The 130,397-nt window shown below is 46.9% G+C and overlaps 1 protein-coding gene across 1 annotated transcript; it reads right to left on the bottom strand.

Annotated features, from left to right (window-relative positions):
• Window positions 1-18,518: 18,518 nt before the first annotated feature.
• LOC144105673 (uncharacterized) lies at window positions 18,519-99,847 on the bottom strand. Its single transcript, XM_077638773.1, has 6 exons — window positions 99,765-99,847; window positions 28,898-29,039; window positions 25,441-25,576; window positions 23,511-23,644; window positions 21,634-21,736; window positions 18,519-19,018 (listed from the first exon to the last, which is right to left on the bottom strand). The coding sequence occupies exons 2-6, from the start codon at window positions 28,959-28,961 to the stop codon at window positions 18,805-18,807; spliced, it is 651 nt and encodes a 216-aa protein (XP_077494899.1). The 5' UTR covers window positions 28,962-29,039; window positions 99,765-99,847; the 3' UTR covers window positions 18,519-18,804.
• Between the last annotated feature and the right edge of the window lie 30,550 nt (window positions 99,848-130,397).

Here is a 130,397-nt window from a genome sequence, read left to right as displayed (position 1 = left end):
TCCGGCGCGCAAGCTGTGCGCCGTGTGACGCCACTGCTCCTCGCGAATGCGCAGCACGGCTCTGCAGGAGCCACGCGAAACTGCTCAACCTCGGCCAGTGTACCTCATGTTAGAAAAGGGGGGAACGACCCATCAGTGCAATGGGCTTTTAACTAAAGAGTGACTATCGCGACACAGCCATGACACACAACGCCGCTCCGCGACCCTGTCTACACAGAACTCGGCCGACCTATTCACGCTGCGTGCGGCTGCTGCTCCGCAGCACGCAATTTTGGATTGTGTCTCCGGAGTGCCTTGGCAATACGAAAGGTCGGCAATACTTGTTGACTTTTTGTGTCTACCAGATGGCAAAACCGGAAGGTATCCCTTTGCTTAACCACTGCCAGCAGTCCGAGGAGAAGGCAGCTATGTGTGAAGGAACTGCGGACTGGCAAGCCATTCGCAGAGTCGATGGTCTTGTGTTCACGGCATTTTCAGGATGACTACTTTCTTCCAGGTGTGAACTGGTTGCCATTATGGCTCTTTTTGGTTTTAATTGAACGACTAGAGAGATAATCGTAGTTGGTCTTCGTAATTGCTGCTGCAGTATAATGCTCATGCTTGCAAAATTATACAGAGTCGTCCACTCTTAGCTTGAACTCGCGAGAGATATGGCTGCGCGCCTGGCATGGGCAGTGCGCCCGACAAGGCCACAAAAGGTGGTAGAAGGTGGCGCAGGCGTAGAGATGGTGCGTCTCGTCATCTGCCACTTCGCTTTGATGCACACATACCACGGGCACTTTGGCAGTCTGTAGAACGCAGCCAAGCCGATCGCGCTTTCAGTTTACAAGTGGACGAGCCTGTACCTAACCCACGCTGCTAATAAAGCGCCGGCATTTCACTTTTTCCTCTGTGCGTATGATATTTCCGAACTGTCCTCTTCTTCGAAGCACTCACGTCTCACAGTCATTAAAGTAACGCACAACGTTTATGGAGAACGACGGCTCTCTTTCATTGGTGTTCAGATATGGAATACTCTTCCACAAGAAATAAAATGCGCTCAAAATTTTGCACTTACAGCTAAGAAATAACTTCAGCGCATGCATTAAATGAGGTGAAGTATATCTCTCTGCTGTTCGCAACCCATTTACGGTTGTACTTGAACATGCACGATGTTTTTGAATTGAAGCCACTGTTCCTTGTTATGCTTTTTTTTGTGATTTCTATTATGTATATATCCCTCTTCCCGCTCTTCTAAATTTTTATTGTGTATGTCACGAATTGTCTGCATTATAGAATATCAATTGTTTGGACCCATAACTACCCTATGGCTACGGGTCCAAACAGTGCTGGACACACGTTTATTGTGTTTTCTTGGATAAATAAAGAATTTGAATTTGAATTTGAAAACCTGAAAGCGAAGGGATGAGATCGGCGAGAAACAAGCGCAGTTTTGGCAGACGCAGTTTGCAGCCACAGGTCGACGATCTCCAGTTAGTCCTCGGTGGGGTGGCTCATACGACTGGTACAAAGTGTTCAGCTGAAACTAAGCGCTCATCTTCTCGAAAAAAAAAGTCGACTCAATTGCGTTGTCAAGGAAACTTGCTAATGCCCACGCGGATCAAAGACAGAGTTCCTTTTACGGTGGCCATAGTGACTCGAGTGTGGCACTGCCTAGAGTTCGTTGAAATCGCGAGTACAGAACCTCAGCCCGTACTCAAGAAAATACGGTACTCTGGGATGCCAGTTCCCGTTGCGGACAGCTGAGGTGTAAATCGAGGAGAATGGGAGAGAGACCGGGCAGCCTCGCCTGGCACAAAAAAAAAATTGCAGGACACTTAATCTCTCCTTTCAGGGCCCATTAATGCGATAGCAATAATTTGCTCTTCGGTGGTTTTTACGTTTTGTGCTGTTGCGGGAAACGCAACGTTATTGTGTACATTAGAGTTTCCCGGTCGTTTTACAATTCAAGCAGAGATTTCGGTTAGAAAGAAAAGTCAGTACGCTGCAGCAGATTCGAATAGCAATAACAATGGGTAAAGCCCAAAATGCAGAGATAACAATACAGCAACGGGCTGTCTTTACTTACCTTAAGTGACCGACCTCCTCACGAATTCATGCGCAGATGGACGACCGTGAGAAAGCGTCAACCCATTCCGTTCATTGTCCCTGTCAGTTTATGTAGATGCTGTAACTGGCGTGACATAAGCGAAGCGCGGAACATATTATTGAAGCGAAAGATTCCAAGCCTCAATGAGATGGTTCGATGCAACTTCGAGTTTATTTGGCTCCCGTAACGATGGTAGTGTTTTTTAATGAGGAACACTTTGATGGACACTCGGTTGATGTTTTTCTGCAGTTGCATGAAGGGAGTTCCTCTACAGCTTTTCTTTCCGTACGTCAACTGATACGCAGTCTCGCAACGCATGCCTGAGCCATAAACTTTGAGCGTTCGGTATTTCGAATTCTCCGCCACCCGTTGAAAAATAATGGTGCGCTTGCCGCCGTAAGAGTGCAGTGCGACAGCGATAAAATTCGCTTCTGTCACAGCTTCTGTTGGAACTTCTGTATGAGTTCGCGTCACTTCCTAAACAATTTGCCGTCCGTCAACTGCCAAATTCGGACCGCTATCTGCAGTAGCAGGTATCCGTACTGATTTGACGGGGCCGAAATTTTATATATCACAATTGTTTCTAATTTTTATGTCACCTCTTTATCGGAATTGCTGTCTCGAAACTAGGTTGCGCACAACCCTGTGGGTGGGATGCGATGACGCACGAGGTCACGTGACCTCGCTCTATCAATCATTAACTTGATTGCCTCCTGCCACGGTGGGCAGATTTAGATGACGTCACAAGGGCCACGTAAATACTCTACTCTAATAACGGTGGTCTATCAGGACAGGCTGTGTGACGCCACAAGATCACGTGACTTCACTCTACAAATCAGCAAATTTAGCCTGGGACGTAGGCAGAGTTATCATGCTAAGACTAATGATATCACACTTAAAAATCACTGCCAAATGTTTGTTCAATGAATCCCGCCGTGTTGAAATTAAATGTATTCGTGTGTTATTATCGTCACTGACCTTCGTATGTACAGGGGAAAACCGCGTTTAAAAACATAGGGGGCGCTCGCGAACGTTGGCGGCGGCTGGGGTATCGGCTCCACCGTCGCGCGCTTGTCACTTTCGTTGGCTTACTATGTTGTCTGAGAACTACTTCTAATGTAGAGCTGCCAGGCCGGTCATGGTTCTCGCATGCATGTGGGATTCGGTGAAAAATGACAGTTTGTGCAGCTCGGAGTAACACTCATGTGACGGAGCGCCGGCTGGGTGTATTTTCTGCTTCACCACGCACATTTATCCTAATGTTTTAAAATGACAGCTTTCAAATGGCGTTGCGTACTTTGTGACACTCTTCGTCAAGCACTCGGAAAATGCCAGCGGAGTATCGCCTTCACGGGTAAACCCTGAAGCACAAAAACATTTCGAAAAATGTTGCAGAATATATGCGTGTTTCTATGCATGGCACTCCCTTTCGGTACCAACGACCGGTGATGACTCCCACGCGCACTCATCGGCGTCTCTGAGATATAAATGGCCTTTACAATGATGTTTCTTACTTTTGAGAATCTGTTCTAAAGTATATGTCGGCTTTTCTTCGTCAAAAGATGACGTCGTAGCGGCGGATTGAAGTCAGAAAAGTGACTGATTTTTTTTTCATATTATCTTACGAGGCATAAGTAAACTTTTTACCCCAGCCGGCAACAGCAGTGTAACCGCAAATTGCTTAGGTCACAGGTGGATGTTCCTCGATGCTATCTGCGGATTGGTGCTAAGATGTGGTGGAACCTCAGAATATATATATATATATGTCTGGTATGATTTCTTTTCTAATAAGTGTTATATAATAAATAATTTTTACATAAGTGTTTATATTGTAGGCCCGGTGCGCAATCTTCGTCTACATCTGTAAATATCCATCATCATCGTGCATCTTCGTCTTCGGAGGAGTGGCCGCCATACTTGGGAGTGGCAATAAAAGCTCGCTTTGTCCATCGTCTCACAATATTATATAATGAATAATAAATATACCGTAAATAATAAGACGGGCATTGCCCTACACGCGCTGGAATCGGTCAGAGCGAGATCCTGCTCGGCCTGACAGACCGCAGGCTGTATACACCGCTGAGCCTGTTCACCCAGGCGTCGCCAAAGAAGCCCCTGCATAATTTCGTGGTGGTGCACTTCAAACTGCCCTGAAACTTCGCCTGCCATGCGCTACCGATCTCCGCTATGCCCGAAGACTCCAACCGCAAAGCCATGCAAGTGGGGCCGTTAGTGATTTGCTCGTGCTCTCTCCACCAGTGGACCCCGCCCCCTTCAGCTTGACTGGAGACCATGAAGCGAAACGGTGGCTCTGATACGAGACGGGGAGTACCTATAAAGAGAGTGACGAGGCCGCCAAGTTGAAGAAGGGTATCTTCTATTTCACTGTCAGTACTCCAACTTCCACTATCTTAACGACGAAGCAAAGTTTTCTACGTGGGCGGCTTTTAAAGACGAACCTCTCCGAAGTTTGTCCTGCCATGCGAAAGCTACGCGCCCAAGGTGGTTGCGCGAACGTTCGCAGTCGTTGGACGAGACCTTTTCGAACTACACTGAACCAGTGCACCCACGCCAATGCCCATATGTCCGAGGCTCACAAAATAATGCATATTTTCAAAATTATTGATGATGTCGAAATTAGTATGCTGCTACCGAGAGAGCTCTGCTCTGCCTCCGTAGTCGCCACTCAGCCAGAGCTATGACAAGCTGCACAAACCGCGTTTGGCGAATAGCTTGCCGGCCTATGGGCTGTACCTAACCACTCGGCGCTATTGCAGCCGGTTAAAGACTTTCCACGTGAGAAATTTGTTTATCAACTATCGGTTCTGCCGGCCACTCCTGGTCAGCCAGATACCTGGCACAGGTGCAGTTTCTGCCTCGGTCACATCATTTCTCCCTTCTTGCGAAACACAGCACCCCTTTCTGGTTTCGCTGCACACGGCAAACCAGCAGTATACTCAGCCGTTAGTGATGTGCACTTTTCGATTCGTTGTTCCAGCCGTTCTCTACACAATTTTCATCGTTTTGTCTTGCAGCTATCGAGATATCGCCTGGCTTAGGACCTCCTTTTATGCCATTACACGGTGAGCGGTTGCGCTCGCGCTGAACTGGAGTTGTAGAGAAACACTAATTTGTTCTCTACCAGTAATAAAAGGCCTGACAGCGGAAGCGGCGAACAGGCCCGAAGTACCAGGTTTCAATTCTTTATTCTCCCTGGTTCGTGGCATTGAATCCAGAGTGTGCGGCCATGAAAGGCGGCGAAGCGCCGATGATGGCGATAGCGCCGCTAGAGGTCTTTTCCTCACAAAAGTTGAAAGAGTGGTCAGAAGAACGGCACCAAACCCTAGCCAATGCCCCACCGCGGTTATGTGTCATCGCTTTTGAGGAAACAACAACTCAGAAGACGCGCTTGGATGAGGCGCGGGCAGAGTCAAGCAAAGAGCTTGGAAATAATGTCTGTGGTGCCGGTCCAAGAAGAAAGGTGTGCGATGAAGTCCGGTTTCACACGTTGAACGGCAACAAGGTCTTTTCGCCAATTGGCGGCCAGCCTTAAAGTTTTCTTGTGCCGCTGGAAGAGTAGATAAGACCCACCATAAACTACAATGAACGAATGCCTGGCGGTGTTTCGGCGCATGAAAACTTGTGTGCATGCGGCGAGGTTCTTGCTCACAAACACTTCGCGGGCCGGTTGACGCCTAGGGGAGGTCACAGATGCTTGAAAACCATAAGTGGCTTGATTTCAGCGGGTGGTGAAATGTCCTCGTTAGGAACCGCAGCGAAAAACTCGCCTGGCATACGAAGGGTACTCCCGCAGACCAGCTACACTATAGTATGCACTGGAGTTCTAATCGGGGTGCGTAACGTAGGCTGAGGAGCACGACAGGAAGGTCATCAGACCAAAAAGTCCCCAGCTTCGCATGAAACGAGGGCCGCTTTAAATTTGCGGGGTAGCGCTCATCTATACCATTTGCTGAGGAACGATAAGTGGTTGTGTGAATTTTATGTACACCAAAAACGCAAGGTGGGACTCGAGCCAAATTTCACTAGAACTGGCTGCCGAAATCCGTCGCAACCATGCTGGGGCAGCCTGAGCGGGAACGTCCGACGACAAAGGCGGACGCCACACTAGGTGACTGGATGTAACCTAAAGGGAAGGCATCAGGCCACCGTGTGTAGCAGTCGACACAAGGAAGCATACACCGTAAACCGCGTAATGTTGGGAGAGAGCCAACAATATCGATGTGTTCATGGTAAAAACGGCAGTCGGGAGAGCGAAAATATTGGTGTGGCGACTTCGTTTGGAGCGCCTTTTTAAATATTTATCACGTCGTTAAATGTATTCAAATACTGAGACATATTTAAATACTTAACTGAGCATTTAAGTACGTAAATACATCGTTTTAAATAAAGTAAACATAATTTAAATACTCGCGAGCCCCACGGCTCGCATCTCTGTTCATGCTTGCCCAGACGAAGCGAGCTGACTCAAGCCGCTACGCAGCATGAATGCCAGGATGGTTAGCTTTGCGCAGGTCATCGTGGACTTGGGAACGGAAAACAGTGGAAACGAAAGGACGTGAATGCCCACTGGGGAAAAAAGGGCGGGCCACGAGTTTCCTTTCTGATGAAACGTTTGAAAGTCCGAACCGTAACCCAGGGTTAAGAAGTCATGCGAACGCATTCGAACCGACGTAACGGTGTTTGAAGGAACAAATTTTTGGATGTCTCCAGGCTTCATCGGTATCTGGTGTTAGATTTTCACGAGGTCAATTTAAAAAAAAAAACCACCATGCTGTGCAGACCTTTCACAAACCCGTAAATATGAGGTAACGGGTATCGATCATGGACTGTGCGAGCGCTCAAGCTACATTAATCACCGCAAGGGTGCCAGTCTTAGGGCTCACGTTTTTCACCATATACAGCGCTTAAGACCAGCTGCTGAGTAATGAACGAATAATGCCCATTTGCAGCGTATGGTTGAATTCGCGACTGGTGATGGCGAGCCAGTCTCCAGCAAGACGGCTGGGGCGGAAAAGCGTTTAAGGGGCAGTAGGCACGATGAGATGGCTGACGGGGTGGCGGACTGGAACCTCCAGGTAGCTAGGCCTGGTGTTAGTGAAAAAATCAGCCAGGGTGTCAGCAAAATTGGACAACGATAATTGCGGAGCGGCCTGTGTAGTGGTGGCGGCCACAAGCTCGATGGCGTGGTCCATGAGCGGGTGGCAATGAAAGTCTACGGTCAGGCGGAAAGTAGCAAGAAATTCCGCCTCCGAACATAACCGAATTCATGTTTGCGATAATAAAAATTAATCCAAATGTGAGACATCAGCCTAACTGAGCGTTGTCTAAAGTCAACGCCCTGAGAGGTGTTCACCGCCTTCCAAGGGGAGCCTGCTGCAGCACGTTACCGATCGAGGTGGGATCCAGGCACGACGCTAACCTGGGCGCTTGTGTTCTGCAGAAAGCGGCATCCCGAGATCTTAACGTTGATGTTGAACAGGCGGTTGGGTACAGAGCCGGAGTCAGGTACCGCCTTCAGTGCCTCGTCGCCACGTGTCCCGGCCAAGGACAAGCCGGCCGGCAATTTCTAACGTCGGTGCCGAACTTGCTGTGGTACCAGCAGACTCCACCACGGCCAGGATTCGACTGATGACTGGATAGCGCCACCAGCGGCAAGAGTAACCTGGGCAGCGATTAGGCATTGACGTTCGCAGTGCGGAAACGGTGTTGGCTAGTTGGTCGATATTAACCCCGAGGCGAGACTGCTTGTCCACAAGAGCGGAAGATGAGGCGGATGCGATCGCAGCAAAAGAACTTATGCTGAAGTAGGCGGCTTAGCGGTCGGCCAGATCCGCCAGCTTCTCCAAGGAAGCTTCACCTGCAGCCGCCAGAAGGACCACGAGGTCCTGAGGCAGGCGCTGAAGCAACAGCTCACGGAGTAGCGGGCAGTCGAAGCAAGATTGTAAAATTCTGCGTGAAACAAAACAAAGACGAAGAGGAGGAACACACACAAAAGAGAACTAAAATGTGGAAGAAGCAAAAGGAGGAGGCGTTCCTTCTTTGTTTCTTCATTTTGTTTCACGCTGAAGTTTTGAAACAAAGTTGCATCCAATCAAGCTCGTCCAATTCAGCACCCTCGTGCAGTCGATGTTGCGCGGGCGTTCGCCGGAGCAGCTGGCACATCTGATCCGTGTACTTAGATGATCAGTAGTCGCCAACCTCCTCGGCCCGGAACAACTGCTGCAGGCGGCTGCGCTCCAGCATGGTCTTCTGCGCGAGAACCGTAGCCTTCAATTGGCCGCTCGAGTTGGAGGGTTAAGGTTTCTCCAAAGCGTCGACATACTCGTCAGTCGCCTCAAGGGAGAGTCTCTTCACGACGTGAAGGTTGTTGATGCGATGTGAGGTAATGCTCCGAAAGTGGAACACAGCCTTCACTTGCGCGAACAACACGGCGGGGTTCTGAGTCCAAAATGGTAGCTGCAGAATACGGACGCTGCCGATGTCTCCGGCCGCCGGTGCATGAGCAGGGACCTGGTGCCCAGGCACCGAAAACGTGGCGGCATTGACCACGTCCATCACGTCCGCGTTCAGAATGCTCTAGAGAGACAGTGAATTGTTCCCTGCCAGGAATACCGGGCGCGACGGCGGTTAGGGCAAACATGCCGAGTACATGTTTCAACTACTTTTAAAAGCGACTGAAATTAAAGTTTGACGCGAACTGGTCTGGTCGGGGTGAATCATAAAACGCGACATTGCAGACGCCGATCACAATATAGAAAAGAATACAGGAAATAGGTATCAGCTCCCATACGGGAGCCTTGTTCACGGTAAAAACGAGAAGCTGGTGGGCGAGCTTATGTATGCTTGAAATGGGGCCCAGGGAGCGTAAGCAGTTGTCAGATTTCCGCACTTTCGGATCATGGTGTGACAGGTCGTTTGTATCGTAAAATATTCCAGGTGAAGGCGAGAGATTTTCTTCTTTTTTGTCGCAAAAACGTGTGCCTTGTCCCAGTCGAGAGAGGAGAAAACCCGACTCGGACGTGGCTCAAATGGCTTTGCACCGGAGCCGTTGGCCACTGCCGCATGTGAAGCCCCAGACCATAAACCCAGCTGTGAAAGACAGAGATCTTCACCCGGGCAGAGCATTCGTTAGCAGCATTTCCACCCGTCTAAGAAGCCCACCACGCTCTGAGCAAACATGCACGATACGAAACAGAGCGCTGGCAAAGAAGTCAAGTGGTACTTCCTTGGCATCATGTATAAGCTGACCCGACGGCGCCAATAGATATCGGAACACAACGAATAAACTGAAACAGGCGCAGAACGAAGACAGGCGACAACCGGTGTTGTCGCCGGTCTCCATTCTGCGCCTGTTGTGGTTTAGTTGTTGCGTCTGACCAGCTTGGTTAACACTTTACTCGCCTTAGATATCAGAACAAACACGCCGAGAACAAGAAAAACAGAAATTACTGCTCGCAAAAAGAACAGCAGGATGATTTGATTCTTTCCTTGATGTGATATCTCTTTCTTCATCACTGCAATGCAGCTACGAATACTGAAGCACAGCACGGTTTAAAGATTTTCAGTCATATTTCGTCCCCTCGGCCTTCACTGCAGCGATTGCGAACCACAATAATTGATTAAAGATAGCAAGTGCCACGCTAGACGTATCATAAAGCGGTGGCAACGAGACGTGATGCAAAACAGGAATAAATGAAAATTTGAAAATTAGAGAGATGGAAAGCTTGTGCGTTAGCATCACTTGCATTGAACTGTTGCACAAGCCTGACTAACATATGTGAACGTTCAAAGACGCATAAATTGAAGCAACTCGTCAATTTAGCCGTGCTAAAGTGTTTTGCGTTATCTACGGAGCGAAGGCAGGTGTCAAATGAATGTGCTTGGTATGAACATCGGAAGTTCAAGACCGCCCGGCATATAAAGAAAGCATATATTCTTGTGGATAATATCATGAAATATTAATTTTAAGCGCCCATTTCAGCACATTATTCGCGTAAAAATAGAAGTTGCAAGAGTGTATTGAAGCAATGGGTTATACGGAGCTGTGCGGCCTGCATGTTCGGCAGAAACAGGCCTCTGTATTTCCATCATTCGTCCTGGCAACAACATAAATATAATAAGCGCTTCTGCCTTTCTTTCATTTTCCTGTTCCTTAGTTTTAGTTCCGGTGTTTTGTTCTTTCAAAATGCAACACCAACTCGGTCACTATGCTGTGTTGCGAAGGTGGTCATGCAGAGCTGGGCATCCTCGTGAGGGCGAGCTCTCATGAGTACGTACTTACTCTCACCCCGTGATGGTTTATCGTGATTTTCTATGCTATTGCTTAACCTGAACTGGCTTACCTTGGTTGATATATCATATGAAGTAAGTCTATGTGATTTTGCATCGTTTGAGACGTATTGTGGTAGAAGTGGTCATTATTTACATTCATAGCTCCCTCGGAGTCCTGACTCCTCTCCTGGCGCAGTGGTGGTGTGGGGATTAAGCGACGCGCACTGTCCTGCGATGGCAGGTGCAACCAGAGCTATCAGGTTGCTCTTCCCGAGCGAACAATAACTAATTTAACTGCCACCTACCACGTTCGGCAGCTTGTTCACTGTTCAGTGGGCTGGTCGTGATGACGTAACCTAGGTGGCCCACCTGACTCCTAAGTTGTTCCCTGGTGACCACCTGCCAGAGCCATGCCCGTTATTTTTTGCTCACAACGCCGACGCCAGATTTCTGCAGAACGGTGCCTTTAACGCGGTAGCGTTAAAACTCACGGGTAGTTTAGGTTGTTAACCACAAATTGTCGTGCGCTAGAACCATTAGGACTGATTTTGGACTGTTGAACTATCTTGACTTTCTATGCTTTTGCTTGATATGAACTGGCTTACAATGGTTGGAATATCAGTTTGTGTGATATTGTAATTATTCGCACTTGTACTGCGGTAGAAGTGGTCATTATCTACTTTCATAGCTCCCTTGGAGTCCTGATTTTTCTGGTGGCGCAGTTGGGGTGTAGCGGTTAAGCGACGCGCACTGCCCTGCGCGCGTGCCCATGGCAAGGGCATGTGAGACCCAGGTTGCTGGTTCTGAGGAACTTGTCTGGACTAATTACTCATTGAACTGCCATGGTGATCAGTTTGCTTGCAATCCGCCAGGCAAGATGTGATGAAGTCACAACGTCACGTGACCTAGGTGGCCCACGCGCCAGAAGCAGCCTTCAGACAGGCGGAAATCCGCTTTCTGGAGGAGTGGAAGCTGTAGCGCTGCGGAACTAAATAAACAACCTGAGGAATCTTTCAGAGTTTGTCATTACTACAAGTCAGCCCAAATGCTGCATTTTAGGCGTGCCGTTCTATTTTAATGTGGCGTGAATGCTGTATTATTTTGAGCTGTAGGATAAAAGCCGCACTGCAGCGGAAAGCCGGCATTGCACCTTGGAAATACACTAAGAAAATGAAAAAAGATCAATACTGGGCAAGCAGGGTTGGAACCAGCGCCGGAGCGAACCGATCAGTTCCGCTGGCCGTTACTTTAATGCACCACGCCATCACCGATGCTCTTTTTTACATTGGATTCATTACATGACATTACATTGTATTCATTACATACATTACGTGACATTACAGAACGGTTCTAGTGTCTTTTCCTGCAATTGCATTAATCATCTTGGTGTTGACATCTCGCAACCCTTAACTGGTCTACCCATATAAAGCGGAAAATTAACAATGTTAACAACACTCTCAGCTATCTTTGTCGTAATTTACGTCTACCTTCACGAGCAGTTAAATTGATAGCTTATAAACATTAATTTGGCCAGAATTAGAGTACGCATCCGCCATCTCGGGCCCCGCTCAACTTGACCTAACCCACTGTATTGAACTTGCGTGAAATTGTGCCGTTCGGTTGATATACTAAAAATACTTGTATTCCACCAGTGCTACTTCTTTCAAAAATAATGCATGCCTACCTAACCTTAAGCAACGCGGGATTGTTGCAAGGCTATGCTTGTATCACAAAATATATGGCAACTTTCCTCACAACTGCCCTATCCAGGTTGCTCATCGTTCTTCAGAACGCACAAATCACCAGAAGGCCGTTTACCCACCTCCTACTCGCACCGTGACCCATGTTAATTCCTTCTTCATCCAAATAGCGCGTGACTGGAACAGTCTCCCCACTAGTACCATCCTTCTCGCAAACCCGCACCATTTGAAGAAAGCCATCGAAACAATGTTGTACTAACACCAGGTTGCTAGTTCACCCCTCGTGTAAAGCCCTCACCCAAGGACCCTTGAGGTATCTATAATAATAAATAAATAAATAAATAAATATTAGGAAGGAATTCGGGTCCAGCTCCTGTGTCCCCGTACTACCCCACTGCGCTCAAGTTTTTGTGATACCACAGTCAGCCCGGTCGGCGGCGACGGTCTGCACGGCCGGGATCTGCGAGTGGAGCAAGGTCTCCCAGTCCTCCCAGGTCTCGAGGTTCTCTAAGCACCCCGTGGTGGAGGATCCGCCGGGCAGAGGGAGAGCGCTCAGGGCGTCTCTTTGTTCGTCCTGGTTTCATAGCGCTAAATGTTCCGTCATGGCAAACCAACTCGCCCGAAAAGCCACTCTGAACAACCAGTATATTTCGCACATGACTCCTCGGGGGGCTTGTAGTTTTCTGTTATTTTCAGAACTCACCCCGTTGGTTTTCTACCGCAGTTTTCTAGACTCAACGCGAGCCCATTTTGACTTCAAAAGCTTGATTTTCCTGCGTATCGTAGCATTTGACATTTGCCATCAATATGTACGCAAAAATATTTTACAATATTGCACAGTTGCCATGCGTGTTCAAATCAGTATGGTCATAACATCATCTTGCAATATGCCGCAGTTACCTCATCAGTAAAAGACATCTCCACGAAACCTGTGCTTTGAAATCTCGTATTTTGAGAAAAAAAAGACCATAGAAGGGTGCAAGAATTACATTCCGTTTACGGCGGTCGTCTTCGCTGAAGTGTTAATTGTCCCGGGTGTTGCGGCCGCTGGCTTGCGCCGGTGGCCGGTGTTCGATCTCTGGTCGTGATCTTTTGTTCAGGTGTTCTTCAACTGCCGGGAGCCTCAACATGGTGAGCCAGCCACCTACAAAGACTTTTGCCTTTCATGTCGTTTTCCCTGCGGGGGCTTGTCCGGAGAATGTCATCGATGCGACAGCCTCCCTAGTTTTATTGGAAGAAGATTACTGTGCCCAGCACTTTGGTGGACGCAATTACCAAGTAACCGTGAAGAGTGAAGCCGCCATGGCTGTAATTGCTGATGCGTCCTTCCTCATCATCGGCAAGGAAGGCGTCGCCATCGTTCCCCTGAACCCGCCGGTGACAGAGGTGACTGTTCTTTTTCTGCCCGCCCGAGTACCAAGTGATTGGTTGACTGCACACTTCAGAGCACAGTGCACAGCTTCGTTCTGCGCCCGCTGCGGGGCTTTTGGGCACCAAGGCCAAGGTTGTGTGCTGCCGTCTCGACGTTGTGCTGATCTACACGCTACCGTGGCATGCGCGATCAAGCCCTCGTACTCTGAAGCTGCGGCCCGACCTACACCTCCGCCGGCCGCACAGGCAGCCGATGAAACCATCAAGGAGCCCAGCGTGTCCGACACCGACACTGTTACGGGTGGTTCCTCTGCGTATCAGAGCGTCTGTTTGGAAGAACCGGTGCCTGCGGCTGAGGCGTCCAGTGATGCACCTAGCAAGCCGACAGTAAATGTGCCTGCTCTGTCAGCCTCAGTCTCTCCAAGTGTACCTGCCGCTACGGAGCCCATTGCGCTCCTGCAAGTCTCTTATGCTGGGTACAAGCCACTCTCGGAGCCCGCGCGGCAGCCCACAGCCAGCGTTGGGCTTTGAGCAACAACGCCAACATATCTGATACCGATGGTGACGCGAGCAGCCTGTCGTACTCGTCTTCTTCAGTCAACCTCGTCATTGACTAGACTGTCATCGTGCCTGGGCAGGAGCCGAGGCCGCCGTCGGCATCTCCTTCGTCATCGAGGTTTAGTGTCGGCAAAAATATTTCGCCTGGGCAGGAGCCAAGGCCATCTACTGATGCGGAACCTGAGCAGTCGCCGTCCTCTTCTACATCGAGGACTAGCGCCAGCAATTCTAGTACCCTGTCTTCGGATGTTGAGATGGTCGCTTTGAGTTCGAGCTTACCCGTCCGCATGCGGCGGCTATGGACTCGGACATTTCTGCTGGTCGGCCAAGGAGGCCTCGTGCCTCCTCTTGTCCGACCCTACGAAATAAGTGAGGTGGTTTGGCGCCGTTCGCGGGGCGCATTGTATTGGTAGACATCACTGCTCCTAATTTTTGTTGTCACTTCCAAAATGACTACTCTTAACATCATTACTCTTAACGTGCAGGGGTTCCGCAAAGTTATGAAGCAGGCCGAGGTGGTCGCTTTCGCGCGTTCATCGAGCTGCGATATCCTCTGGCTGCAAGAAACCAATTTTTTTCGCCCCAGTGACGTGTGGGCATTTAAGCGTAGCTTTGGCATCGATGCTTTCTTTTCGTACGCCAGCACGCGTTCTAGCGGCGTTGGCGTTCTTGAACTGCGTCCCCCTGGGAGACCATCATGTTACCTACGATGCGCTCGGACGCGTGCTGGCGTTCGACTGCACGTTTGACGCACTTCGCCTGAGAATTCTTTGCATCTATGCACCTGCGTGTTATAATTTGGTAAACTTATTTTTTAAACATCTATATGTGTATTTTCTTGGAGGACGTAACGTTGTGATGTTGGGCGATTTCAACTGCGCACTCGATACGGTCGCTGATGAGCAGGGCCCTGGTAGGGGCAGGCCAGGCTGGAATGCGTGCGAGTTGCGCCGCCTACTCCACCAGTTTATGCTCACAGACGCTTATGAGCTCCTGCATGGCGGTGTCTTTGAGTGGACTTGGCTTCGCGCATTATCATCGAGCAGGTTAGACAGGGCGTGCGTACCGACGGGCCTTTCGAGGACAGCGTGCGCTGCTAACGTAACGACGCTGCCATCCTCGTCGGTATACATATCAGACCATCGCCCCTTTCTTCTGTCATTCGGGGTTCCGGCGGCTGCAGTGTCTCCTCGCAGAGCATGACTTTTGGATGTGCGCATCTTTGACGACGCCAGAACGAAAGGACTAACGCGGGTCTTGCGTTTTTCGGTTGTTGGGGCAGTGCCTGGTGACTGCGACCGTCTGAAGGAGCAGTGGCGACACCATTGCGCCGCTTCTGGTCGATCCGTTAGGGCTCGCGTCTCAGCTGAGGTGCGTGTAGTGACGGCGAAGCTGCGTATAGCTCAGCGCACCGCGTCGCCATCGTCGCTTATGTGCGCATGGAAAGAGGAGCTTTCGGAGTGTTTCCAGCGTCTTTTACGATGATCATCTTTGACAGCGGTGGCATGGCGTTGTCGATGAAGTCCAACTGCTCATCCTGAGGTGCTCGGTTTGCACGCCAGGAGCTGTTGTGCCCTCAAGGTACCCCTGCTTTTACATCTTCCGCTAGGGCTATGGCCCAGCCAGTTGGCAGAAGTTTCCGTGCGTTTTTCGTTCATTTCCAGGATATTACTCAGTCGCTACTTCTGGTTGATCGCGATGACGTTTCCGCGCAGCGATGTTTTACAGGCTTTCTGCAGGTTGCCGCTGAACTTCATGATGGCCTTATGGCTCCGCCAGCACCAGGTGAAATCAAGGAGGCGTTAGATTCCATGAAACGAGGCTCAGCGCCTGGGCCAGATGGTCTTCCTGTGGAGTTCTATTTACAATTCTCGCATATTGTAGGCCCCATTTTCTCGCAGGTGCTAAAATTCTAAATCAGTCCGCATGTCTCTCCCGATTCATTTAAAAGAGGCCGCATTGTGCCGATTCCTAAAAAGTCTCCTTTCTCGACATGTCGGGCAGATTGGCACCCTATCACCTTACTAAATTCAGATTATAAAGCATTAGCAAAATTACTCGTTCGACGTTTGCGGTCTCTTCTCGCGTCCCTCCTTTCCTGCCACCAGGCTTGCTCCTCCCGGGTCGTGGAATACATGGTTTATCTTCCGCAACGCGAGATATCCTAGAGGATACTATACGGTGTCGCGCACAGGGTCTTCTTGTTTCCCTCGATCAAGAGAAGGCGTTCGACTATTTAGAGGATGAGTTTATTTACGGTACACTGGATGCTTTCGGTTTCCCACCTATTTCGTGCTTCTCATTAAAGAGATGTACAGATACATTTCAAGCACTCTGTTCCTCTAGGCTAGGAAAGTACCGCATTTTATGTTGGCCGCGGCGTTCATCAAGGTTGTCCGCTCCCCCCTCTTTTGTTTGCCTTAGCATTAGAGCCTTTCCTCCTGGCAGTCAATCACCACTTTCTTATTAGAGGTCTGGTGTTTCCAGGCAGTGAAGCAGTACGCGTCACTGCTTATAAAGATGACATCACACTCTACCTACTTAGCTAATGAACGCAGCCTGCTCGAAGCTTTAAAAGTTTTACGTGAGTACGCCTCCTTGTCGGGGGCGGCTCTTAATTATTCGAAAAGTCGTTACTATTTTGTGGGGTCTCCGCAGAGACGTATTACATGGGCTATAAGTTTGCAGTGGTGTGCGTGTGCGCAGACGCGCATTTTAGGCGTGACCTACGACTGTGCTAGAATACGGGATGGTATGTGGTCTTCGGTCGTAGAGGGCATTACAGCTCGTGTGCGGAGGGCGTAGACATTTGGCCTGCCTCTGCTTGAGAGGCGCTACCTGGTTCCGTCGATTGTGCTGGGTGCCTTCTGGTACACTTGCCACATTGGTAAATCACCCCTGCGAGTCATAAGGCGGGTGCAGGCTACAGATTTTTTTTTTTTGGTCAGGCGGTACCGAGCTTGTGACTGGTGCGGTTCTTGGACAACAACGGGAGAGAGGCAGTTCTGCATTTTCAACTTTGTTCATCACGTCCTCGTTGCTAGCTTTGAAATGCATTTTGCGTATCCTGCTGGGGGACGCGTCTCTGGCGCGAACCCTAGCGCGGTACTTTTTGGGCCCTTCCTTGCGGTTTTTGAATCCCTCGGCCCGGTTAATCTTGGACCTCAATCAGAGCAGCCTACCACTTTCTATGCTACGTCAGTGGCCTATTTCCGACATGTAAGCGCAATAGAACCTGATGTCAACATCGTTGCAGACCGTGTGGTGTGTGGTGGACATTATGGGCTCGCTGTTGTCGCCTGTTGTACTGGCGGCTCGCAGCTCACCGATGCGCCGCGTTCAATGAGCGTGCATAGCGTCGACGCCTCTCCCAGACCATCTACGCGGCTTTATTTTGAAACTTGGCTGGGAAGTGCTGCCTACTTGTGATCGGCTAGAGCGGTGGGGTGTTTTACGCTCCGGTACCTGTCCGAATTGCCCGCTTCCGTATCTAATCGCCACTCTACAGTCACCCGCGTGGTAGCGCGTGTCCTTTGGCGCGCGGTTTATGCGGGATTCTGTGGGCAGGGCATTTCGAGCTTTGTGTGCAGCGGCCGCTTCTCCAGCGGCCGTTTTGCTCGCCTGTTAATTTTGCGGGTGTTTTTACCGCGGTCGCTGGTGGCTTTCGAAGCCGCGCTGTGTGGCCAATACTTGGCCGTCTTCGAAGGGAGATGATCAGTTTCTTGTCAGAGGAGCTCTTTTTCTTGGGAGAGGAAGAGCTCCTCTGGCAGTTGTCGTGCCCATTCATTTCTGTTAACAATTATCGTCTTTGGTCTTTAGACCAAACTGGTGCTAAGGTCCTTTTTTTTCCTTGTCAGATTATTGCTGTTTCACTCTTCTGTGAATATGCATGGTATCGTGTCTCATATCGCTCACAAGCAATTCCAATTAGTTGCTCAAAGCTGCTTATCGTACCTCTTTAATTGGCTCACCTTACATGCTTAGCGCCATGTATACTTGTGAATGTCAATGTATCCGGGAACCTTGGCTTGTGTACATATGGAAATAAAATTATTTTCCAATCAGAAATACATTATACTCGAGAGACCACACATCCTTGTTATAACCACCTTCGTGGCAGAAATATGCCCACCTCTTCTGGGATTTATTGGAGTGTTTTTCCGGCTTTTCCTCGTCGCTGGTTTTATGAAGAAATCTATTTCAGGTTATATTATTTGCCGCAATGCCGATCAACTGCACGTCTACAAGGCGGCATGGTAGAAATATGCCTTCCTTTACGGGCCACTGTTTGGCTATTGTTTTTTCAAGCTTATTTTCGCGATTGCTGCTCAGTATTGCCGTGAGAGGGCAGTAAAATGTCTTTTAACGTAGGCGTCTTCCTATCCAAACTCTCTTCTTTCGTGCTGTTGTGAGCACCTTTTAGCTTTGAAGCCATGCAGCTCCCTTTGATTGAGATTGATGAAATGAATACTTATTTTTACAAAAAATATAATGAGTCAAACGATAAATCACTGAAACAATTCATTTATTTCTTCAGCAGGAAAACAACGAGACGAGGAATGGGGCTCTAACAAAGAGTTTAAGAATCCTCTTGATTAGCTTCGAGCCCCCTATTGAACTGGCTTATAGTGGTAGTGATGAGTAGAACTAATAAAATCACATCTTTATACAATAATAGGCGACCATGAAATGGTATGGAACAATATGCTTTGAAACTGCAACGTAATAACACTTGTAAGTTCTCTGCAATTGAGAAAAGACAGTGCGACGAAGGGAAAGAACGCTAAGACAGACCTATGTTGCCTTTAGACGCAGTAGAATAATGGACACGACGAGGGCTATGGTGAAGTTCATAGGGACTAAACCGGCCTGCGATGATGTCTCGCAGCCGTCCATCAGCAAAGCAGCAGTCATGGCCCGCTTGAAGGAAGCTGTGGCCGATTTGTGGTCCGCAGGGCAGCTCTTAGGGAAGATCTCTTCGGTGCACTTTAATAATGTCTTGACGGTACTATACACACACAGAGACACAAAGAAAAACAGACTTAAGAATTCAGCGTGACTGAAGTTCTTCGCCGTGCTATCTCCCCAAATTTTGTATTTTGTATTTTGGAGAACGGGAAAACTAGAATCCGAGGCTGCTTATGCTGACGCGCAACATCGTTTTGGAAGACTGAAGAAGCAGGTTAACAGGTATTCTGCCGATTTTTTTTTCATGGCAGCCTATGCATTTTATGCATGTTCCTCTGACTCCATGTGGGAGCTGCATCCATTTATTAATTTATTTGCCGACATCGAAGAGGCCTCTATTAGCTGTAGAGATGCGTACAGCATAAGTCGAGCCGTACTAATAACTGAAAATATTGTATAATAATTCAATACGAGAAAGAGTTCATATTTCATAAAACGTTGAATATTGCAACCTGACAGCAATTCGTAAGTGAGCAATACGTGAACAGTACAAAAAGCCCGCACGGGAAAAAGCAACTCGACAGATACAGTATACAAGAGTATATTAATATAAATACACATATTACACAAAAATTAAGCACAAAACAATGAGTACCGAATTTACAAGTAGTCCCAAGGTATAGAACTGGTGTGTTAAGTTGCGTTATGAACAAAACCTTGGACTACGGGATCAGGAAGCGCGCCCAGGATTTGCTGCAGGTGATGCATATTTCAAGCCTGTCTAATAGACGAATATTACACTGCCGCCACGGAAACTCACACACCTGAGTAGTGCCTTGAATGTAGCTGTAAAAATGCTACTTTTGAGTCTATGGAAAGCTCTAGAGGTTTCGTGTATATTTTTTTTACTGTTAAACGAAAATAGAAAGCAAACGTAATGGCCGAAGCTTAGCGATTGTAGAGGAAGTTAGGATTCAGTTAGATAACCCAGTATCGATCCCTGTTGACCTTCATCAATGAAGCGAGCCGGTGCTTTTGACTTTAATGCATGCCGTAGGACAAATTTGGGCATTAAAAAAAAGATAACGCTCGGCATGTGATTGCTATTGCTTGACATAAATCGAATGAGCCAGATTTTATGAAAAGGAAACCAGACTGAGGAGAGCAACCAAGTTGAGGTCTGATAGCAGAGCAAGAGACTAGTTTTCTGGTAGAATTACTTTCGAACTGCCTGCGCAGTAAAGCTTTCGTAAATAATTCAAGAGGGACTGAGTGCTACGCGAAATTTTAAATGTTTTTTATCGTGCACTCTCAGCCATTGTTGTAGTAATGGAATTACGGATTAGCTGTACTTCGGATAAAACGGATTATTTCGCATTTACTGAATTCAATACTCAAAGCATTCGTTTACTGAGTCATGCTTTTTGTTGTGTCTGCTGCTGAGTTTTCAGCACATTTTGAACTAAGGATATCAGGCGCAACACGCAGTGGTAATGCATCCGCATTGTGGGAAGCAGCTAAAGTGATTTAACATCTCAAAGTTTCTTGACACGCCTTTGTGTTTTAAAAAACCGAAATGAATGTACTTAAATAAGTAGATGTAACAGCGCTACGGGGAGGAGGGGGAGGGGGAGGGACGGATGAGACAAGAAAAGGACAAACATCAGCGCTCTTGTCTCCTCTTCCCAATTGCTGTTATATCTAGCTCTTCAAATACGTACGAAAGAGCCCGCGTTTTCCCTCTTTGGGTTGCAAGTTCTCTTCATTAATTAAAATATCTTGAAGACGCCAGCAGGATTTGCATAGGATATTTTTTCGCTTTAATTGATGTAAATTTTGAAGAATAAACGGTGGTTCAAGTTAGTTTTCTTCACGCAATGTAACGCCAGGAAAATGAAGATAACTCATACCGATTTGTATGACCAGGAGAATAAAAAAAAGAAAGATAGGGCACCATTGCAACGACTCAAATATCATATAAGAAAGGTGAAAATGTGCTGCGTAGTCGAATGCTTTAGCCAACTCAAAACAAAAATAAAGAACGTTAATTAGGTATTTTGTCCGAAATGTGGGTCAAGCGAATTTTATTCCAGCTAACACAAGGAAGGAGGCTTTTTAAATTTATTTGTCCCAGTAAAAAAAGGGGGCTAGCTTCTAGGCTACCTCAAATATGAGAGGCGATAAAAAGCGCTAACACTTGACAACATATGCACTTTGGTAAATAGAGACGGCAATCTTGACTCTAATATCTACAACATCTTTTGTACACTGGCACCGCTTCAGCGTTTTGACTACTACCAAGCGTACCTCTTAAATTGAACTCACTAAATATTCTGAGCTAGATATAACTTGCAGAGAAAGATGAAAACGAATAATTCGGATAACATTTTCTGCATAGCTGATAACATAGACACCATAACATGTAAAGCCATAAACATATACCATAGACATGTATGTATGGGTATTCGCTATTGGCATTCGGCATTATATATCGGTATTTGTTGGCTTAATTTGCTCTGTCTATGCTTAAACCGTATGCTTATGTAAATGATAAGTGAAAAAATTGTTCAAAAAGTTTGAGTACATCGTGGCAGTCAGATTAAATCCTTTCATCGACTACGCAAAGTATTGTTACTAACGTGATTGAGCGCTGATATCTCCCAGAGTTTGAGTTCGGTAAAACTTTTTCGTAAATATATTCATGAGTCTCCTTACCTGCATTCATCGAACTTCGGTGGTTCGGACCGTTGGATGATATATTTTTTTGTGCACGCTGCCAACAACAATGGATCCATGCAAGAAAGAACCTTCAGCGAATCTGCGAAAGTGAAAGTGAATTCAACACAGGGGTTCTTACAACCATTCCGCCTTAGTTTTTAATAGCACCTGAGTGTATATTGCCTTGCGGTCAGGATACTTGGAGTTCTCAGTGAGTGCATCTAATCAAAGCGATTTGTACAAAAATGGGTAAATGATGAAGAATGGTACCCCCCCCCCCCCCCCCCCATAAGTTTAATTTCCTTTTCTCCAAAAACACAATATTACGAATAGCAAGTGCTGATGCGATACGGAAGAAAAGCATACTATTCTAGTATCAGCAATTTATTTACCGGGGTTTCAGAGAACACTTCAAAAAAGTTTCAAAAATATGCTTTTTGTGATAAACATATGAATTTTTCGGCACAGTATTGCCAGTGTTGACGAACACTAAAAAAGCGGTGAGTGGTCTTATGTAGTAAGCTAGTTAACTAATTTTAAATTATTAACTTTTTACCTACTGGATTTAGGTGCCTAGTTGCAAGAGTTTTGTAGACGGTCGTTTTTACTTGCCATATCAGTTTTTAGAATTTCGAAAATGCGTTTACCCTTGGCGCGGTGGCTCGACAAATTTTGGCATTTTAACTAGTTACGGGCACCGGAGTGGTTGCTTTGCTTGCATGCTTTCGAAAGCGCTCGTATTTTCGCACGCTGCAGCCAATTATGTCGAGCCACAGCGGCGAGGGTAATGGCATTTTCGAAATAGTAAAAATTGATATGGCTATTACAAACGACCGGCTACAAATCACTAATTGCAAACTATGCGCCTAAATCTATTGAGCAAGAAGTTAACAATTAAAAATGAATTAACCAGCTTGCTACTTACGACAGTTTACCGGATTTTTAGTGTCCGCCAACACTGCTAATACTATGCCGGAGAAGCCATGTTTTTGCCCCAGAAAGCCTATTTTAGAAAATTTTCGAAAGTGTTCGCTGAAACACCCAGTTTATGACTTGAATCTCGGCGGTACACTGTGCGCAAAGCGAACTGAAAACATGTAGGTTGAAAGAGCGAAAAAATTTAAAGTATTTAAATACAAGCGGTATTCCTGCTTGTTCATGAAATGTTCAGCAGTGGACACACTCAAAACGAAGTTGTAACGACATGCAGGACTTCTAGAACTGCACTGTCTTGTATTGACGCGCTCGATTACTATTTGGCCGAGGGCTAGTTGGTGAACTGCGGAAGTTCGAAGACTAAATCTGCGAAATTAAATGCTGAAAAGAATGGCAACTTTGCCCTACCTCATGCAGGATTTTTTACCCGCTTTAAATTCATTATTTTGAGTAGTTGGGCAATAAACTAATTTGCCCAGGCCCCAATTCTGACTCAATTTCGCTGTGCCTCTGGACGGCACAGAAAGCATTACATTATTTTTTTATGAAGACCATATAGATGCCTGATGATGCCTTGATTTTTCTGTGAACTTTGATGTTCGTTTTTTTATGTCTTAGGTGTTCACACTTATACATTCTTAGGGTGTTAAATCTAGCTCACGGCCATATACGAACTTCAGAACGTACCGGTTCCTGGGATGCTGGTATGGTATGGTATGGTGTGGCATGAGATTTTTAGCGTCCAGAATGAACTCCAAGTCTTTTTAGACGCCGAAGTGGATGTCTGTCAATTGAATACGAGCGCCTAGCGCTAGCGACTACTGCTTTAGGGGTTCGATCCCCTAAATCTCCTTCTCCGCAGCAGAACACCTTAGCCACTGGACCACCATGGCGGGTGTTTGGATAAATTGAGAGAGCATATCTTTTTATTTACTTACCTTTGTAGGCATTTTCGTCACAGTGTATATCCCGAAGTTGCCTGTAACCCTCTTCAAAAGAGCTTAGATTGGCCTTCACATCAGCAGGACAGGCACTCAGTCGGCCGTAACAAGGGGATGGCAGAATCATATTTCTGTGAATAAAATTCAGAAGTATAATTTTTTATTTATCCCTAATACGTTAGGAGAAACATTCCTGCGCTCCTGAATCACAGCGGCTACGCAGTTTCACCTTCGTAATTTCTACTATTGTATAGCTCAAGACGGCCTATAATGCTTCCTTCCCCAAGAGGAAACAAAACACGGCTGCTGTCTCTCCGATTTCACGACTATTGTTCATTTTCAGTATCCACGTTACCCACTGAGCCTATGAACTTCAGAAAGGTTATATTTAATGCTCAATTGCTTTAAAACAGTAGAAGACGAGTTTCTTGGCTAACTGGTTCTGCATGCCCGACCTCAACACACCGCTGAAAAACGAGCACGGACGAATACAAACTGCGACAGCAGCCCAATTTCGGTTGCTTTCTGTATCCGTTTTTTTTTTTGCCGGCGTTGTGGCGTAGATTGGCGCTTTCAAAATTTTCCGACCCCTGAGCACCAAAATTAACGCATCAAGTATCGGAAACGACATAGACTTCATTCATCCCGTAGCAGTAACTCTAAGTAAGTCAATGTATTAAACAATTAGGCACCTGGACTGTTTATCTCAGTTTTAATTGCATCACCTCAGGAATGAGCAGGTCACCTTGTTAAGGGGAGGGGTTTGAAGAGTTCAGACTGATTGAACGCCTTCTAGGTGAGACGGGTAGTATTCTAGCGAGACTCATTAGATTTTTCGCAGGAATGTCGACTATCACTGTGGTTATCAATACTATACACCATGTCATATCTAGAGGTGACAGCCATATTCCGGTAACACCAGTTACTACACCTCATAAAAAATTTATTTAGAAAATCCGCGATTATTGTTTTATGCGGCGCCCTATAGCGGAGCCCTATAACACAGACAACACAAAGAATGTGGTGCAAGGACATTGTCAGTAAAGGCGGTCTTAATATTGGCTTTCCGTCGATCGCGTTTGCTGCGTAACATTGCAGGAAAAAAAAAAACCAAGCTCACCGCTCCGTCCGTCGCTAGACTGTCGATCTTTAAACTGACAGCACGTGTTTTCGCAGCTAATGCAATTCACAGGGGCCCAACAAGTACGGCATTTGCTGACGAAACAAGCGAAGAGGGACGGGTTTCGTTAAACCGCACTCTGCATGCTGCGCACTTATATTCCGAGTTCCCTGTCTGTTCCCTTAACAGCACACGTGGGTTTCGTAATGCCCTTTCTATGTTGTTGAACAGCGGCAGAAAAAGACGGTTTCGACCGCCAGTACAAAATAGCCATCACGTCTCAGTTTCATTTTACCATAATTAGGTCGAGGAACACCCAGAAATGCCATCGAGTTTTAATGGTTACCGGTGCCGTGACTAGGAAAGCGTTACTTTCCGTAGTGAACAGGTAACCGGAGCTTTCATTTTCACTGCTAATTATGAATGTCATGTCTTTCGTTAGTAGTGCTTGTTTGTCCTGAAAAATTATGATAATAAAAAAATGCGCCAAACAAAAGGTCTTTTAAAGTCTCGCTAATATACAATGTTGAGCATATTTAGAGAAAAAGAATAACAAGTGCAAAAAAAAAACAATTTTGTTTTTTTCTTTGTGTCCTGTTAACCAGCTTATTTCGCGAGGAGAATTTGAGTTTTTGCCTGTGGGCTCCATGGCTATGAGTAGTTGGCGTCCTGCACTTGGTAGCCGACAGGTTAAAGAAAAATCTTTTCTTTCGGTACTCCAGCACGTATTATGCTGAAATCGTTGCGATCAGTTCACATAAAAATTATTGCACAAAGCACTGAAAAATTGAATCAACGTGCTCTTACTTGCAGATCTCGCTGAAAACTTTTTCATCGATTTGTAGGCCTCGGCCCATGTTCTTTCCGATGATGTTATTCAAACCAAGCTCGGAGTAGCACTTTCTCATCCCCATCCACGAACAATCATCTGGCTGCGATGGCACTGAAATCACAACAAATAAACGTATGCCGTGGATGTACAGGGTGATTCATCTCAGAGTTTACACAATTTTGAAAAATGAGCTTTTTTTAGTTAGAAGCGCGCTTTTTCGGCACAGCATTGTCAACGGTGCAGTACATCAGAATACAGCGAAGACGTGCGAACTGCAGCTGCTAGCAGGCTGTTTAACTAATATTGAATAGCTACCTATTTAGCTAATACTGTTAGGCTCCTTATATATTGAGAGGCGCGTAGCCCATGGTAAGTAAAATTCATGTCACTTTTTAGAATTTAGAAAACGAAGTTACCCTCGGCGCTTTGGCTAAAAAAATTTTGGATGTTTGGACGAGTTACGTGCACTGCAGAGGTTGCTTTGCCTGCAAGTTTCTCGAGAGCGCATGCATTTTGGGCGATGTAGCCAAGATTTGTTGGTCAACAGCGGCGAAGGTAACCACGCCTTCGAATTTCTGTAAACTGATATTGATATTAGACAGTTATAGCTGTGCGTACGCCAGTGCTTGCGTACGCAAAGCGCTACGGCGCTGCGTGCGTTATGCTGTCCGCTCCGAAGTATAGTTTTAGCTGACCGAGCGGTAGCGTCCCTTAGGCGCATGTAGCGCCATCTAGTGACAAGACGTCAAAGCACATCAACGTTCGGTCGAAGAAAATTTGATCCTAGATTACTGATAACTAGTGTGAGTGCTTTGGGAGCCTTTTTTGTTCCAGGAAGAAAAACTATGCAAACCGAAGAAAATGTAAGAACTGGCTAAAAGCTAGGAAACTGCTTCGCCAGGTGTCGTTGCTACGAGGAAAACACGCTGCATTCAGTTGGGCCTAGGAGCTTGGAAATCGCCGAATTATCTGAAAAACAGGGGCTAGTTATCGCTTATACCGCTTTTTGTGGGCAAGAGTAGGCGAAATAGAAGCGAACCGCTACCATTTGAGCGAGCTATTGCGTCGGAGAATCCAGCGGCGACATGTATTTATTCCGAAGCAGGCGAGCAGGGCGCCGCCATCTTGTCAAGGTTTGCGTACGCAAGCCACGCAAGCGCCGCAACGCAAAGTCCGCTGGCTAGCGTACGCACCCAAGACGCAAAGCTTGCGCTTGCGTTCTGCGCATGCGCACTACCGTCCCCGCAAACTCCTTGCGTACGCTAAGCCGTTGCGTACGCACAGCTAAAACTTTCTATTACAGTAAGCTACACGCCTGTCAATAATTAAGGAGCCTACCAGTGATAGTTAAAAGTTAATAATTCAATATTAGTTATTCAGCCTGCCTCGTTGTACTCTGATGTACATCCCCACTGGCAATGCGTGCGGAAACAAGTGTTTTTGCAACTAAAAAGTCTGTTTATAAAATCGTGTGATGTGTTAGGTGAAAGATCGTCTATGTGCAAAGTAGGGAAACAAAACGAAAATAGTGATATCACAACAAATAAACGGGTGTGGAAGCACATTTTTTTCCTCCTACCGGGCTCTTAAAATCTCACGACAAACTTGCTGCTTTTGTGCAGCTCGTCTGGTAAAAGCACCCAAACGTACGCTATCCTTGTTTTCAATCTGAAAAATTATTGAATAATTTTGAATCGTTGATGCCTCCAAAACGAATAATCCGACGTTTTTAATATTGCTCGCTGAATTAAACAGTAAAGGCGTCTTTCGGAGATAACTTCTCCGCACACAACTTGCTACCGTACGATGCAGCGCTCCTTGAATATAACGGTCACGTTACGTCTTGTATACAGATTCTGATATTGAAAGACGCGGGTTAAATCCTGGGCGTGGCGGTCGAATTTCGATGGAAGCGAAATTCTAGAAGCCCGTGTAATGTGCGATACCAGTACACGTTAAAGAACCCCCGGTGGTCGACATTTCCGTCGCTGCACTCAGGCCTTCTTCAAAGCCTGAGTCGCTTTGTGACAAACCCCGATAAACCAAACGAGATAGTGACAGTGCCTGCTATATACGCAGCAGCGTCCACGGTCTCACTGGAGGCTATCAGTGATTAAGAAATGTGTGCAAAATGCATTTAAGTCTCGGTGTCGCTTACTAAGCGACCGGATTTCATTGAAGAGAATGCACTGCTGTGGCTCTCAGCTTCGAGATTGTTGCTTATGTTTTTGTGGACACTTCAGCGAATGCAGATAGCTCTTTTAGGTTACAAAATTGTTTCCAACATTTCCTACTGTCGATAATGAGCTGCGCTAAGAGCCACTCAGAGAAAAAAAATATTGTAACTTCCATTTTTTTTTACCTTCCCTCAAAAGAATAAAAATATTCTGGTCCGTGTGAACTACAGAGGCAATTACAACATAAACAAGGACGCCAACATTTGGAGACAAAAAATACGAAACGGTAAGCACTCAAGGCTGCTGCGTTTACCACTTTTATCTAAAGTAACACATTATGCGTTATTTCGCGATGTTTTCAATACCTCGATTAGTTTTTAAGGGCTCTTGCAACCTGTCCCATAACGAAAATTGCAGAAAAGAGTTTAGCTTCGTAATTTTTATCCACAAAAGTGTCGAGTACTGTGATCGACATTCTATCAACTTAGAGACGCGGCAGATAATGCCCAATTTGCAAAAGTGGATGAATAACAATGAGATAGACTTTAACAACAGAAAGGCGTATTGTTTTGTTTTTCGGACAGCTTCATATAAAAAAACCAGGAGCACCATTGACTAAAATCCGACAATCTGAGGGGAAGTCAACCCAGAGTGTTGCTTGGAGGCTAAATCCGGAAGCTAGATATCCAATAGTTCTGCAGCAGAATGAGACCGCAGGATTCCATAGAGAATGGCCTGATGTTGGCAAAGTTAGAAGACAAGAGGAGGCGAAGAACACCGAGGCTGGTAAGCGCTGGCCTTACGACAACAGCAAGCAACATCAGCCTGAGCAAGCTTCGATTACTAGCCTGCTGAGTTTAGTCCTTCAAGTCGCGTAGAGTAAGACGCAGCTTCGCCACTGAAAAACAAAAAGACCACGTGTAGGTTTCTGTAAGTGCTACGGAAGACTGCGTTCCTTGGTCACACATTCTTATCAAAATAAAACGCCACTTTGGAAGCATTATATATGATTTTCTTAAAAGCGAAATTCATTACACTCATTGCTATTTCCTTTCCACCATACCTTTCTTGAAAGTTTCAAAGAAACTAAGCAATTCTTACCGAATATTCGCAATATCTGAGGCCTGGCAGTAAACTTCACATGTAGTTGTATAAAGATTTAAAAAATAGCTATTCTGATTGTCAAATTAACGAAGTGTAAGGAACGAAGTCTTATTACATTAAAATTTCGGCGAGCAATGTTCTATGCACGAACCTTGCGCTGATGCCATGACGTCCAGAAGAATCAGGAAAATTGCCGGGGCGAAGATCATGGCCATGGCCGAGAAGAAGCCGTGTGCTGTCGTTTCGCGGTGAGACACGGAGCTACCTAGCCACCAGTTGCGCTTTTATCTCTCCTGCGAGAACCGGAAATCCTATCCATTATGTAACATGCGATAGCGTATCTTTCGGTGTGTGTTCAGGAACATCCGCAATATGAGCATTATGTGTCTCCACATACCCCATCAACTGCTGCTCGATTGTCAACAATTAGTGCTGCTCTTTTTTGCAGAATTACGGAAATCTGGAGTGATTGCGTTCTTCATCAACACTCAAGGCAAAAAGTCATGTGCTCCATTATCCTGCCTGTTTGAGGATCGTAGCCATGACAAAAGGAGTTTTCGCAGAATGCTTCTGTACCGCTTTCCTCAAAACCTATCTCGTGGTTTGTGCTTCACTCTGGACGATATAAGCACGCCATTCGACGATACATCAGCCGCGGCTTACAAAAAAGTTGGTCACCGAAGAAGAGTTAAACCTCTCCGCAGTGTTAAACTTTCTGCCGAGCAGGCACAAAGTGTGAGCGGTTACTTTGTTCTCCGTTCATTTGCCCTGTCGTTGATGAGATCAGAGCATGGTTTTGTATTTCTCGAATCATTAATCGTGAAGAATAGCCTACTAATTCAATATAGGTAACAGTACTTGTTGAAACAAACATATTTAGCGAGATTTTCGGCGACAACGTAATACAAACCATTAATTGCTTTCATAACAACGCATAGTCATGACAAGAGCACCATGAAACATTGTTTGATCTATAAATTATTGATTATTCCATAATTATGTTTGATTAGCTTAGTTTTTCTGCTTTTGAACTAATTTTCCACTTGGCATGTGGGATACAAACATTTGTTCTCATATTGAGGACAGAAGTAACGAGAAAATTCGTAGTTTTTAAAAAAAAATTAAACTCTTCTTTGATCTTCCTCATCAGTGTACCTATTGTATGGCTCTTTTTCTGCTTTGCAAAAGCACAGAAAAAGGGGCGAGAGTATGCGCACTGTTGTGTCGAAGTGAGCGACCGCCGCTTTTTAATTTCGGCCTGATAATGCATCAGGGCCTTAGTTCTGAACACAGAAGCGGGTGTCGCCATATCTGATAAGTAACAGGCAGACACATTTAAATCGCTCCACAAAAGGGTGTTAGAACCCGAAATGGCTTCGCTGGATCATGGCTTATTGCGCAACTGAAGTCCTCTATTCCATTACCTGAATCAAGGAATACTAGAATGCTTGAGAAGTTGTATTCCAGGAACAAAACTGACGTACCCGCTATGCAAAAATGTATACCAACCTGCCTTGATAAATATCAAGACTTTGGTGGAGCCAGCTATTGTAGCGGTAGCCACCAAGCAGTTAGACATTTATGCTATTTCTGCGAAGATGGTGTTTACTCCGGAACTCTAACAAGGGAAAGCTGCTGTAGGGAGCTCATCTGTGATCTCCAGACACAGCTGCTTCTCACAAGTAAGGCGCACAACGCAGCATGCGCATTCCCCACGATTGAATCAGCGGCCACATTGCCTTCTTTGCGGCTCAGGGCGCACGTGAGTGGGGATCCAGGCTCCTTCGCCTAGGCAGGCGTTGGACAGTCGGATAGGCAGCACACAGCCGCAGATATCCGGTGTGCTCGTGAGCTGCAGAACAATTGCTGACCACGGCAACAACGGGAGGAGGCATTAAACCCTTGATTGAGTTTATAACGCGATAGCTTAATGGGTTGATTCTTATATACGCAGAAGGTCATACTCTACTCTATATTCAAAGATCCCTGGGAGTCCTCATAACCCCTCCTGACGCTGTGGTGCAGCAGATAAGAGATGCCCTGCGATGGCAGGGGCTGCCACAGGTAGGGCTTTTGTAACCCAGGTTGCTCTTTCCAACCGACCAATCAATTTAACTGCCAGTTGCCATGGTGGGCAGTTTGCTCACTATTCGGTTGGCAGGTTGTGTTGACGCCGCAAGGTCAGGTCATCTAGGTGGCCCATCTGCGTCTGAGGTTGCTCTCAGTGGATCGCCTTTCAAGCCTATTCCCGCAATTTTGTTGCGATAGCTACACTACGCCACCTCTTCGACCCTTCAGCGTGGCACCACTAGAGCTCCGTGGCGGCGCCGTTGGTCACGTGGTTGGTCACGTGGGTCACGTGCAGAGCATCAGTTGCTGCTGCCGGCGGCGCGGCTCGCAATAGCTGCAACGGCTGTGCGCATACGCCGTGTCAAGTGGGACGAAGATGAAGAAGGAACGCCCTGCGAAACGGGGCGACGAAAGACTGACTTTGCAATTCGACTGAGCGAGTTTCACTCGGACAGATGTAGCTATGGCGTCGCTCCAGGTTTAACTAGAGCTAAACCACAACCATTTTTTTTCTCACAATGCCAACGGCGGATTTTTGCGTAACGTGTCCTTCGCGTTAACTTTCAGCCGTACGTGAGTGAGAACGCGATCGTCGCGTTCTCACTTAGGGGACGGACAAATGTCACCAGGTGGAGATCGAATATTCTTGGGAGCATCGCAGCCGCCAGAAGGGACCATTCGGACTTTCTGCCTCCTTGGCCATGCCTGGACCATCGACAGAGCCGCTGTTGCGCACGGAGAGGCTCCCAGGCACACCACAGTGAACGCTAAGCATGAGGAAGTTTCTGCCGGGCGCAGCTTTTCACTAGAATAAGCGGTGTTAGCGATTGGCTTACCGGCTTTTGTGTTTTTGTAAGCATTTCTTATATTTCGTTGTTTTTACTTTAAAAATTATAGATCACAGTTGTTTATATTTACCGCATGTAATTTGCGCGCAAGTGCTTTGTTTTTATATTTTTCAGCTCTTAATGTAAATTTACTTTCGCTGTTTTTAAATTTGGCAGCTTCATTTTATGTCAGTTATATTGATGTTGTCAATTATCCACTTCATAAATGTGCTTCTCGATAAGCATTTTAACGTGATCAGCTGTTGACAATTAAAGGTGCCAAAGTGTGGACTTGCTGCGAATATTTGGTATTTTAACCAATAAAAACACACTGAACATTCTGTGTATCGTCTTTTACATTGTCCTACATGGCGAACTTCACAGCCAATTGCCATTATCACAGGGGAAATGTCGGTTCATGTTCGACCAGCAACTTGGTCTGGATGCCTCCGTGAAGATGCTTGCAGAAAAAAGACAATATAAAAATAACTGCTTTTTTCTGTATGTGCCTCAAAACGAACGGTATATAATCCACCAAGGTAGCCCTCTTGTTCTTTTTATTGCCAAACCTTTAACAGGGTTATACTGAACGTGAGAAAATCTACTCACAGAAATAAAAAGTGCCAAAAAGCTTTCTTGCAAGCAGACAGCTGAGTATAGCGACAGAGAGTGCTCTGGTTACCATCTTTTTAACTCGTACAGCGGTATCACAGGGAGTCATGGAAGCGCGAACCCCACACGCAATTGATAGCATGTTTCATGACTCGGTATTCTTTTGTGATTACGCTCATTGAAAAATAAAGCATTCAGAACCATGATTCTCAGCACCAAGTTTACCGTTATAATTAATTAGCATTTGCAGCTTACACGTTGCTTCCTCTGGCGTCAATTATTTCGCTTTGGAAAGATGAATTACACGGAGCTTCAGTTGATACCATTTTCACGAACCTGCGCAAAGTAGCGCTCATGGTTCATGAAGATATTGCTCCCCGGCGCAGCTTTCAGCTCGTCGACATTTATCGCCACGTAACCTATATCTCTATTGAGCTACACGTAATCGGTGTCATGCGCACTCGATTTCCCGGAACAAATACTTCTCGCTTCCAAGAATTGCAGATAGTGGTATCTGCTTCTGACAGCCACATACTACTATCTGCAATTCTGCAAGCCACGATTTTCATGGTTTTCATTCCTACTGTGCGTATAAAAATAATTATAAATATCATGAAACCATAAACGAACAAGAGGACCAAATAAATCTTGTAAATTCAGAAGAAGGCCATTTGCTTCATATGCCTCAGGATTGATAGAGATTTTTCGCCTTCCTCAGCGCATTCGTCTTTAGGCTTCGAACCGCTCTCGGCTAGCCGGGATACTGGTTATGCGGTGGCATTTTCAGCATCTGCCAGCATTGAATAATAATAGTATTAAACACCCTTTAAAAGAAAAACAAAATATAGGTTGTTTTTACTCAAAAAATTCTGATGCTATCATGAGTGGCAGTTGTATGTAATAGATTAGTGGGAACGCTATTCAGAAGACTACAAACAGCTTTGGGGACTAAATACGATTTTGATGGCCGATAAAATTAAGAGACGAGGCAAATTCGTAAATACAAATATGGACCGGTTTTATAGTTGTTTTGACCCGCCGAGGTGCCTCATTGGTTAAGGCACTCGGCTACTGATCCGGAGTCCCCGGGTTCGAACCCGACCGCGGCGGCAGCCTTTCGATGGACGAGAAACAGAAAAGCGCCCGTGTGCTGCGCGATATCGCTGCACGTTAAAGATCCCCAGGTGGTCGAAAATATTCCGGAGCCCTCCACTACGGCACTTCGTCCTTCCTTCCTTCTTTCACTCCTTCTGTTATCTATTTCCTTACGCCGCGGTTCAGGTGTCAGCTGAAATCTGAGACAGATACTGGGCTATTTCTTTTCCGAAAAGACCAATTTTCAATTTGAACGCAGATACTGTAGAAGCTTTGGCAAGTTGGTGGAACATTGTTTTACAGTCGCGCAACGGAAAAAGGAAGAGCCAAGTGCACAGACACGGCACTCAACTCAAAAATGAATTTATTGATACAATTTCTACTTCTTAAATGCAGTGGCAACCAATTACAAATGAAAAACAGATACACAAAATGGCGAGAATGACAGCTCATGAGGAGAGGGCTACAGTGGCACAAGACCAGCTGCGCACGTTTTCCTACTATCAACAAGAAAACGCAGTTATTTTGCAGACAGAGCTATTGAGGCAACGCTTAGGCATTCTTCTCGGAAACTATGTATTTAATGGGATTCAATGATTTCACGAGTGATTTTTGATTGATTATCTAATAGCACGCGGCACTGATTGAAAATTGGATAAACTGGCCTTTTCTTGTTCTTTTTTCTTTGTTCTGTGCAGCCCCTGCAATAAATGCCAAGGTGACGGGATGAGGTGTTGCTCACGTTGTTGTGTTCCCGCAGCCGGTCGCTGAGGCAACGACCAGTTTGACCCGTGTAGCGCTTGCCACATGATAGCGGACACCTGTACACAACATTGTTGCTACATGGTGCAAAACCTTTTTGGTGCTTGTTGTCACAGCCTACCTTTCTAGCATTGCTGTTGTGTACAATGTGGCAGAGTTTTGCAGCATATCGGGCTCGGAAAAAACAACAGTTACAGTGGCACGCGAGGCTATAGTTTTGAGATAATGTGAAATGCGGTGTATATACGGAATAACCCCAAACTTTCTTTTTTCTTTCTGGTGCCTTTTGGTGGCTTCACTCTGGCCATAATTTATAATCTCTCCGAACAGGTTTTCTGATACAGCAATCATAAGGTCGCAAGGGTATCTTGCTGTCTGCAAGCGCACCTCCTGATTTTGATAACGGTCGTGTATCAAATGATGGCCTGATTTTTCAAGGGCACTTCTAAAACACAACTTTGCGATGCTGCGCTTTACAAGCTTAGAATGTGCAGAAACGTGAGACTTCAGATGCTTCTGGCATCGTGGCTCATATTTCCAGCACACATGGCTATCACTGAGGCACATGGCATGATCTAAGAAACGTAACTTTCCTTCAGAAGGCATTTCATACGTCAAAACAAGCGGGTCGAGACAGGTGTGAAAAATTGACAAAACTTTCGAGTCCTGGGCCTCTGTATCAATATCTGCACATGTCATCAAAACTAAAAGAAATCATCGACAAATCTTAAAACATGAGCCTCGTTTTCGTCTAGTTGACTGTCAAGGAGTCTGCCATGGTGCGCGAGATAAATGTCACTTAGTATCAGAGCTACGCATGAACCAGTGCAACCGCCATGCAAACAGATTCATTCCAGGTGGAAAATGCCGAATTAAGCTAAAAAGTAAGCAGTTCCAAGAAGTTGCTGTTGCTGATGCCTGCACAATTCTGGAAAGCTACCGCACCAAAGAAATCAATGCATTCTTCAACGCATGCCAGCAATTTCTTTAGCGGAAGGGAATAATATAAATCTTTTATATAGATAGAGCTGGCAGAGAAGCCTTTCTTTTAGGTTTTCTTGAGAGAAGGCGATCACTTGGTCAGTACATTTCACCTAAAAAGGGGTCGTCAATGGCTAAGAGCTTCAGTTTGCCTTGCAAGAATAACGCGACAAACTTTTGCCATGTGCCATCCTCGGTGACTATTGCTCCAAGAGGGCAACCCAGCTTGTGTGTTTTTGCTGTGAAAAATATTTTTAAGCAGGACCCCTTCTCTATACTCTTGGCTAGGGGTTTCAAATTCATATATATTTTCACAGCAAAAACACACAAGCTGGATTGCCCTCTTCGAGCAATGGTCACCTAGTATGATACATGGCAAAAGGCTGTCGCGTTATTCTTGCCAGGCAAACTGAAACTCTTACCCATTGACAACCATTTTTAGGTGAAGCTTTCTAACCAAGTAATCGCTTTCTTGCAAGAAAACCTGAAAGAAAGGCTTCTCTGCCTGCTCTATTCATATAATATATTTATATTATTCCCTTCCGCAGATTAAATTGCTGGCATGCGTTGAAAAATGCATTGACTCCTTTGGTGCGGTAGATTTACACAATTATGCAGGCATCAGCAACAGCAACTTCTTAGAACTCCTTACTTTTTACCTTAACGGAACGTTTTCTACCTCGAATGAATCCGTTTACCTACAAATGGCGTTTGCATTGTTTCATGCATTTCTTCAATACTAGGTGACATTTATCTCGCGCACAATGACAGACTCCTCGAAAGTAAACTAGACGAAAACGAGGTTCATGTTTTTAGATTTGTCGATGACTCTTTAGTTTTGATGACATGTGCAGCTATTGACGCTGAGGCCTCGGTCTCGAAAGCTTTATCAATTTTTGGCACCTCTTTGACCCGCCGTTTTTACTCATGAAATGCCTTCTGAAGAAAAGTTACGTTTTTAAGATTTTGCTAGGTGCCTCAGTGATAGCCACGTGTGCTGGCAATACGAGCCACGATTCCAAAAGCCTTTCAAGTTTTTCGCTTCTGGACATTCTAAGCTTGTAAAGCGCGGCATCGCAAAGTTGTGTTTTAGAAATGTCCTTGAAAAATCATGTCATCATTTGATGCAAGACACTAATAAAATCAGGTGGTGCGGTTAGAGGCAGCAGGATTCCCTTCCGACCTTTTGATTTCTGTATTAGAGAACCTGTTAAGAGAGATTATAAATTCAGGCCGCAGTGAAGCCGCTGAGAGGCACAAGGAAGAAAAAAGAAAGTTTGTGGGTATTGCTTATATGCACCGCATTTCACACCATCGCAAAAGGGTGGGCTCGCGTGCCACTCTAAATGTTGCTTTTTCCGAGCACGATATTGCCGCATGCAAGAAGACGCCAAAGATGAAGACTTGGTCTACGAGCGCGAGGCAAGAAGAAGAAGAAGAATGCCGCAACTGCTGGAGGTTTGGCCACAGCGCGAACGCCTGCAAGTCGAGCTCAAGGTGCAGTGTGTGTGGTGGTAATCATGACCGTGAAGGAAGGTGTTCAAAAGATGAGATGTGTTGCCTGTGCAGCGGTAGTCACTCCGCCACATATTCTAATTGTCCTGCAAGGGCTGAGGAGGTTAAGGTGCTGCAAGTGTTAGAAAAGCGCCGGTGCTCAAGGCGCGAGGCTATGGCTATTGTTAAGGAAAGGACGTACGGGTACTCAAGTGTGGCAGCACGGCAGACGACTGCGGTCGTGGATTCAAGCCTGTCAGATGCGATTGCTACAGCGATTGAAAAGGCAATGGCCAAGGTCATGGATCGGCTAGTGAATTCAGTAACAGAGTGCATATCGCAAGTCATGGTGGCGCAAATGACCTCTTCAATAATGACCTCCAATGCTGCGTTGAAGTCATCCGTGGATCCTGCAGTACCTACTGAACTCAGTGCGGAGACGCCTTCCCTTGTTTCAATGCAGCCGAAAAAAGAGCGCACGCCTCCAACTCATGCACCTGAAGTCACGACCGGAGCAATTGATGGGTGTGTTGAGCTGATGGAGCTCGATGCTCGAGCTCAGAAACGTAGCCGGTCTCCTTTGGCCATTGCTGGTCCGTCTAGCTCCCCTCAATCCAAAACAAAAAAGAGTAATTCAGGAAAAACTGGTCACCACAGCATTTTGGAAAAGGCAGTTGCTGCTGCAGATCTCTCGCCAGAATAGGGTCTCTGAGAGTGCTGCAGTGGAACTGCCGTTCCATTCAATCAGCTTTCACTGATTTAGTAACTCTTTCAAATCTATTTTCTCCTCATGTCATTGCGCTTCAAGAAACCTTGTTGTCGAAAGAGTTTACATTTCAAATGGAACATTATCGAATTTTTAGAATGGACCGCCCATCAAGGGTGGGGGGGGGGGCGGTTTGCTTCTGCTGGTTTCATCCAGATTCTGTCACAAGGCACGATTGGTGTTTCAGCGTGTGGACGCTCATTCGCGAAATTCAGGCAGTGGATCTTTCAGTTCCTGGTTTCCATCCCATTACTGTCGTAAATGTATATTTTCCATCTGGGGTTCATGACACACAGCCATTAGATTCCTTACTCTCTGTCAGCAGATCATATGTGTTGCTTGTTGGGGATTTCAATTCGCATCACTTGACTTGGGGTTATCGAACAGACCAGTGCGGTTTGCGTTTATGGGATTGGGCTTGTGTGAATAACCTAAACTGTCATAACTCGGGTTTTCCGAACTTTCTCCGTGGGCACTCCCGATCAGCATTGGATTTAACGTTTTCAACCCCAGGGGTAGCAGTTTCCTCCTGGACTCCGGTTGACTCTGCAACAAACAGTGACCATTTCCCACTCACTTTTGACATTTTGTGTCCGTTGACTTCTGTCGGCGGATTCAGTTGCACCCTAGGTGAAGTTCAAAACTTCACTCAGTTCAGAACTACACTCTTTGCCGAATTTGTCTCAGGAGAGCAGGGTGTTAGGCTTATGCTCTATTTTAGATCGGGTACGGAGGCAATCAGAGTTTACAGTGTGCGATAGCATAGGCACTTCTCTGAGCCCTTGGTGGAATGGGGAATGTTCAAAGGATTATAGGTGGCGCAAGGCAGCCTGGAAGAAACTTATCCATAATCAATGTCCCCGGAATTGGATCGATTATAAGTTTCTTGCAGCTACCTTCAAGCGCACAATCGGTAGGGCAAAAGAAAAATATGATGAAGAGAATTATGACCATCTATCAAAATCTAATAACAGACAAGCCTTGTTTCGCTTTCTGAGGTCAAGGAACAGGCTGCCACCGCCTCACAACATTCCCTCTAATGTGCTGACTCCAGTAGAGCTTGCCAGGTCATTAGAAGAAATTGGCAAAGGCTTGGAACACCGTTTTTCGGCTGCGCTCTCTCGCCCACAACTGCTTGGGAAGCACTATGATGATTTCCTTAATGTCTCGGTTTCTGAGCTCTCCCAGGTGATAAATCGGTTACCTTCTGCAGCTCCTGGTCCTGACCGTGTCACCTCTGCGATGATTAAAATACTGTTCGACGAATCCCCCAATTCTATATTGGAGGTGGTAAATTACTCTATTAGAACCCCATGGATCCCGGATGTATGGCGTGTTTCCAAAATTATCCCGGTGCTTAAAAAGCCAGGCGAAGGGTTGGTCTTAGACAACATTCGACCAATATCATTGACAGTGAATGTGGTGAAATTGGTTGAACGCGTGTTGTATGGACGAATCATGCCCATTATTACTGAAAACGGACTACTTAACCACTGTCAGATTGGTTTCAAGCCTGGGTGCTCTATATGGTGTGCGCATACTGACCTCGAAATCCGTGTCCGACTAGCGCGCCGGCGTCGACAGTATGCTGCGCTGGTAACTCTAGACATCTCGAAAGCATATGACAGTGTCGAACATGGGCCTCTGATGTACAGACTACGGGCTCTGAGCTTGCCAAGTTATTTTGTGGAATGGGTGTCAGCTTTCCTGGCTGACAGAGAATTTTATTGCTGTCAACGCGGAGTTTCTACAAGGAAATTTCATCAATCTAGAGGTGTGGCTCAAGGTGCAGTTCTCTCCCCTGTTCTATTCAACCTCTTACTCAGTTCGATTCCGACTTCCCCTGACGTGACTACGTACGTGTATGCAGACGATATAGCTTTCTTTGCTGCTGCGAGTGATTTACATTCTGTGTATATGGTTTTACAGTCATATTTAAATTCCCTTGACCGATGGTTATCTGAATTACACTTAAGTCTTAATGTAAACTTTTTTGTCCCCTGTGCTGTGTCCCCTTCTTTCGTTCTGTTCTGTGTCACCAGTGTTCTTTTCTAACGGCCACTTGCCCCTCTTCGCGCGCCGTCGCAAGATGCCCCCCCACGGCGGGCCCCCGCGCCCTCTTGTTCTGGGAAGCCACTCCCTCGTGTGGACGCCGCGCCGTCCCCTCTGTCCTTCGGGCGGCAGTTCGGCTTCCGCCTCGGTCGACGCTGGTCGCACCCTCTTTAGTAGTAAATAAACAATGTGAAATTATCGCGTGTCTTTTGCTGCATTGACAACAATCTCCGGACACGACAGTGGCGACGAGAAAGTGGATTCGACCCGTGCTACGCAACGCTATTGACAAGCCATGGCTACGCGAGGGTTTCCAAACCAAATACCAGAATTCAACGGCTCATCGTGGTCATCGTGGGTTGGACGCCTCCAGTTCTACTTTGCAGCTAACAACACCACAGACCCAGCCTTGAAGAGGGCCAACCTGCTGACGCTGTGCGGGGAGCAGACCTACGACACTGTCTGCGCCCTTATTCAGCCAAGCACACCAGCGGCAGTGTCTTACGACGACATCGTAGCAGCACTGCAAAAGCACTACGACCCAAGGCCATCCGAGGTCTACAGCCGGGCTCGCTTCCAACGAAGAGATCAACTGGAAGGAGAAACTGTGAGCGCCTACATAGCAGCGCTCAAGAAGCTGGCTGCCCACTGCAATTTTGGGACGCTGACCACAACAGCTACCGGGCAGGAAAGAGACGCAGCTTCTTCTGCTAACCCCACCATGCTTCCCTTGGACGTGATGTTACGTGAGAGATTTGTGTGCGGACTGAGTGACGAGTCACTGTAGCAGCGCATGTTCGCCGAGAAGGATCTCACGTTCAACAAAGCTTACGACATCGTCGTACGAGCGGAGAGCGCCGGTCACCAGCAGAGAGAGATTCGACGAACACCGAGCCGGTACACCAAACAAGCAACCAGGTACGCAAGCATTCTGTTGTTGCAATATTGGTAAAGAAAGCACAACGCTGCTGGCGGTGTGACGACCAACACAACCCCCAGGAATGCCGATTCCAGTCAGCCACGTGTAATTTTTGCCACAAGCGAGGGCATATCGAGAGAGCTTGCATTAAGAAACGGAAGCTTGTGAAGATAAAGTCGCCTTCCCAGCCTAATCACAGCGTCGACGCCTCAGAGAATACGCCGCCATCTGATGTCCATGGAACAACATCAGCACCACCATCTGTGTTGTACGACCTGAACACCATGAATCTCGGCACGCGACCGAAGATTTTTACCGAAGTAAGCGTACATGATCAACTGATTAAGTTCGAGGTGGACTCCGGCGCAGCCTGTACTCTGATCAGTGAGGACACATTCCGAACTTCGTGGCCATCTGACGCACCAACCTTGCAACAAGACAACACGCACCTGCGAACGTGGTCAGGACAAAACCTGCCACTATTGGGCTCTGCCAACGTGCGGGTTAATTACAACGGCAAGACCCATACGCTACCTCTGCTTGTTGTGAAGGGCTCAGGATCAAGCCTCCTAGGTAGAAACTGGTTTCCTTCAATAGGCGTGACCATATGCGGCATACACCAGACGCGGAGCCAGGATGTGGTTGAGCAACTGCAAGAGAAATACGAAATAGTATTCTCGGAAGAAATTCGAGGAAACGAAGGACCCCCAGTCACACTTGAGTTGTTGGGCAATGCGCAACCAAAGTTTTTGAAGGCCAGACCGGTGCCGTTTGCTCTCCGAACTTCAGTTGAAAAGGAGTTAGACAAACTGGAGCAGCAAAGTGTCATCGAGCCGACGCAACATTCACAATGGGCCACACCACTTGTGGTAGTTCGCAAGAAGAACGGAACCATACGCCTCTGCGGAGACTACCGGAGCACCGTAAACCTTGCGACTGAAGCATCCTCTTACCCGCTACCGACACCTGAGGATGTGTTCAGTATATTACGTGGCGCAAGAGTCTTCAGCACATTGGACCTCACCCAGGCGTATCAGCAGCTGAAGGTGAGCGATTCAATGGCAGAATTACTGACAATTAATACACTGAAAGGCTTGTACAAAGTCAAGCGACTGCCTTTCGGCGTAGCTGCAGCCCCGGCCATGTTTCAAAAGTTCATGGAGACAGTGCTTCAAGGGATCACAGGAGTTTGCGTCTACCTTGACGATGTCATCATCAGTGGCGCTTCCATTGAAGAGCATGCAGCGCGCCTAGAGCTTGTTTTTCAAAGGATAGCAAGCGCAAATTTGCGCATAAGCAAATCGAAATGCTGTTTTGCGGTGCCAGAAGTGCAATTTCTGGGACACCGAATTGATGCAGCAGGCATCCACCCTACCGAAGACAAAGTGCGAGCAATCACCGAAGCGCGAGCACCAACAAACAAACAGGAGCTACAGGCGTTTCTCGGACTCCTAACGTTCTACGACCGATGCTAGGAGCAAAGAGCTACCGTGGCCAACGACTTGTACCAACTCCTTCGGAAGGATGTGACATGGACATGGTCGCCACGCCATCAACGGTCATTCGACGCCCTGAAAGACCTGCTTCGAAGATGCACAGTCCTCCGCCACTACGACGAAAGGAAGCCTCTGCTTTCGGCTTGCGACGCATCTTCGTATGGAGTCGGCGCAGTTCTGTCGCAGACTGACGACCAAGGAAGGGAAGCCCCTATCGCCTTCGCCTCACGTACGTTGTCGCAAGCAGAGCGCAACTACGCGCAACTTGACAAAGAAGGGCTAGCTGGGGTCTACGCGGCGACACACTTTCGCCAGTACATTGCCGACCGAAAGGTGACGTTTATAACGGATCACCGACCGCTATTGGGCATTTTGGGACCAAAAAAACCTATGCCGTCGACGTTGTCTCCACGAATGACCCGTTGGTGCGTCAAACTCTCAGCGTACGACTGCGATCTGGTCTTCCGCAGTGGGAATAAACATCAAAATGCCGATGCGCTGAGCCGCCTGGCACTAGACGCAACTGTTGACGAACCACCTCCACCTGGAGACGTTCTCATGTTCGAAGCGCTGCCAGATCCTCCGCTTACAGCAGGCACAGTTGCAGCATCTACGCAGAAGTGCGCAGCTCTCCGGCTGGTTTACACAGCTGTTCAACAAGGCAACGTGCACAAACTCAAAGGGGACCACTTCGACGCTTACCGCAGGGGAGCTTCAGAGTTGAGCACCCATCGCGGCTACATCATCTTTGGGTCTCGAGTTGTGATTCCGAGAGAACTACGCGCACAAGCCATGTCTCTCATCCACGCTGGCCATAGGGGCATCGTTGCAATGAAAAAGTGTGCCAGAAGCAACATGTGGTGGCCTGGCATTGACCACGACATCGAAACAGTGGTCCGAGATTGCAAGCCTTGCCAGAGCAGCCACAGCGCCCCGCCTAAAGCTCCTCTCCCAGAATGGGAAAAACCAGACACACCCTGGCACACCTTGCACATTGATTTTGCAGGACCAATTGAGGGCTGCATCTTCCTCGTGGTCGTAGATGCCTACACCAAGTGGCTTGAGATAAGAGAAATGAAACAGACGATTCGGCAGCAGTCATTGACAACCTGCGATCACTGTTCGCAACGTTCGGCCTGCCTTCGGACAACGGAACACCGTTTGTGTCTGCGGAGATTCTCAAGTTTTATCGTGACAACGGGATCTCATCAGTCACATCAGCCCCCTACCACCCAGCAACAAACGGACAAGCCGAGCGCTACGTGGCCGAGTTAAACGCGCCCTTGAAAGAGATAATACAGGGTCGCTGCAGCGCCACCTTGCGCGCTTTCTCTTCAAGCAGCACACGACGGTTCAGAGCACAACGGGCCAGACCCCAGCGAAAATGATGTTTGAGCGCGAATGCGAACCCAGCTCACAGCCATCCTCCCCGAGCCCAAAGCGGAGACGTTCCGGGAAGAAAAACCAATTCCGCGCTGCGGATCGCTTCATGAGGGGCAGCGCGTCCTCGCCCGGCAGTTTCTCAAAAAGCCACGCTGGTAGGAAGCTACGATTGTCAAACGCATAGGCCTGCGCTCTTGGCTCGTCAACATACATGGAACAGTAGCACGCCGACACCTCAACCAGCTGCGTGGATTTACGACGCCTGCTGACAGCAGTCTGGCATCCGAGAAAACACGAGCACCGTCTAACCACATAGCCTGGCACCTCTCCCCGGAGGAAAAGACTTCGCCCAGGGCAGACCTAGAAGACACAGCGACTAACAGCCAGCCTACAAGTGCTTCTCCCCCGAGCGCACAAAGCCAGCGCGCCTCCACGCGTCCGCGCAGACCCCCTGCACGCTACCAGGCAACATTCTAAGGGGGAAGGAAGTGTTGTGTCCCATGTGCTGTGTCCCCTTCTTTCGTTCTGTTCTGTGTCACCAGTGTTCTTTTCTAACGGCCACTTGCCCCTCTTCGCGCGCCGTCGCAAGATGCCCCCCACGGCGGGCCCCCGCGCCCTCTTGTTCTGGGAAGCCACTCCCTCGTGTGGACGCCGCGCCGTCCCCTCTGTCCTTCGGGCGGCAGTTCGGCTTCCACCTCGGTCGACGCTGGTCGCACCCTCTTTAGTAGTAAATAAACAATGTGAAATTATCGCGTGTCTTTTGCTGCATTGACAACAATCTCCGGACACGACATAAAAAAGTGCGCTTTGTTACCTTTTCCGGTTACTCAACAGGTACACATTTCATTGTCTTATCGTCATCATGTCATTCCTCAGGTATGTTCCCTAGAGTATCTCGGGGTAACTTATGACTCCTCTCTCTCTTGGCGGTCACATATAGATCAGGTTGCTGCGAAAGGGATTCGGGCGGTAGGCCTTCTGCGAAGGATGAGTAGCCCTCGCTGCGGTATGCGCAGACATGCTCTTCTGCTGATTTACAAAATGTATATCCGGCCAATCCTGGAATTCGGTTGCGTTTTGTTTTCTGGAGGAGCTGCATACAAACTGCGCCCACTTCTGCTCTTAGAGCGAGAAGCTCTGCGCCTGTGTTTGGGTCTCCCTAAATACGTGGCAAACAATGTTTTGTATCTGGAAGCGCGGGTGCCGTCTCTTACTGCAATGTTTCGCCTTTTGACAGTACAAATGTTTTTAAAGTTTTGCGGCTCGGAGCAGCATGCATCCGAGTTGATCTTCCTAGGGCAGCGAGCGGAGTTCTTGGGTGTCGGTTGGGCTCGCCTTCAAACTCCCCAAATCTGTTTCGTTGAATCTTTGTTGGGCCCACTCAACGTGCGAATACCTGAAATTGTTCCGGTGCGGTCCATCCCCGCAACTGTGTCTATCATCTACGATGACATTTATCCATGTAATGCGAAATTACTGCCTTTCTCATGGTTAAATGGTATGCTGCAGGGTTTTTTGTCGACCTTCAGCTCACATGTTGCAATTGCGACTGATGGCTCGGTGTGTGCAGAAAAGGCAGGTGTAGGTATTTACTCCCAGTCCCTTGACTGGTCTTTTTCTCTCCGTCTCCAAGATTTCACTCCTATCTATCTGGCTGAGTTTCTAGGAGTGGTTCTCGCTCTGCGCAAGATACCAGTTTCTTTATCAGCAGTAATAATAATTACGGACTCGTTATCTTTATGCACTTCCCTCTCGGCGTCCACTGAATCGCAGCTCTTTCGGATACTAAAATTCCTGATCCCTCCACACATCACATCAATTCGATTTCTTTGGGTTCCTGGGCACAGGGTTCTTCTATTAAATGAACCAGCTGATGCTTTAGCGAAGGCAGCCCTGAGTGGACCGATTGTTGACCCGCTTCCAACAACTGCTTACATCACGGCGACACGCTTTCGACGGTACACTGTAATGAACGAATCGGGCTCATCAGCGCTTACTTCCTTGGATGACTTCCAGCACCTACTGTAACCTTGGAGAAGCTCAGTATGGCGATCGCGCAATCTTGAAGTTTCCTTCACGAGGCTTCGTTGCCAGGTGCCGCAACTAAATTTTTACCTCTACAGGCCTGGTCTGGCGATCTCCCCATTGTGTCCGTATTGTGCGGAGCCGGAAACAATAGAGCGCTTTCTTCTTTTTTGCCGTCACTACTCATCGATTAGGAGGCGACTATTAGAAGTTCCAATACAGAATCTCAGTTTGCGCCTGTCTTCTGCGGTTGTTCTGTCTCTTGGCGCTTCTATGCTTGGCCATACCAATGGGAATGTTTGCTCTGCCGTTCAAAATTATCTCCTAGAATCAAAACGTCTACCATCATGAGCTTTCGTCCTGCCCATCCCATTATCAGCTTCTGTATTTCGGTTTTTACAACCACTAATAGTAATCCCTACCCCTTCTTTGCCTAAATTTTAGTTTGTATGACCCCCCTAACCTCCTGCAACCACCTCGGCTACGGAAACTGTGCGATCCAAATTTTGGTAGGTCATCCCATGCTTGCCACATGCAACTGGTCATTTAAATAGTCACCGCCTGGTTATGGTCAATCCCCTTGTGGGTATGTGCCATTGTGTGAGGTCAACAACAACAACAACAACAACAACAACAACAACAACAACAACAACAACAACAACAACAACAACAACAACAACAACAACAACAACAACAACAACAACAACAACAACAACAACAACAACAACAACAACAACAACAACAACAACAACAACAACAACAACAACAACAACAACAACAACAACAACAAAAACAACAATAACAACAACAACGACAACAACAACAACAACAACAAGCTGAAGTGCGCAGGGACTTTTTCTGATTAACCAGTAAACTTTTTACCTTCAGCTCTCCATGGGGTTCTACCGAGTCCTGACACTGGTTGGTGGAGCGTGCTGGGTATGCACAGGACTCCTTCCGGCAGTCCACAGCGAGTCCCGGACATCGACACGCCTGTCCATCGCGCTAGCCGCTGACGTCTAGGCCTTTCCCCTGAGTACAACCATGTACCGGGCGACTCTTCAAACGTCAAAGTTCGCCGGGTCTTCCAAGCCATGGCATCTCCCACCCCTACGTCGGTGACTCTTCACAACATGAAGGTACCGGAGTGCTTCAGCGGGAACGCGTTTGAACATGTGCAAGACTGGCTCGACCAGTTTGAACGAGTGGCCAAGTTATACCAGTTGAGCGTGGACCAGAAGCTTTGCAATGTTTATTTTGCACTTCAGGATACTGCTAGAACTTGGTATGAAAACCACGAGGCCAGCTTGTCCACATGGAATGACTTCCGCCGCCAGCTGGTGGACACTTTTGCCACTACTGATCGACGAGAGAATGCGCTTCGCTTGCTTAAAGTGCGCGTCCAGAAGCCAAATGAAAGCGTAGCTACGTTTGCGGAAGACATGGCTCGACTTTTTCGCCGTGCCGACCCCGATATGACTGAGCAAAGGAAGCTACGACATCTCATGCATGGCGTAAAGGAGCAGGTGTTTGCCGGCTTGGTGCGCAACCCACCTCAAACCGTCAGTGAGTTCGTCAAGGACGCTACAGCTATAGAGCGAGCCCTCCAAGAACGGTGCCGCCAGTAAGACCGACCCTTCACCGGTGTTCCACCGACTGCGGCGGCACTCACTGCAACCAATGGGAACGCTCTTCGAGACCTCATTCGAGAAATTGTCCTTGAGGAGCTGCAGCGACTTACTGCTACGAGCGTTCAGTCACCAGAGGCTGTCGCAGCACCCTTTAGGAAAGAGCTCCGGCATGCTCTGTCACTGTCTGCACCATACTACGAGTCTCATCCAGTTGACAGCGCGGCAGCCGTTTGCGAACCATACCACGTACCCCAACCCAACAGCAACACGGCCGTCAACACGGCGCCTTACTATGAGCCGGAGCCGCAACCCGCGAGCTATGCGGAAGTCCTTCGTCGTCCGCCGCCAGACCACGCCCCACCGAGCTCAGCAAGCCGTCAGCAGACGCGGTTCTTCCAGGAGCCTCAGTGGGCACGTCCCGGCTGCCCTCAGCCGCGCCGAACTGACCTGTGGCGCTCTTATGACAGCCGACCACTCTGCTTCTTCTGAGGACAACCTGGCCATGTGTATCGGTACTGCCGCTACCGCCAAGAGGGGCAGGCCTTTCCGCCTGGTTCTGCACGACGCCATTTCGACGCTGGCCGTGCCCAACTCGAGGACCCGTCGCTCAGCAGGGAAGCCGACTCACCGGGCTTCCGCCGCCGCTCCCCATCTCCACGGCGTTATTCTTCACCGACGCGTCGTAGCGATGCTGACGTTAGCGGACGGCGGACCCCGAGCCCTCGCCGGGGAAACTAAACGCCGCAACCTCGCGGGGAGTGGTTGCAACCAGCCTAAAAGTTTCAAAGCCTTCACTACTGCCGCAACTGCCGACCGCAACCCATGACTGTGACGCCTCTGTTCACATTGACGCTGCCGCACTACCTCCGAAAATGGCGCCTACATTAGCGCCGAACATGCCGAACCAGACAAGCAGCCCCGACGACGAAAATAACCGCGCCGACCTTACCGCGCTTCTGCCGCAAATGCCGAGAGAGACGAGCAACCCAGACGGCGTTCTTAGCGCTGACCTCGCCGTTTGCATTGATTGGCTGGAGGTACACGCTCTGCTGGATACCGGGGCGGATTTTTCAGTCATTAGTCAAGAACTGGCTGGCAAGCTGCGCAAAGTAAAAACCGAATAGACTGGGCCAGTAATAAGAAGTGCGGGGGGTCAGCTACTGGCACCGACTGGGAAGTGCACTACCCGCATAGGAATTGGAAACTCAGTGTTCGTTGGCAGCTTCGCTATCCTCTCAGACTGTTGCAAAGACCTAATCTTGGGCATGGACTTTCTGCGCCTTCATGGGGCTGTGATCAGCTTTCGGGACAACGTCGTTGCCTTCACCAAAAATCATGGAGACCTTGGTTATGCGCAAGTACCACTGATGCCCTTACGAGTTGCCAATGAGGGGGTGACATTACCTCCGCGATCGTGCTCTCTTGTTGAAGTGAAGTGCGACGTGGCGCATACCGGCGATGGCGTCGCCGAACGGGCCGCCACCCTGATACTCAGCCGAGGTGTTTCTATGGCTCGAGGACTAGTCAGTTTGGCCAATGGGCACGCCGAAGTGCTGCTGACAAACTTCAGCGACGAGCGTCGGCAAATTCCGAAAGGCACAACTGTGGCCTTCTTCGATAGCGTCCCAAGTGACCAAGACTATTTCGTGCTGCAACAGGAAGGATCAGTGAGCAAGGCGCCCGAACCCATAGTCTATGTGAGCCCAAATCTGCCGTCTTCAGAACGGGAACGTCTTTTGGATCTCATAGATCACATTCGAGACTGTTTTGTTTCAGAATCGCGGGTCGGCCAAACACCTTTGACCAAACATCGCATTATCACGGATGACGCGATTCGCCCGATTCGACAAAATCTTTACCGTGTGGCTTCGAAAGAGCACGAGGCTATTCAGCGTCAGGTGGCCGAAATGCTTCGAAACGACGTTATCTAGCCGTCACAGAGTCCCTGGGCTTCCCCCGTGGTACTTGTTAAAAAAAAGGACGGCAGCTTACGATTTTGCATTGACTACCACAAGCTGAATCAAGTGACCAAAAAAGACTTGTACCCCCTCCCTCGCATCGATGATTCCCTTGATCGGCTACGAAATGCACGTTACTTCTCTTCAATCGATTTGAAAAGTGGATATTGGCAAATTGAAGTAGATGAGAGGGATCGGGAGAAGACAGCATTCATCACTCCTGACAGATTGTATGAGTTTATGGTTCTTCCATTCGGTTTATGCTTGGTACCAGCAACATTTCCGAGGCTGATGGACACTGTGCTCTCAGGACTCAAGTGGCAAACATGACTGGTGTATCATGATGACGTGATCGTGTTTTCGGCAACCTTCGAGGAGCATCTGCGCCGTTTGGTAGCTCTTTTTCAGGTCATACGATCTGCGGGCCTCACACTAAAACCCGAGAAGTGCCACTTTGGTTACGAGGAGCTGCAATTCTTAGGACACGTTGTTAGCCAAGAAGGTGTCCGGCCTGACCATGAAATGCTCTCCGCAGTCGCCAAGTTCCCAACACCTACGGACAAAAAGACGCTTATGCACTTCCTGGGGCTTTGCGCCTATTACCGTCGATTTATTGCTGGCTTCTCACGAGTTGCCTGGCCATTAACATCCCTGACACGCGACAACGCTGTCTTTCGCTGGGGTGAAGAAGAGCCCCAAGCTTTTAATGAACTCTGGAGACGCCTACAGACGCCACCTGTCCTGGAGCGCTTTGATGACGACGCCCCTACCCTGCTTCATACCGATGCAAGCAATGTGGGTTTAGGTGCTGTATTGGTGCAGCGCCAGGATGGTGTGGAAAAAGTTATTGCTTATGCCAGCAGGACTCTGTCTAAAGCTGAAGCGAACTACTCGGCAACAGAAAAGAAATGCCTTGCAGTTGTATGGGCAATTCCGCCCTTACTTGTACGCTCGCCCCTTTCAAGTCGTTAGCGACCATCACTCTCTCTGTTGGCTGACGAACTTAAAGGACCCTTCAGGGAGACTCGCGCCTTGGAGGCTTCGGTTACAAGAGTTCGACATGAAGGTTATTTACAAATCCGGAAAGAAGCATGCGGATGCTGACTGCCTTTCGCGAGCACCAGTCGGACCCTCCACAATGACCGATGAAGACACTGCTTTTTTAGGAGTCATAGATGACTCAACTCTTGCACAACAGCAGAGAGAGGACCAGGAATTGCTCCCTCTTATTGGTTTCTTGGAGAAGCGAACTACGGATGTGCCTAAGATTTTCGCCCGCAGCCTCTCGTCATTCTTTCTTCACAACGACGTAATTTACAACAAGAACTTCCGTCCTGGGGGGAACAGTCATCTACTCGTCGTCCCAACAGATCTTCGCACGGAAGTCTTGCAAGCGTGTCACGACAAGCCAACCGCCGGCCACCTAGGCTACACCCGCACGTTGACTAGAGTACAGCGCGGATGCTACTGGCCGAAACTACCGGCGACAGTGAAGCACTATGTACGGACGTGCGTAGACTGCCAACGTCGTAAATCACCCCCTGAAAAACCAGCCGGTCTACTCCATCCTCTTCAAGTGCCAAAGACACCTTTCAAGCAAATTGGCATGGATCTCCTGGGACCATTTCCGACGTCTACTGCCGAGAATAAATGGATAATTGTCGCCACCGATTATCTAACTCGCTACGCGGAGACAAAGGCTCTGCCCAGGGGTACCGCCGCCGAAGCAGCTCGGTTCTTCGTTGAGAACATTGTCCTCAGGCATGGCGCTCGGGCACGCATTATAACTGACCGAGGAACTGCCTTTACGGCCGAGCTTTTGGAAACCGTTCTCCGCCTCAGCGGTACCAGTCATCGTAAGGCGACGGCCTATCACCCCCAAACCAATGGATTGACGGAACGCCTCAATAAGACAATCGCCGACATGCTCTGTATGTACGTGGACGTAGACCACAAGAATTGGGACGAAATTCTTCCCTACGTCACGTTCGCCTACAATACGGCGCAACAAGACACCCCTCGCATGACGCCTTTCAGCCTTCTTCATGGCCGACCAGTGACAACTATGCTAGATGCCATGCTTCTCCCGAATGCCGACGGCGACGATGTCGATCAGGACGCCGAGGAATTCGCACAGCGCGCAGAGGAAGCTCGCCAACTAGCGCGTGTGCGCATCAGAACTCAGCAGGAGGCTGACGCACGACGCTACAATCTTCGCCACAGACATGTCATGTATGAACCTGGCGACAAAGTGTGGGTCTGGACGCCTATTCGCCGTCGTGGACTTTCCGAAAAATTATTACGGTGGTACTTCGGGCCTTATGTTGTGCTGCGACGTTTAACCGACGTCACGTATGAGGTGGTGCCGGACGGGTTGTCGACATCCAAGCGACGCCAGCAAAAAGTCGACGTCGTCCATGTTGTACGTATGAAGCCGTACTACTCAAACCGGTCTTGACCTCCTACTTCCTTTTGTTACCATCGAGACGATGCTTCCTGAGGAGGGGGGCAAATGCCGCATGCAAGAAGACGCCAAAGATGAAGACTTGGTCTACCTACCTCGACCAGTAGCTGCCTACCTCGTACCTGTGCCTGTGCCTGTGCCTGTGCCTCCCGCTGTCGTTCGTGGACGTGGCTGTCCCTGTTCCCACAGGCGGGCGTGGTCTCACTGGGCGGTGACTGTTCGTATCACTAGCTTCTGATTGCTTGTCTTTCGCTTTTGCAGGGCGCTTGCAGGTCGCTAGGGGCGCATGTCGACGTCCTCTCCTGGCCAGGGGAACTCCCCCTGGTCGGCCAGCCTCCCCCCTAACCAACTCCCCCTGGACGCCTTCTTTCGTGGTGGCGTCAGCACTATTCCCGGGGCCTTGGTTCCATCGGATGGTGGCGCCATTCGACTCAATAACCCGGATGCGGTTCAGACTGCGCTACAGGCGATTACGCCTCACTTCTTAAAAATCTGTGATGTCCGGCAGTACGGCAGAGAAGGCGTGGTGTGCAGGTCGGCCGACCAGGCCTACATCATGGATTTGTTAACGTCCACAGCTTTTGGAAGCCAGTCGGTAAGCGCATTTATACCACCGCACTTGGCGTGCTCTAAAGGGCTGGTGCGAGGGGTTGACCCACGCCTTAGCCCTAAGGAAACGCTAGAGAAACTCTCCTCCGCAGGGGTGATTTCTGTACATCGGTGCACTCGGGTCGTTGAGGAAACAAAACTTCCAACTGAAACGGTAATTGCCACCTTTGCGGGTCTCTCCTGTCCATCTGAGTTGAAGGTGTGGCCCCTGGTTTTCAGGGTCGATCCGTATTCTTCAAGGTCACATCAATGCCGCAATTGCTGGAGGTTTGGCCACAGCGCGAACGCCTGCAAGTCGAGCTCAAGGTGCAGTGTGTGTGGTGGTAATCATGACCGTGTAGGAAGGTGTTCAAAAGATGAGATGTGTTGCTTGTGCAGCGGTAGTCACTCCGCCACATATTCTAATTGTCCTGCAAGGGCTGAGGAGGTTAAGGTGCTGGAAGTGTTAGAAAAGCGCCGGTGCTCAAGGCGCGAGGCTATGGCTATTGTTAAGGAAAGGTCGTACGGGTACTCAAGTGTGGCAGCACGGCAGACGACTGCGGTCGTGGATTCAAGTCTGTCAGATGCGATTGCTACAGCGGTTGAAAAGGCGATGGCCAAGGTCATGGATCGGCTAGTGAATTCAGTAAGAGTGCATATCGCAAGTCATGGTGGCGCAAATGACCTCTTCAATAATGACCTCCAATGCTGCGTTCAAGTCATCCGTGGATCCTGCAGTACCTACTGAACTCAGTGCGGAGACGCCTTCCCTTGTTTCAATGGAGCCGCAAAAAGAGCGCACGCCTCCAACTCATGTACCTGAAGTCACGACCGGAGCAATTGATGGGTGTGTTGAGCTGATGGTGCTCGATGCTCGAGCTCAGAAACGTAGCCGGTCTCCTTTGGCCGTTGCTGGTCCGTCTAGCTCCCCTCAATCCAAAACAAAAAAGAGTTATTCAGGAAAAACTGGTCACCACAGCATTTTGGAAAAGGCAGTTGCTGCTGCAGATCTCTCGCCAGAATAGGGTCTTTGAGAGTGCTGCAGTTGAACTGCCGTTCCATTCAATCAGCTTTCACTGATTTAGTAACTATTTCAAATCGATTTTCTCCTCATGTCATTGCGCTTCAAGAAACCAGGTTGTGGAAAGAGTTTTCATTACAAATGGAACATTATCGAATTTTTAGAATGGACCGCCCATCAAGAGGGGTGGTTTGCTTCTGCTGGTTTCATCCAGATTCTGTCACAAGGCACGATTGGTGTTTCAGCGGGTGGACGCTCATTGCGAAATTCAGGCAGTGGATCTTTCAGTTCCTGGTTTCCATCCCATTACTGTCGCAAATGTATATTTTCCATCTGGGGTTCATGATTCACGGCCATTAGATTCCTTACTCTCTGTCAGCAGATCACATGTGTTGCTTGTTGGGGATTTCAATTCGCATCACTTGATTTGGGGTTATCGAACAGACCAGTGCGGTTTGCGTTTATGGGATTGGGCTTGTGTGAATAACCTAAACTGTCATAACTCGTGTTTTCCGACCTTCCTCCGTGGGCACTCCCGATCAGCATTGGATTTAACGTTTTCAACCCCAGGGGTAGCAGTTTCCTCCTGGACTCCGGTTGACTGTGCCACAAACAGTGACCATTTCCCACTCACTTTTGACATTGTGTGTCCGATGACTTCTATCGGCGGATTCAGTTGCACCCTAGTCGATTATAACAAGTTCAAAAGTTCACTCAGTTCAGAACTACACTCTTTGCCGAATTTGTCTCAGGAGAGCAGGGTGTTAGGCTTATGCTCTATTTTAGATCGGGTACGGAGGCAATCAGAGTTTACAGTGTGCGATAGCATAGGCACTTCTCAGAGCCCTTGGTGGAATGCAGAATGTTCAAAGGATTATAGGCGGCGCAAGGCAGCCTGGAAGAAACTTATCCATAATCAATGTCCCCGGAATTGGATCGATTATAAGTTTCTTGCAGCTACGTTCAAGCGCACAGTCGCTAGGGCAAAAGAAAAATATGATGAAGATAATTATTCCCATCTATCAAAATCTAATAACAGACAAGCCTTGTTTCGCTTTCTAAGGTCAAGGAACAGGCTGCCACAGTCTAACAACATTCCCTCTAATGTGCTGACTCCAGTAGAGCTTGCCAGGTCATTAAAAGAAATTGGCAAAGGCTTGGAACACCGTTTTTCGGCTGCGCTCTCTCGCCCACAACTGCTTGGGAATCACTATGATGATTTCCTTGTCTCGGTTTCTGAGCTCTCCCAGGTGTTAAATCGGTTACCTTCTGCAGCTCCTGGTCCTGACCGTGTCACCTCTGCGATGATTAAAATACTGTTCGACGAATCCCACAATGCTATATTGGAGCTGGTAAATTACTCTATTAGAACCTTATGGATCCCGGATGTATGGCGTGTTTCCAAAATTATCCCGGTGCTTAAAAAGCTAGGCGAAGGGTGTGTCTTAGACAAAATTCGACCAATTTCATTGACATCGAATCTGGTGAAATTGGTTGAACGCGTGCTGTATGGACGAATAATGCCCATTATTACTGAAAAGGGACTACTTGACCCCTGTCAGATTGGTTTCAAGCCTGGGTGCTCTATATGGTGTGCGCATACTGACCTCGAAAGCCGTGTCCGACTAGCGCGCCGGCGTCGACAGTATGCTGCGCTGGTAACTCTTGACATCTCGAAAGCATATGACAGTGTCGAACATGGGCCTCTGATGTACAGACTACGTGCTCTGGGCTTGCCAAGTTATTTTGTGGAATGGGTGTCAACTTTCCTGGCTGAAAGAGAATTTTATTGTTGTCAACGTGGAGTTTCTACAAGGAAATTTCATCAATCTAGAGGTGTGCCTCAAGGTGCAGTTCTCTCCCCTGTTCTATTCAACCTCTTACTCAGTTCGATTCCGACTTCCCCTGACGTGACTACGTACGTGTATGCAGACGATATAGCTTTCTTTGCTGCTGCGAGTGATTTACATTCTGTGTATATGGTTTTACAGTCATATTTAAATTCCCTTGACCGATGGTTATCTGAATTACACTTAAGTCTTAATGTAAACAAGTGCGCTTTGTTACCTTTTCCGGTTACTCAACAGGTACACATTTCATTGTCGTATCGTCATCATGTCATTGCTCAGGTATGTTCCCTAAAGTATCTCGGGGTAACTTATGACTCCTCTCTCTCTTGGCGGTCACATATAGATCAGGTTGCTGCGAAAGGGATTCGGGCGGTAGGCCTGCGAAGGATGAGTAGCCCTCGCTGCGGTATGCGCAGACATGCTCTTCTGCTGATTTACAAAATGTATTTCCGGCCAATCTTGGAATTCGGTTGCGTTTTGTTTTCTGGAGCAGCTGCATACAAACTGCGCCCACTTCTGCTCTTAGAGCGAGAAGCTCTGCGCCTGTGTTTGGGTCTCCCTAAATATGTGGCAAACAATGTTTTGTATCTGGAAGCGCGGGTGCCGTCTCTTACTGCAAGGTTTCGCCTTTTGACAGTACCAACGTTTTTAAAGTTTTGCGACTCGGACCAGCATGCATCCGAGTTGATCTTCCTAGGGCAGCGAGCGGAGGTCTTGGGTGTCGGATGGTCTCGCCTTCAAACTCCCCAAATCTGTTTCGTTGAATCTTTGCTGGGCCCACTCAACGTGCGAATACCTGAAATTGTTCCGGTGCGGTCCATCTCTGCAAATGTGTCAATTATCTACGAAGATATTTATCTACGTAATGCAAAATTACTGCCTTTCTCATGGGTAAATGGTATGTTGCAGGATTATTTGTCGACCTTCAGCTCACATGTTGCAATTGCGACTGATGGCTCGGTGTGTGCAGAAAAGGCAGGTGTAGGTATTTACTCCCAGTCCCTTGACTGGTCTTTTTCTCTCCGTCTCCAAGATTTCACTCCTATCTATCTGGCTGAGTTCCTAGCAGTGGTTCTCGCTCTGCGCAAGGTACCAATTTCTTTATCAGCAGTAATAATAATTACGGACTCGTTATCTTTATGCACTTCCCTCTCGGCGTCCACTGAATCGCAGCTCTTTTGGATTCTAAAATTTCTGATCCCTCCACACATCACATCAATTCGATTTCTTTGGGTTCCTGGGCACAGGGGTCTTCTATTAAATGAATCAGCTGATGCTTTAGCGAAGGCAGCCCTGAGTGGACCGATTGTTGACCCGCTTCCAACAACTGCTTTCATCACGGCGGCACGCTTTCGACGGTACACTGTAATGAACGAACTGGGCGCATCAGCGCTTACTTCCTTGGACGACTTCCAGCACCTACTGTTCCCATGGAGAAGCTCAGTCTGGCGATCGCGCAATCTTGAAGTATCGTTCACGAGGCTTCGTTGCCGAGTGCCGCAACTAAATTTTTACCTATACAGGCCTGGTCTGGCGATCTCCCCATTGTGTCCGTATTGTGCGGAGCCGGAAACAATAGAGCACTTTCTTCTTTTTTGCCGTCGCTACTCATCGATTAGGAGGCGACTATTAGAAGTTCCAATACAGAATCTCAGTTTGCGCCTGTCTTCTGTGGTTGTTCTGTCTCTAGGCACTTCTATGCTTGGCCATACCAACGGGAATGTTTGCTCTGCCATTCAAAATTATCTACTAGAATCAAAACGTCTACCTTCATGAGCTTTCGTCCTGCCCGTCCCATTATCAGCTTCTGTATTTCGGTTTTTACAACCACTTATAGTAATTCCTACCCCTTCTTTGCCTAAATTTTAGTTTGTATGACCCCCCTAACCTCCTGCAACCTCCTCGGCTACGAAAACTGTGCGATCCAAATTTTGGTAGGTCATTCCATGCTTGCCACATGCAACTGGTCATTTAAATAGTCACCGCCTGGTTATGGCCAATCCCCCATGTGGGTATGTGCCATTGTGTGAGGACAACAACAACAACAACAATAACCAGTAAACCGTTTTACCTTCAGCTCTCCTCGGGGTTCTACCGAGTCCTGACAATATGCTGCTCAACTCTGCCACATTGTACACAACAGCAATGCTAGGAAGGTAGGCTGTGACAACAAACAACAACACGGTTTTGTACGATGTAGCAACAATGTTGGGTAGAGGTGTCCTCTATCATGTGGCAAGGACTACACGGGTCAAACCGGTCGTTGCCTCAGCGAACGGCTGCGGGGACACAACAACGTGACCAACACCGCATCCCGTCACCTTGGCATTCATTGCAGAGACTGCACAGAAGAAAGAAAAAAAGAAAAATCTGTGTTATCTAATTTTCAATCAGTGCCACGTGCTTTTAAATAATCGATCAAAAAGCACTCGTGAAATCATGGAAACCCATGAAATACATAGTTTCCAAGATGAATGCGTAAGCGTTGCCCCAATAGCTCTGTCTGAAAAATAACTGCGTTTTCGTGATGATAATAGGATAACGTGCGCAGCTGGTCTTGTGCCATTGTAGCCCTCTGCTCATGAGCTGTCATTCTCGCCATTTTGTGTATCTGCTTTTCATTCGCGATTGTTTGCCACTGTATTTAAGAAGTGTAAATCACCTCAATAAATCCTGTTGTAAGTTCAGCGTCGTGTCTGTGCACTTTTCTCGTCCTTTGGCCCCTGGGCTGCTGCATAATAATTTTAAATTTGTTTTCACATCTCTTGCCACCAGTCGCAGCAGAAAATCTTCCAGGTTTTTTAGTGGACAGAGACATGCAATACAAGAGTTGCCGTTTTTTTTCTATGGAAAGCTACATCGGCCATGAACTCGCAGTGTCGCCGTGCTCACAGTCTCACCGTGGTCGCACCGCACCACGTGACAATCCACGTGACCAGTCACGGTGCCGCGCCGCCAGCAGCTACTCTGCACCACGTGGCCGACCACGTGAACAACCGCGTAGTCGGTGTCCGCAGCCGCTGAAACCACCGCACACTCACTCAACGAAAGAAACCCTGTATCGGGGCAGGGAATCGAGCCATGGCCTTTGGCATTTCAGGCAGTGACGCTACCACTCCGCCACGAGGGCTCTAGGTTTAGTAATGAATGAATGAACTCTGATCTACAAGTACCAAATGATGAAAGCCGATAAGATATACAAGTACAAACTAATAAAAAGTTGCACTAGAGTGATACAGGGCAAGTTAGATACACTCCTATCACTCGCTAATCTCTACAAACAAAAATACGTATACCCTCATCGCCATCAACTGCTTTGGAAAGCTCTGTCACGCGGACAAGTTATGGCCGCCAAACAGTTGAATACACACACCCCCACACATTGAATCGCTTCGCGAAGCAAGATATAGGTATTACGGCAATTAACAAAGCTGACACATTGCAGTTGTTTGTTATCGGCCATTAGTGCATCTATAAACTACTCTTCTATACTTTCTTTTTCACTGTGATTTCTTTCTCAATATAAAATGAACAAAAATTGAACTGTTACAGTGCTGTCGTTGTTTCCAGGCTGGTTTGAGCTTTGCCAAACTGCTATTGTGCAGCTTTTCTCTTACCCCCTTTTTTCGCCATGTATGTTTTATTTTGGCGAAAATAAAATTCAATTGATTGATTGATTGATTGATTGTTTGAAAAAGATAACGAATGAAGGCGCATGGAATGAATTCGCACCTTTCATTTATTAATTCTTCCTAACCAGATGTCGCCGCGCTTCCGCTATGTATATCTTGACCTAACAGAGCTAGGCCATCGTCACTTTTTTTGATTGAGCATGTATTGGTATTTTAGAAAGCGTAACTTTTAAATTTCTTTATAAACACTTAATTTAGAAAAAAGTGGAAAATATTTGGTTTATGAGGGTTTAACCTCCCAAAGCGAATCAGGCTATGAGGGACGCCGCAGATAAGGGCTCAGGAAATTTTCCTCCTCCTGGTGTTCTTTAACGTGCACTCTCATCGCACAGTACACGGGCCTCTATAATTTCGCCTCCATCGAAATTCGACTGCCGCGGCCGGGACCGAACCAGCGTCTTTTGCGTCAGAAGCCGAGAGCCATAGCTACTTGGCCACCATGGTGGCTGTGCAAAATATTTGTAGCTCATTTCTGAATTTACTTCCGTTAGAATAATGTCTTTTGTCGATTTATGTCTCAATAGGCATTTCGCAATGTCAAAGTTTGGTACTGGGTCTCGCTGAGATTTTTTCGTGGAAAGTGCTAACATTTTGCACTGTAAGTGTGCCCATCCATATTATAACGAATTCATGAAGCGCCTTTTAAAGTATCGAGGCTGCTGCTCAAGAGACGCCTGAGGTAGCACTGCCAAATTATTTTGCAATGAAACCCGTGCAAGGTGTGATCGCAGTGCAAAGCTTCGATATCAACCGTTTGCCACAATTAACTTTTGCTTTAGCGCTTTTTAGGTGCAGGCATACGTTTCTACATGATACGGGGCAGAATAGTGTCGTTCGCTACGCTCATTAGAAGCGCCTGTACGAGGGGCGAATTAACGGTGATCTCGGACAACGAGAAGGGGGCCTGCACAGCAGGAGGTACGTAATGATAAAAAAGCCTGGTGAAACATTTATTAATAAAATTTTCTTGATTATGTACGCGTTTCGTATCGCTCGTACGTACACAACATAAATCGTACGTTACTACAGAAGCACTACACGAAGCATGCACACCGTAGCGTAGATTTTTGGAATGTAAAACTTTTATTTCCAATTTCGGCCAGAAGGTCTTGGCATCTGGCGGCGTCTTGCACCAGATGGACTACCTTTGTCTGAACCTCCGGATCGGAGCTGTGTAGGAGAGCCTCACATTGATCAAGCAACTTTTTTTTTCCCTCCAGGTGGGCAACAGCGTGGGAATTATACGGAATGCAAGTGACCTTTATCAAATTCATCAAAATCCATCGCCAGGAATTCCGGGATTGGTACGAACGGAGCAGCACTCATTGCCTATTGCTGAGAGTCTTGGCATGTCCGGTCGTCGTGGTTAGAATTTAGGTCCTAAATTATGTCTTAACAGCGCTTTTAGATGGATGTTTGTCGGTTAATCAGCCTGTAGAATCGCCGAGCGCCACTGTTTTAATTTTCAAGTGCAATTGATACAGAGACAACATGAGAACCAAATGTTGTTGCAAGTTGTATTGCAAGGCTTGCGGATCATCAAGCCACATGTCTTATTAGGCATCCTGCTTATATTTCTTAAAAGATGAACAGTCTTGTCTAGAGGCTCGTATGTACATAGACGGCGCTGTTTTCTTCTTTGTGAAATGTCGCTGGGCGCACATCACTATAGGAACATTTCAGGCGCGAGGAGGCCGTTGCCTGACAGTCTCACTGACAGCGGGAATTAATACGAGATACATCTAGGGAGAAGGGGTGCTTTGTTTCGGCCGGCGGGAGGGTGACATTAAGAATCATTCGAATTCTATATCGTTCCGCTTCAGCGAAGATATTTTTATAGTGGTCGTACACTCACTAAGCAACAGGCGAACGCAACGCTGGAGCCGACCAGGAGCGAGGTTTCCTTGTTTCGCGTTTCTTTCGCAAGCCAGAAAGCAGCATTTCTGCTCCGCATGAGGCTAATATCGACAATAAAAAGTGATTTTGTGGTGACATTCAAAGACAGCAGCGATTCTATCCAGGCTTCCCCCAGGATTGAGTGAGTGAATGAATTTTATTGATCTAATAAAGGAGTCTTGCTGCTTGCCCGAAGATTGCCGATGTCTTCCAGGCTGAGCGTGGTTGGCACCCCTAGTCCAAGGCGCCACTGTTCCTGGCCATCCGGCATGCGTGGCTCACTAGGTCTCTTTGGACCTTGAGCTGGCTGCTGGTTAGCCGGTCCTCCCACTGCTCCGCATTTGGCTCTTTGTTATCTCGGAAAGCTACATTGTGTACGCATTCCCATGTGATATGATACAGCGTGGGGCTTGCCCCGCACCACGAACATGTATCCCTATACTGCTCCGGATACATCTTATGTAGAATGTGAATTAAGGTTGTGGAAGGCTCCTGCTTGGAGTCTTCTCCAACATGTCGCTTCATATTGTGTTAGCTGAGGATGTGGCTGGGGATATTTGCGTCTTCTCGCTTTGATGAGGTTGATGATAGCTGCGTACGTGAGCTCTACCGCTATCTCCGGACCGTCCGAGGCGTTTGACGAACCAGCAGCAATCCTGAGTACCGCTGCTGTATTGATCACCTGAGGCGCCCCTTCTATAACGTGAATACCAATAGCGCTTTAGTTGCACATATCGTGTCATTTTTCATTTTTATCACGCTAACTGTGACAAAAACGCGCTACTTCAGAGTGTCTGCAGACATGCCCCACGTGGTGGCAGCAAAGGGGGCTAGAAACGCTTGCTCAGAATTCTTGGTGGTAATGTGCACAAACAATTAAAAATTTGAAAATCACGTGCAAAAGATATAAAAGCATAAGCAATTTTAACTTTTTTTCTACAGTATTTGCAGTTCGTATGCGATAACTTTGTATGAGCTCCTCATGTGCAACGGCTTTTGCATAGTAAATGCAATTTGACACAGCCAGATCGATAGCTGACTCATTGTGAAATGCCAATTGCACCTATCAAACAAAGACAGCGACCGGAGACAAAGCACACGGCAAAGCGTGGACAAAAGTGGACGTTGACCATTGAGAGAAGTGGAATTCATAGATAACAATTTAAAGCTAAAGATTTGCAGAGAATGCCCTGTCTCGTTCAGTTTTAAAAACATGTTTCATTACAAACTTTTCAGCTGGATATTTCGCACCATTTACAATAAGTAATAAAACACCAACCAGAGAAGCTGTTCTGCCAAAATAATTTACATTCAGTCTGTCCGTGAAATATCAGGCTAAAGGTTGTACAGCTTGTAAAGAAATAAGTCAAAACAATGCAAGATATCTCGGTGTTCCCGACACAATTGAGGTTCACTTACAAATGAAATAAAACCAAAGTCATGACTCAGAACCTACGACTACGACGCCCGGTCACCACACCAAAAAGACAGAACGTCACCAACAAGGCAGAATACCTAGTGATTGCGCGGAGACGTGAGTACAGAAACATAACACGGAAGAAAAACTCGACGCCCAATACACTCGCCTACATATCGTCAACAAGCTGTGCGAGCACAATAATAAGCTCGAGCACAAGGTAAGCTCGAGCACAAGGTAAGCTCGAGCACAAGGGTAAGCTTCGTACAAAAAGCGCATCATCAAAAGCCGTCAAACACTACACCAAGCGCACACACCAGTTGTCGTAACTACAACACCGACACGAATAAGCTCCCCGGACCTTTTTACTAGGTCGCCAACCTCTTTTCAAGAAACCTGGCAACCGCTGACGCTTATATTCCAACCAAGGGACACAAATTTATATACAGGTGACTACACCTCCTCCGGAAAATGTATCTGTGCAGCAAGGCGGCGTCCAGGAAATGGAACCAAGTGTATAGAAGAAGTCAGGATAAAAGAAATATGTGTACTGAGTTGCACGCAAGCACACTAAAAAGAAGAGAACCTGGGTCCGGATAAAATGCAAATGCCCAGAGACCACCAGGATGGCACAAACGTTGTGATCCTTCCGGCGGAGATGTGCCACATGACACACTATCTGCACGGATGGGTCTGCGAAGAGAAAAGATTACTTAACAGGCGAGAATATGAGACCACGCCCTTTTGTCATTTGGTGGCTGGTTTCCCGCTAAGCTTGCCGCGCTTAGTCGAGGGCATCTCCTCAGAGATCGCAACCACCTTCCACACTACCCTTAATGGTGTCTGGAGCGCAGGAAAATTGTGCGCATTGGTGTGACGTGCTAAACACAAGAAATAAAGAATTAAAAAGTGCTAATTGCTGCTGAATGTTTTGCTATTTTATTTGCAAACAGTCATATCGCGATAGCATTCACGAAGCCGCTGCACAAACAGCTGAAGGCCTCACATCAACAGCAGGCTAGGGTGACCCTGCGGATTGCGCCCATGTGCGCACGCAGTCTGTCACGCATTGAGAGATTCTAGATAACACATTTGACACTGATTATTTGTATTGGCTTTTAGGTATGCAGGTACATAAAGTTTCATGTATGCACTGAAGTTGTGGGTAACAAACTTTGGTTTACGTGCTCATTGTCGATGGTAAGCCTGCATGTCCAAAATTTATTATATTGTGTCGACAGTGTGTCAAAAGCTAACGGCCATACTGCTTTGCATTTCGGTGCTACCTGCGTATATGCTTTCTGAAATTCTGCGAATTGAGTAAATATTCTATTTGTAAAATCATTGTTTTCGAGGATCACGCTAACGCAAAAGAAGTATTTTAACTGTGAACCCTGCCGTTCTGAATGTGCCAACTAGCGCTCAAGTACCTGTTTTAGCGTACTCAGTACTGAAAAGACAGAGTACTGGCGATGTAATGGAAAAAAGTGATTTAAACTGCTGCATTATAAGGAAAATATAAAGGAAGGGACAGCGCCTACTCTTAACTCCTTGTAGCTGTACAGATCAACCAAGAACTGATACTTCAGATTTTAAGATCATCCTATTGATTTTCAGCTGTCAATAAGTTTTGGTTTGCTCTGAGGACCACTACAGAAAAGGTTTAAACCATCAAAAATGCAGTAGAAATGCGAAATACCAAAGGTAGTGCTGTTATACTACATTAAATGTGCAGATCATGCGCCAATCCTCCTTCCCTACAATGTCCTGGTGTGGCATAGTGTTTACACGGGCATAGAAACAAGTCTTGCTCATTAAAAAAGTGTCCTCGGATGCTTAATTTTTTCTACAAGCATGGCAAAAACTTTGAAAATCAGGTCCTTATTTCCAAAGTCACACGAAATGCAGCCACCAAGGAGCGAAAACAAAAAAAAAATGGCAGAGACACTTAATGCTTCTTATATTGAAGAATGCAATAACATCGCTGTCCCTAGATGTATTGACAGCTACCCAAAAACACACTCGAATGACGACACCCAGAACGCTGCACGACGAACAGCTGCACCACAATTTTGATATGAAAATTAGTTTCTGCAGAAAGGAAATCGCGCAGCAACTGTTTCATATCTCGACGGACACCTCAACCGTGCCTTATAAGAAGAGGCAAAGAGTTTAGGAACGAATACAATTGAAGGTGCATATGTCGACGGCTCGGAACCCTGCCGCAGCTAGCCTGCCACTTGAGTAGCAGATGTCCGCAGAAGTCTGAACACTACCCGAAACGCTATACAATAAACGGCTGAGTCACCTTTTTGGTACGAATGTTGTCCAGAAAACTATCGCCGCATTGCGGCTGGCCAGTATGAAGAATATATAGAGGAATGGCATTTGTAAGATTCCCTCAAGGGGCGGTGCTCGGCGTGCAGTTTTTTTCATACGGCCGCTTGATGACGTAACCCTATTTTGCTTGCCATCGCTGGCAGTTTATGTATTATCTGCGAGTACACAGACACAAAGACAGGCCACCTGCTTTTCTCCTGTAAGGACTAGTAATGATTTCGAATTACAATTAAGCGCCACACAATCTTTCAAAATATAACATTGTACAATTGGTTTTTGTGGTGTTACTTATCAGACTGGAGTTTATTTTTAAGCGCCTCTCGGGGCAGTAAAACTGCCGCAGAAACACAGACTGCGCATGATGGCCATTGTGATAAACAGCACATGCTGCTGGTGATGAGAGATGATTTCTGTAGTTGTTTTTGGATGAAGTAAGACGAAATAAACTTTTAAGTTCCAGTATGCATAAAAGCTCGGCTTTAGTTTTCGAACTCTCACTTCACCCGCCTCATGCACAGCAGCGGGTATTAAAGCATAACTGTTTCAACTTTTGAATAAACCGGTTATCTGTATCGCTGCAGTTTTGAAGTTTTGCTCTTCGGTTGAAGATGCTTGCCTCTGTCTTTGAGGCGTGTCGCGTAACAGGGTTTCTAGTCTATTTAAGCTTCTAAGCTTGTAAAGAGGCACGTCCTGACAGATTCGATGCTTTTAACCGAAGTTATCGTCACTTTTTCTCCGACTGTATATTTGGGATAGTGTAATTTTTTGTTTGTAAAAAAAACTTTTAGGTAAGAGCTCGTGTGTCGTCCTTGGTCGTTATTCTTTGTTACGCAATTTACAAAGATGGACCAACGAAACCTTATCACCATCACCTACGACTTTATATTCTTGACAGGAGGAGTGTTATACACAACAGCTGCGTCACACAAGGGCAGAGCCTCGTGCTCACTGCTTAGAAATCACAAGCACAATTACACAGCTTGAGCAGCAGTTTTAAACGTGCGTATCTCAAGTTACGGTGGCATTACTATAATTGTACATCAGATAATAATCTTTCAATGCCGTTTCCTATAAGTTGTAAGCATAAATGTGCGCCTTTAACTGCAGTAAATAAAAGTGAATTATTATTTCAGTCATTTATTCATGTAACTATGATAATTTTTCTCACTTATTTAGTCCACCATTTCCAATAATTACTTTTGTGTTCTTGTGTTGTTTTTTTTTAAACATTAGAGCCTAATATTTAGCACACTGTAGAAGTGTAATAAGGCAGAATAACTAGAGGAGCCAGCGGAGCTTTGGGCCTGTTATAAATTCGGATTTCCTGAAGTTTTTAAAGTGCACTCACATCGCACAAAACAAAGGCGCCTATTGGAGCCCCACGCGACAAAGTGCACTTATCTTTCATGTCAATTTGTTTTTTGCGGGAAGTGAACCTGAAAGCTGGGTTTCAATAAATTAAGCTTCGCGTGGGGTTGACGCTTTAGACGCAACTGCGCCTTTGTTTGCCCTTTCATACTGCTTGGTGTAGTTCTGTACTCTAAAAGAGAAGTAGCACTACACTCCTGAAGCGAACGCACGCGAATGTCATCGCTTTCAGTGACCTGCTCTAACAGCACTCGTTTCACCGTCCACGAAGTGCATTCAACAGCGCCATTGGACGCGTGGTAATAAGGCAGGTGACGGATATGCGTCAAAACGTTGCTAGCCAAGCAGTCTGAGAACTCTGCAGATGTGAACTACCCGTCGTTGTGACTGACTAATGTGGTCAAGTAGGCCATAGTCCGCAAAGTCATTCGTTAGTCCCTCAAATCTCTTCGCGGTAGACGTTACATGCATCGGTCAAACCTCCATCTGTCTAGAAAATGAATGAAATTCAAAAGAAGCATTTAAAATTGTGGCAAGAAATATCAACGTGGACTCGCGTTGAACACGTCAACGGGAGTTTATTTATTTATTTACAGAAGACTGCTGGCTTTATTGCAAAGCCTTAAGCAGGAGTGGGTGTAAAATACACTTTGACAAAAAGAAAACCTCCCTGAGGTACACGCAACTCAGCACACAATACCGAAAAAATGAACGACGAAAAGAGACAACATTATACAATATTAGACGACGCCTGGCGTCAAAATGAGCACTGGGGAAAAAAAATAGAAAAAAAGGAAATGTTGAATGCTGCAAAATTGTGTGATGACCCCCATAATGCGCAGGTCCACACGGGACGGAGAGGCAAAGAGACACCGTATGGCTCAGTTTAAACAAACAGGTATATTCAATAATTACACATGATTAAGATTATACATCAGAGGCTGGGGCGTCCGAGCTTACGTGCCGACGACTTCATGGGGGCGATGGAGTGGCTCCGGAGTTGGGCTCGAGCGGTTGCTGGCAGAAGCTGCACGCCGTCGGGCTTCGGCGCTGAAGGCCCTCTTGGCGAACGATGTCGTCCTGAGCGTCCCTCTTCCGTACTGCTTCTCGATTTTTATATCCTCTTCTCCACACTCCCTAGGGTGAGGACGACCACGCCGGAGGGGAAGGAGGGGGGGGGGGCTAGGGCTTTCACTTGGGCGCACAAACATACCACCGCACTTATTGTCCCGCCCCCCTCACGTGTTGAGTCCGAGGGAAAGAATGTTGTCTTCGCGGTAGCGCATAGCGTCGGCTGTGGTACGGCGCGCTCTGGATCGCTGACAGTTCCCTTGTCCTGGAATGTGCCCGGGAGGGCCGCACCTGGAACGGCCACGCAAATTGGGGAGGATAAAGCCTGTTTCCCCGCGGCGGCGGCGGCGGGTCCGGTTGGGTCCGGTTGGGCTTAAACCCCTTCGTTCCGGTCGTCACTCAAAGTGCATGGCTGGGTAATTGATGATGCCGCTGTCATCTGGGTCTCCGTCTACGCCGCGCCGTGGAACGCGGAACCTCGCAGCACACACAAGGAATGCACCTCGCAGCACACACAAGGAATGTACCTCGCAGCACACACAAGGAATGTACCTCGTAGCACACAAGGAATGTCACACTCGCTCACCCTCCAGAAGAATGTTCTCCGAACATTTGAGTCCACGCAGCTCCCCTTGTCTTTCTGAATCGCCTCGCACAGTGCGTCCGACAAAACACTTTTCGCTGCACTCAACACCACTGCACAACACCATATGCCTCCGCTGTCATAACTGGCGTCTCCAGGGGCAGCACTGATCTTCTTTTACAGATAAACATGAAACTCAGCACCCAAGCCTCTCCTTTCTAGTCCAAACTGGACGAAATAAATTTACCACAGTTACAAAGGAGCTCCCAATTCTAGCACGATCACGGCACAGACAAAAATATAGATAACGAAAGGAAGTAGGGCAGGTTCTGCATGCGCTCCGCATGCTCTCCTGTGAAGGTGTTACTTAATGACAGAAAGGTTTAACTACCAACTCCGATAACTTAACACATAAGCACATAGCAATGTTATGAGCTGCGGCATTACACAATTCTAACCAGTTCACAACTCCGCTCTGTTTACGCCATTAGTCCGACTTAGCTTTCCGATTTCGCAGCGGATATCGGCCTTCATGAGTCATACTAAGTAAGTCTGTGCCCCTTTGTCTGCTTTGAGACTCGCGAGGGCTCGTGGCAGGAGCCTCTCTTGGCGTTATCTGCGCGGCAACCTCGCGCGCTTCTTCTTCTAGCAATGCATGAAGTAAATCCGGTGGCATTCCGGCCGTCACCTCGGGCGCCTGCCGAACAAATGCAGGAGAGGGCGTTTCTTGCGAACTATCTGCGCGCTCCGCTTCACTTCTGTCCCCATCAAAATCCGCGCTTTCCCTTTCCTCATTTCGTGAATACTGAACCGGTGCCGACTTGAGGCGATTTGCGTGTATCCTTATCAAACGCCGGTTCACGTCTCGGACTCTGAAGTTTACCGGAGAAAGCTTCTCGACAACCTCGCACGGTCCTCTCCACTTCGTCTGGAACTTACGAGCTAGCCCAATCTGCCTTTGGCAGTTTTCAATGTACACGCTGTCCCCCACATCAAACGGCGCGTCTCTAGCACTGCGATCGTGCACCTCCTTCCTGCGCTTCGCCGCTTTCTTTAAGGCCTCCTTTGCGATGTCCCTCGCCACTTGCAAGCGCGATTCTAGCTCCACCTTATAGTCGTCCAGTGAAGCGTATGGGACACGACGGGGGCCCTCTGGCACTTCACTAGGCTGGTCCGGGTCTCGGCCGTAGAGAAGAAAGAATGGCGATTCGCCCGTGCTCTCGTGTGCTGCGGAATTGTAGGCAAACATTGCATACGGGAGCCACAAGTCCCAGTCCCGCTGGTCGCGCGAAACAAAATGCGACAGGAACCCGGCCACGGTTTGGTTCAGTCGCTCCACCGCGCCGTTGCAAGCCGCATGGTACGGTGTTGTCTGCTTCTTAGCGATCTTAAGCAGCTCGCAACCTCTCCTCATTAGCTGCGACACGAAGTTCGTTCCCCAATCTGTCAAGAGTTGCCTCGGGGGTCCATGTCGGAGCACGATCTGTTCGACAAATGCTCTTGCAACCGTGTCTGCCTTCTGATCTGGGAGTGCTACCGCTTCCGCGTATTTTGAAAGGTGATCGACAAATACTAAAATGTACTTGTTTCCGGAAGTGGTCGTGGGCAAGGGGCCCATTATGTCCATACCTGTCCGCTCGAAGGGAGCCGAAACCTCAGGGAACGGCTGAATTGGAGCTGGTCTTCGTCCCTTGGGTGTTTTTCTTTCGAGACAGGAATGACACTTCGCGCAGTAGTCTCTAACATCCTGTCGCATGCCACTCCAAAAGTACAAACGCTCCACACGCCTGCGTGTCTTCGCTACGCCAAAATGACCGGCGCATGGCGCATCGTGAAACGCGCGAAGAACCCTTTCTGTCCACGACCGAGGTATGACGACTCTCTCCCAAGCGGTTTTCTCTGGTCTCCCTTTCCTGGTTGGCCACGTGCGCCGACACAGGGTGCCGTCTTTGTCAATGAAATAACCTAGCTGTTCGGGGTGAGACGGTGCGCCCTCTAAGCTTTCGATTATTCGCTTCAGGTCAGGATCTTTGCACTGCTCTGTGCGTAATTCGGCGGGGTCGACTACGGGGACAAACTCTTCTATAGCTGCCACGGCAGCTGTGCGGCTGAGTGCATCAGCATTCAGATGTGTCTTTCCTGACTTGTGCTCAACTTCAAAGCAGTATTCCTGCAGGTGTAGATTCCATCTAGCGAGTCGCGAGCTAGGGTCCCTGACACTCATCACCCATTTCAGAGGATGGCAGTCTGTGACTAGCTTGAATTTGCGGCCGTAAAGGTAGCATCTGAAGTGCTTTACTGCCCAGACAACGGCGAGGCACTCCCTTTCCGTAGCTCCGTACTTTTGCTCTGTGGGGCTCAGCTGTCGGCTAGCAAAAGCAACGGGATGTTCTTTGCCCTCGATAACCTGAGATAGCACGGCACCAACTGCGAACTTTGACGCATCTGTGGCCATAACGAAGGGCAAATTAAAATCCGGGTGGCGTAACAGCGGTGCACTCATTAGCTTCCTTTTCAGGGCCCCAAAAGCATTCTCCGCGTTTTCGTCCCAACGAAAGGCGACATTTTTGGCTGTTAAGGCGGTGAGCGGCTTAGCGAGCTTGGCGAACTCCTCTATGTGCCTTCGGTAGTAACCGATCAGGCCGAGAAACTGCCGGACCTGGCGGACGCTAGTCGGGGATGGAAAATCCGAGACACACCTTAGTTTCTCAGGGTCCAGTCGCACGCCGTCAGCTGAAACAACGTGCCCGAGGTATTTCACCTCGTTTTTGAGGAATTGGCACTTAGAGGGCTTCAGTTTGAGACCCGCTGCTCTTAGTCACACCAAAACCTGCTCAATATCGCGCAAAAGGTTATCAAAACTGCCACTGTATATGATAATGTCATCCATATACACGAAGCACAGCCTCCCCAGAAGACCTGCCAGGATAACATCAGCGGTTCTCTGCCAGACAGCAGGGCTGTTGGCCAGACCCGTCGGCATTCTTTTCCATTCATAGTGCCCTGAGGGCGTGTTGAATGCCGTTTTCTCGGCATCTGCCGGATCCATTGCTATCTGCCAGAATCCCGCCGCCATGTCCACTACCGTGAAGTACCTGGCAGAGCCCAGCTGAGAAAGCGTCTCCTGTATATTGGGGATGGGGTATGGATCGATGCGAGTTACGGCATTTAGTTTGCGGTAGTCCACTACCAATCGATACGAGCCATCTGGCTTTTCCACCAATAGTGCTGGTGCTCCCCAGGGTGACTTTGAGTGTTCGACAATGCCGCGATCAATCAGGTCCTGCACCTGCCGCTCCATCTCCTCACGTTGGGAGTAAGGAATCCTGTACGCACGCTGGTAAACGGGCGATGAAGTGCCGGTTTCTATCCTGTGCTTTATAACGCCACAGCAGCCCAAATCCAGGTTGGACGCGGCGAATACCTCCGAGTAGTCGTTCAGCAAACCAGCCAGAGCCTCCCTCTCCCTGGATTTTACGTGAGAAAGATCGAACGACACCTTTGGAGCAGCCGAAGGACTAGCATGCTCTACAGTTGCGAGTACCGTATCGGTGGGCTCACGTTGCTCTATCGCAGAGGTGAAGAAAGCCAATGTTTTGTTCTTGGGAAGGCTCAGTGGCTGCTGGCTACAGTTAACCACCCGTAGGGGCACTCTGTGGGCGTCATTAACTGTCACGAGGCACGCGGCTGCCTTCAGGCCATTGCTGAGAGAGTCGACCGGTTCAAGCACTCCCACGGCGCCGCTCTCTACATCTGAAGGCACAAACGCGTACAAAATGTGCTCCGACCAAGGAAGGACGACCGCCTCCTCGACCAGCCGGACGGCAACCCGCGAATATACCTTCTCCAATGATCCCACTGTTTGACGGGTGTCAATATCGGTAATGCGAATCTCAGCCCCTCTCCTGTTCAAAAACGGAACTTTTGAGCCGCCCGCATTAACCTCTTCCTCAGAGAATGAGACTACTACCTTCCCTTTTCTCAAAAAATACTGCCCTAATATACCTGACACTCCGTTTGGCAGAGACACCGTGTCCGAGCATACGTAGCAGGGGTGCTCCAATGCAATTCCACCGAGAGAGAAGTGTAACCGGTAGAGTCCACTTATGCCAAGAGGATCTCCCGTTATGCCTACAAATTTGGTTGCCATACCACCAGACGCTTCCAACACCTCGCGGTCCCCCTTCTTTCGAAGCGTGTTAAAACTGCTCTCCTTAAGCAATGTCACCTTTGACCCCGTATCTATCAACAATTCCATGCAACAACCATTTAACTTGCAACGCACAACAGGGCATGCCTCGTCGGCCACACAAACTACCACCACCTCATCATCCACTGCTCCCTCCCCACGCTCCTCAGGCTGGGGAGGACTATCTAGTTTTTTGTCTCGGTATCTGGAGCCCCGCTGTAGGTTTGCTTAGGGCGTGTCTCGCCTGCTTCTCTTTGTGGCTCCCCACGGCGCACGTTTTGGCAGAACATGGCGATGTGTCCGCGACCCTGGCAAGCGAAGCATACGATTTCTTCAAACTCTCGCATACCGCGCCTGTAGCTTTGTGGCGGTCTCCGGTTTCCAGCGAATGGGCGCTGTTGAGCGCGCGCTTCAACCTGGCGTTCTACCTGCTGAGATAGCAGCTGTTTTAAGCGATCTAACCGCTCTGTCAAGAGAGCAACCTCAGGGTTGAGCACCGCTCTCTCTATGACGCGTACTCTCGCTGCGGCTGTCGTTAACGCCTCATTTTGTTCCTCATCCAATGCGGCCTCCACGGCTTGGTCGAAATCGCTCGGCTTGCGCGAGAGCACGAACCGGCGCACGGGGTCTTGCAGACCAGCCACGAACAAAGCGGTCATTTCCTCTTTAAGTATATCCTCCGCGTATTTCTTCTTAAGCTGGTCTCCTTCCTCCTCCCTGCTTAACGTATCGCGCGCTAAGCGCTGAAGCCGCGACGCAAACGTTCGCACGTCCTCCCCTACCATCTGTCCGGCGTCACGGAACCTCTGTACTCGCACGTGACGTGGTTCAGTGTCAAAATGCTCAAACGCGAGCTTATTAAATTCCGCAAATGATTTTGTGGATTTTACTTTTTCGTCTCGCCATGCAAAATCATGAGCAGCTCCTGCCATCTTACACCTCGCCATTCCCAGCATTTGAGCATCGGACCATCCCCCCATTTTCCCAATCTCTTCTAGCATGGAAAAGAAATCGCAGATTGGAACCCCTGTCTTATCTCCCGTAAACGTCGGAATGACGCTTCCTAATGCCAGCATGCTTGCTCCGAGCGACGGCTGTGGAGTGGGAGCTCCCTCAGATAAAGACATTTTTTTTTCAAGCCCTCCGGTGCCTCAAGCCTCTCAAATGGGGGTAAAAGTCCCACAATCAGTCCCGTGATTCCCTTTTGATTACAATTTTAAAATCATGAATGTCGCAGCATTCAGAGGACATTTGCTTTTGAGACCCCACTTCTGACACCAGTGTGATGACCCCCATAATGCGCAGGTCCACACGGGACGGAGAGGCAAAGAGACACCGTATGGCTCAGTTTAAACAAACAGGTATATTCAATAATTACACATGATTAAGATTATACATCAGAGGCTGGGGCGTCCGAGCTTACGTGCCGACGACTTCATGGGGGCGATGGAGTGGCTCCGGAGTTGGGCTCGAGCGGTTGCTGGCAGAAGCTGCACGCCGTCGGGCTTCGGCGCTGAAGGCCCTCTTGGCGAACGATGTCGTCCTGAGCGTCCCTCTTCCGTACTGCTTCTCGATTTTTATATCCTCTTCTCCACACTCCCTAGGGTGAGGACGCCCACGCCGGAGGGGAAGGAGGGGGGGGCTAGGGCTTTCACTTGGGCGCACAAACATACCACCGCACTTATTGTCCCGCCCCCCTCACGTGTTGAGTCCGAGGGAAAGAATGTTGTCTTCGCGGTAGCGCATAGCGTCGGCTGTGGTACGGCGCGCTCTGGATCGCTGACAGTTCCCTTGTCCTGGAATGTGCCCGGGAGGGCCGCACCTGGAACGGCCACGCAAATTGGGGAGGATAAAGCCTGTTTCCCCGCGGCGGCGGCGGCGGGTCCGGTTGGGTCCGGTTGGGCTTAAACACCTTCGTTCCGGTCGTCACTCAATGTGCATGGCTGGGTAATTGATGATGCCGCTGTCATCTGGGTCTCCGTCTACGCCGCGCCGTGGAACGCGGAACCTCGCAGCACACACAAGGAATGCACCTCGCAGCACACACAAGGAATGTACCTCGCAGCACACACAAGGAATGTACCTCGTAGCACACAAGGAATGTCACAATTGTTACGAATTCCTAAGCGACTCCGTAAATGACTCCACAGTAGAAGCCTCTACAATATTCGCTTTGAGGACATTCCATTCCCGTACAGTACGGGGGAAGAAAGAATTCTTGTATGTTTCAGTGCGGCATGAGTATTCCTTCACTTTTAAAGAATGGTAGGATCGTGTCGAACGACCCGGCACGAGCTCAATGTACTTGCTGCTGTTAATTCCTAATTTGTTGTGAACAATCATGAACATGTATTTAAGCCTCTCGCGGTATCTCCTGAGCTGCAAAGAATCCAAATTTGCTTTCTCAAGTAGCATGGTAGGGGACGTCTGCCAGCTGTATGAATTATAAATAAATCGCACTGACTTTCTTTGAATATTTTCGAGTGTTTTAATGTTTTCTTTAGTATATGGGTCCCACACAACAAAGTCGTATTCTAAAAAAGGTCGGATAAAAGTTTTGTAAGCTAGTAACCTAATTTCCTGCGTAGAGTACCGGAGAGATCTTCTTAAAAAGCCAAGTTTTTTCATAACTTTATTTTTAATATTAGAAATGTGTTTGTTCCACCGTAGGTCAGAGCTAATCGTTAATCCCAAGTACTTGTAGCTGTCCACGGTAGACAGGGGATGGTTATTAATAGTATAGGCAGAACTTAATGGCCGCTTCTTCCGCGTAATAGACATTGAAACTGTTTTTTTAGTATTAATACTCATCTGCCACGTTGAGCACCAATCATGAATTTTAGCCAAGGCGTCATTAAGAAGAAGCTGGTCAGCAGGAGTTCGTATTTCATGATATAATACACAATCGTCGGCAAACAGCTTGATTTTGACAGGAATTTCTTTAACAATGTCATTTATTAAAATTAAAATGAACAATGGCCCAAGTACTGAGCCTTGTGGGATACCGGAGCTTACCAAAGCTGGGCTCGAACATGCATTGCCGATTGATATGGACTGATATCGAGACGATAGATATGCTTGTACCCACGCCAACAGTAGATGGTTTTTAAAGATAGTATTTAGCTTTAGCAAGAACTTTCTGTGTGAGACGCGGTCAAATGCTTTTTCGAAATCTAAAAAAATGACATCAATTTTACACTGGTTATCAATGGCTGCGGCAAAATCCTGCATAGTCTCTAGAAGTTGGGTCACTGTAGAGAAGCCTTTGCGAAAACCGTGTTGCCGGTCGTCAATTACGTGATTGGTTTCCAGGAAGGCTGATATATGCCCAAAAAGTATATGTTCAAGTATTTTTGAAGAGGTACACAGTAAAGATATTGGCCTATATGAGCTAAGTAGAGATGAATTTTCAGTTTTGGGAATAGGAATAATTTTTCCGTGCTTCCAGTCCTCCGGGAGCTCGGCGTTTAACAGAGACTTCTTAAATATGAGCGTTAAGTACTTGGAACACCATTCGGCATATCTCACAAGAAGCGTATTTGGTATGTCATCAATTCCCGGCGTCTCTTTTCCGTCACAACTGAGAAGCAGAGAGAAAACACCTTCTTCAGTTACAGAAACATCAGTAATAGGCGGACAAGCTGAGTTAAAATGAGGCTTTCTACCATCATCGTGCGTAAACACAGTACAAAAGAAACGGTTGAAAGACGAAGCAATCTGTGTCGCATCAGTAATCAGTTCGCCGTCAACGACAACGCTGTACACAGGTTTCTTTTTCTTTGATAACTGGGACTGGGCGTTTTGCTGCTAAACTTTCACACCTACATCTCAATACCTCGATCCATTTCTGGCCACGATACAAAGCTTCTGGATACAAAGCAACACGCATTGCTTTAACTGGTGGGCATTGCGAACTGAGCAGCTATGTTACGGGTCCTTTCTCAAGTGACTACTAACGGCGCGCATGACCTGCCTTCATTTTCTCAGCGTATTGGCTTAACCCACCAGTAAACGCGTATTCAGACACACAACTCAAAATTGGCTCCCTCTATGTGGCCTTTGCAAGATCTGCAGCATTTAACGGCAGACTCTCCAACTCTGGCAGGCATTCCTCTGTGACATCAGTTTCCTTCTCAGCGTACGATAACATGGACAGCGCGTTCATTATTTCCAGGTGCTTGTCTTCGCTATACTGAAGCTTATAATGGTAGGCAGCAAGCATTACAGGTCAACGCTGCATGCACACGCTGTATTCCGCGCTGTATGAAGACCGATGGAATTATTTTAAAACAAAAACAATAACCAAAACTTCGTCTTCACGTTGCGGGTACTTCTTTTCCGCAGGTTAGCAGCCGTCTACTGTGTCAAGAAAATGAATGCTCCCAAAACATGCGATGAGACGTCGCAAAGCATGCGGAAAAGCTGACTGACGTCAAAGAAGGAAAAAAATTTGCTGCTTTTACCAACTTTTTTGCGCTGCTGAAAGAGTCGCTGCATTCTTTGAACCAGAATCACTGTTGATCCTTCTTTAAAAGCTGGTAAATTAGCTCTGCCACTGTGAATATATATGCAAAAAATTTTGAACCAAAATTCTACATCCCCAAAATATGCCTTTTGTTCTCAAGCGCTTGAGAAGGTTGCTTTCAAAATCGCCTTCATTTTCGCGCCACTGGGAAAGATTCCGTTTGCACTCACTTTGTGAACCAAAAAGTAACTTCTAAAAAACAGCATTTGACAACATTCAGTGTGATGTAAGCACGTAATCGCTGGGAGACACGCTCAAGTGTCTGTTGACTGTCTTCCATGTCCGAGCTTGCCACAATTACATTATCAATGTAGCATCAAATTCTCGGGAAGCCTTACAACACTTCATCAAGCGGATTGAAAATGGCGGCAACTCTCGCCATGCCGTAAGGAAGGCGTTGCATTTCATAAGTACCGAAACTAATGTTAATGATCAAAAGTGGTCAGGCTTCTTGAGTGAGTGGCACTTCGTGATAGGCAGTACAAAGGTCGAGCACTCAAAAAATTATTGCTCCCACCACTGTTTAATACAATCCGCCTATCCTGATAGCGGGTGGTGCTTGGTCTTCAACATTGGGTATATCTTCTAGAGCTGTGCAGCTTCTCTCAAATCATGAATGGCAGATTGCCAATACCCATCAAGAGAAAAATAGACATCTGTATCTTACCGGTACTCAACAATGGGGCATAAGCGTTAAGGTTCACGAAAAGGGTTCAGCTCAAGTTAAGGATAACGCCGTGATCTATGGAACGCGAAATGTTAGGTGTAACGTTTAAGAGACCGGAAGCGGGAACAGTGGATGAGGGAACACGCGCAGGTTAATGACATCCTTGTCGAAATCAAAATAAATAAATAGATATTGGCAGGGTATGTAATGCGAAGGCCAGATAACCGCTGCTTTTTAAGAGTAATGGAGTGGATTACAAGTTATGGCAAGTGCAGTGGGGACAGGGAAAGTTAGGTGGGTGGATGAAATTAAGAAGTTCGCGGGTATAACTGTAGCTGCAGCTGGAAAATGACAGGTTTATTTGTAGAGGCATATGAGAGGCATTTGCCCTGCAGTGGGTGTAGTGAGGCTGGTGATGATGATATGGTGATGATTGTTGCCCATAGTCGCCTGCAACTCTAGTCACCCTTATTGCTGCTTCTCCAGACGTCGCCTACGCGCCAGCCGCCGCTGCGTCCCCGCCAACTTGGCCCTTTCCGTAACGAAGCTAGCGCTGCTGCTGTCGGACTACTTTTCCGCGACGCGGATTGGCTCCTCCATGCCTACTTCTTTCCTCATTTGCCGCCCAATCCACGATGGTGAAGCGGCCCCCCCCCCCCCCCCCCCCCCCAGCGTGCAGGTGGTGCAGCCGGCACTTTGTCCTTTCTCCTTTCCACGCTCTGATAGATCGCCGGTGTAGAATGGCGGGATAACTTTGGACAACGGTAGATCCCATGTCAGCACACTTAGACAACCCTAGGTGCTGGAAATTATCCCGAACCCTCCACAACGGCATCTCGCTTAGCCTACATGCTCTGAATTTGCTCTGAAGCGAAACTATGCTCTGAAGCCGAACTGAATGAACGGGAACATCATTTCTGAAAATTGGTTTAAAATGTTGATTTTTTTTACACCTTGAAACTTTTCTGCTCCTCTTTCCTTCCGTCTTTCCCCTATTGCCTTTCCCAAGCTAAGTAGCAACTCGGTAAGTTTTAAACGCCGGCTAACTTTTCTGTTTTCAATTAAAAAACTATCTCCCTGTCTCTTTTGCTTTGATAGTTGGTCCTGGAGTACAGCAATATGCAAAATTATGTGAAGGTTAGGTCCGGGAGCTATGGCTAGAGGAATTAAATTTTTGTGTTCAGCCTAACTGAAATTGCTTATTCCCAGTCTATGCAGTCTCCATTTGTTGCGTGCTACACTGTGCGGAAGTGCTGTGACCTGCCGCGATAAATATCTGTTCAAGGCAAATTTCTCTTTTATCTGCATGAATAGGCTGGGCAACCTCATGCGCTGACGAAGCTCACAAACTTGCATGAATTTCCATAACCTTCTGTATGAGGCACTAATTCACTGGAATACAATGCGAATCGTCACTGCCATTATTTTTGCCTAATAAAGTGGGGTACTGTTTTACTCATGTTCTACTGAAGGGAGAACCCATTTTGCTCGACTGTGGGCAAGGCACTGTTTTTAAGCACACAGCAGTTTGTAGTTCTATGGGCCGCCACGGTGGCTGAGTGGTTATGGCGCTCGGCTGCTGGCACGAAAGACGCGGGTTCGATCCCTGTAGCGGTGGTCGAATTTCGATGCAGGCGATATTCTACAGGCCCCTCTACTGTGCGATGTCAGTCCGCATTAAAGAACCCCAGGTGGTAGAAATTTCCGGAGCCCTTCGCTATGGCGTCCTTCATAGCCTAATTTTCTTTGGGACGTTAAACCCCCGTAAACCATGAATTACTTTGTTTTTAAAGAACCAAATTATATGCAGGTGGTTTATCAATACTTTTAGCAGGCAAAGATAGAAAGGCGAACAGTATTTTGATTGTCGACAGGGCATTTTTGCAAGGTGCAGTATATTTGTGACACCTTTCTGTTCATTCAAGGTAGAACATCTTCTCTTCGCGCTACGTTTGGAACAATTAAAATACTGAACAGTTCATCACTTTAACAAAAAGGTCCACTATGCTACTCTGTAAAATGTGATATCTGGCTGCATGTATAGTTGTGGCATGGCAAGTTCATTAGGGTATATTTACACCTAGTCGTCACAAGTAGAAGCTACATGCATGCTGCACACACCTGTAGAGAGTAAAATATCCAGCAGTTTTGCCCTGGAAAGTGCAGTGTTAAAAAAAATAATACAAAGAACAGCTATTGATCTCCTCGGGCAAAAGGATTCAGAGAGTTTGAGAAGGGCAGTGAGAGGCACAGAGAGGTGAAAAAGTGAAATTTCATAAATAGCAGACAGGAATCCTGCAGCCTGTGGAGGACAGGCAAATGGCAGACGTACAGAAGAGGCACTTTTCTTTAAGTGCTCCTGTTTGTGCTTGTGATGCAATAGTTAGGGCCCTTGGTTTTCGGGTAAAACTGGATATCTCCCGACTCCTGCACCCCATGAAGGATTTTTAACATCAGATTAAAACCACTTTCTACGTGAAAATGTGCTCGAAAAAAAGCGTATTATGCTGGTGCGCAAAGCTAAAGAACCTTTGGTGTGTAGTAAGTGTTTGATACCTTTACTGAGGTGTTTTAATGAAGACTCGCTATTTGTAATATTTTATTGCTTAATTGTTGCTCCTGGAGTTGCTAATAAATTAGGACAAATTTTAAACCACACATTCAGACTGGTATTTTATTGCCATGATGATACCCATAATTACGGAGGCCTGCTCAAAGATAACTGCACATTAAGTATGGTGCTTTGAAGTTCTGCGAATTTTTTTCGTGCTCCGAAATGGTGGATGGATCTCTGCTCTGTGACTTTTTGCAGTGGAGCTGAAGCATCAGGAACGAAGTGTCTGTTACTGTGTTTCCCAGCAAATAGTTCTGCCACATGACCAGTGAGCTCCCGAGTACCCTTGAATCATTCTTGGCGTTCTAATTGTCCTTTCTGAGGTTTTCCCCTTGGACCTGTTGTAGGCTAAGCCCCTTAGAGCTAACAACCAATTCTTCCCATTAGACTATACAGCTTTTCGCTGGGAGTGTTCAGAGAGTTAGATTTAACAAGGTGTTGATAATCAAGTTTGACTGTATGAAATTGGTTTGAAATAAACTAATTGCGATTACTAAAAATTCAGTTTTTTTTATAAATGATCATTGAAGCAACGCAGCGCACATGAAATGTGTTATCTCCCGCAGTCAACAGGATTATCTCAGTTTTTTTCTGCAGTTGCGTGCGACCATGTGCTATCGACCAGGAGCAAGCTGGAAATTTTGTGAACGGCGAGTGGGATTCGGGCAACAAAGCAAGGCGCCATAATGCAAGAGCAAATGCTTTACCGCACGTAAGTTGTCTTCAGTGGCGCCTTAAATTTTTTGGCAAAGGCGATACGAAAGGATGTAAACACACTCGAGCAAATGATTCGTGTGTCAAGCGTTAGAACGCTCCACTAAGAGCATCGCTTTAGTGAAGCCCGCTGCTGGATTTTAAGCTTTAGAACGTTCCAGAGCGGCCTTAAGCGGCTTGTCTTCTGTCCCCAAATAACAGAAAAAAGTACTGTCTTTTTTTTATCCTTCAATGCGGCCAGGCGTGCGCATCCGAAGTTACTTATACAAGGCACTCTCAATGATGGTTAATAAACTCTGCCTATAAATGACATTCTCTCATTTCTCACCAACTAACTCTTTGTAATGGTCCTAACGCCGCGGTTCCTCAATTTTGAGACGTTCGGAGCAGCAGCTCGAAAAACAGAACTACATTTCTAATGTTTTCTCGCGAGGAAACTTCGTAACTTTTTCTGACACCATGAATAAGTATGAAAACTTCTGGTAACTTTTTCTCGCTGTACACATGACCCTGCTTCCTCCGTGTCGCTACTACAACATCCCAAGTGTTCTTTATTACTGTTTATGGCGTCGACCAAGTCCCGTCTGGTGTCTGTCGTGGGGGAAGTATATTGAATGCAAAAAACGTACACTTCGTAAAGAAAAAGTTTAAAAAGTTCAGGGGCTCTTCGTTGACCTAAAGCGTGGTGAGGATAAAGCTTTTAGCGTGATGTTGTTGCTTGTGTCACCGATGTCTCGTTAAGATGTTAATTAAGTACACAATTGTTTGTGAATCTTGAATGCTGGAGACACTGGAGGGCATTTGGGAGGCATCCGTCTGATTCGACGCCTTTCAGCAAATACTCTCCAGCGTCCTACACAAGAACTACATGTGCAATGCCAGGAAGTAGCGTAGTCGTTGCACGCTCAGCTGCGGAACGGAGGGATGCTAATTCAAGTCCTATCGTACACAAAGATTTTTGTTTTCCAGTTCAAGAGTGTCCCGGACGGACGGAGGGATGGACACCGCGAGTGCGAGCCATTAAAGTCAATCTCCTTAAAACGGCCTTTTCTAGGGTGAGTGTAAGTTCTATTGAGCCAATGTACTTCTGCCGGCAATACGGAATGAAAAGCTTGACACTGGCCATATATGATCACGCATCTTCAATTCTTTGCGCGGACCAAGCTCGGCAAAAAAAAAAAACGCATTTTCATGCCAGGCACATGGGCCGGGCCGGACCCGTGCTGCCGCGCCGGCCCGAGCCGTGATGTTCTCTGCACCGATGGGTTTTCTTGATAATTCTACACCAGGGGTATTTGCGGCAAAATGCAAGAAATATGCATTTTTATGAGGTAAAATGCCCATGCACATCTAATTATCATGCAGATCAACAACGTGAATGAATTTTTCCCAGCTGCATGGCCTTAAATGGAAAGAAATTGCGCCGTACTCTCACATCCAGACGGTGATCCTCCCCCCGCCTCACGGAAGATCAGGAGTAGAGTACGATTTTTCGAGCAGCTTCTCTGAAGCGCAGAAGCTAAATATAGTTTATGGCTTACGGGGGTTTAAAGCTCCAAAGCGAATCATGTTATGAAAGACGCCGTAGTGAAGGGCTCCGGAAATTTCGACTATCTGGGGTTCTTTGGGCGTTCCGTCTTCATCTTCGTCCCACTTGACACGGCGCATGTGCACAGCTGTTGCAGCTGTTGCGCGCCGCGTTCCCGGCAGCACCGGTTGCTCCCGAGCACGTGACCACCCACGCGATCAACGGCCGCACCACGTGGCCTACCACGTGATGAACGGCGCCGCCACGGGCCACGGCGCCGCCACGCTGAAGGCTCGAAATGCTAGCGTAATCTAGCTATTGCTGCAAAAACACACTTCTCCGTTTCAGAGCGTCGAAAATTTCTTGAAGTGTGCTAAGAGACCGATTGACGTTCTTTGCAGTGCAGTGAACCCAAGGGCTCTACCGCCGCGCAACATCATTGTGGCGGAATAAAGGAGCAGTTATTGAAGCATTGAAGCATGATGCGTATTAATATGCAGCCTCATCTGTTTAGACTGCAGTCTAGTATTTCATGGAGAGTACGTTCGTGTCCCTCCATCTGGCTGCTGCGTCTATTCTTTTATTCATATACATCTCAGACGCCACCTTTAGCTCGATACCTGCAAAAATCTTATGTCACAAAAAACAACCATTGGAAAGATTGTAATATAATTCAAGACAACTAATAATACAATCTCACAAAATTTTAGAGCCCAGGGGGCTTGATTCTGAGCCACATCATGTGGCTCGTAATGCATTCCCAGCGTCCAAAAACTTTAAAGAAATGGGCACGGCTTTGAAGCAAATCCACTGGGCTCCAAACTTTTCAGAAGACTGTAAATGCAGCATGAAATAATGAATATAGATAAGAAGAATGACACCTATGCATAAGAAGACAAGATGTAAAGAGCAAAAATACCGATAACGGGAAAAAGCACCGCAGGGGCATAATATCCACGTTAACTGCGCGCATTAATCTACAACAAACAACCATAAATCACATTTAAAACAGTCATATGTGGTCCAAGGATGTAAACGTGGATCGCTCAGCTGTGTTACGATCAAATCTTGGACAAAGCGATCAGGAAATGTACCTTGTTTCTGATGCGAAGCAATACAAACCTTAAAGTCATCGTAGAAAGGTTAGCGGAAGGCACCCGAAGAGAGACACAAGGATGAGTAATGCAGCAAATGCTTGTGAAACCTACCTGTGAGTGTAATGAAATAGACAGAGGAAGGTGTACACCCGCAGTAGTGATCAGTGCCATGAATGTGTAGGTCCAACTAAAATAAAACATATCTGTACGCGTGAACGCTAAGAAATAACAGAGGGTGTTGGTAATAATTCAGATAATGACTGAATGGAGGTTATAAATTTCTAAAGTTACACGCATCGACCGGTATTTTTATTTATTCAGGCATGTGAAATAAGCACTTGTTGTGGGGAAACAAGATTAAAGAGCCAACGAAGTTTAGGTCCCATAGTAGTTAAGGCGACTGGATTACTGCCATAAACAGTACTCTCTAAGTTTTGGGCAAAATGCGTAAAGATAGAAAATGACTGGATATAGTAAAGCTTTCGTGAGATTGAGTGCGACGCAAACGCCTAAATGTTTCTGTTGTGCAGTATCAGCAGTTACGTTGATGGGAAGTACGAACTAGCTGGATCTTGAAGAAATAAACGATTTCGCACTTAAAGAATTCAAAAATCGTTGGATTCGTTTACACATTCATTTTCTGTGCTGTGTCTGTGCAGTGCATGGCATATAGGAAAATAAGGCCATCAAACTTAACATGCAAGGTTAATGCGGCTACATTTTAAGAAACAAATTCTTTTTTTTTTTTAGGAAAGAAAATGGCGCATACCTGTCTCACATGTAGGTGGAAAATTGAACCACGCCGTAATGGAAGGGGCGAAGGTGGAAGTGAAATAAGAGAGATTGAAAAAGAGGTGACGTTGTGGAGGCCTCTGGAGCAATTTCGACCACATGGTGACCTTTAACGTGCACTGACATCGCACAGTACCTGGCTACCTTTACGATTCGCCTCCACCGAAACGCCGCCGTCGAGGCCGTGAAGGAATCCGGAGACTACAGCTCAGTAGCCGAGAGCCCTAACCACTGAGCTACCGCAGCGGGCGAGGTTAATGCTTCTGCAGATTGGGAAGATATAAAGTACTTTAAGATCTGACAGTGCCTTCAAAAGATTAGTTTCCAATAAAAACACACCGTTTTTGTGGAGGTGAATGTAATCATTTGCTGCATGGTTCTTGCCAGTAGTCCGCGTAAAATGAAAAATCTTGCAATCGTAAGTTTCAGTTTGCATATAATATGAAATATTTTTTGCGTATTCATCGGTTTAAACTTCAGGGAGTAGTGGCCCAGAAGCTGCTTCGCGCCAAACGGTGTAACGTCAGCCGAACGAGGAGAATAAATATTACCGAAAAGCCCCAAATGGGGAGACATCGCGCGTAATGAAAAAATGCCCAATTTTTGATAACAAAGGCGGGAATGTGCTCCATACCCCAATGCTTTAGTCAAATGGAAGCAGACGCAAAATGATTGTGAATAAAATTTTTATCTGAAGTGTTGATCGGTATAGAATATTACTTGATGCAGCAAAAAAAAAAACAATCATTGTGTAAGTTCGGCCTTTGTAGAAAAAAATGGCAACGGCTTAACGTCCTTAAATGGAGTAGTGTGCGAAAGCAGGTGTTCCTTCTTTTGGAGGGGCACGAAATCTCCACCTTAAGAATATATCTTGATATCTTTACTGGGTTAACGCGCATGGATTACGGTCATTCTCTACTTAACATTCATAGATGGCGACGAGTCCTCATGCCACAACCTTCGTATTGCAGCAGCAGTTGAGAGATGCGCCATCGCACTGTTAGGCGGATGTTTCCATCAGATCCACCGCTATGGGTTATGCGACCTATGTTGCTCTTCTCGAGCAACCTCTCGCGGATCTGGTGCGATACTCCTGCGAACATACTCGAGCTCACCCGAGTTAGATGGGGTAGTAACTCGTGTTGCTAGACAAGGGCACAGGACCTTGCGTACGTACTATCGCGCTCAATATGAGTTTCAACGCGCCGCCATCGACCGGAGCTGGCTCCCTCGTCTACATCCTCCAACAATCACTCATAATTCTGGGAAGAACTGCCATTCCAGGAAACGACCACAATCCCTCTCAGGAAACAGCTTGGTATAACAGAAATGCATTCCATTTGACTGTGGTATTCTACTGCATCCCTACTACTGTCGATAAGTTGATTATATATTTCCTGTTATTGGCCCCAGTTAGAGATTTAGACGAAATATTTGACACTGAATTCAATTTCATGCAAGCGAATTCCGTGAACACGTTTTACTATCCGTGCATAAAAAAGCATACACGTTAGTCGCACACCGCTGGGGACGCCGTAAACTTGATGCAAGTCCAAACCGTCTTTGTCTATCAGGCACGCCCCTAGAGGAAAGTCCGAGTGTAAAAATCCTTGGCTTAATGATTCACCAATCAGGACCAGCGACTGTGAATTTCTCAGGCAAAAAGGCAAGCTATTCAGACTTTGGGTTTAACTAGAAGAATTGCTTCTAAAACGGGTGGCGGAGGCTCGTTCGTTGCATGGCAGTTGACGAGGGCAGTTCTGCAGCCACGTACTGTTTATCAAGCCCAGCTTCAACATCTTACAAGAGCCCAATGGTATCGCCTTGAAGCCCTGAACCGAGAGGCTATGAGGACCATTACGTGCCTTCCACGCATCACACCGGTCATATCTTTACAAGAGAATACGCAGCTCAATACCATTGATGAGCTGGTTCAACAGCGCTGTGATGCGCGAATCCTTAAGGCCAGTCTATCGCACTCCACGCATGCACTGAAGACTTATGCAACGTCACATTCCATTCTTCAGCCGCCAATGCCAGTTCTTCCCCCATGGAAGTTTGCACAGCTCCGCGACAACAAGCCAACAGATAATCTCCGGCCAACGTCTGCTCATTCAGCATCGTTGCTTCGCCAGAAGTTTGAGGAAAAAGATGCTTGCCTCCCTCGGGGATCCATCGTTGTCTACGTAGACGCAAGCATACACGCCTGCGAAGCAACAACAGCAATCTACTGCCCGTGCAGGCCTGCCCTGAATCAAACATCTAGGTTTCAGCTTACGGAACCCCCTTCGTCCTTTTGTGATGAGCTCGTTGCTGTTCGAGAAGCACTGTGCTCCGTGGCCGGCATAACTATGCTCCCTGCGGCCCGCGTTGTCATCCGCACTGACGCCCTTCAAGTTGTCCAGTTGCTACGACGTGATAGCCGCTGTCCAACGATATGTCACGACAACCACCTGCTCGCGGCACGCATCCCGCAGCCAGTACTTATTGAGTGGGCCCACGGGATCTGCTGACCTATCAAAGCCAGGTAGATTTAGCGACCCGCCTTGCGAATGCAAACTCATCAATGCCTCGGCTCCTTCATTTGGACAATAGGAGCGCACTTCATGTAACGTCATGATCCGGACGGCCGGTGACACCGCCGACGGAGAACATGACTAACATGGCCGCCCTCGCTTCGAACTGAGCCGAGTCGCGTCAGCTGTGTGCGTCTGCCTTCTTTAGAGTGAATCCGAATTATTTGCGGGTGTCTGTCATGCCGGAAATATTATTGCGAGCTTACGATGCACAATTTGTGCCGCGTGCCTTTGTTCTGAGCCGTGAACCGACGAAAAAAGATTTCAGCGAACATCGGTGACGCTGGGCTGCGCTTCGTCTGGAAACAGGATCCCGCGGAGACACACCACTGCAAACAAACCGAAAAGATTTGCGAAAGCAACCTACAACGCAAAGATTCGTTGCTGCCACCTAAGCGCGCAAACGATCGATCCTTGGAAGCAGTATGATAAGATAGCCGAGCGTTTAGCAGGGCGTCGTTTGAGTGTCGTTCGGTGCCGTCGATCTTGCTCCGTAGCAGATGACGGACAGCGTTGTAGGATGGCGGGGTGTTATTTTTCTCTCGCTATCCGGCATGTGCTGTAGCATTTCCATCATGAAGTTTTACCAAACCACTCATCAAGATACACAAATTTTATTTATACCGAGAAATACGCGTTTTAGAAGCAGTGAAATGTTTTGAGTGGGACTATTTCTTCAGTCGCGAAAGCAATTGGCTGCGGCGCTTCGGTCATCTGGATGTGGCCTCTCCTTTCTTCTAAAGTAGTACCCTACTATAAAAACATTTAAACCTGCTCCCTTCAAAATCTTGATATAAAATCCTTTATATTTGAGTTAAAAAAATATCGCAAAGGATGGGAGCCACACATCTCCCTATGCAGACACCATTAGGGCGTAAAAGTGGCTGGTTGTAAAAATAAAAAAAAAGTAGAACTTAAGAAAAACTGAAACGCTATAAAATTATCAACAGGCAGTCTTGCTGCATTCTGAAGGACATATCGCCGTTTTGTTCTGTGCATTCCAATTAGCAGCCAACAAAATGTATTTTGTGTCTTTTAGAACAAGTCTTTTATGTCAGCAGAAAAACTGAAGCCAATACCTTCGTTACGCTTAAGAGGCTGTGCGACATCGACTGAGATTTCGCTGAGGATAGAGTCGTTGAAAAACAGTGTTCTTAAGCATCTTTAACAAGAACTGGATGTCATTCTTTTGCTACGAACCTTCTTCACTTACAATAGTTCTGAACGGAATTTCTTGTTTATGGCTTTTGGCCGCAAAAAAAGGACAAGCTATTACCTCTGCGATTAGTGATGTCCATGACAGGAGTGCTCAAATCTAAACTCTTTTGATTTCATTTCATTTATTAACCCTCAGGGCCGTTTGGCATTAAAGAGGGGAGTGATAAAAATGATAACACAATAAACAAAAGAAAGCAACGTGACAAAAAAATAAAATATACAAGTTAATTACGCTCCTAATTATACATTGTTATCTATTGCATATTTAAAACGATGATGGTCTTCAATGGCGGTGATAAGTATCGGAAGGCGGTTCCAATCCTGTGATGTGCGGGGAATAAAACTGTGGGAACAGCCATTAGTACGGCAAGAAATAATACCAAATTTGTGAGAGTGGTCAACGCGGGCAGAATGATAGGACGGATTAGAGATTAGTTCATTGCCAGGTGGGTGTTATGGAAGTATAATTTGTGAAAGAGGAAAAGGCGAGAGTTATAGCGGCGAGAGGCAAGCGACAGTAGACTTAAGGTTTGTTGCATGGTGGAGATACTGGCAGTCCGATTGTATGTTATGAGGAATGAATCGAGCAGAATTATTCTGAGCAAATGCGAGTGAGTTAGTTAGCTTAGCACAGCTTGGGTCCCATACAGAGGAGGCATACTCAAGTTTAGGGCGGACTAATTATTTGTAAAGAAGCAATTTTAGTGATAATGGGGCAGAAGAAAATTATGTTGCAGATATCCGAGCATTCGATTGCCTTTAGATGTTATGTGTTTAATATGAAGGGACCACGTTGGATCTGACGTAATATGTACGCCAAGGTAGAGGTAAGATGTTACTGACTCAAGGATAGTGTTATTAAAAAGGTAAGCAGGTGGACTTGACACTCTACGGGATACGCACAAAATTTTACATTTATTGATATTAGGTGACATGAGCCAGTGACTGCACCAATCGAAAAAAGCGTTAAGATCAGTTTGTAACCTGTTAACATCCTGATCACTAGTAATTTCTCTGAGCACAACACAGTCATCAGCAAATGGACACATGTTAGAAATAACGTGCTCGGGTAAGTCATTAATGTAGATTAAGAAAAGAAGGGACCCAAAACCGAGCCTTGAGGCACTCCAGAGTTGACCACGCTAGAAGCTGAAGTATGGTCGTTACAAGACAACAACTGAGAACGATGACAAAGGAAGTCTTCTGGCCACTTAATAATTTTTGGGTCAAGGTTAAGTTGCGCTAAATTTAATAGTTTAAAAGTTTGTGGAAAACTTTGTCGAACGCCTTGGCAAAATTTATGAAAATACAATCGGCCAGGAATCGTCGGTCAAGAATTAGGTGGAGCTTATGCGTAAAGGTAATTAGTTGCGTTTCACAAAAGACAATGTCTTTCGGAAGCCGTGTTGTGCGTGTGAAAAAAAAAGAATTTAAATCCAGAAAGTGGAAAATTTTGTAGTAAAGAATGTGCTCTAAGATTTTGCATGGGGTACTGGTAAGTGATATTGGGCGGTAACTATAAGGGGAAGCGGTACTGCCGGATTTATGAAGTGGAACCACCTTCCCAACTCACCAGTCGTCAGGACATTCACCTGTAGCAATGCACTGCTGAAAAATTAATAACAAACACAGTGAAGAGTAAACCTCTGTGCGCTTCATAATCTTAGCATTAATAAGGTCAACAAGTGGACTTGCAGACACCTTCAAAGACTCAATTCTGCTGTCGATACTACAACTATTAATAAGAACTGAATTCATAGGCAAATTCATAGACAAACTAACTGAACTAGGTCGTCACTTTTACTTCCTCTTTCTTAACTGGAACAAAATTTTAATTCAACGCTACTTGCACTGTCTCACTATAAACTCATTTCGGTAAAACTACAAACCCACGCTCCGTATCGCCTTGAAAAAACATTATTGCTCTTGAAGAAAGAAACCACACACTGTCACTGAGCAAACTCAGTTCTTTCAGAGCATTCTTTCTCAAGCAGCCCACAGCTGCAAGAGCAGCGGTACCTGTCTTCATCTTTCTCCTTCAGGGCCAGTTTTTTCATTCACTGCAGGGTCGTTCCATGCCAAACGTTCCAGACGTTGCGCTCGATTATCTCCAATTTGTTCAAAAAAATTCATGGAAACTTATCGTGTTGTGCGTAATGAAAGCCTGAAATATTTTGGCCGAAAAAATTTATTCTTGAGGGGAGGGCAGTTTGAATATTTAGAAAAGGCGAGAATCCAGCCACTGCTCAATAGTAATAAAAAGCTGAAATTTTTAGAAAACTTTTCAAAATTTTTTCATTGACATTTGCACAGATTCTCTCTTTCGATACAATTGGGAGCATAGAGCTTTACATGGCATAAATATTTTTAAATAATCGAAAAAGTATCAAAATGTGTTGTTTTTGTGGTTTTTTGTTTTAAATAGCCATTTCGTCTCGGAAATTTGAAAATCGCCGTTTTGTTCCTCAAAATGTCGAGTACCTATAAAAAATGTTACAGGTGATGAAACTGCGTACACAGAAGTAATAAAGAATACTTAACATGCAAAAAGTGCATTTTGATCCAAAAACATTCGTTAAATTCACCCAGAGGTGGCCATGCAAATATACAAGCAATAATAGGTTGCGTAGAACGGTATATTGCATTTAATTTCTGAAATTTTTATTGCGGTAATTTTGGTTAAAGCGAGAAAAGAATTTTTGAATTTGAGCTCCTGGGCGCAAGTTGCGCCGTGTCTTAACGCCTCTTCACCGCAAAACACGGCACCTGGCATGGCACGACACTTATGGCCAGATAACTTCGTTTGCTGTGCTTCGCTGTCGTGCATTTTTAGGGCTGGAGCTAAACAAGATATTGCGCGACATTCGGCGGATGGCGCGCATTGTGGTTTATAGTTTAGGGGTGTTTAACGTCCCAAAGCGAATCAGGCTTTGAGGGACGCCGTAGTGAAGGGCTGTAGAAATTCGACCACCTGGTGTTCTTTAACCTGAACTACATTGCACAGTACACGGGCTTCTAGAAATTCGGCTCCATCGAAATTCGACCGCCGCGGCCGGGGTCGAACCAGCGTCTTTTGGGTCAGCAGCCGAGCGCCATAACCACTCGGCCGCCGCGGGGGCTGTATAGTAGGCAATAACCCAGATCGTCTTCGCTTTCGAAGTTCGAACAGACCCGCTTTGGTGCGGGGCGACCATGAGAAGAAAAACAAAAGTATTGAACGTGTTGTCTTGCATAGACCACGAGGAGGGATGACCAGCTGGCATGGCAGGCGTATTACAAGTGCTTTCTTTATATCCGAAAAGATCGCGGAGAGGGCGCGCCTCGGAGCGTATCCACCTGAAGGTACGAAGTTCACACCGCTGCGGCGAGTGACTCTGGCGGTAAACGCGGCGCGCTCACGCGTAGGTGCGTCGCTCAAATGAAGGTGCTTCGCCCACATAGTGGGTCGTGTACAGTTGTAGCTGGTGTATTAATGCAGAAATATGACTAATTAATCAAATACAACAAACACATCCCATCGGAAACAACCGGGCATGAACCTCTGACGGCCACATGGGTCAGGTACTACGTGGTACTGCTCCGTCGCGAATTCTTTCGACATCGGATCGTTCTGGTCGTTTCCAGATCGGCGTCTCACAAGCTCTTATGCTGGTGCTTACGACTGTCATGGCGCCGACAAGAATGACCGGGTGCGACAGAACCACACCGAACAACTAGCTTACTTGGGCATATGACGCCATAGCAACGTTAAGAAAATCTTTTTCCACGAATTCCTGTTCGACTACTCAACGTTCCCATGCTTTCGAGTGGTGCAAACTTCACTTAAGAACAACAACTATAGATTACGCGTGGCTACAGTGTCGGCAGTGTCGTGCTCTGCGGTGAAGAGCCGTGAAGGCGACGACGCAACTTGCAACCCGAGACCTCAACTTGAAAAATTCTTTCCTGGCTTTAAGCTAACATTATCTCAATAAAAATTTCGCAAACGAAAGGCAATAAACTCTTCTACGCAACCCGCTATTGTTTGCATTTTTTATATGGACCACCTCAGGGTGCAATTAACGAGTGTTTTTGGCTCAAAACCAACTTTTTGCATTTTCAGTATATTTATTACATCTCTATACGCAGTTTCATCACCTGTGACGTTTATTATAGGTACAAGACATTTCGAAGAAAAAACAGTTTCTACCAAATTTTCGAGTGAAAGTTGATATTTAAAACAAGAAACGAAAAAATGATACATTTTAATACATTTTTCCGAATGTTAAAAAATATTTATGCCATGCAAAGCTCTATGCTCCGAATTATATCTTCTTGTTTGCATGGGTTATTGTATGTAGTTATATCCCCGTTACAATAATGCCTCATTGGCGGTGTAGGTACTTACAATAAATAAATGAATAAATAAAAGACAAAATCTGTGCAAATGTGAATGAAATCATTTTTGAAGTGTTTTCTTAAAATTGAACTTGTTACTGATTCTCACCTTTTCTAAATATTCAAACACTCCTCACCTCACGAATAAATTTTTTGCGGCAAAAATATTTCTCAAGATTTTGTTATGCAAATTACTATTGGTTTCCATGAATTTTTTGATTAAATTGGAGACGGTCGAGCGGAACGGCTTGGACGTTTGGCGTGGAATGACCCTGCAGTAAGTTCGTGCGCTAGAACACCGCGTTGCACACTATCATTAGAACCCTTCTGCAGAAAACGCGATATATTCTCAGGCATAGAAGGATCCCCCAGGACAATTACGAGCCTTTTTTCTTGCTCCTTTGCCAAATAGCTTCCTGAATACAAGAGCAACTATTTCAAGATGCATTTCCATCTTTACTCCTTGAGGTGTGCACCAAGGTGCTTCAGAGATGTAAGCTTTCTGAACATGAGACGTTCAGGGTCATCTTTTAAAAAACCAAGCACTGCCAGTCCTGGAAGAGATGGAGTTGCCACAGGAGCTCCGAACGTGTTAATATGCAGTCTTCTAACATGTCCCCAGGATGGTTTCAGTGGGGCTTAAGAGAGCACTTAGATAATCTGGAAATGGCGTAGCGTCTTGCCCGGCATGTTGCGGCCACTATGTGACTCAATGGAAGGTCAACGGTGCAAGAGGAGAGAGAAACACAAAAGGAGGGGCTTCTTTTATAGGTTTTTCTTAGGCATAGCAGCAACGTAAAACACACACACACACACACACACACACACACGCACACACACACACACACACACACACACACACACACACACACACACACACACACACACACACACACACACACACACACACACACACACACACACACACACACACACACACACACACACACACGCGCGCGCGCGCGCACACACGCACGCACACACACACACACACACACACACACACACACACACACACACACACACACACACACACACACACACACACACACACACACACACACACACACACACACACACACACACACACACACACACACACACACACACACACACACACACACACACACACACAAAAGAAGAACGAGACACCGAGAGACACGAGACACCGAGAGACACGCACAGACGCTGCGTGCGTGTGTCTCGGTGTCTCGTTCTTCATTTGTGTGTGTGTGTTTTTTACGTTGCTACTATGCCTAAGATACGTAACTAACTCTCCCAAGAGCTTGTTTTACTGAAGCAATTTTATGAGAAATGACCTTAATAAACTTATTTTTGGGCGAGCTGGACATAGTGAGTTAGTAAAAAGTTACAGCGCAAACACGGACAACCACAGCCAGATGGCACACGTGCACAAGGGCTAACTGACAAATTATTTCATTGCAGGAAGATGATCTCTTATATGAGGCAAAAAATGCGCGAACAAGATGGGAAAGATACGTATGGATTGAGGATACAGCCAAAATATTAGGACGCATGCGCAGTAAAGCAGAAGCATAGCACACCAAACAAAGCTTCTTTAGTTTTTTTTTTATTTCATCAACAGGGAGCCGCTTCTAGAAAGTCTAACTCAGCTACAAAAAGAGGTAAGGATGGGTGCTGAAGCTCTCACTGCCAATTTTAAGGCGAAAGCCTTTAATGGCTCATACTCCCGGTCGAGATCCTGTCTGTCAGTTACATCGCCAACCGGAAGTCACGACAACGGAAGTGACGTCATGCCCACACTCTGACCTTGGCCGATTTCCACCAAACCCGATGTCCAGCCTAATTCGACGGCGGCGAACACCATGGCGACTCCGAATATGGCCCGGGACCTCAAAATTTGGCCCGGGTCACACCCGGAATTTGACCTTGGCCGATTTTGCAACAAAATTGATGACAAGCCTAATCTGACTCCGGCAAACATCATGGTGACCCCCAAATTTCGCCCCGGTCACCCCCTAAATTTGACCTTAGCCGATTTGCACAAAAATTGATGTCCAGTCTAATTCCACTACGGCGAACACATTGGTGATACCGAAATTGGACCTGTGTCACCCCCGAAGTTTGACCTTAGCAGATTTGCACAAAAATCGATGTCCTCTAAATAAACACACACATATACACTAACACACACACACACACACACACACACACACACACACACACACACGCACGCACACACACACACACACACACACACACACACACACACACACACACACACACACACACACACACACACACACACACACACACACACACACACACACACACACACACAGAGCTCATGAAATGAGAAGACATGTTGCTTTACATTGATAGAATCTAGCTCTGCTTTGATTGTAGATCAGGTATTGTGGTTTCAACTCGGGTGTGATTATTATTTGCCAGGGGCCTTTCGTAAACCCACTGCACTATTCAATTTTAACTTAGCGAAGAAACTCGCGAAAGATGTCATGAAATGTGGTATTGTAGACTAACTCATCGCATCCCATCATATTAAAACATACCAGTGCAGATAACCTACCTGTGCGAAGTGTCATGTGTCTTCCGTTTAAAATTAAGGTTTATAACTATCAAGCCTTCGTATTGTCTTCAAAGCGGTTTCTCATGGGTTGCAAGATAAAGATTAAAGGCAGCTGCACCCTCGTGCCAACTACTCTACTGCGGAATCAGAGAAAGCGCTGTGTGCACATACGCATGAATCAATGCTTTGTAGAGATGCCTATAAATGGCGGCGACAAAAAGCTTATACTTTTTTACTGATGTAACGCAAGAGGCAGAAGAAAATTCTTCACGACTGGAATCATGCTCTACCAGAAATCATTTCTTTCCACTGGATACTGCAGCAATTGTTTTTAGTTTCCTATTGGCTCCCGTGGTCGATTGCCATCGCAACCACTTAGCATTATTTGCAGCTCTGGGATTCTATGAAATCAGTGCGCTTGCAACTGAAATGTTCATGAGTAAAATACAACCTTTGTCTATAAAGTTTCGAGACTGATTTATTTTCTTCTCTAGAAAGGATTCCCCAAAACAAATGTTGATGCGTAAGTGTAGCCCCATCTTTTCGGGCTAACCTGAGTTATTTAGGTTAATTGCTGTGGCAGCCGCTAGACGGCACTACATGTAGAAAAATACGGTGTCAATAGTCGTTCTCGCATTCTACTCTGAGTGAATCTGGAGAGAGACGTCCACCTCGAACAGCGTGTAAACATAAAATTATGTGTGAAGCTTGGCAAAACAGCCACAAAGATATATGAGCTCCTTCATGACGCTTACGGCAACGAGACATTATCGCGGGCGCGAGTTTCAGAGTGGAAAACGACGTTCGTTTTGGGGAGAACTTCCGTGAAAGACGACACAAAGACCAAAACAGAAGACCAAAACAAAGAGGTTGCTGGTAGGTTTTTTTCGATGCCAGAGGTGTCGTACACCACAAGTTCGTCCCACAAGGGCCGACGGTGAATCAGAAGTTTTATAACCGCGTCCTCGAACACATGCGTGATGCACTGCGACGTTGTAGCCCTGACTTATGGTCATCTGGACAATGAACCCTTCTCCACGATAACGCAAGGCCGCACGCTGCTCTCAGCGTGAAAAAAGTTCTCAAGCACAGCATTACTGTACTTCCCCATCCGCCATACTCGCTTGACCTGTCCCCATGCGATTTTGTGATTGTGATTGTTGATTGGTTTTCTTTCCAATACAAGGAAAAAAGCGAAGGGAAAGCTAAAGGCTATTGGCCTGACGAGGCTCTCTCTCAGCATGCAGTTTCGATAGCATTACAAAAAACACACATTTGTTGTTCCACTTTACACATTTCTAGGTCTTGCAGGATGCAGTACATATGACTACAAGCAAATGTAAACAAGAAAGAGAATAAAATATTAACAAAGGTGGGAAGCTCCGTCATCGCGGAGAACATATGCGCATATAAAAAAGAAGAAAAAAAAGAACGGAAAAAAAGAAAGGCGATATCCTAAACACAGAGAAAAAAACAGTACTGGTTTACAGACGCTACACGTGATTTTTAGAGAAGTCACTGGTAACGAATTTCTTTCTCAATAGCCAGTGCTCTTAACGTTTTTTTCTTCATTGGTTTCTCTAGGTTAACGTCATCAGGCAATTTGTTTAGAAGCACCGGAATTTGGTAATTTAAATGCTGTTTTCCATAATTCGTGCGCGTTCGAGGCTTTCTGCGCTCTTGCCTCCGAAGGGCGAGCGTATGTGTTTCGACAGGGCTACTACTTACGTGAAGTTTATGTTTTTGTACATAATGCAATAACTTGAAACAATAAACTTCATCAGCTCTTAGCAGAGAATACTTTACAAACAGTGGACCTGTTGGTAAGTCTTGTGGGTGTCCTGTATACCTTTCAAGCAACCGAAGTACGCGCTTCTGTAACTTGAGTATTCGCAGGTAATTTTTAGTAGAGGTGGTACCCCAAACCAAAATACAGTAGGAAAGTCTGGAATAAAAGAGAGCATAGTAAAGCGAAATTTTAAGCCACAAAGGTATAAGTGAACTTATTCTATATAGGCAGCCGAGCGGTCTACTCAGCTCCAGAGCAAGGTTATCAATGTGGGTGTTCCAAGACAAGTTTTCTTGAAACCACACTCCCAGAAATTTTTGCTTCACCTCTTGTTTTAACTGAGTGTCCCGAAAGGTAATATGAATATTATTGTTCATTGGCTTATTAATTGGAGCGAATATGATATATTTGGTTTTACTAGTATTCAACTGTAACCTGTTCGCATGTAACCAGTCGGAAAGTGACTCCATATATTTATTAACAATCTCCTGAAGCTCCGTAAGGGTGCGTGCAGTGAAGAAAATATTCGTGTCATCTGCGTACATTATTAATTTAGGAGAATTATGGATGGTACAAAGATCGTTAATAGACCAGGAATAATAACGGTCCAAGAATAGAACCTTGAGGAACACCTTGTTTAATTAATATTTTTTCAGTCGTTTCTTGGTGGACGCTTACATATTGAAGCCTATTGCTTAAGTAACTTTCTATCAGTCTAAGGACGCGCGCAACGCCGCGAACAGCGTATCTTTTGAGTTTAATTAGTAGCACATCGTGACACATCGAGAAAAAGCTTTCCGTAAATCGACAAACAATCCTAGCGTGTAAAACCTGTGCTCAAAGTTATGTATAATATCATGCTTAATACTGAGAAGGGCGTCCTCTGTAGATTTACCTTTTTGGAATCTGATCTGCATATCACTTATTACCCCATATTTTGCGAAAAATTTTTCTAATCTTATATTTATGACTCCTTCAAATATTTTCGATAGAACAGGCAGGACCGAGATTGGTCTATAGTTGCTTACGTCTCCTTCAGCACCACCCTTGTGAATAGGACAGATGCGAGCTATCTTGAGCGAGTCAGGAAAGATTCCAGTCTCAAACATTTTATTTACTATGTCTGCTATGATGGGCGATAAGATTTCAGACACATGTTTGATTGGCATTGCCTTAATTTCATCAAAACCAGAAGCAACGTCATTTCTAATCCCATTAATAAGTTTGTTGATTTCGTAAGGAGTCACTGGTGCGAGTATCATGGAGTTCACTATCGTCACGCTGTTATCAACGAGGTTTTCTTTTTCATTGTCCTGATCGTACACTGCGCTCGTGGCAAAATAGGCGTTGAGGACAGTGGCTGCTTCAAGACCGGTTAGTGTTCCTGTGGGTGTGACTATCTTTACAAGGCGCATTGTTCTTTCTTCCCTGATAGATCTTTTATTTTATTCCTTATTTTTCTGGAATCCTTTCCTATTTTGGCAAAAACCTGTTCATATTATTCCATCTTGGCATTTTTAATTTCATTGCTCAGTTTGTTTCTATACTGTTTGAAAGTAATTAGAGCATCTTCTTCTCGCGTTTTTAAAAATGTATGAAACAAACGGTTCTTTTTTTATTTTCTTTAATAACGAGTTGTTAATCCAGGGCTTCCGTATTCTTTTACGCCTTGGCCTACTCAGTTCTATAGGAAACGCTTGATTATAGCATATTATAAGTTTATCAAGAAAAATATTGTACGCCTTGTTAGGGTCGTCTTCTTTTAATACGCATGCGGAGTCAGTGGCAGCAGTCAGAACGCGAAAAAGTTTCAACGACTCGTCATTTATTCTGCGGATGATCTTATTTGGTTCATGACTAAGTTTACCACGCAGAAAAGGGATAAAATAAAAAGCTGGGCGGTGGTCACTAATTCCTAGTGTTAGCAATCCGGCAGCACAATTTGGTGGGTGCACGTTCGTAATACATACATCAAGCAAACATGCAGTATTGGGTGTGACTCGTGTTGCTTCGACGATAGTGTTTACGCATGCGTAAGACGTGACTAATTCTGTGATTTGTCTTGAAGGGGCATCATGCGATAGCATGTCTATGTTGACGTCACCCATTATCACGAAAGACAGACCAGTACATGTAAGGTGCCGCAGTAGACCATGTAAAAACTCGAAGAAATTTGTTTTGTTGCCTGTGGGCGGCCTATAGATAACGGCTGCTGCAATATTTTCCACACGTATGGTAAGGCATTCAACATCATTGCTAACGACCAAAAAATCAGGAAAAACTTCATGGGACATGGGTCGTTTGATGTACGCGGCTACGCCACCGCCCCTTCCATGCAACCTAACAGCACCTTGATAAACGTAGTCTTGAAAGAATGGAGGTTGTTCATGTACTCTTAACCACGTTTCCGTGAACAGCATCAAATCAAATTGAACGGACAGTGAATTGAAAAAGTCGCGTAATTCCTCTTGTTTGTTTCTTATACTGCGCACGTTTAAGTGGAACACTCGCATCTGGTTCTGAGTAGTCTCTGCAAAAGAATTGAAGGTGTTTATGGTACAGTGATGAGAAGAGTTTAAAGCTGCCATACTTTAGCTTGTTGCTCTTTCTGACACGTGGTTAAACACTTGCACTCAGTTTCGAGAGACATTTTTTCCAGATCGGTCGTAGCGTTTATCCGCAAAGTTGCAGACCGTTCATCCCTCCGAGCAAAGATTTTTCCACCGTTTGTCCATACAAACTTCCAACCTACTTCACGCTTTTTCTTTATCGCCGCACCGAGAAGGTGCTTACCATGACGGGTAAGATGCTCATTCACAAAGACTGGCTCCGAGTCTTCAAAACCCAATTTCTTAGTGTCAATCCTGATTTTCCTGGCCTTCTGAAGGACAGCGTTGCGCTTTGTGTGTCGGACAAAACGAACGATGATATTTGTCTCATCATGGCTTGAAGTCGGCACTCTGTGGCATGCATCAATGTCAGCATCGGTAAGTTCTTCATCCACAAGCGCGCCAATCTTTTTAATTATCTCTCTATCCTTGTGTGAAGAGATCCCTAAAACGTCGCTGGATGAGGAGCCTGGAGGCCGTTCAAGACGCCACGACAAAGGAGCTGACAGCCCTGCTAAAAGAACCTTTTTGCAACGTTTCCGAAACCTCAAGAAGCGCTGGAAGCTTTGTACAGACTGCAAGAGAAACTATTTCGAAGGGGTGCTGCAAAAATGATTTCAATGTTAAACGCATTTTTTTAAGGGACTCACTCTCGGAACATTACGGACAAAGGTTGTAAAAAGTAATCATAAAGTGGCCGAGTTTAATATTGCACACTACGCCTTCTGCGCCAGATATTGGCGCGGAACAGCACGACAGTGGGCTACCTATAGTCATTTTTCAAAAGTGCAATCATTTCAGCCTTAATTACTTCACGTGTTAGCCGGTTTTTTTGCACTTTTAAAAACCACACATTTTTTGAGACGGGGTATGGATTTACGAAACAGGAGGGGCTGACAGATCTCCGCCACATCTTCACGTTACGCCATGCTCCCGAAGCCTATCATTCAGGCATCTGCCCGTTTCTCCTGCATATTGCTTGCCACTGGGTATATGCACGGCGATATCTCATTATACCTAGTAGACGACGTTTTCAATGCGATCAACAAACTTTCCGCCATGTTTTTTTTTTTGGCACAGCAGACCGCATTTTTCTTTCACAATTTTGATGCACAGGTGACAACTTATTTGGGGCCGGAGAAACCTGTCTAGCGCGCGATCAGTGTGCTACTGTTTTTAGATTATGGTACAGCTTATGAAGTATCGGATGGCGGCAACTTGTTATTACATGCGCAGAGCATCTTGATTAGCCCCCGCTTTTATTTTCTAGCATACCTTCAGAAGAATGGCTTCCGCAACACACACAAGAACATGGGAAAGGTACCTGCACTTTCATACCTATCCCATAATGTAAAGAAATCGCGGCGTTCGTGAGTGAGAGAGAAGTACTTGCCCATCTGCATAGGTGCCCATCTGCTTGACCACTGCCAAGCCTGCTCGAAAGAGAAACGTGTAGCCTGCAAGCCTCGACCATCGGATTGCAAAGAAATCTTGAAAAGCCGAGATAACACAGAACGTGAGCTCGTGGAAGCCTTCTATATCAAGAAGCGAGGTGATTATTGCATCAGTGACACGTCAGTTGTTCTTCGACACAGTGAAATGCTGTTTCTTGATGCACATCTGTTAGAGGCGATTGTTTGTCAACTGCGATTAAGAGCGTGGATAAGGGTAGGGGCTATATAAACGCTCTTCCTTGAAGAAATGCTGTTGAAAGTGCCGCGCTCGTCCTGTTCTCTTAGTCATCTGTGTTGCCATTTTTGCGCTCTCATGTGTTTCATGAGTGAGAGAGGTTTTTTTCGGCCCCAAACAAGTGGTCACATGTGCAAGAAAAATGTCATAGAAGGAAATATTGGGGACTGCACTGCAAATAAACTTGGCAAAAATTTTCTTAGTTGCATTGAAAGCGTCGTGTACCAGTTACCTCTTTCCTGTGGAAAGCAATATGTAGGAAAAACTGGCAAGTGCCTGAAAGATAGGTTTTGGGAACTTAGTACCGTGCCGCGTTTGTCTATTAAGCCGAAAGCCTTTAATGGCTCATGCTCGCATCCGTCCGTCCGTCCGTCCGTCTGTTCGTTACGCTCTTCAAATCGATAAGCAAAAAAAAATCGTTTTGCACGATGGGATCCAAACCACAAACCTTCTGTTCGGCTACCGAGCATGCTAACGACTACGCTAATTAATGCCAATGCATATGTAGTTCTTCTTATTTAGGACTCTGGAGAGTGTTTGCAGAAAGGCATTGAATCAGACGGGTGCCTCCAAAACGCCCTCAAATGTCTCCAGCATTTAAGATTCACACACAATCGTGTACTTAATCAACATATTAACCACAATTCGGTGAGGCAAGCACCAATACCGCGCTAAGGCATTTCGCCTCACTGCACTTTAAGTCAACAAAGTGGCCACCTGAATTTTTGCATCATACCTCTGCAAAAAATTTGTGATTTTAAAATTGCACAAAAATCGACTACCACATGAAATACTTTAAGCTTACTGTATTGCACTTTCGGAAAATGACTATGTAAGTAGCCTTTCAATCGCACTGTTGCCATAGGAACTTGCTTTTCTGGGTGATATACTTCTCTTGTGCAAAGTGCTAATGATACAAGTGTGACACGACGGTAAAAGAACCACCCTTCCTTGGTGGAATAAACCATTGTTGGGAGTTGCGATATTTGTGTCAGTGTTTTTCACTATTTGTCTTTTTTTTGCGCGGCGTTTTTTTCCTTATTTTGTTAGGGTTCTCCTTCAGTTTTAATTTCCAAAGAGCGCCGTTTGACATGGCGGCAAAACCCTGCACTCAGGAGAAACAATGCCATGTACAGTCGTCCACACACCGTCTAGAGCGGCCAAACGGTGCACCGGGCAGTATACGAGTAGCATTTACGAGTGGCCTAGGGCTCCGAACAAGTCAGTATCATGCAAACATGCTGCCATGTGTCGGGTTTAACTCATCATGCCATTAAAAGATACATCTTACCCGCCAGGCAGCGGTTGTTCTCATAAAAGCACTACACAGAGCGTAGTTTGACCGCTCTAGACAAGTGTGTGGTCGACTGTACTCATTCGAAGCCGCAGTAACGTTGGTAGCATTGGTTAGCTTTCGCTAACAGTAGTATTACACTTCTTTGAACAGAACAACAACATTTAGCCTGCTCATACCCAAATCCTTCAATTCTTTCATGTATTGCAATTCTGCGAACCAAGATATTGAGAACGCGATGCAAAAAAAAAAAGAGTTAGGGTACGGAGTCACGCTTTTATAGTCCACAAAATTAGCACAGGAGATTCACTCGTGAACAGAAATAAGCAGCCACTTTTGAATTTTTTTTTCCTCTGTTGCGACCAGCTGCAGCAGAAAATAATTTTTTGGTATAATTTATTAGAGGTAGGAAAGAAACACGATACTAAAGGGCCCGCGAGTTTTCGTGGGCTAGCATATACGCACATCTTATAAAATGTCACATTTTGATGTTTTAGCATAAACAATTTAAAGTTTCGGGACGATGAACAAAGCAACATATCCATTTATTCTTTTTTTCCCACCATTTCGTGAATTTTTGCAATATATCTCAATAGAAATTTTGTGGTGGCAAAAAACTCTACCTGGAGCGTGTTTTTATTTTCTGGTAAGCATTAACTTTTTTAACTGTGAGTAGCCCCATTCATTGTTAATATGCGCATCTACTCAGGGGCAATTGCTGTCTCGATTACTGTTTTTACGGGAATTTTCAGTGCACTTTCGACGAAATATATTTTACTGCTTCCAGCAGAGATAATCCACGCACCTGAATGTTTCAAACTCAGCCACCAGCTGGGCAAATTAGCAAATTATCTTTAATTTTACCATTTCTGAAGAGCAGGTATACTGTTCTCAATACGATACTGTGGTTCACTTCCTTCGAGACAGTAGGCAGTACGAGTGCCGAGTTTTCTGTAATCTCGGCCAACAAGAAGAAAGCCTACTGAGCATAATGCCGAGATTCCCATAATTTTGTACGCTTTCCGTATGGCTCGTACGTACGCAACATAACATATGCGGAATGTATAAGTGCCGTACGAGGAATCCTTACGGAAGATTGGAAATGAGCGGATTGGGCTTGACAACATGCGAATGCATGATTATCCACCACCAGGAATTCAGGAAAGCTATCCGCAAGTGCCGCCGTGCCTAGCTGCTTCAGTGGCAGTCATTCGGTATTTTCATTTCATTTATTACTTCAAGAACTATGTGAGAGAGCTATAATTGAATGTTTAAAGCCACGTGGCGCGCGGTGGAACTGAACCAGAAGCGCTAGTCCAGACTTGCTGGTACGGATATTGCATCAAGAATGAAATGGAGAGAAAACCATGGGTAAAAGACGCGGAAAGCATGAGCACTTTCAAGAATCTTCCTACCCAATACGTTATCTCTATTGCGTTAATTTAGTACGAGCTTCTCACGGCGCAATGGTTTTAGTGGCTTCAAGACAATAAAACACACAGATATCTTCTTGGCTCATTGTGAATTACGTATTGCGCCGCTTAAAGTGAAATATTGAGGTGAGAACAAATTAACTGAATAAGTATCGGACAAAAGCTGAGGTTGACACTCCATAGAAGCTAAACGCATGAATACGGTGCAACAGGCACAAAAATACTACGAAAATAAAGTTCTGATTGCTTTGCCCACCCGTGCTCTGGACGCCATAGATTTTGAAACTGAGATAAACACTTTTGCCGGTAGCAGCAGCGACGCAATACTCGCACGTTTTTTTCACGCAGTATGCTTCGGAAATTCCTTGCATATTGTACAAAAGGACGCTTCGAAAACGATTTCATTTAGAGCAGAGGCTTCCACGTGTATGACAAAAATATTCGTCGCACGCTCCATACCAGTAAAAAAAAAAAACCAGCCCTTTTCTGTTGTTTACCCCAAACCGGCTTTTCAGACAAGGGTTTTGATGTGGCGTAGTGTGGTGTGTTTTAGTGTGTTCCGGAGTGGCGTTTTCTGGTGTACCCCAGTCGTCTGATACCGGCTCTGGCGTGCTTTGGTTTAGTGTTTACTACTGTACATTGTCTGTTTAGTACTGTACATTGGCTTTATAGAGATGCTCTAAGTTTGGATATTATATCGTGAGCAAAATTAAGAGATCCCCGCGAGCGCTTACCGAAACGTGCAAAACAGCATGTGGGTGCCACCTGACGAAGCGCTCCTGAAAATGAGACAGGCGCACTAGATGCGCCACAAGCTGTGCAGCCAAAATACGTGAAGAACAACAGAACAAAATTATACATTTCAGTGAAATACACTTTACTATTCACAGCGCGAAGAGCACTAGCAAATTGTGCCATTAAATTTAGCTCAGTGGTGCAAGCATGTACCACACACACAATATGACTCGCAATGCCACTGCAGTAAACCAAGTGAGCCTTCTGCTTAATAGTAATCCAAATGCCCCTCACATACAGCACCCCGCTTGCATTAAGTGGTTAAAATCAGTCGGTGGGTGAGCTAGTAATTCATTCTTTCATTAATTCACACGCGCCGAAGATGAACAGTGACAAGAGGGAAGATCCCACAAAACGCTTTGTGGTGCCTCCTCACTTGTCCCTGTTCGTCATCACGCTGTGTGAATGAAAGTGTGAATTATGGTGCTGTGTTTTTTCTTTGTGTCCACAGATAATTGCATATATTAAAACCATAGCCCTGTTCACGCGCTTCATGATCTGAATTCCTACCATATTTTGGCGCTGCAGCTGATATTAAGCATAACATTCATTGCAACACAAAATCATGCTTTCTAAGACAAATCATTACTATAGATTGAGAGATTCTAATAATTTTCAACCTAGAGAAATAAATTTTCGTTAAACTCCTACTGCTGCAGAAAACAAAAGACTGAGACGAATTGCAGAAAAAAAATATTCTCGTAATGACGCGCCCTAAACCAGATATGCTGCGGTTCCAGTAAAAAAAAGAGATCTGATTCAGTATATTTCATGGTAAGGAAGTAAAGATGGGCACATTCGGTCTCGAACTCATGATGCTGACTACTTGGCACGGGCCCACGTGGAGCCGGCGCCAGGAGGCAATGACGACGACGGGGACGGCTTCCTTGGGGCATTGCAGACGGAAGATATGACTGCATGGGGACGCAATGATGTTCAGACAGGGCAGTTTATGACGCAACAGGAAGGCCATGAACAGGCGGTGCCCCGCGTTTTTCCGCCTATTTTGTCGACGTTCAGTATTATGCGCAGTGTATTGTAGAAGCAGAACTTTCACAATAGGCAAGTGTCGTGGCTCCTTTTTGTGCCGGAAGACATGCGCACCGAGGTCGCCGAAGCTTGCCACGACGATCCAACAGCTGGTCACCTTGGCTACAGCCGAACACTCACGTATTCGAGAAAGATACTACTGGCCATAACTTGCCATGTACGTCCGTCAGTACATAGGAACTTGTCAAGAGGCCCAAGGCCGGAAAACATCGCCAACACGACCAGCTGGTCTTCTCCACTCAATCGACCCCTACCAAGAGACTGGTTCGTTCCACACAATTGAAATGGATCTTCCCGGCCCATTTCCAACGTTGCATTCGGGTTAACAGGCACATTATCATTGCTACGGACTACGTAACACGATTCGCCGAGTCTCGAGCACTTCAGTCGGTGACGGCAGTTGAGGCAGCCCCATTTTTTATTGAGTTCATTGTACTGTATCACGATGCCCCTGCCATTCTGATCACTGACAGAGGTGGCCCGTTCCTGGCACCACTCAAATAGGAAATCCTCCGCCTAAGCTGCAACAGCCACCGTTTAACTACAGTGCACCATCCGCAAACCAATGGGCTGAAGGAGATGCTGAACAAGACGATAGCTGACATGACCGCCATGTAGGTGGACGTCGCCCATCACAGCTGGGACGAAGTACTGCCCTACTTTGCATTCGCGTACAACATCGCTGTGCATGGTAGACGGGTCACCAGGATGCTTGACGCTGATGCCACACGAGCCGCCTGTCGACGTAGCCGATGATGCCCGACTAGTCTGCGATCGCGCGGATGAAGCCCCACAACTTGCTACACTCCGCGTTCAACACCAACACACCGACAATTAAGGGTCGTTTCTTCTTCGGGCTCCCCAAGAGGTGCCCCACCGTCCGAGACGGTATAACAGACGAGATCAGGCAACACTTGACTTAAGGAAGGAAACTGAAACTTAATACAGAAATTCACATATCTACAACAGAATAAACAGCATGCATGGTTACATGAAACCGGCTAAGGAAAAATCATCCCTCCTTGGCATCGCTGAAGATGCAAGGGGTCTAAATCTAGATCAGAAGCCTTTTCCAGGCTCCGGGGCCGGGTTTTAAAGACCTAGGAGCCTGGTCCCTCCCTTGCATCACCGAATCACAACAAACTAACACATGATTGGTTAACAAATTGCATGGCAGGCCTTCCAAGTTTCGGCAAGGTTCTAAACCCTCTCCTTAAAATACACAGCACGAAAAGAACATCAAAAGTGCTATAAAAAATGAAATTCCGGGAATGGACCCTGGTAATGATTGGCCCACCAGGTTTATGCGCCACGCCCCATACTTTCACAGTATTACTCCAGCTCTCTCCTTCAGAAGGAGAAAAGCAAAAACAACCACACAGCCGTGCCCTAACGTGCAATCGGTTTCGTCGAAGCTCGTCAAACCTGGCATCATTCCGCAATTAGAGCTGTCATCGGACTGCGGCGGGGTGCTTCCGCTCTGTGCGACTGTCCGCTCGGTCCAGACTTTCCCAGGGGGATTAGCGTTTTCGTGAGCATACGCGGCTTAGCTTCAACACCGATACTTGTTCGTTGGGTTTTTTTTTAAATCTGGCCGCCGCGGTCCATCCGTCATTCCCATTGCTCCCCTCCTTGACAAGACTGCTACTTTTCAAGATCTTCCCACGAGATGCCCTTCGCAAGGTAGCGTCGCGTCCGGTGTCTGTCAAGACGAGGGGGCTTCCGGCGTGAAGCAGTGCGAGGACAAAAGCGCGCGGCCGTCGATGTGCTGGGGTGCTTGACTCCAAGACGGGCGCTCCTGTTCAGCGCGCTCTGCTGCCACCCGTCACCGAAGAGGGGGGGCGGGTTTAACGGGGGGCTGCCGCGGGGAGGCGCCGAAACCGGGCAAATGGCCCTAATGACCCCGCGGATCATTCGATCCTTTACACCGACACTTGTCGATACATGCTTTTTCTTTACCGGCAAACGTAAAAGATAAGCGCATCGTAATCTTGTGCTCGACAACGTTTGTGTCACCTTTGCCAGCCGCAAAATCATTTCGCGCTTGAAAAGTAGTTCGCTTACATACGTCAGCCGACGTGACGTATATTTTTATCTTCGGTTCAAGGTCTGGGTGTCGACGCCGGTACGCCATCGAGGCCTCTCAGACAAATTCATGAAGTGCTACTTCGGCCCGTATACGGTTCTTTGCCGCATCGGTGAAATTAACTGCGAGGTCCTGCTCGACGGAACGCTACCGTCATCACGTCGTTTCCTCCGCCCTGACATTGTGCATGTAGCACGACTTAAGCCGTATTAGGCGCGATTATCCCCAGCCCCTTTCCTCATTTCGAACTGCATTTTACACCGGCCAGCAGTAGGTGCTGGGCCCATGTGTGGTCTTCCACTGCGTGTTTTCGCTCTCAGTTGAGCACTGAGACGGCGCTTCTTTAGAGGGATAGCGATCGCCGCGTGACGACGACGACGTTACTGCTGGAGGACCTGGCTCATTTTGTGTCCCCTGCTTCTAAATGTTCTCATAATAATAGGGCACTTCGTCACTCTGAGTCCACCACCACAGTATCATACCTTTCATGATAGAGCGGAAAGACGAGCGAGTTGTCCATCACTGCTCTAGGCGACAATACGGAAACGACCTTTCAGACAGTTACGCCTTTATATGACATTTTTTTTTCTTTTACTGAACCCAATCTCAAGGGCACAACTAGATGCACTAAAAATGACAAAAGTGCGAGCAAGGCATAACTTATTCGGCTCAAATTGAACTTTTTATAGGTAGTTTTTTACCACTAATCTCTGTCAACCTACCTTGCCTCTATAGAGGGGTCTACTTGCTATCATCTAAGCAATGAACAAGAAAACAAGAAAAACGTTTTCGCTGCTTGAAGTTGACCGAGCGTGATAAAAGAATGATAGACAGGTCGGTACTGGTTCAATCAATTTTTTTCTCAGAAAGCACATTTATATTTGCTGTTATAAATTCCCTCTTATTACTAACTGCTTATATCTAGGCAATATATTATATGCTCGGCATTGCGCTACTAATTCTCAATGCCTTGCTTATTTCACGACTCAGCTATTGCACTCATTTTGATGCCAACTAAAGAAACAAGCAACAAATAAAAGTTTTAAGGGAAAGTTTCTTAGCGTTATGGGAAACCATCGCAATTTTCGTATTCGTGGTAAGTTTAGGAAGTAGAAAAAGAAGCCAGGGACCACAGCCTATATTTAATGCATTTTTAGGCTTTAAAAACAAGTATCGACAAAAACTTTTATTTCTCACTCGTTAGCCAAATGAAAGTGAGCTTACAACATGCATTATAATGAAAAAATAATATGCAGTGTTGCACATGCATGCAGAATACATAGGTTTCTATTACTGCAGAATTTGCTATTGGTCATATTCAACACTTTACATGAAAAGAGTGGAGTCTATCAATTTTAACTATAGAATAGCTCACAAAACTTCTCATGGAAAGGTGACCACATGCATTCTTTGTTTGTTTAATTAAATGCAGAACATTGAAGTAGCGTTCGCGTAATTTTTCTTTCATTTCGGTCTACATTTAATTAATGTCATAAGACAGCTAGACAGCGTAATTTGCAAAAATGCATATTCATTTGCGGTGGATTTACTGTGTGCCTATCTTTGCACCAGGGATATGAATGTATGATCTTTATTGTTTCTCCGGTCGGGGGGGAAATCCGACTGTGCGGCCTGCTCGTGGCCCCCCCTTCCACCGGATACGGGCCGGTGTAGTTTCGGCTACTAGGCTTTGTTCCGGTGCAACGCCAGCGGTGGAGATGGGCTGGCCGGGGCCCGTCCTCTGGGGATGCAAAACCCAATGGGAGTGGCAGCGACTCCCAAGCGACTGAATGGGCCAGTCGCGCACGTGAGGTCCGATGCCTGTGCGGAGGCAGGCCTGGTTTTATAACCAGGTTGGACTCACGGAATTGGGCTCGAAAAGTGCTCGAAAATCAAAAGGCCTCTGCACGCGGGGGCGTGCGTGGCTACCGGCTGGCGCGTCGGTTTCTGGTCACGGAGAGGCCAGGTCCGCGCGGGGGTTTCCAGCAGAAGGGCTCCTTGGGAGCGATGTCCTCGGGGTAGCAGCCAGGGATGGCTGACCGCGGGGCCGTGAGGCCAGAACGCGGGACGCCGAGGTACGGGGGACCTTAGTACGACCGATGCGAAAACCGTCGATGTTGTGGAGTAGCGGTGGAGTACGCCCGGGTTATCTCACTCTCGGCCATGTTCTTGGCTTGTGGCCTGGTCAGCCAGGCCCTGAACACTCCCTCCTCAGTAGGTGTGGAGCAAGCTAGGGGAGGAAATAAGTGCAAGAAGCACAAGTGGTACCCCGGGAGGCTAATTCCATTGGCTGGATCCACCACACATACTTCCGGAGTCTGAAAATCCGCGAAAAGCAATTGACGGTTAGTAGCTGGGCAGCGTTTCGCAAGTCCGAACCGGACCCCTAAAGTCGTGGAGGGGCCCGAGGCAGCTTCCCCGGGTTAGGATCTTCTGTCTCCGGCTCGGAATTGTTGCGTCGTTGGGTGGTCGGGCATCCCGTGAGTGGAGCCGCACCATTGGTCAACAGCGACGCCCTCCCTGTCCTGGCCAGACAGGAGTCGAGCAATGATAAAATGAAGGTCAATGTCTCGCTGTCCCCAGTTCCCATCCCATTACCCATAACCCTTCCCCCATTCCCATTCCCACAACCTATGTCCCACCCTATCCGCTACGTCCCAGGGGAGATCAGGGGAGTCTCCCCGGGCCCGCTCCCCCGGCTGTGGCTCGCTTAGTAGCATTCCCCCCCCCCCCCCCCCCCGCCTCATTTTTTTAGTTTTCCCACCTACGGGGGGCAAAAGCACAACATTGCCTTCGGGCCTTTTCATTTATTCATTTCATTTCATTCATTAAGTGGCACAGGCAGGGCCTATTGGTTTACATTCTTTTTTGGCTGCCCCACCCTATTTTTGTTTCTCCGGCTTGCGCTTTGTCACCTTTTCTGATGGAAGATTTTAGTAGCGCGCCTTGCTAATGGAGTTTTTTGTAACAGAGCGAAAGGTTTGCATTTTACTTGGACTGAAGTAAGAACTGCGTGCTGGGACTGAAGTAAGAACTGCGGAGACAGTAGCCATTTGGCAGGTCTTATTGCAACCAGTTTACTCCTACTGCAGCAGTTCCCATGTTAGAGCGTGTTGGCGTTCTACAGTAACCACATTGTTTCATAGCAATTGAAGTTCTTTATCGCGTGTTTTGATGCACGGACAAGAAAATTCTTGAGGAGTTGTGGACTTTCAAAACGCAGCGCTGAAGCGCCCATTCATGGTTTGAGTGGCGTCCTTCGCTGTCGCGTTCGACGTAATCGGCCCAGCGAGCAGCAGCACAGCGAAGGATTAAAGACAGCGAATGAGGTGCGCAGCGGAAGATAAAAAGTACGTTGATAGCGAAGGAGCTTGCGATGAGTTAAGAGGAGAAGGAGGATACAGTGGCGGCCACTAAGAGAGCGCCGCACCCTCAACCCGCTAATAGATAACGCCGGAGTGCGCGCGCCGTCGTCCCTTCGCCCGAGGAGAGGCCCAGCGGCGGGGTACCAATGTGGGCTGCCCAAGCAAAAACGCAGTGCCGCTTCCGTTGGGCACTGCGTGTTCCGTATGCGGTCGCCCGCGGTTCAACTACCACAGCAGCTGCGCCTAAAAATCACATTACTGAAAAGCGTTATCGTCAGCCAGTTTTGTTTTTCTAGACATCTTTCTTAGTGTTTGGTACGAGCATGCTTTTATTGTAGTCGTTAGAAAACGAATTCTGAAAAAAACGCTAAAAATTGTGAGAGCGCTTTACAAGTCAGTTAGTTGCTCGTAAATGCAGGGCTAAAACTCGTGACTTTTGATAATGGCTGATATAAGGTGATGAAAGAGAAAGGCTGTCCACAGTGACAACGTTGGCCAATACACTTAGAGTTTCTCGCATCGTTCATGTTCACAAGTTACCCGCGCAGGCTGTTACAGAACTTAATGAGCTTCTTCAGATGCCCTTGCTGGAAGCGTATGCGGGACGAAAGAAGTCGGTTTTTTTCGTTAACATTCACTATCAAGGCAGGCAAAAATATGCATGCGACACAGAATCAAATTATGAATCTACAGAATGATGTATTAGGCGTGCTGCCACCTCCACGCTTAATGACCCGATCTGCGCTGCGCTGTCTTCCTTTACACCTCAGTTTTCTGACACGTCAGCTCTCCGCTCCTCGTGCTCGCTGCGCGCTTTGTCGCCGTCGCCTCGCACACACATTTCGCACGCGCACAGGCGCAACGCTGGTCTGACACACGCAGCGCTCCGCTGTCCGACGCACCACTTTTGACGCACTGCGTTCACAAATCCTCCGAGGACCTTTTGTGCACCTGACATATGCACCCCTTGGAAAAGCTTTTTTTTCATAGAGAGAAACTGTCGTTGGTGCGCGCAACACTTATGCTCATGTGGTAAACAGACAATTTAAACGATGCCGAAGTCACCGAAGGCAATTTACACATGGAGGCATATGGAAACGCGCACAGATGAAACATCAGGTGCAACATTATACACCTAGCTAAAGAAAGAATAAAAACCATAAAAACATCAGACACAACCTGCAAACACATCTGTACCATAAAGGGGAACATGTGCGCACTGAACAACACACACCCGGAGAACGAAATAAGAAGAAAAACAGCCCACAAACACTACGCCAAGTGTTTGCACCGGTCACCATTGCAAACACACTGGATAGTGCTTTCCCTTTTCAAATATTGCAAGGGTTGGTCAGTCTGAATGAAGAAGAACGTACCGTACATGAAGATGTGGAATTTCTCGACAGGCCAGACTATGGCCAAACAATCGCGTTAAATCGCTGAGCAGTGAGATTCGCGAGGTAACGACTGTCGACTCGCATATGATACCGGACTCGCCCATGGTTGTACTTGCAAGGCAACATTCCTCGGCCTTTACAGCTTGACGCAAAACGACTTAGCACTGCTGGCAGCTGCAATAAATGCTCCGCCCTTGAATCTTACAAGACAACAATGTGGTCTAAGTCGGGCACCGTAAATGCTTCACAGTCCTTTAGACCCCGGTCCATCAGACGCGAAGAACAAAATGGAGGATTTCTGAGCCCGAAGCTCACGATTTTTGGTTGATAGCTTAACGTTAGAGTGACGAAAGTTGTATATCTGCTGGTGCTCAGTGAGCGGCACTTGCCAGTATCCTCGAGTAAGGTCAAGCGTTGTTACTTAGGCAGCTCGACTGATCTGTTCCACTCTCTCCTCGACACTGAGGATAGGATAAACTTGATCCTTGGTGACATAATTTAGGATCTGGTAATCTACTACAGGCCCTTGGTCTTTACCCGGAGCTTCCACCAAGATCATTGGCGAAGCGCATTCTTTATTGGAGTGCTTTATTTCTCCTACAACTGTAATTCCAGCGTGCGCTTTACCTCGTTATCAAGGATATCTCTCTGCCTTGGAGAGAGCCGATAGCACCCTGATCGCACTGTTTCGTCGGAAGTTCGCCCAATATCATGCTCAATCATATCAGTTTTGCCCGCCCTGTCTACGAAGCAGTCATCAAACTCTGCTATCAGTTCACCGAGATCAGGCAACTGTGGTTCTTTTAGTTTTCCCCTGCGCTCAGTCCTCGTGAGGAGCTCACGCGCGCTGCTACAAATAAGTTTGTCTTCCATCTACTCAGGAGGGTTCAGCGTTAGATTTACCGCTTCCTCTTTCTGTACGTAAGGCTTCATTAGATTGCAATAGTAAATGTGCGCTTCTTAATGCCTTGCCGCGGTTTTCACCACGTAGTCGGTGTTAGAGAGCTTTGCAAATACTTCAGCCGGGCATTCGCACTGCACTTCGAGCCTATTCTGCCCTGGAGCTCTCAGCAACATTACCTTGTCACCGATACAAAGCTCCCGTTGGAGGGCTGTCCGATAATAGTAGACCTTAGAACGAGCCTGGGTTGACTTCATGCTGGCCTCCATTAGTGTTATGCAGAGGATCCAGTGGAGTCAAAAGTCAAAACGAACTCTACTACCGTCGGGTCCTCTCCACGCCCTTCGCAGGCTTTGCGTACCATTCGCAGAGGTGAGCGCAGTACGCAAATTCGGCAGGGCTATATCCAGTGGATTAATGCGGCACTGATCGAAAAGGAAAAATGCCGCACGTAGGCATGCGTCCAAGTCGCGCTTGTTTTCATAGCACAGTCCCCTAAGTACGCGCTTTAGAACAGAATGCCACCTTTCTACGCTGTTGCACTGCGAATGATGGATTGAGCTGTGTACTATCTTAATGCCGCACCGTCCAGAAATGAGGTGGTGTGGGCACGGGTGAATACCCTGCCCTGATCGCTTTGGATCTCGGAAGAAAATGTAACTCAGGAAAAAACTGATAACAATGAATTGAATTCAGAACACTCTCTGACGCCACCTCGCGCAGCGCGACAGCCTCTGGAAACTTCATTGCAGGGAATAACATGATGAGTATATAACGACACCATGACTCTGACACGGAAAGTGGCTCGACTACAACTGTCACCAGCCGGTGAAAGGGCTCAGCAATGATCGGTACTAAAACATCGGTGCTTTCCACTTTCTTATCTCGCACCTTTCCGCCCCGCTGGCATGTGTCCCACGACCTTACATAACTCTTTATGTCATTGAAACATCGAGGCCAATAGTTCTCTTGCAAAAGCCTCTGCTTTATTTTCTTGCTTCCCAGGTGGCATGACCATGACTTGCCATGGAAAAGTCTCAGCAAGCCTTGTCGGTACTTCTAGAGAACGACTAAATGGTCTCGCTCCCCTTCACGCTCATCCATGTATATATAAGCGGTAAAGCACACCGTCTCTCATCTGGAAAGCAATATTCTTTTTTTCTCTTACTCGTTCTGCGGAGCTTTCTAATCTTCTTTATGGTCGGGTTATTTGCTTGTTCTATACATAGCCCTTCTTCGCACTTATCAGCGCCTTGAAACTGCGTGACACTGGCGGGGAAAAGCCACTCTCTAGGTTTCCTCATTCCGCAGCTCGTCGTACTCCCAGGCTGACCGGTCTTGGGTGCCTCGTTATTGCGATTTTCTAAACTATTTTCATTCAACTCTGCCCCAAATTTTGCGGCTGTTTCCTCCGTAGTGCCATTATGAGGAGTAAGCTATGTTGCAAGTTGTCGCGCTTTCGAACGTGCTAAGGCCTGCAAAACTCTGTCCCGATTTGTTAGGGAACAAACACGGATAGCAGTTAGGTAGCTGCCCTGAAACTGCTGCTTCGGTTGCAAGCGTATCTAAAGGGCCCTGAATTACCACTGTCGCTACAGGAAAGCACGCGCTTTGTTCCTCTACTACCTGTCGGATCCGTGCACATTGGCCGGTGTAATGGGATGGTGGCACATACGACGGATGGAAAACATCCATTGTTGCGGCTGAGTCACGCAGCAGCTGGCATGACTTCCCGTTCACTACCAGTGCATGCATGTAACGTTCCAACAGCTTCATGTTTTCATAGCAGTTACTGACTCATGAGAACGCAACCTTTTCTTTTCGACAGTTCACTGCTATGTGACCCAGCTCATTGCATCTAGCCAGTGAGCGGCCTCCTGGCCTACAATGAGACTTTTTCTTTCTGCACTTTGAGCACTTTTGAACCTTTCTCCTTCTCCTCCTTTCTTTTAAGTTTATCGGAAGAAAGCTTTCTTCTTTCTCGACTGTAGAGCTCTCAAAATCCCTCTCGTGACGACTACGCATTTCTACTGAGATTACGGAGCATATCAAATCTGGTGTTGTTAAACTGCCGGCGCGAAGCATACTCCTCAATAAGTTCGGCATATTTTGTCGCGGACGGTACGTTGTACCGGCCCTGTAGCCAATTTTTTCCTCTTTAGGGAGGTAGTTGCAAAACTGCTCCAACACAATTCTCTCAGCTACAGCGCCCCGGTCACTTAGCACTCGGTGCTCTTTAACCATTCGACCAAGTTCACTTTCCGCTTGTACAAGAAATCGGGATAGCTCTCTTCCCTTGACTTCTTAGCTCCACAGCATCACTGCCTGAACGCCTCGGCGCTAAGTCTGTATTTTTGTAAAAGGCAAGCCTTGACTATCTCATAGTTGTCCGCGTCCTCCTTGCTGAGCCGCGCGAGAACCTCCGCTGCCTCGCAAGGCAGAACAGTCAGTGGCCTTTGAGACCAAGTGTCTCGACTAAAGGACACTTTCTCGCAAGTTCGTACAAAATTTCCAAGGTAAATACCGATATACCCTGAAACCACATATGGCTGCATGTATCTAGACATCGTGATCTCTGCCTCTTTGTTTAGAAGAGCTACCACTTGCTAGGGACAATTGGCCGACATATTGCTCAACTTCATTTCAAACTTACGGAGTTTTATCTCCCGCTCCAGTTTTTTTGTTTGCTTCATTCTCACGCTCACGCCCCTTTTCCTCTTTTCCCCGCTCTTCCTGCTCTCTCAGCTGCTCTTTTTTGTTTTATGAAGCTCCGTGCTTCACTGAGCTTCTCATCATCTGCCCCAAAATCAGTGATTGCCTGAATATTTACGGGTTTTCGTTCCACACCCTTTGTATCTATCTTCAATTTGTCATAGAACAGCAACAGGTCCGGCTTCTGCAGCGTCTGGATGCATATTATAGTTCTCAGTCTAGGCTATTTCCAAAACAACTATGCAAAAATGCCGAACCTTGAGGATTGAAGCGCAGATCTCTAGCAGTTCTCAATATAACCCTCTTCTAGAATGTGGTCCACATCAGAGGAAAGCCAAGCACTCATTCACAAATGTGATAATGTCGCGAGATAGCTGCTCTCTCGCTGGCCGACCCTTGTTGCCGCTTGTAGATTCCGATCCCACCGCTGATCGCAAGTTGTCGTGGGGCAGGGGCTACCTCGAACCCGGGCTCCGTTGAGGCGTGTGTCCGATCCTTCGCGTTTAGAAAATATGGAACTTGAAGTTTAAGAAAACGAAAAGCAAGCGGGTTTGCTGGCCCTTCAAAGTAACTTATGAACATAATTTCAAAATCGCAAATTTTCAAAACTTTCAAGTTCATGCGTCGATCGGTTCTTGCTGAGAGCCAACCAAAGAGAAGGGCATTCCTCCCTTCCCCCCCGAGTCAAGCGTGGGAAAATCTTCGCAGGCACTTGCACAGCGCGGCATCCTTTTTTTTTGAGGAGTCAACGGATGGTCAAACGTCGCGTCGCCAGCGGGTCGCAACAGTGTTCAAGCCAAAATAATATTTCAGGCCCCCTCCAGAAAAAGTTCGATGTTACTAATTTAAGAAGTACTAGAAAAAATTGGAGGAAGCTTAAGCTTCGCATTTAAGAGCAGGACGCGACAGCGTGTTGCAGCATTGCCATGGAATCGATGGAACACCATCGACCTTCGGTGCGACCCGTTGCCCGGACAATTTAAGGAAAGCAAACATATCTTGATGGACAGCCTAACCACACCGTAAAGCAAGAAAAATGAAAATAAAATGTTTTGAGGAAAGGAAAGGACGCCTGACTCACGTATCTCGGTGGACACCCGAACCGGACCGTAAGAGAAGGAAATTGAGATGAAAATTGATTTTAATGAAAGGAAATGACGCCTGTCTCACAATTTTCGCTGGAAACCTGCACCGCGTAGTAAGGGAAGGAAAATCTCTTCCCTTACATCGCGGTTCAGGTGTCGACCGAGATGCGCCAGTTTTCGCTCACGGCCAAACACGCCGATGACACCGGCTTTTCTGCGCCACGAGCTCCTTAACACTGCGGATTTAAAACGAGTGGAATACACGATTATCATCCGTAAAAACGCTCTGAAGAAAGGTGCTGAAGACGTCTCAAATTGCCTCAGGGCACCGAAATACATGACCTTTTGATAGGAACATATTAGATGGAGTAGTCTGTCAAAATAGTGCACCAAATCTCTTGATGCTTATTTAGGGATAGCTATCTTGAGAGATGTAAATGATTTCGTGCGAGCAGCTGCGAAACACTTATTTTCTTTCCTGAATTATTCGGAGTCGACCTGGGGCGCGATTACGGATCGGTCTCAATCCAAACTGTCTCAAAAAGTGTCTCATTTGCCTCTCTCCTATTGGTCGGCCGTGGGCGGCGGCCATTTTGATTTTTTTAGTCACTGACTGACGTCGTAAATGGCGCAGAAGTGGTGACTTTGGCCATGTAATTATACGGGCAGATTGAGACGATTTTTTGAGACTGGAAAAGGTAGTATCAACACGTTTGAGACAGAAAATGGCGGCTGTTTACATCGTCGTATACGCGGGTGACCGCGCGAGCAACGGTGTCGGAGAGTGCATGAAGACGACTTTGACGCGCGGGACAAGTTATTTCGACGCTTCGACTTTAGAAGAAGACTGCGCAGTGGCTGTCCGACGAACTCGCAGTGCGCTGTCAGTGGAGCGGCAGGTGCTGTGCGCGCTGCGCTTCTTCGCCTCCGGTGGGTTTCAAGGCGCCGTTGGAAATGAAGAAAACGTCGGCGCAGCCCAACCGACTGTGAACAAGCCTTTGCGGCGGGTAGCGGAGACGAATGTCAACGTTAGGTCACAGAAGGGGGGTCTTCGCTTTCCGAGGAGACCCGAGGAGAAGGCGGCGGCGAAGGAGGGCGTCCTTTGCCTAAACGTTCGCCGCGGCAGCATCTCCGGCGTCGTCGGGTGTGTCGATTGGGCACTCATCACTATCAAGGAGTCTGGGGGCAGTGCTGCGAACGAGCCGCAAGCGGTTCTACGCTGCGGACGTGATAGTGAGTATACCTCGGCCACTGTTTTTGACCGCATGAGTTCAGCTACAAGTGCGGGCCTCGGCAGCGAGAGTGAGTACGGGCTGTGCTTGTTTTTTCTCAGATCTGTGGCGCGAACATGTCCGTGGACTCGCGCTGACCCGGATCCTTCCGCGACGCGTTTGTCTGGCGGCATTCCGAGGCGGAGGAAGGCCTGCTGGACGACGGTGATTTTTTTTTCTGGGTAAGCAGTAAAATAGCCGTTTCATCCGTCGGGCGAACTCAGTCACATCTATTGAGCTCCAGCACTATGCATTTGGCCGGATCTGCTAAAGCTACAAGAATCAGTCTGGACAGTTACACAAATGCAGACACTTTACAGTATGATACAGTGTATTGCCACCCTTTCCTTTTGTTAAATATAATTGCAGCAGAAACACAGGCCACATATTACATTGTTGAAATGCATAGCCTTTCCTGTTGAAGAAACCAAAGCAAAATGCACCTGACAGTGCTTGTGTTTTGTAGGCAATCATAGCGCATCATTTATATGAATATCGTGGTAAAAGACTGACCTTACAGTAGTGCTCACTTATACATTGTTACGTTTCGCCTACGACGCGCGGTATAGCCGGCGCGGATGCAACGGACGCCGGGGCTTCGTTCAAAGTGGCGGTCATTTGGACCCGTTCATCGCTGCCGCAACGCCTCCCGCCAAGCGCGTCCAGGCAGGTTTCAATGCCACGTGTCGTCGTGTGTGCGTGTGTGTGTGTGTGCATGTTGGTGCTCACGCTTGTCAAAGCGCGGCAGCCGGGGAGAGGAGCTCCCCAACTGGGAGGCGAGGAGGTCTGACCGGCGCCGGCCCGGCGGACGCGTCACTTCACGTCTCAACATGTCCGTGCGTCGCCGTCTAGTGTGACTCATCCCGAGCGGTTCCTTCTTGCCCTCGACTCCGTGGGTATAAAAGCAGCTGCCCCGGACGCCAAAAGGAGACGTCGATTTCTTCCTGCGAGTAACGTGGTCGCCCTGACAGGCTGCTCTTTTGCGATGCCAGAATAAACAAGTTGTTCTGTTGCCAGTCGACTCATCCTTTGCCGGGACCTTGGGATGTTTCCAGCTGTGCCCCAGGCCGCCAGGCCAACGCTACCCTTGGGGTTTGCAACCCATTTGCAACAACATCTAAATCCTGCATGTATGTATGCTCTTGAATGTCATATTCAGCAAAGCCTGGATGTGGGCTACTTGGCATCAGTCTTCTACTGTATAGCAGAGTGTCCTGTAATGCTGTTGAGATCACTGAGAAAGGACATGCTTAGCTGCATCATTTTTTGTTATGCAGGAGACTATGTCTACCCACTGGAGCCATGGCTGCCTGCACCAGTTGCATGTCATCACAGACCTGACTCAGCAGAAGGCCTGTACAACACGCCACATGTTTTCACACAATTTGTGGCTGAGCGCTGTATTGGTGTGCCGAAGAGCTGCTTCCGTTGCTTTCAAGGGCACCGGATGCACCAGTGCCAGTGGAAGTGGACAGTGCGCATCATCACCGCACGTGCTGCACTTCACAGCCTCTGGATGTGCTCATATCAGCAGAGGGTGCAGGCGACACTGCCTCTGACCCAGATAACAACGGGCCACCTCTAAATGGTGGCTGCCTCGTACAGACAGGATCCCTCCTCACCTGCCTCCTGAGAAGAGCATGCGGTGCTGTACTTTTGGCCTCTCTAGAAGACCCGTCTCCAGAGGAAGGCGTACCGAGGGATGGTGCAGCGGCAGTTGCGATGGAAAATCTAGCGTCCAGAGACGACTCACCAAGCTGGCATAGAGAGTCATATAAGCCACTGTTCCCCTGTTGCCACTGTCATTTCCTTGTGTCATTGCACAACACACATCTGCAAATGTGTGAGCAACTGTGTGATGTGGTTGTGCCCTTGGCCAACCTGTGTGCAGCGATAAGCCAGCAGTGACAAACAAGTGCCCCCCACCGGCTGCCACTTCATTATCAGTGTTTTTGCTAGTATATCTTCCAGTCCCTCAGCAGCGTGTTGCACAGTCTCTTCCTGAAGACGGAAAAGGTGTTGATGCAGCTCGCCCAATTTCTGAAAAGCATCATTTTGAACTCTCTTTTGTCAATGCTTATGTCAGCCCACCTGCCCCTTCTCTGCTGTCTCCTTCCAGCTTGGTGGAGTGCCTGTGGTCATTACCTGTGTGACGAACATGCATGAACCAAACGTGTTGTGCTGGAATAAGGCATGAAATATTTTTGATGCTTGTTGGAATCAAAAATCTGTTTTTTATTGCATCATACATTCAGTAAGCGCGTTTGTTTTTTTAGGCACAGCATTTGACACGAGTGTTTCTATTGCAGAAAAGGCAGTGTACATACGATGCAGCGATGGCGTAGAGGTAGAACATCCGCCTCGCGTGCAAGAGGACCGGGGTTCAAATCCTGGTGCCGTGCAATTCTCCACCGGGTTTAAAAAAGAAAAAAAAATCCGCGTGTCGATGGAATTGCATAACCAGGCCTGGAGTGCGGCCTTATCTCGGTGACCAGAACCGACAACGCACTCTCTCACCAGAGCAGGATTTGGCCACCCTGGTGTAGTACTTGGCCACAACCTTCTATGATCAAACCAATTAACCCTCGGCCCTCAGTCCCCAGCGGCTGCAGAGCAACTGACCACGGCGGCGGTCAGACCTGTGACGCAGCGGAGGGTGCTAAGAATCTCTGGCTCCGGACAGGCCGCCATTGGAATCTGAACCTGGCAACGTTTAACGCTAGAACTTTAGCTAGTGAGGCTAGCCTAGCAGTGCTGTTCGAGGAACTAGCGGGAATTAAATGGGATGTGATAGGGCTTAGCGAAGTTAGGAGGACAGGTGAGGCGTATACAGTACTAAAGGACGGACACATACTGTGCTATCGCGGGTTAGAGGGCAGAAGAGAACTAGGTGTGGGTTTCCTCATTAATAAGGATATAGCTGGCAACGTAGAGGAGCTCTACAGTATTAACGAGAGGGTAGCAGCTATAGTAATTAGGCTGAATAGGAGGTACAAGCTGAAAGTGGTGCAGGCCTACGCACCCACATCCAGCCATGATGACCAGACCGTTGAAAGCTTCTATGAGGACGTAGAATCAGCAATGAATAGAGTAAAATCGCAGTACACTGTACTGATGGGCGACTTCAATGCGAAGGTGGGCAAGAAGCAGGCTGACGACCATGCGGTAGGTGACTATGGGATAGGCTCTAGAAATAGCAGGGGAGAGTTATTAGTCGAATTCGCGGATAGAAATAATTTACGGATCATGAACACCTTCTTCCGCAAACGAGAAAACAGGAAGTGGACCTGGAAGAGCCCCAATGGTGAGATTAAAAATGAAATAGACTTCATACTATGTGCTAAACCTGGCATCATTCAGGATGTGGCCGTCCTCGGAAGGGTGCGTTGCAGCGACCATAGAATGGTAAGGTCTAGAATTAGCCTAGACTTGAAGAGGGAACGGAAGAAGCTAGCGAAGAAGAAGACCATTAACGAGTTAGCCGTAAGAGGGAAAGCACAGGAGTTTAGGATAGCGCTGCAAAACAGATACTCGGCTTTAACTGAGGAAGATGATCTTGATGTTCATTCAATGCACGATAACCTGACATCAATAATTACGGAGTGCGCAGTAGAAGTAGACGGTAGGACACTTCGAAAAGATACCGGGAAGCTATCTCAGGTGACGAAAGATCTGATTAAGAAGCGCCAAAACATGAAGGAATCTAACACTACCGATAGAATCGAACTAACGGAGCTATCAAAGTTAATAAATAAGCGCAAGGTAGCCGACATAAGGAAGTTTAATATGGAGAGAATCGAGCATTTTCTAAAGAACGGAGGTAGCCTAAAAACAGTGAAGAGGAAACTAGGCATAGGTAAAAACCAGATGTATGCATTAAGAGACAAGCAGGGCAATGTCATTAGCAATATGAATAAGATAGCTAGCGTAGCCGAAGAGTTCTACACAGGCCTGTACAGTAGCCAATGTAATCAGAACGCTAATGAGAAAGACAGCAGTGCACAGCAATGCGCCATCCCGCCAGTAACGAAAGATGAAGTAAAGAAAGCCTTAGAAGCAATGAAAAGGGGAAAAGCAGCTGGGGAGGATCAGGTAACAGCAGATCTGTTGAAGGATGGAGGGGACATCGTGCTAGAAAAACTAGCCACCCTGTATACGCAATGCCTTATGACCTCGACTGTACCAGAAGCTTGGAAGAATGCAAACATTATCTTAATTCATAAGAAGGGAGACGCCAAGGACTTGAAAAATTACAGGCCGATCAGCTTACTATCCGTTGCCTACAAAGTATTTACTAAGGTAATCGCTAATAGAGTCAGGGCAACATTAGACTTTAATCAACCAAATGATCAGGCAGGCTTTCGTAAAGGATATTCTACAATAGATCATATTCACACCATCAATCAGGTGATAGAGAAATGCGCAGAATATAACCAACCTCTATATATAGCTTTCATTGATTACGAGAAAGCATTCGACTCAGTGGAAACCTCAGCAGTCATACAGGCATTGCGTAATCAGGGGGTAGAAGAGCCTTATGTCAAAATACTGGAAGATATATATAGCAACTGCACAGCTACTATAGTCCTCCATAAAGTCAGCAATAAAATTCCAATAAGGAAGGGCGTCAGGCAAGGAGACACGATCTCGCCAATGCTGTTCACCGCATGTTTGCAGGAGGTATTTCGAGGCCTGAATTGGGAACAGTTGGGAATAAGAATAAATGGAGAATACCTAAATAATCTGAGATTTGCTGATGACATTGCCTTGCTGAGTCACTCAGGAGGTGAACTGCAAATCATGATCAACGAGTTAGACAGGCAGAGCAGATCGATGGGTCTAAAAATTAACATGCAGAAAACCAAGGTAATGTTCAACAGCCTAGCAAGGGAACAACAGTTCACAATTGGCAGCGAGAGCCTAGAAATTGTGCCGGAATACGTCTACTTAGGGCAGGTAGTGACAGCTGATCCGGATCATGAGAGGGAGATAACTAGAAGGATAAGAATGGGGTGGAGCGCATATGGCAAATTCTCGCAGATCATGAGTGGCAGTTTACCAATTTCCCTCAAGAGGAAAGTGTACAACAGCATAATCTTACCGGTACTCACCTACGGGGCAGAAACGTGGAGGCTAACGAAAAGAGTTCAGCTTAAGGTAAGGACAACGCAGCGAGCCATGGAAAGAAAAATGATAGGTGTAACGTTAAGAGATCGGAAGCGGGCAGAGTGGGTGAGGGAACAAACACGGGTTAATGACATCCTAGTCGAAATCAAGAGAAAGAAATGGGCTTGGGCAGGGCATGTAATGCGAAGGCAAGATAACCGCTGGTCCTTAAGGGTAACGGAGTGGGTTCCAAGAGAAAGTAAGCGTAGCAGGGGGCGGCAGAAAGTTAGATGGGCGGATGAGATTAAGAAGTTTGCAGGCAAAGGGTGGATGCAGCTGGCAAAGGATAGGGTTAATTGGAGAGACATGGGAGAGGCCTTTGCCCTGCAGTGGGTGTAGTAGGGCTGATGATGATGATGATGATGACATACAAGCATACTTTACCTTGATGTACAATTAACGTATGGTATTTCTGAGTGCAGTTAAGAAAAAAAATCTGAAAAATTGAGTTCAAAGTGCATGTTTTCTTTCATACAGAGGCTATCTGTACAATAAATATGGCATAGCACAGTGTACATAATGCATTTTCCGGACTACAAAACATTTTGGCACATATAAGTAGTGTAAACACCAAAGCTAAGCTTTTAGCTTAATGATGTGTGGCTAGGGGTTTCACTCTGTGCTAAAAGCTGTACCTACTGCAAGGAGACCGCTGTACAACAATGCATAATAAAGATTGTAAGGTGCAATGGCTACAATGACTGCTGAATTACTAGAACATCTTCACTGATAGACAAAGATGTGTTAACATCACAGACACATCATCAAGGAGATGGTGTGTGATTAGAGGTTAGTTTACAATCACAAATCATGCAACACCGTTACTGGAAATGCTCTACAGCTCTAAAAATATACAGGCAGCTCCATTATGGGAAATTTTGAGCACTCGGTTATTGCCCCATAACTGACACCTAGCTTGGTTTGTATAACACAGGGCTATCAAGTCTTGTCCATGATGACATGAGACGGTGACAATGCCGAATGGCCGGACAAGCTCCTTATGCTATCACATAATATGTGTGATAAGTGCAACTGCTTTCAAGGTACTTTTCGCCTAGGTATTTAATGTCCTAGTCATTTTCAACTGGCTGTTCCCTTTCAAACTGGAGTGGCCTGTATACAGGGTGCCTCAGATATGATGGAACATAATTTAAAAAAAAAAAACAAGTGGTCTTCCGACCTGAAAGGAAGTGCATGTTAGAACCTATGCAAAGTATTTAAAGCCCTTCAAACGCTGCCCTCACCAAACCCAGTTATACCAACATCACTCCGCCTGCTGAGCAAAATACAATATTACATATCACTGCCCTGTCCTACCTACCTCACTGCCCTGCATCATATGCAATTCAAGCGCTGTGTACCAGCAAACATGAACAAACTTGCTCAACTTTCTGCCCAGTTGCAATTAGCGTCAATAAAAGCAAACTACTTCTTTCCTAGTTGACCCTGGATCTACTACAAGATCAGCAAATAACGTTAATGGAACAAGCTCGTTCTCTCCTCGGTGACAATAGCAAATTTATCAAATCAAGTGCTCCCTTTCTCTCTAAACAATGTGGAGCATAAACTTCACAATTTCTGCTTCTTGCAGAGGAAAAAAAAGAAACTACGGCAACAACTGAACATAAACCGAACGGAGCTACAAAAATACAAACGGAACATCAAGTGCTTAGCCCTATGTGGGCGGCAACACTTGGTTACGAGGCAGAAGAGTGCTGCCACAGAGGCAGGTCGTGTCGGCTCTCATTTCCCGCACCGAGATTGCAAGCAATCAGCAGCTGCACCTGTCTGCTCCCGTCTGTCGGCAGTTGCTTCTATGTGATGATTCATGGTTTTCTGGTATTTGCTAAAGAAAATAAACAGAACCACACGTCACTCGGTGATCGATAGGCGCCGACCGAGAACGCTGACTAAAGTTGTCTTCGTCGATTTTCGAGCCGAGCGCTGCTTGTAAGTTGATCTCGGCAGGCCCGTAGCATTCATTGCCTTCAATCAGATTTTTCTGCGCTCTTAAGACATCCGCAAAGTACGTTGATTTTAGACGACACGCGAAAAAACAGGAACTAGCCATGGAGTCAGCTGTTTACTTGCAGGCCGCCATGTTCACGTTATGCCACTGCCAGCGCGCCCTCATGGCAAGAGAAGTTAACCTGCAGCAAATTTAATTGCAAAACTGAGAATGCTTCTAATTTTTCCTCGTGTTGTTGAAATTGCAACACAGTTTACTATCAAAATAAAACATTACTTGTTTTCTTCATTGCGTTTTTGTTCATTTTCAGACTAACATGTTCACGCTATACCGCTGACAGCACACCTTCGCGGCAAAAAAAGTGACTGAACAGCAAACTTAATTGCAAAAATGAAAACACTGCTTCTTTTGCTTGGTGCTGTTGGGTTTGAAATACAGTTTATTAGCAAAATAAAACATTACTCGTTTTTATTCACTGCGTCTTTACTGCAAAACATTAGTCTACGGTCCCATGTCGTGCGAATAGTGGTGTTGGGGCGGAGCTCACCGCAACCTTGCTCCGCATTGGCCGATTCGGCGGTCGGCATTACTCGGTGTCGTCATTTTGACTTCACGATCTCAAAATTGAGACAGTTTTTTGAGAGCGATCCGTAATCGCGCCCCTGGTACTGCACTCTGGAGGAGCTGCGAGCTCTTCGCGCGAAGAATTGCTTGTATTTTTAGTTACCCGGAAGTTTCGCATGAACACTTGTTTGATTTTAAGCACTGATGTTTTGTACATAGTAACGCATTTAAAACAAATTCTAGATATTTCATTCTCTTTTTTTCATAAAGAACATTTAATAATTTTCGACATTTTCTCGCCGTTCTTTCAAATTTTATCGCCGAAGATTGTCTTCAGCGTAAGAAATGCATATCCTATTCTTTACAATTTAGATCTCATAACTCGTGACATGTCCACTGAAAGACTGAAGGCCGACACGAATGAGGCTTTCTGAGCTCAGGAAAAGTGGCGAAGTGGGATCATGTGACATAAAAAGCACTGGAAAGGATTTAAATTTCTTGTCCATTTTTTCAAGTCTGTAGCTGAACTATAAAGCCGTACTGGAATAACCTGAATGCTTTTTGTCGCAATTAAGTATTGGTCTTAGCATGTGAAAACTTTAAAAACGATTGCACTTCTGGTACCTTGGGCCAGGACAATAGATGAATCTGGATCAATACGCGACACTGTGTCATGCTGTAGGGCCTCAACTAATTGCCCTGCTAAGGGTAATTGAATTATTGCTTGAATCAAGGTTGCGCCAGTGTTTTATCGCCATCCATGATGTTTTAAGGTTCAAAATGAGTGTACCGATTGCTAAGGAGCGCAAAGAAAACATCATGAAAGCATTTGAAAGAATCAAGCAACGCATGTTCCATCATGCATATGGACTCCCGAAACAGATCCACGAAAGGTATCTTTAAAAAGTACGGCGATATGTGGAGAAGAAAGTGGTGAAACACTCTTTAAATACCAAACGCCTCAAGTTATAAGGAGCTTTGAACGTGAATTCTTGAATGTTATCCAGTTTATTAGAAAGTGTCTCTCTCTACATTTATAAAAGAATTTAAAATTGTAGTAAATATCAACAATAGCACAGCTAATAGGGAATTAGGATTAACTGCACTCGCTAAGCAATTATTTTCTTTGGTTAACGTTAGGAACGTGAAGTAACAGAAAGTGAAACAGGTACAAATTCTAGCGCCCAATTTTTTTCAGTAAAGAATTGTAAGGAAGCTAGTTCCATCTCATTTTTAATTACTATCGCCTTCTGCACATGACATTACAGAAACCTAAGCGTCCTCTCTCGTTGGTTCGAAGAAAGGACCATAAGTATTGTTACGCCGCGCTGCAGTGCTTGCAGGCGAAGACGAGGTGCTCGATGGGCATCAGGACTGAGCTTTGGGGCCCGCCTTACACTAACCGCTGCTTGAAGTCTCCGATCCGCGCTATAGCCCTACAAATAAATTCTTTCGAATTCTCGCAACTTCGTGTCACTTGTTGGAGGTTTGGAATACCTGAGAGGTTTCCATGCGTTACCTGGATGATGTTATAATTTTCGAAAAACCTACCCAAAGCGTAAAGAATGGCTTGGTATTAGATGGCCGTTCAGAGCGCAGAGCTTGACAGGCCTTGAAGTGCAAGAAAGGTCATTTTGCAGGAGGGCAAACCTTTGACCTCATATTTCATGGTGGCTAGGGGCATGCGGCACGACCGACAGAAGGTGTCTGCCATGCGTGAGCTCCTGCAAACATGCCCTCTGAGACACCTTAGGAGCTTTTCGGACCTATGCTCCTGCTTCTAGCGCTTCATTCCAGGCTTTGGCCAACTCGATCATCACTTGACTTACCACCATCATAGACGCCCCGTATGTATGATCGTTTGGACGTGATTGTGCCTTGCAGAAGTTGCACTTTTTGCGAACTGCTAATTATGTTCTGCGCCACATCGATTGGGCGGGCCCCGACTGGCGTCCGCACAAACTGGAGCGGCATGGGCGGTGGGGTGGCTCTCATTTTGGTTTGCAACGACCCCCAGCTTGTGTTCGCATGCGCAAACCGCATTTTGACGAAAGCGGAAGGACATTCACCGTGAGGGAAGCAGAGTGTCCCACTGACGTTTTTGCTGGGCGATAAGTTCGACCATATCAGGCGTGCTGTTAAGAAAGCTAAACGTCTGTTTTCGATCGTCCCTGCCAGTCTTCGTGAAGTCGTCCTATATGGCATGCATGACAATATTGCATCCGGTCACCAAAGATTTTCTTGTATATTTCATAAAATACGTAAAAGTTTTTACTGGCCGGGTTTTCTATAAGGCAGTTCATTAGAACGTTGTAGGTTGTGTCCAGCGTAACATTATAAGGGTTGCACAGCCTATCCCACCGGCCTCATGCTACCAGTCCGACCACCATAATGCCCTTTTGTTGAGATCCAAGTTAAGCTGCTTGGTCCGCTTCCCAAGTGTTCCACAGGTGAAATCTCGATTCTGTGTGCGCTAATCACTTGATAGGATACATGGAGGCTACTGCTCAGGCGTCCGCCAAAGCATTAAACGTCTTGCCCTTTTCACTGCACTTGGCCATCCTTCTCTACGGTGCTTTTAGAGTCGACGTCAGTGAACTTGGCGGCCAGTAAAGCTGCCGAAATAGTGGTAGAGCTCCTTAGGTTCTGCCTGTGTAATTATCGCCATTCGGCCCTCAAAGAATGTTTTTTTTTCTTTTTCCAAAACGGCGATGTTCTAACAAAACTAGAAATTGAGTTCCTAAGAAAAAAATGTGGGGTACACCTAATAACCATTTGGTGGACATGATACCCATTTGCCAAAAGTAACCGAGCGACAGGTATGTGCTTCTGAACCATTTAACGGAGCCTTTACAGCAAGCTTAATACCGAAAGCTGTAAGAATGTCAGGACAAGGTTTGGGTTTACTTTATAAAGATTCAGAGCTTAAAGGCTGCCAAAAGAGCGTGGCTATGCGGCTAAAACACAGCACCAATGCCCGGTTACTTTTGGCAAAGAGAGTACGTGACTCTGGGCAGTCACAAATTAAGCAAGCAGGAGCTGGCAAAGGTCGTAGCATGACTTTGTGTTAAACCATACTCAATTCGATGCATTTTCAACAGATGTAGGAAAGCAACATTTTTAAAATATCATAAATCTAGTTCTCTTCTTTTGCTTAATATATGCTTAGATCAGATAATGGTTAGAACATGTATGTGAAGGAAGCGAGCAGTCACCGAATCCAAGTAGCATAGGGGAATGTTGTATCATTTGTTTTGTAATTTGCTTGCGTTATCATTTGTAAGGTGATAGTGTATTAGTTTGTAGTTGAAAGACTACTGATTCTAAAGCGGATGAAAAAGCGACCACAATGCGTGGATGCGATCCGAATCCACGACCTCCGCATTTCGCGTCCGATGCTCTGCCAACTCACAGAAAAATCAACTATGCCGCCGGTGAGATCCGAACCCACGACCTCCGAATATCGCGTCCGGTGCTCTACCAACTGAACTTTTTTTTGATAGCGTTGTTTATTGCCTCTGGGCATAAGGGGTGTTAGCAAGAAAGGAGAAAAAAAAGTAATGAAAAGAGTGGGTGGGTGTTAAATAAAGCACGAAAGATGTGCCGATCTAATGAAGGCGAGAAGGGAGCGGTGATGTGGCCCCTGCGTCCAATCAATGTATGAGGACGGGTTGTCTGGGTGGAGACCCGCTGCTGCCAGGTGGCGAATTCTAGTTGGCGTCAGTGCCGGGCAATCCCACAACAAGTGGTGAATGTCAGCCTCAATGTCTTGTGAGTTGCAGACTGGACATCCTGGGCGGTTATACAAGTGGCGAAATTGAGGCCACTTCCGAGTAACGGCAGGAGTGAGGGCAACTCCGACCCGGATCCTCCGGAGCACAACCTCCTCTGCACGGGTAAGACCGCGGGGGGGGGGGGGGGGGGGGGGGGGGTTATCGTACACGGAGGAACGAGAGCACGTGTGCGGCGCCGGAGGTGTTCCTTTCTTGTGAGTAGGAGGATAGCATGATCCATAGTGAGGAATTGAGACATTGACGTGGGTAGGGTTGGCAAGCGGGTTGCAGAATCTGCAGATCTTTGTGAATTGAGTAGGTCACCTGGGACCCACTCAATTCGAATGGCTTGCGGGTTGCGAGCCGCCAGGCGATGTATATTCTGGCACATTTCTGGGCTGCGGCTGACGAGTCGGAGTAGACGAATTGCTTGAAAGGCGTCAGTACGGATGATAATGTGAGCTGTAGGGAGCAAAGTAACTGCGACTACAGAGCGAAGCGCATCTTGTATAGCAAGCAGCTCAGCACAGTAGGAAGTAGGGGGTTCCTCGAATTGAAACCTGGCCGTCTTGTTAAGTGCAGGCTGGCAGGGACAGTGAAGCGCTGTCGTCGTTACACAGCCCTGGATACTGGCATCAACATATATAATAATTGAGCCGTGGGGTAGGTGGCTGTCTTGTTTCGCGATTCGCTCGCGAAGGGACGATGCCGCATAAGGTGAGGTTAGGCGACGTAGATCGGTAGGTTTGTTGTCGGTCAACTGCACAAAGTCCCATGGAGGAAGAACTGACGGTGGCGGCGGCAGTATGGTGTGTGATGAAGCAAAGGTCCGGAGTGCTCGCGGTGAATGCAAAAGGGTGGCCTTAAGGCTACGAGCATCACGGCGCTGCTGCACAAGCTCATCAAGGGTTAACATTAACATGCTGAGCATTCTCTTGAAGTGCCACGATCGTCGTGATGCGTGGAAGGCAAGTAATAACTCTCATTGCCTCTCGATTGGCAGCCGGAGACCAACGGTTCCCGACCATCGCGGAGACGCAGCGACAGGAAGAGGAGGGTAAAACAGGGGTCCTACAAGGGTGCCGCCCCAAAAAACCGCAAGAAAACTCAGGGCTCTTCTCCGAGATGGCCGGTGCAAGATCAACCGTGACCCAACGCAGGGCTCTACTGCCAACACCAACGCAGCCACCACATCGCAAATTGGAGAGTAAAGTTGTTCCTGCTATCCCGAAGTCGCCCAGGGACACCACACGAGACAGTACCGCCGAGAGATCCACCTCAGCAACAAGCTTATCCGCTGGAACCCACCGACAACAACCACCATCTAAGGCCAACCATGTACATACCCCCACCACTCCCAGCACAACACCGAAATCCGGAGCGAGCGGCGCCAGTACTCCAGCAAGCCCAGGCGGAGCATCAGGCCATTCTAGTGCAGCGCAGCGTCAACTGGCTTCCACGGTGGAGGGCCAGGTT

This window comes from Amblyomma americanum, chromosome 9 (genome assembly GCF_052857255.1).
Source record: "Amblyomma americanum isolate KBUSLIRL-KWMA chromosome 9, ASM5285725v1, whole genome shotgun sequence".
Taxonomy (NCBI): Eukaryota; Metazoa; Arthropoda; class Arachnida; order Ixodida; family Ixodidae; genus Amblyomma; species Amblyomma americanum.
Note: the sequence above shows the minus strand (reverse complement) of the source record. Positions and strands in the feature narration are given on the sequence as shown.

Excerpts from the sequence above, each read along its gene's own strand:
- LOC144105673 (XM_077638773.1), bottom strand. The coding sequence starts at position 28,961 with ATGGCCATGATCTTCGCCCCGGCAATTTTCCTGATTCTTCTGGACGTC. Across the intron at positions 21,737-23,510 it reads TGACGAAAATGCCTACAAAG|ATTCGCTGAAGGTTCTTTCT; the intron begins GTAAGTAAATAA and ends TCACTTTCGCAG. Across the intron at positions 19,019-21,633 it reads CCGAAGTTCGATGAATGCAG|TACCGTCAAGACATTATTAA; the intron begins GTAAGGAGACTC and ends GTGTGTGTATAG.